Raw genomic sequence first — 144,179 nt, forward strand, 5'->3', positions numbered from 1 at the left:
TGAGCAGGAACTGGGCACTAAGGGGTTTATCAGCAGCACCCAGGTCAGCAGGTCACATCCTCCCGCCACTTCAGAAGACATCCAAATCTGGAGACAACACTGATAGCCACAGAGGCAGGACAATGTAGAGACACAGGCCAATGCCCCCTCCAAAAGAGCTACACAAAAGCACATCTGAAGCCTAGAAAGCCAGCCCAGGGAGAGGCCAGGAGACACTAAGGACCTGTCAGCACAGACTGCCTGACTGCTGGACCCCTAGCACCCTGCTATGGTGCTTGGCTGCTGTACACATCTCAGCCATCACACGCACTCCACCTGAATTTTTTGTTTCACTCTATATTTTTAAATAAAACCCCTCTCCTCTTTTACCAGGTTTCCAATGCACATCTACTCCACTGTTGGTACAATATTGTAACAGTACTTCCTACCACAGCAGAGAAAACAGAGAAAACTGCTTAAAGATTATCTTTCAATTCTGTGATGCAAACACTGCAGGAATGTGCTCTAGGAATCCTGTTCAGGCAAAGATACAACACTTCTTCCACAGTCTAGCTTAGAAAAATCCTCTTCCTTTTTTTAAATCCCCTGAAGACTCTGCAGGTTTTGAATCTTGCACTCATATAGCCTCTGGTTTGTTTTTGTTTGTTTGTTTTAATTAAAAATAAATAAAAAGAATAAACGTGGGAGGAGTTCAAGTGATACTCCAGACTCTTCACAAACTTGTCAGGAATTCTCAGCCTGTGACTTTTGACAGCCCTGAGTAAGAAGTAACCACCATGAGATGCACAACTGCATTGCCTGTTCTTGCAAATTTCCCCACTGCAGACTCACAGCACTGTTTACAATCACTGAGATTGTTAAGCAATGCATATTGATTTGACATACACCAGAGCAACAGGAAACACTGATATTATTTTTTAAGATACTACTTCTCACAGCTCTTGCACATTGAAAAAAATAAAGAATAAATATTAATCCATACGAATTTCTGACTGCTAAAGTAGTGTACAACTTCATACAGAAGCAAGCTGATTGCTTATTATTCTTCCAATGATAATATAAACCAGAATTATCTTTATATGTAGTACGCCAAAGACAAATCCCCTGGCATATTTTAAAAGTTCATACACAGACATGTGCAAATAAGAATATTCATCATCAGCAGCACACCCTATCTTAATGTTATGTTGCTCCTAAGCTGCTGCTACTGTTACTACATGCCTAATGTTGCACATAAAAATCAGTAAAATGTTCCATATGAAATTTTTCTCATAAGTAGCTCTTGCTTTCAGAACTAACTATAACAGACTTATGCTTATATTTCTTTTGAGTTACTTCACCGGTTACAAACAGCGACTTCATTATTAGGTCATGGGTGTTAACACACCGTGTCTCCACAAAATCCAAAGCTGAGCTTCTCATTTAACCACTTCAACTATTTTCTTTTACCTGACATATAGACTGAAAATGCACAATTCCATGATGAACTTGACATTTTAAGAACTGCTATCAAATGCAGAACACAAGGAATCTCATGCTAGTGACACTAATTCTTTTGCTTTCACTAAGAAATGCTGATCCTCCCTTTTTTTTTTTTTTTTTTTTTTTTTTTTTTTGCTTCTTCAAATTTAAACTAAGAACCAATCTCAAGCACAAAATACCACGGACAATATTGAAGAATTCAGGGCATGCCTGGCCTGCATGGTACTAACTTGGAAAGAAGAGACAGTGGATTTAGCAGTAGCTTCACGTGTTTCATGGTGTGTTAAATTCTTTTTACCTTGCTATCAACGACCGCATGATTTTGTACGGCTAAACCAAATTCCACTACAATCTCCCCACTTTCCATAGAACTCCTTTTGCGAGGTAGATTTCTGTACCTTCTGGTTTTGTCAAACAACTAGGAAGCCATCCCCTTTGCGCATTCCTGTGTCACCACTACAGACATCATGAAAGGATGTAACCATTCAGATTAGCAAAATTAATCCAGCCCACAGATCGCATGAATAGGAACGGTAACAGCGGCGTAGCTGCATTCAGCGCTGTGCTCGTAGCCAGACATGCAAAGGCTCATTTCAGAGGATACATTTTGTTTTCCCGTCCCCGTGGCGCTGCCAGGCGCAGCTGTCCCCGGCCGGCTGCGGGGTACGGCTGTGCACGGACCGGCTCTCCCGCTCGGCCATCTGCCGCAGGACGCCCTCGTCCCCGGCGCCCAAGTTGCTCGGACTTTACCGGGAGGCGGGCGGGTCGGACCGGCCCTGCTCCGGTCCGTCCCCAAAGGGACACCGACCCGCTCTGGCTCGGGCAGCCGGCCGCTCCCACCGCTCCGGCCCGGCGCCGCGGGAACGAGCCCGAGCCCGGGCCCAGCCCAGCCACGGGGCGGGACGGGGAGGCGGGTGCGCGGGCAATCGGTCCCAGCCTAGTCAGGGATTCGGCAGCAGGCTCCGGGCTGGACGCGACCGCTGCTCCCGCCGCACTCACCTGAGCGCGGCCGAGGCCGCGGGGCCGCGGCCGGCCCGGCCCCTCCGCCTCCTCCGCCCCTCACTCCGCCATCTTCCCCACCTTTCCCCGGCCTCCCGACGGGGGCTCTCCGCGCCCGGGACACGCCCACTCGACCGTCAGCCTATTGGGTACCGTGCCTGTGCATCAGCTCTCAGCTTTTGGCGGCGATTGGCCAGTGGCGCTGTCCATCACAGGGCTGACCTCCCGCCTCCAAGGCGGGCCCCCTCTGATTGGCCGCAGGGAGGGCACAGGGACGGGATTGGCTCGGGCGGCGCGAGCGGGACTGGCCCGGGGCGAGTCCTCCGGTGACCTCCGCGGGGATTTAAAGGGGCCGCTCCGCAAGGGCCGGGCTGGAACGGGGGAGGAAAGGGATGCGGGGACGGGGGGCCTGGGCCGGGGCCCTACAGCACCTCCTGAGCCCACCGAGCATCGTGGTGGCCACGAAAGGCGGCCTTCAGTCATTCCGCCGGGCTTGTGTTAACCGCAAAAATATATATATATATATATATTTTTTTTTTTTTTAGCAGCAGTAATTTTGCACTTTAAGCTGACGGGTGGATGCATTGAGGAGTGTGAAGAGGAGTACGTACCCATTCAGAAAACTCTCGAGAAACACCCCCGTCTCGCCGTGATTCATCCCAGATTACTACAAGATTTCGCTGGGAATCTTAACACGTGTGTTAAAACATGTAACACAACGCTTTTCTGCCGCGCCACTGGAATGAAACACTTCTGCTAACTTCAACATCATACCCGCATTCTGTTTACAACCAAAGCTGCTGTTTCAAAGAACCAAAAGCAGGTTTTTATGTTCCATTGTAAAGTTACAAAAACTAATGTAATTTTTACTCCTGCTCTCAACGAGTCAAATCCTGTATTTGGATTATTTTCCCAGAGTTGTTGCCAAGCTAAAGAGCCTACCTACAGGTTTTGGTATTGATTAGATATCAAACCTCTTTCTGCTTACTACAGTCTTTACAATACTCTGGTAACTGGCTGCAACCACATATTTCTGCAGTCAAGCCCCCAGCCAGACTCACATAAACTCATGGCTGCAGATGTGAAAACAGACTATCCCTCAGTAGACTGAAGAATGGTTCACCAGTATTTAAAATCCTATCCCTTAGACAAAGATGAAATTTGAGCTGCCAACACTTTCACCTTCAAAATGACCTGTTCTGAAGACAAAACACTTGTTTAAGCAACCAGGAATGTAAAAAAATATACTTTTGTGGAAATTTGCTTGTATCTGTACAGGTTAGTTTTAAATTATTTTAAATATAACAAATTTAAGATTTCAGGTCTCTAAACCTCCTCTTACTATCTATCACCTTTTTAACTAGATGTTATAGATACGGTTTTCAGAATATTAAGTAAAAAAGTTTTTAACATGTCATTTATTCTACTAATGGCAAAGATTCTCATAGTGGAGGATTTTTTTTTTTCCTTTTGTAGGATGGTTGGCTGTTCTTTGATTGATTATGTTTTGGGGTTTTTTTGTGCAGTACATCTGTTAGACCATTTGTGTTCACCTTCAAGCACATTAGCAAAAATACCTGACATCTGTGGTGGAAGCTTGTAGGAATAAATGCTACAAACAAGCCAGGCCTGTCTGTCCTCTTCTGGAGCTCATGTTTTGCACTGGTTTCTGCCAGCAGAATAAAAGACTATCAATACTCTGAAAACAAGCTCAGTTATAAGAAACTGTAAGGCCTGCTAACACCATTCTTACTGGTACTTAGCTTTTCCAGTAATTAAAGGATAGCTGGTTGGCATAGAGGAAGAGCTAGGGGATCGTTTGGTTTTGGTTTTTGTTTATACAGTGGAAGGTTTATTTATGGATTGATAAATACAATATCCAGTCTCACTGGGAAAATAAGGCACAACTGTAGGTTACAACTGTAGTGTCAGAGACAGCAACATCTACTTCTAAGCAAATTACAAAGCCTACAAGCACTTTTTACTTTTCATTAGCACTGTTACATTCCTATTTTATGAGGCAGTTATAATAGTATAGTATTTCTTTCTCATACAGAGTAGAGGTTTTTAATATACATTTCTTTCTGGAACTGTGGTGCACTCTGCAAAACTGTAAAGTGCAACATTTTACTTTTGAATTCCTTTATTTAAAACAAATCAAAAATCCTTCAGAGACTTGCATGTTATCTTTCAACAAAAGTGATGATTAAAGGAACTGAGAAAAAAGTAAACGCACATTTGACAGTAGTTTTGAGAGTGGTATTTATAGAAATGTTAACACATGACAGAGAAGCAGTTATAATACCAATTCTTCAATAAAGAAGCTCTCAGGATTTTTTGGGTTTATTGGAAGGATTTCCCAGATTATGGAATGCTCCAGCTGAGCTACATGAGATCATTTGTCAATCTAGCCACAGAAAATTGTTACTATTGAACCTTCAAGGATTCTGATCTCTTGAATTTATCAGCATTACATTAGTAGTATTAATCATCTTACACTTGCTAAGAGATTTGTATAGAAATACATTCTGAAATATCTGGAATAATATGATCTTTCCCAAATTGTATTCTTATGCCAGAGCTTTCTTAAATACAGCTACCACCCTCAACATAAATAAAACATACCAGGACTTTCATACTGGAAAATATAAATAATTACTCATTATGCAGGCCACTATAATTGGGAAAAAACCCTATGAAATCAGTTTCATAATTTCATGTTTCATGACACTGTGACCAGGCAGCAGTTACAGAACTACAAATCCAGATTTTGGCATGACTGGTTTTCTTATATTTTTGTACACTGGCAAACAAATTTACACTTTCAGAAGCAAAACCACCCTGGATGAGATGGTTTTGGATGATCCTAGACAAAAACAATCTGGAGAGGACACTTCATGGTCCACTGGCTTTCAAGCCTGCAAACTAGGCAAAGGAAAGAAACAAGTTTCTGCCTCTGCTACTAGAACAGTTCAAGTGACATAGTGCAGATTTCCTATTCCTTTTGAGAACACCACAGCCTGTCCCCACCATAGATTCTACTATTGTCCCTGTGAATTCATTCCACAAAGAACAAAAGCTACTCACAGTACTTTGAAAAGTACTCTTAGCTATCTATCACCATGCATTTGTTCTAGTTGTACAATGAAGCCATAGAAATTGAGAAGTTCTCAAATAAAAGGCAGATTTAGAAGCACTGCAGAAACAAATCTGCATGTAAAGAGCCAAATAGGAAAGGGGCAAATATATATATATAAAAAAAAAAAAAAAAGGCAGCTGTAATTTGGCAAAAGTGAGTATTATGAATGCACCTAGTATTTGAGTAGATGCTTGTCTTCAAAATGTTTCAGAGGGCACTTCTGTGGCATGTTCCTGTTTCTCCATTCTCAGATTCAGAGCTCAGAAGAATCAGTTTGTAGATTAAACAGTAGTGTATAAGGAGAGACATTTTTACTGAAACAGTAGTGCAGAAGGAGGTAAGAGAAAGGGCAAAAACCCCAGGATGGACAACATTAAAAAAGCTCCTTTTCCAAGTTGCATGGCAGCCATCTCCCTTTGTTCCAGTTGTACAGGGAATGTTCACATTGGTAGAACAAATCAGGGAGGGGTTGGAGATGTATTGTATGTGCACCAGTAGCAATGCTCTGGGGTATGGTGCTAAGGAGAAAATGAAGTTCTATTCATTACATAGTTGGACTAGAAAGGAATAGGCTCTCCATCCATCAGTGAAGGAATCGAATGCTCATCTTCTGCTCTACATCCACCTTCTCCAAAACCTGCAATAAAATTGAGAAACAGCTACTTAAATCACTGTATATTCTCCTAGAAGGTTTCTTACTCTAGTATTGAGGAAACGGGGAGGAACATGGGATGTCTTCAATTCAGCATGCCAGTCCATCTAGATAAGAGACTGCTGTTTCTCATTGTGGGCTAAGGTCTGCCCAAAGGAAGGAACTTTAGCCATCAAAGCCACAAGAAGGCTGTCAATCAAAATGTAACTAATGTGGTTTCAGTCTGCCAACAGCACAGAAAGGCTTGGATTTCCAAAACTAGATTGTGTGGTAATGCCCAGCCAGGAAATACAAGGGAGAACATAGTAGAAAAAGGGACATGAGCAGTCACTGAAGAGCAAAAATCCAGACCAGAGCACCACTTTGTAAAACTGGGGTGGCATGTTCATTCACTAAATTGCTATTAACACTGAAGCATGAAGACATTACTCTGCTCCAGGCTGTTTCAGGCAATAGACTTCAGTGCTCCAAGATGAGAGTAATTTATGTTTGAAGAAACCTCTGGAAGTCTTTTAGTCCTATCCTTCAAATCCTACTTAAAGCAGGACCAGCTGAATCAGGTTGCTCAGGGCCTTGTCCTGGTTAGGCTTTAAGTACTTCTCCAAGGAAGGAATTTCTACATCTATCAGAAGCTATGACCATCCTCTTAGTAAAAAGTTTTCCTTAAACCAAACCACAACTTCCCATGTTGCAACTTTTTTCTGCCACCTTTTTGTCATCTCCAAGATAAATCTAGTCAACAGCATCTTGTCAATAGCATCCCATTAGGTAGCTGAAATTGTTCTGCTACAGGACAACTTTCTCCACAGACTCCCTAATGGCTCCCTATTATTACCTACTTCAGACTATCAAAACATGTAATTCAAAGTACAACTAACTTAAATACCAGTATTAGTTGTGTTGGTAACAGATGAAATCTACAAATGAAAGCTGATCAGTGCTTTTACAGCAGAAGAATTCATCTGTTCTAACTGTGCTAGTCAGACTAATTGTCTAGAAAAAAGCAGTTGCAAAACAGAAAGTGAAAATTTTTCAGTATATTCAGGACTGTAGCTTTATGTAAGAGTATAAAGAAATATGTGGACTAATTATTAGCACCCTGATTAAAGAAAAACCCAAAACATGACTAATAAAGGGATGAAAAAGCTAGCAGGAGGCTTTGCTCAAATGCAGGCACAACTATTTCAATGACTTCCTCTGTATTGCCATTTGCATTTGTCTGAATGACTTGCTCATTACTGAGCAGCTTCATTTAGTCATTAAAAACAGTTTACAAACCTTTACAAATTCTGCAAAGGAGATGGCACTATCTCCATCTTGATCAGCTTCCTGGATTGTCCTGTCAGCAATGCTGCCCAGCTGTTCATCAGAAATATTTACACCAACCATCATCCGTAATACCTGCAGCATACAAAATAACCATCACTGACATAGGAACACAAGTATCCTTAGTGCTTTCTTTTTGGGTGTACTGTCAAAATAACACCACACAAGATTTTCCTTTAATTAATTTCTAGCCAGACTTCTGTTGTCCTTTGTACATTAAGTCTTTCAGGAAATGCAGGTATCTTTTGCAGCCACCATTGACAAAGAATCCTGCTTTTTCACTAGGCAGCAGGAAGAGGCAGAAACAAGAGAAAACTTTTGGAACTAGGAACGAGTAATTTTGTCCAATGCTTCTACTTTTCCCCCCAGAAAACATACCAGCATTTGAATATCTGCTGTTTGAGATATTTGCCTACAGGAATCTCGAAAGTATATGGTCAAGTGACAACTGCCGTTACCCTCCACATTCAGTAAAGCATTTTCTGAGCAGATAGAAGAGGGCAGTTCCAGTGAAAAGCAAACCTTTTTCTTACATCAGGAACCACAAATTGCCATGTGTACTTCCCAGGATTAGCAGCATGTAATTACTCCTAGCACAAGCCTAGTTTCATACATATGCAGCACTGATGAACTTTGATTACCTTTGCTGCAATTTCAGGAAGTTTTTTATTCTATAGAGAGGATGCACAGAGGATCAGGCAAACAACTTAATCCACTTCAGTGACTGTCCTTTTGAAATACTTTTAGAAGCACCTTTGAAAGTTGTAGAAGGTAGTTCTTAAGGGGCTTAGTGTATTTGTTAAATATTTAGGTGTCACTTCCAAGGAAGGAAGTGCTAGGATCTGCCTAGCCTACCAAATAAGAATAAAGTCTCGTTCCATACAAAGCTTTAAGACAGAGGTAGGTAAGCAAAGACACCCCATTACTCCAGCAGTTCTCCTGAGAAAACTGTTGCAACTCCCCCCTTCTAAGTTGGTATGAAGTGACAGAGAACATCATGATTGAGTCATCCAAAGCAGCCCTGTGCTATTTACCTGGAGAAGCTCATCCCTGGAAATCTTGTCATCTTTATCTAGATCATATAATCGAAAAGCAACTACAAGGAAGAAAAAAAGAAAGCAAGTTGAATTCAATGCCATTATCTTTCTTCATAACAATAGATTTATCTAAAAGAAAAACAGCAAAACTAAGTACTTGTAAGCTATTTTAAGACAATTAGCTTAGAATTTTAATTCACCATAAAACTCAGTTCCATAAGGTGTTATTACCACACACAGGAACAGCATTATTGCCAATAGTAGAAAAATTTTATGTTCACAAGCACTCTGCTTGCAGGGTATTTCCTCAAAACCCCAAGTCATGGAAGAATAATTATCACTAAGATACATACAATTCTTTAATTTCAGAGCAAACCATTTTTACATTACCATTCATTCTCTTTGACTATAATTCTGGATGAGATATGACAGAAATTTTAAGTACTCTGGGCACTGTTGCCAACTTTGATTAACAACAAAGAGCATTTTGCTCATATACTGTAGGCAGACATCCAAATACTTAAGAAAGTACTCAGATGAAGGTGGGGAAAAATATTGTATTATATGGAAGAACTAGAGAAATAAGCACAAAAGTTCATTTGTGTATGGGATGTGACTTATAAATCTGAAATAATTTTGAATACAAACCATTTTGAAACACTTCTGTTATAAGATATTTTGCCAAGTATATATATTACAAAGTGTATATATTACAAGAGTCAACCAATTGCACCGAATTCTAATATAACAATGGCTCAATTGTTGACATTCTGAAAAGATAAGCTTCCAAGTAAATAAATTTAAAAAAAAAAAAAATCAGGCATTAGATGAGATCATTCTGCAGGAAATAACTGTGCAGAAGATCCCAAGCCCCTTTCCTTCACTCCTAAGGAGGAAAAAAAAAAAACCCAACCAAAAAGAAGACAGAAAAATAATTGATTCTCTAGGAAGGTTCATGTTTCTTACAGTGGAGCTTGTTACTTCTGCTGTTCAGTGGTTCTGGTCCATTCTGGTCTTTGCTCTTCTCATTATCTTCTATGGGTCGGAAGTGGGCCAGTGTCCTCATGAATCCACGGAAATTCACCTGGTCCTCTCTGCATAAGCATTTCAGCAGGTCAGTTTTTGGCATACCTTATACAGGCACTTCATTTCAGTAAAGGAAACTATTAATAACTGAAGCATTAGGACCATGTGAACTCTTCCATTCCCACCTCCCCAGGGTTTGGCTGCCTATGCTGTCTCAAGCTGAGATCATGCTGTTATGAGGTACGATGTGAAAAAAAAAGAAGCTGTGAGAAGTCTTACTGAGGGCTCTCCCTTCCTTACCTGCAAAGTCTGCTTAAGATGAATCCCTTGCCCTTAACCCATGCCTGAGCTACACTGCTGCTATGCCCAAATGTAGCAATGTATCTCCCTGATCTGGGCCCTGATTCTCTGCATTGACTTGACACTAGTTTCAGTGCTGTCAAGCACTGGACTCTTGGTTAACCTGACAACAGTCTCTGGAAACGCTTTGTTTTTTGCATTCAAGTGCATATCCTTCTTCTGCAAGTACATCACCCCTTCCAGCTTTGCTGTCACCCTTGGCTCCTGCCTTTGAGGCTGTTATTGTTCACTGCTGTCTGACTCTAGTTTCTGTGGGAACCAGCCATGTAAATACTTCCCAGGATACCTGCTTTCTGGTCAGTAAGCCCTGCCTGGTTTTAGCTGATATTATGACTTTTCATTCAATTTAATCTCCATCAATCAGTAATGACAACTGCAAGAGCAGAAGCAGATTCCATAGACCAATCCAGAGAGGTGTAATGAAGAGAGATGATACTGAAAATTTGATCATATCTTTGGATTTGTGTTAGAAGTGTCATAATCTATGTCTTAAATGTAATAAAAACATAAAATCAACCAACCAAAAAAGCCAATCTAATAACAGTGGTACACTTACTATATCAGATACACTAAGACCAAATTAGTTTATTGTAATGCTTCTTTATACAGAATAGTGTTTGCTTTAAGAACCAAAGTCCATACAAGGTCTGTAATGTCTTCAAAAGTGTTCAGTAGTTTAGGAAGAAGAGTAGGAAACTGTGACAGAAGCCTGAGTTTGTCAATAAATAAAGCACTAAAAAACCTTGCAAAGTCATAAAGTATTTCTCATTAGAGAATCAAAATATGCTGAAGAAACTATGTACCCACACACTGCAGGACAAGTTTTTATTAGTAAATTCAAATTCTGTGCTTTAGTTATCAGCATTTCACTACTATGAAAACTTCTGACAAACTACAAATTTTGTGCCTGCACACAAATTCAGTTTGTTGAAACTCACCCTTCTGGAAAGAAGGCGTTGATAATTCTGTCTCCAAGTGGATTGATGGCAAGCTCTGGAATCCGCTGGAAGTCTTCACGGCTAAGTAAAGCAAGAACACAACAATTCAACATCATGTTGAAGTCAGAGAAGAAGCTACTTTAAAAGAGTTCACAGTAAAACACCCATGGAATTTTATTTCTGCAGCAAGACAGTTGGTGATTTGGAAAATGCAACCTTTTAAATCATGTTTTCTTTATGACTAATGGCACAAAGTAAAGCAAAAGACAATGCCAAACTTATATTGCATTACAAACTAGCAGTACTCATTTACTATGTTAACAACACTTCTCAGACACTAACATAATTTGTGCTAGAAACCTTAGTGTAATGATGACAACTAGTTTGCAATGTAACAAAAGGAGAGCTTCTGAAGCTGCTTTGAAAGAAATTATGGCTCCAATATGAAAATATTGATTGGGGTTTTTTAATAATTATTTTGGTACTTAACCATATGAATTGTCATGACTTTTCCAGACCGCCTCATTTCAGATTCTGGAAGAATACCATACATCTCCATGCATATTATAAGTTATTAGCATGTTCTAATAGATTTTTTTGTTGTTGTTTGTTTATGCAACAAATTTGTATCTTATAATAAATGCCAAATTTCAGATTATTTTAGCTTCAACCTAGCAGCAGTCCTATTTTAAGCTGGCAAATTTACACTTTTACAGGCACCAGTACACGAGACAGAATTTCACTAGTACAGGCAAATACTCACTGCTCTTGCCAGCCATTCTCTTTTTCTAGTCATAATTCTATGTACATAGCACAATATAAACACAGCTATGCTTACATTGTTATTCCCCTGATCTGAACGACATCATGAGTTGTACTGCATACACATTTTAGAACAGTATGACATGAACGCAGGCTTCATTCTCCTATTAGAACTGCACTAATATTTTCTCTTTTCTTTCAACCTAACAGACTGCCAGTGACAGGAAAGTGGGTAATTTTCTTGTGACCAAGGCAGACACACCAGATGTGTCTTAGTGAGCAGGTTTGGTTGTTTTTCCTTACAAAAGAACACAGCAACTTATGAGTTAGTACAAGATGTACTACTTCATAATCATCTAGATTTTAAACAGCAAACAGCAAGGGGGTTTAGCTGTAAAAAGTCCCCACCCTATTCTGTCTGGGTGTATAACCTGACATTTCCTGCCCAATCTCCAGAAATACTGGCAGTTCCCTTTGAGTCAAATGCAGTCCTGCTGGTTTTAAAGCTGAGGTCAAAGTCCCAAACTTGGTTTATGAATGTTTGCGACTTATCAAACCTACGCTCACTAACTAAACTGGCAACAAGGTCTGACTCATGACATCATTAAACAAAAAAACTGGCTTAAGAAAGTAAACAAAAATAGATTTTGATATTATTTAAATATAGAATCTTTTTATATGCTGTGATATTAAAGACAGGGTAAAAAAGAAATTGGCTGACTTTATCACCAGTCTAGCTCGGGAAAGGCAGAGAAGCAAGACGTTCTAGTTATAAATGTATTCTAAAGCACTTTTTGCACCCAGTCACCACCACAGCACTGTTAAGACTCCTAATTACAGTGCATCTGTTACAACATGGTTAAGCTGTCTGACCTTCTGACAGAGTGACCTGACCATATTTTTAAGTTATCCCAGCAAACTTCTGCTCTGACCAGGTCCATGTTATTTTAAGAGGCAAAGTTAACATCCGTTTAGCATGATCAACTTGTTACCAGACCCTTCAGGACTGCTGCATTTTAAGCTATTGCTGAAGGGCAAAGTATGCATTAGTGATTTAAGCAGGAGATGCAGTGATGTGGAATGCCTATGTCCTAATAACAATATTTTACCAGCAGAACTTCAGTGTCAATGCTAACTTTATAACCTAAAAGCAGCAGCTGCCCATTCTTCCATGTAGAGCAAAATCCTAATGCTTCAGAATTTTTTACTTGCATATCATGACTTTTTAGTATTCAGCCTCAGTAGACACTTGGCATTTCAGCCTCCAGTGATTCTGTTTTCTAACAGGAGATTAAAAATTAACCACAAATAACTCCCTGGTTTCAAATCTATTTGTCCTGTCATTATCAGGATTGCAGTAGAGTGCTTTTTTTTGCTTATTAAGAGCACATTACTAAGTGAGTGTTATAACTGAAATAGCTGCAACAGCCATAAAAGCAAATGAATGTGAGGTAAGTTATTCTCTACTTTATAAAGCTAAGCTTTCCTGCAGTCATTATGGACCAACTTCACCTGGCTGAAGCTGGCACTTACATGAAATTTAATACCCTCTACTTCTTATGTGCTCATGCGCAACAAGGCTCTTCTAAAGTATCTTTCCATTAACCCAGCTCTTATGAAATCTTTGCTTAAATGCAACAGGCAAAGCAACCTTTACCTGCACGTGAACATTATGCAGGCCAAGCATTTAATACATATAGCCAGTACATTCACAATTAGATGTAATTTGCAATGAAGAATTTCTAGATTCTAAGCAAGATAAGTACTTATAAGTGTGAGTATTGCCTCCAATGTACAGAACAGATATCAACTGTAAAGGTGGTTCTGCCTTATCCCAAAGGCTGCAAGAAGCCTACGAGACCCCTTTTTTCCATCCATTTCTGGTTGCTCATTCTTCTGTTACTTCTAGACGGTAGCAAAATACTGTTCCCTCCACCAGGAATGAGGAGGGCTATCTAGAGCTGAGGGAAAATAAAATAATGGAAAGGGAAAAAAAACCCCACATACATGTGCATCAGAAGTGGTAGAGGAAAAGAAAGATGCTCAGAGGATACAAGAGAAAAGAAATTACTTGAAGAAGAGAAATAATTAAAAGCAGTAGGGTGTATCATGCAAGCTGGTCAAAAAGATTTAAGAGGTTCCATTGTTCCCTTCCCTTGCTAGCATCAGCTTTGTCATTCATCTAACCTTTTGGTGGTCTAATGTATCCCCCATAAAAAATTCCCTACATTCCTCCTCTCCAATTAGCTTTCTGTTGAATTCACAACTTGAGGCAGTTCAAAAACTTTAAAAAATCCAAGAGCACCACAGCTGACAATGAGGTGCTGGAAGCCTGGAGAAGTTATGGGGAAAGAATACCAATGTTCCCCCCCATCCTTCAGGATTGTGTCATCCATCTCATGTAACTCCATCCTTACACATGCTCTACACAAATGTTAAAAGTTGCTTAACTATCACAGCCCTAATTGGTTCATAAACATAAGGCCAAGAAGTACGCAAAAAGGTGATAATTAGATGAGCAATAAGGAAGGAAAGAAAAAAGGCAGCACGCATGAAGTGTGGTTGAAGATTCAAGTATAGACTATTCCTGTACCCTGTCTTTTCCAATCCAAACCCATATCCTTCCTGTCTTTTCTATTTTAGATAAAGCTAAAAATGCTTTGCATTTTCTTGAGAAAAAGTAAAGAATTCCATATTCAGAGAGCTAGCTTTTACGTTTTGCAATCTTGCAGTATCTGTTTGAACTAATAAGAAGAAGCCTGACATATTTCCAGACCCAGATGGTTCAGTCAGCTGACAAAGACTGACAGATGGTCTGGCTGGCTCATGTTACTCTTCTCTCAGGATCAGAGACTTTCTGAAGTTCTCCAGCAGACACGTGTGAACAGCCTTCATAAACATGAGACATGCATGTACAGCTCAGTGTGTCTATTCTCTGTAGCTACCAGCTTTTAGAACATTTTCGCTCCCTCCCTCCCTGACTATACCAATTACTGTACAGTAAAAACTACTTCTCAAGATTCCAGTCTTTTCTCCAGTGCCCAAGAAACTACTTTTAAGTGGGAGGTTCCATACAAAAGTTACAGGCAAAGATAACAGTTTAGATAAGTACCTCCTTTTATAGCTCTGTACATGTCTGTCTGCAGCTACTAGTAGATAAATTTTGGAACAAAGGTATTCTTGTGTGGTGTACACTACAGCACCAGCCCAACAGGGAGACTCACTAGGCAATCACACACTTATCCTGTTCATGCTATACTATTTCCTCATATTGGAAATCAGCATGTAAGGAAATGTGCACACTGTTTTCCTCCTGAGCTATAGTTAGGCTGTAGACAGAACAAGTATGTTCCAGATTTCACAACTTAGATGTAGCTATGGACAACCCAATCTTTTGCTTTGGCAACTCAGCATGTCACAATATTGAAATCAAAGTTGACAAAAGAATTTTCAAGAACAGTTTTGTCCTGTCTTTTCAAACACGGTTTGTTCAGATGGTGGAAGTCTGAGGGAACTTACTCATTTTATTTAAAAAAAGTGAAGCTAAGGAAAAATATAAAATTTTTCTACACTTTTAAAGAAAGGTGAAGGTAAACTTGACATTTTTACTTTACAGGTAAAAATAGCTGTAGTCACTTAGACAATAACTATGTGAGACGAAAAAAAAGGAAGCAAAAAGTTTTGTCTCTATCAATAACCATCTCTAATATTTCATTTATGTAACTCTTTAAAAATGAAGTGCCTTAAATTGCACATAGGTACACTGGATAGAAACATCCTGCTTTTGATTATAGTTCCAGAACTACCAGGATTAATTATCATCTACCAGATCTTCTGTACAAAGTGCTCTTAACTTTACCCTTCTTCAGAAGGGCATTTATACATTTAAACATTTATTTCATGCCATAAAGAACTGCTTAGCATTTCTTTTCCTAATCATGGTCACATGAGTGATTTTGTCATGTTTGATTTGTAAGTCAAAGGTGTAAGTCATCCTTACGGAAACAATAAATCTTGCTCACAGGAAACAAACAGAAGACATACCCTCTAAACTGTTTGGTGGTAATAGGTAAGTGATAACTTCTTACAAATAAAAGAGAACTTGCTGCTTTAAGACAAGTATCTCAGAAACCAACACCTATGATCTTCCAAGCTGCAGTTCTTGCTCTCTCCTCAATCTTTATTTTTCAGGAAGTAGTTTTCCATCACTTAAAATTAATAGTGTCTGCATTTTGTGGGTACCAGAACAAGTTTAAAAAATTGAATGCCATTGTTTAGTCAGACATGTTTGAGAGTGGGCTGTGCGTAGGGGCCAAGACTGCAAGCTAAGGGATCATAATACACACAGTTGCTGGGATTTTCCAAACAACCTCCACTTCCTTTCCTAAGTACCACATGATTATCAACAATGGAAGTTTACCTCCTCCTGATGCATAATACTGTGAAATTGAGCATTGTGCAACAGACATTCATAGCATATTTAATCAATTACTCCTCTTACATAAACTAACTACAAGCACTTTGACGTTTATACAAACTTTATGCATTTAGTGAATTTACTGTTGGATGGGAACATGGAAGAGTTGAGAAAGAACACGCCCTGGGTTCAAATTGTGCTAGACTAATCCAGTAGCCACCACCTTTATTCATCAATGAATATTAAACTCACACATAAAGTTTGAAAAGGCTGTTAATGCTCTTTTCCAAATAATTTTAAACATTAACCTTATCCACAATCTCATCAGTTGATCTCTACATCAGAATTCCCAATGCTACAATTTATATAATGCATTGGTTTTAGTGTCAGAGTGGGCCTTTGGAAGTTCCTGCACATCCCACCCCAAGCCAATTTTTAACATGCACAATCCATTTAGTCATCCCTTCAGCTATGCAAGTCTAGAAATTTACAGTACAGCCACAGTTCAAATCACTGGAGTCAATCAGCTTCAAAACGTACACAAGGCAAAAAGAGAGGGAGAGTATTTTTAACTCAAAATAATCACTCTGTAGTCCTGTTTACCATCCACATCCAATTACTTAAATGCTGCAAAGTCAGCAATTTCTGGCATCAGAAGGAACTGCACATTTCCTTCATGAAAGGAAACTGCAGTAAGCCCAAACTACTGCCAAAGACCATATATCTTACAACTTGCCAGAGGTGATTCCAGCATTACAGTTAGCTTGGTTTATAGGAAAGCCTATAGCTTTTCTGGGTTTGTAGTGCATCCTACAGTCATATTTTACAAGATTACATACAAAACCTCAGGTGATGCCTGAATCACTGAATTTGACTGGGATAGAGCTACTATGAAAGAAATTAACTCTGTGAGAGCCAGATCTCATGTTACAACAATGTCCCTTTCCCCTTCCTACTCTCTCTTGCATTCTTCTTCAGCTTTCCTTTCAGCATTCACCCTGTATGGTGAATGGGAAACAAAATCCATGAGAGTAGGGAAGGCTACAGAATGACAGCAGGCAGAGATGTATTTTAACAGGCCATCATCTCACCAGAGTTTACCTTTTGGTTGAGAATACTCTTTCCAGCAGACTTGGTCCGTCAAAATGAAAAATATTTTGCAGATAAAGATTCATCTTTATTTAATTGTCTAAGCTGTAAGAAACCAGTTTAATTCTGTAGTTTTCAAATTGTAGATGGCAAACAAACACTAAAGATCTTAGAATGTCCTGCATTACCATTTTAAAAAATAGAATGTTTGTTTACTCACAATGACTTGGTTCCATCTCTTTTTTTATTTTTGAGCATACTAATAGACATGGGTGTTCAACAAGAGGTGCAAAGTTAAGTATAGTAAATGGAGCGCAGATCCAAGTAGTGTGTAAAGACACTGGATATCAGAAACAAGTATAGATCTTTTTTCCTATGGAAGCCAGGATAAAGATGACATAGCAGAACCATTCTCCTAATAAATAGTACAAACAACATATAAAGAAAGGTAAGAAATAACAATCTAAAAGTGTTGTTTCACAATTCTGAACATTTTTATATGACTTTGAATACCAAATCTGAACTTTCTCCTATTAACTACTACAAACCTTCAACACTACAGTAAAGACAGTTGGTACTTAGAGCACCTCGGTTTAACAATTAAACCTTTCATGTAGACAGTAGGTATGAAAGAACTTCTTACAATGGCTCAGTGATTTACCAAAGAGAAAAACACACCGACATCCCTCAACAGCGAGCCACCAATACAGATGTGCCAACCCAAGTACAGCTGAGTTACCCACCTAAGAGTGCCATTTTCTCCTTTGTCCAGGCTGGTGAAGCGACTGTACAGGCGGGTGATTTGACTGTGGGAGACTGCAGGAAAGAAGAAAGAAGATGACAAATTAGCATGTCAATGATTCCTCATAGGAGCAGACCTCATTACACTGAACTGCGCTGTTGCCAGAAGCTGTGTTCAAAAAAGGGTTCACACAGAACCAGTTACATTGAAAGCACAGGACAATGAGCATTTAGGGACTTTGTGAGCTATAAATCACAGCTCAATATTCAGGAATCTACAAATTAGCTTATTCTTCAAAATTTTGTCTAACTCTGTCTTGTACCCATTTCTACTTTTGATCTTTAACAATTTTTGGTTATCTGAGTCAGTTAATGTCAATTAAAAAGAAAAAATATTTGATTCGCAGTTCTACTTTATTTCCTTTAATTCCTTTACGGCTAGAAAAAATCTGGACACAGCTTACACTGATGACCTTTATATCACTCATGACACTAAAGATCCCTGCTATAGTATCTCCACTTCTCTTTTGCCTGTCTCTACTCCCATTGTCTTTTTTCCAGCTAAAGATGGTAAGGGAACTCAGTTTCTCTGCATCTGGAAAGTGGTCAGAAAGGCCTTAATTTTTATTTTATTTTTGTTCCTTTACAGGACTGCTGAAATCTGAACATTTTGGGCTTCATAGAATAAGACAATAACCTGACTTGGAAGAAACCCAGAAGAATCATCAAGTCCAGCTCCTGGCCCTACACAGCACTATCCCCAAGAATCCCACCATGTGCCTGAGAGCACTGTCCAAACATTTCATGAACTCTGTCAGGCTGGTGCTGTGACCATTTCCCTGGGGATCCTGTTCAAGTACTCATTCACTCTCTGGGTGAAGAACCTTGTCCTAACACCCAACCTAAACCTCTCCTGTCACAGCTTCATGCTTTTCCCTTGGGTCCTATCACTGGTCACTAAAAAGCAGAGATTAGGAAGGCTTTGTTCCAGAACTTGGAGCCAAAGATAGATATATTATTAAATTTAATAGTAGTTTTTAGATGCTGCATTAAACCAGCAATATTTTGGTGCCCAGTCCTCTGTTAAGATTTCTCTGCCTCCAAGGGAGTCAACAGCTCCTCCCAATCTGGTGCCACTGGCAATGTTATTTAGTATGCCTTGGAGTCCTGCTTCCAAGTTGTTTACGAAGATGTTAACAAGAACCAGCCCTGAAATGGAGCCCTGCAGAACTGTATTAGTGACTGGTCACCAGCCTGATGTTACCCTGTTCACTGCAACCCTTTGTGCCCAAGCTGGGAGCCAACTGCTCACAAAATTCATTTCCGGGCTTCTAGGACATGGAATTAAAAATTTAAAAGCCTATTTCTAAAGAAATTTGAGAAAGAGTTGGGATACAAAGCAAGCAGAAAATTATTGCAGACTTTAAATCTGCAGCTTGAAATGCAAATTACAAAGGCAACGTTAAGTTCAGCATAACTGTGTTAACCTTACCAAGGTACTAGACAACAACTCCAGCTATTAGACAACTAGACCTTTAGTCTGTGATGTGAGTGGGATAAACCTATATAGAATAGCAACTCCTCTAACACTGAAAGAACACTTGTCCTGGTTTCAGCTGGGACAGAGTTCATTTTCTTCTTAGTAACTGGTACAGGGATGTGGTTTTGGGATTTCATAGAATAACGATGACAACACCGTGTTGTTTTGGCTGTTGCTAAGCAGTGCTTACCCCGAGCCAAGGGCTTCTCAGCTTCCCAGGCTCTGCCAGTGAGGAGGTGCACAAAAGCTGAGAGGGAGCACAGCTAGAACAGCTGATCTGAACTGGCCAAAGGGATCTTCTGTACCACAGAACATCATGTCTGGTGGACACTGAGGGAATTGGCCAGGAGGAGCCAGTTGCTGTTTGGGGACAGGCTGAGCATTGGTCAACAGGGGGTGAGCAGTTGTACTGTGCTTCACTTGTCTTTCTTGGGTTTTATTTCTCTATCCCCTTTTCATTACAATTAATATTATCATTCTTGTCAAAAACTTTTTAAATTGTTATTATATTTTACTTTATTTCAATTATTAATCTGTTCTTATCTCAACCCCTGGGTTTTACCTCCCCTCTCCCCCAGCTTCTCCCCCACCATGACAGGGAGTAAGAAAGCATCTGTGTGGTACTTAGTTGTTGGCTGAAGTTAAAGCACAACAAGGCCCTACAGGAGATCTTGGCTTTTCAGTCTTTTCTGATTAAGTTAATAAATACATGAAGTAAGACTGAATTGAATGTTAATGTTTACTCAGTAAAGGTGTGATTGTCTACAATGTTAAAACTAGGACTTAATGCAATTTTCAGATTTAGTAGTTTAAAAAGCCTTCACCAGGACATGCACAATGCTTCTCTTACTTGCTCAAACTTATTTGGGAAGAGGTTGCACAGTAGTTGTTTGATCTGTGACAAGCGAGACAAATTTCTTTTTCCAGGTTTGTTCTTTATTTCTCAAGGCTATTTGTTTAGGTTCAACAGTTCCCTCCTTTAGCATGACCTGCCAGCAACCGGGTTTTCACAAACACCCCCCTCCAGCCTTCTTGTCTCCTCTGCAACTTTCATTCTTTGCATAGAATTGGGCAATTTGCTCAGTTTCACCTAAGGCAACTTCTCTCCAAAAAGACCGGGCAGCTTGCTCACTTTCAAGTTAAGCAACACACACAGAGAAAACAAGTATTAGTACTCTAAGGACTTTGAACATCTGCATTTCTGATTTAATGTCTTTGATAACATAATAACAACCGATGATAAAAAAAAAAGAAGGCTGGAGTTAGATCTCCTATTAGAAGTCCCATACTCCCACTCCTCCCTGTAAACAAAGAAGGTGATGAGAATTCTACTCAGCTACCATTTCCAAACTGATGTCAGCATCTCCAATTTTGGAACCTCTCTGTAACAGCGAGTATGTGAGAACTAGTACGTAGCTGTTGACAGGAGAAGTGATATTTTCATTAACGTCACACTAGACAAAAAGCATATCACAGCTCTGTGAAAAAGGAGGATGATTCAGGTTCTCCACTGTGTTCTGTTGTAATTTCCTTTTGGCTCTCATCCGTCACAAAAGCTGTGTCATTGGACATTTTTCAGTGCATTTGCCAGCAAACAAAGATTCTCCTGAATACCATTAAGATCTACAATTTATGACTGCTTCTTAAAAATCCAAGGTTCAGGCTTAAAACCAGCTGAAACATCATTTTATCTCTACTGCTACCCCACTAAGATTCTTCTAAAAGTTTAGGGTCAAGACCTCTAAATTAGGAGTTGCTCCCTCTATTTTACTTATGTTAAATCACTGTAAATCATTTTTAGCAATTTTGTAATCATTTTTAGCAATTAGACATTCTTGTCTACAACAGTAGCATAAACTCATATAAATATATTTATATACTTAGAAAAATAAATAAATATCCATCAGAAAAGTCTATTATCATCTGCTACCATGCAAACATTTTTTTCTCCTAAATTTAGGTATGAGCATTGGTTCATTATTAATCCTTAGGTAGAGTGCTCTAAAGCATGGAAACAAAGGGTGTGAACCAAATAGTTTGAATACTGCTACATTCCAACGACTTTCCAAAAGCTTTCATCAGAATGCAGATAAGCAACATCTTGTGCCTCTCATCTTTTTTTTTTATAGTTGTTACTGAAATATCAAAGCAATTAGGATGACTTCAAGGTGTTTTCACGCTCAAATTTCAAAATGTTTCTGTGCAAAGCAAACAATTACCAGACAATGACGTGAGATTTACGACTGTCAACTTCAGGCTTCACACCTGCTGCTGGGAACCTGATGCATTATCTTTGCAAATGTCTCTGAACTTATGCTACAAAGTGCTTTTCACTACCACAAAAAAAAAAAAAAAAAAAAAAAAAAAAAAAAAAAAAAAAAAAAAAAATTTAATCCAAGCAAATTTCATTCATGAGATTGTGTCATTGCACGGCTTTTTGAAAGACTATGCTTCAAGTGCCCTAAAAGGCATGTTCTTAACCTGTTCTGCTAAAAAATATTAACATAGTTTCTCACTCGTGTCAGTATCATTAGCTATTCAGTTTTGTGCTACATGAAACTGAGCAGAAGTTATATAATTCCACAACTAAACTCAATCAAATTGGTTAAGTATTCTACTCCATGCTTCACACCTACCCCAGATGAACTGCAGAAAACACATTAATCCTTGGGAGAACTTATCAGACCAAGATGGACTTGTAATGCTGCCAGATTTTTTCATGTCTACGAAGTCCCTTTCTCAAACTCTTCAGTAGCTGAAGTACCATCAGCATGCAGTTTCCAACAGACCACAGCAGTCTATTCAGTAGCACTACCTTAGCATTCTGCCTGTGAACTTTGATCCAGATAACCAGTGCTTGGGTTTTTTCCCCACCTTGTATAAATATTTTCACCTATATGAAGTATGTAACAGTGCTAACAGCTTGGTGGAATTTTCCATCTACACAGAGAAGTATAAAAAGCAGAGAAAAATCACATTCCCAAACTGCAGTTACAGACTGGGGTGAAGAAGAAAATGATTGATAAAGCCAGTGAAACACACTGTGATGACTTGCAAGCAAGCATGAGTCAGAGATTAGCAATGGCTCATTAACAGAATTGTATTACTTGTAAAATTGACTAGATAAAACACGGGAAAATGAACAGATCTCAGGTCACGAAGCTGAAAGCCACCAGTCATGACTTTAATCACCCTCTGATGATACAAGAAAAACATTTAGAAGTTAACTAAAGTCAAGTGGATTTATTCTTAGGATGCCTATATAGCCATGGTAACAGTATTTCTTTAACTATCACATAAGTAAACTTTTAGGAATAAAACACCACAGAGAATAAATCAAGTAGCAGCATAAGGAAAAATGTAAAACCTTCTGGAAAAATATCCCACATTTGGGGTTTGGTTTTTGAAGCATCTTTATAAATGAGAAGAGGCTACCTTTATTCCATGATCTTTGTGATTAAAAAGAAAAAAAGCCACAAAAAGCTGCTGCTGGATAAGCAGACTTTGACATCCCTACTTGTTTATCACAGCCTTCCTGTAGAAGGTTTTCATGACAGATGGAAAAAGGATCATGGAAACTATGTTAACTCACTCAGCCTGCCACTACACCAGCACCAGTGCCATCTTAATATTCTTCCATTCCTCTTCTGTAGCCACTCATTTTCTGACACAAACAAACTATCACTTAAGAAGAATATATGATCCCATTTATATTGGAAAGAAAACTGAAGAAAGCATATTCAAGTAACAGGAACAGAACAGAAAGCATATTCAGAAGAAAATTTGTTAGCTGGGCATAGCATGTTGACCTGAGAAGTCTCCTGGGGAAATGAAGAGCAAAGTGATACTTACGATATTATGACCTCTGCTCCCCAGCTGGTCAGGAGGGCATCCTCCATTTATTATCATTTAGTATTTTTTAGAACTCCCAAGCAATCATTCTATCAGGCAAATTAACAACACTGGAGTTTCACCTCCTCTAAGGTATTTTATGTTTATGGAGAACAACTCGATCAAATACTGCAGGGCAAAGTATCTAAATATTAGAGTCCAGCTTAAATAATGCTCTCCCAGTTGCTGACTAGTACATGACTTTTCACTTCTTTTTAGTTAGTAACACCTCTCACAAGTCACATCCTTTACGGTTTAAATGCCGCTCAGCATTCATTCTGAACACCATTAGGCAACTTCAGCACTATCCCCTGAAACAAACCACACTTGGGGGGAAAAAAAAAAATTACTATCCAACAGTTTCTCTGGATTAAAAACTGAGGGAAACTCCAGCACCAGACATCGACAGACAACTCTTCAAAACGCAAGGAGTTACCCCTGACCGGATACGACACCACCACACACGCCAAGAGCGCCGCTTCCCTTCTATCCCGCTGGGATCTCGCCGCCGCCACCGGCAGCGCTGGGGGGGAACCAGAGGCGCTTCCCAGGTTTCCGCGGGCCTGCGGGACACGTCCGGCACACCGCGGGGGCTGCGGGGGCCGGGACCGGGCACGGCCCGAGGCCAGCGCTCCGGGCAGGGCCCCCCCGGCCCCGGGACCGCCAGGGCCCCGCTCCCGCTCCCGCCCCGCCCCGCCGCGCTCAGGGCCCCGCACTCACAGCCCGTCTCCTTCTTGATCTCCTCGATCTCCTCGTCCCGCAGCAGGGTGGACGCCCGGGAACCCATGGCCGCCGCTGGGCCCGAGGGGAAGGGAAGGGAGGGCCCGGGGGAAGAGTTACGCAGCCGAACAGCAGCAGCGACGGCGGCGCCACAGCCGCCCCGGTACAGGCCCCACGGCGGCCGCGCCGCTGCTCCGAGGCGGAAGGCGAGCGCACTCCGACTGCCGCGGCCCCGCCCGCCGCCTCCGCCCGGCCCGGCCCGGCCCCGCCTGCCCTTCCCGCCTCTTCCCGCCCCTTCCCGCCTTTCCCGCCCCGTCCCGCCCCTCCCAGGGCCGGCGGCCACCCCCGGGCCCCGCGCACGCGTGTGGGAAGCGCCGTTCGGCCCGCCTTGTTTCCTTCCCCAGTTCGTTCCTGTGCCCGGTCTTGCTTTGTTTTGCAAATCGCAGAATCGCAGAACGGGTGAGGTTGGAAGGGACCGCAGTGGGTCAGCACATGGCACAGGGTCCCACCCAGATGATTCTTGAATATCTCCGGTGAGGGAGACTCCACAGTCACTCTGGGCAACGTGTTCCGGTGCATGGTCACCCACACGATAAAAGTTTTTCCTCATGTTCAGCTGGAACTTCCCGTCCATCCATTTCTCTTGTCCTATTGCTCAGCACTGCTGAGGAGAGCCTGGCTCCATCCTCTGACATCTTCCCTTTAGACACTGATAGACATGGAAGAAGCCCACACACAATCACCTCTTCTTGAGGCTGAACAGGCCCAGCTCCCTCAGCCTTTCCTCCTAAGAGAGATGCTGTATTGATGTTGACCATTCATCCTCGTTGCACTCCACTGGTTGCTCCAGGAGCTCCACATCTCTCTCGTTCTGAGGAACCAAGAACTGGACACACCACTTCTGATGCAGTCTCACCAGGGCTGAGTAGAGGAGCAGAACCAAGCCCCTAGATCTGCTGGCAATGCTCTTCCCAGTGCAGCCCAGGACACCACTGCCCGCCTTGGCCACAGGGGCACTGCTGGCTCAGGGACAGCTCTTTGTCCACCAGAACCCCCAGGTGTTTCTGCAGAACTGCTCTCCAGCAGGTCAGTGGTAATGATAAGCTTTTACCCCAAAGAGTGGAACCTGATGTATGTCTGTATTTTTTCCCCCCTCCTTAATGTCAGTGAAGAACTTGGAAACTGGCAGAAGCACTCCAGGATTAAGGATAATTTTTGGTCATGGAATAGTTCAATGGTGAGGCTTTGCTTACTGCATTTTGGGGCAGGGGGGTCATGCCCACCTATAGTTCACCATTTTACATCCTTTTTTGGGTCATGTCTGAATTATTTAGTTTCATTTTTTCTCCTAAAATCGATAGGAATTAGAATGATGTATAAATCGCACAGCTTTTGTCCCCCAATTATCTATAATTAAATAATAATAATAACAACAGCACCACCTCACTTTGGGAAGGTCTTGGGACTGCATTGCATTAAAGCTTACTGGTTAAATAACAGTGGTTAATGTCCAATGAGAGAGACTGCTAACAAAAGTAACTATTCCCAAAATAATCAGTTGAGACAGGAGTGCCCCCTGTTTACATCCTGAAGGCAAGTTCATTGTATATGTTGTTGTACATGTGCAAGACTCCCTTATGGGCTGTGCTGGGAAGTTAAAATGCTTAAAGTTCACACTAACTTGGTCTTACTTTTATTCACACAGGCAAAAGCATCTCTATTAAATGATCTGTTTATCTGAGCCTCCTTCCCTAATGGCATAAATATGGGATTATTTAAGAGAAACATTTCTAATGTATGAAGGTCCTGTGCATTTCTATTGGCATCTGCTTTGCTTTGGGGATAGGAGCAAAGTGCTGAGGGGCAACTAGCTAGAAGGCATCTACCAAGTGATTAACTTACTCCATTTTGCCTTTTTTTATACTTGCTTTATTCTATATGCAATAGTCTGTAAATTAATTAGTTGTAGTTCAATACTGACATTGTTTCTGATGAGATACTTACGTCATTACACTTAACTAGTCTTTCACAAGTGTCCAAACATTGCTTTTCAGCACTAGAATATAAATTGTTTCTGTCTGAATTAACCAGAATCAGGGGAGGGAACAGCAATGCTTTTTGAGTATATTGAAATGCTTCCTTTCACAGGAGAAGGGATGGGATGTACTTGCTGAAGGAACCACAACTTACATTGAATATAATTCTGAGTTTCAAACTCAGTTGTGCCAAGTTTGTTTTCCTCAGCTCTGAAGAGGTGAACAAGGTATATAAGGCTTCTTCCAAGGTAAAAGGTTCCTCCAAAGTATTGTTTACAATTCTTCTCTCTCACATTTTAATCTCTTTTTTTTTTGTTTTGTTTTGTTTTGTTTTGTTTTTTGTTTTGTCTGTTTGGTTGGTTTTGGCTTTGGTTTTTGTTTCTTGTTTCCCAGTAGTGTTCCTAGGTAGAAGAATTTCCTTGGTTTGTTTCCTTGTCAGCTTGTGGTTTCAGGGAGAATTTCCTATGAACATTTCACCTGTGGTGGAACTGTTCCAGAACAATTGCACAGAGAAGTTAGAGTTACATAGATGCTCTCAAAACATTTATAAGCATGCCTTCAGAAAGCTAGTAAAAATATATTTCAAACTCCTGCAGACCCATGCTCCTAGATGGCTTTGCTTTGAGTCTTCTCACAAGATCACATTTGAATAGTTTATTCTTCCTTGTGGTCCTGTGATGTTACCATTTTTTTATGATTTTATATCTTCTATTTTACAACAGTCAAGTTTCAGTGATGCAACTGGTTTTTTTCCTATTGATGAGCTTGTATAATTGCCCTCCAATTACAGTACCTAACTAATGGATCAAATATTATTGATTCAGGGTAAAGACTTACATATATTTAATTTGAGTGGTTCTTGAGCTCCGGTCAGGTACCTCATTCTTTGTACCTTGAACTCCAATTTTCCTTAAGACTGTTGCTGATCTTTGCAGTGAATATGTGTTCAGGTTCTGCTTTCACCTTATATTTTCAGAATAAATGTGAAAATTTATCTGAGATAAGGCCTTTTTTGTGGAAACTAAGCCTATTGTTGGGTAGCTTCAGGATCTGCTTTAAGAACCATGCACGCTGAATTAAGGAGTTGCTTCATATGCAGCAATTTGTTTTCTGAACAGAGGGTATTGCATGAAATATGTCTCTTTCACATTGTCTTGGGTTGTAGTGTAGGATGTACACAAAGTAATCACCCTCTTCATGAGCTGTTGGAACCAGATGGGGCAGTGTTTCCCAGCCCCCTTCCTTTGGGCTCTTTCTGCTAATGGCCCATCAACGACTTGCCCATGACTCACAGGTAACTCCCTCCAGGAGTTATCTCTGTTTAATGGGCCATCAAAGACCCACTTCACAACTCCTCATCCCATTTTGAGATGCTCTGCCCAGGGGGAGGAGCCAAGCATTCTCACTTGGTTTGAATCTGGGATTTGGAACAGTACAAGCAGCCCTGACCTACTGGATTCCCAGAGGAGCAGAGCTACCAGACCTTTCTACAGGATCACTGCTTCAGGAAGAGCACCTCACCTGGACTGCTTCCACCATCCTGCTCAGGTTGTATTCTGATTCTGTCAGTGGTCTTTTGTATTATTGCATTTATTTAATTTTATTTTACTTTTTTACCTTTCTTCTTATTAAATTGTATTTCTGACTTGGAAATAGAGTCACTCATTCACTCGTTTTGCTTTCAAAACCACGACACATATTTCACCAGTGTGGACATTTTAGTAATGTTTTGACTTCTGCGTTAGGTTTGGTTGTCTTGCTTGCTCAGGTGCACTTTAAGCTGTTGAAGTGAACAAACAAGCAGGCAGAACCAAGCAGATTGTGGCCCATGGAGTTCTCCCTCTGTTTCCTTAGAGAGCCATCTCAGGGCCTTAGATAGCTCAAAATATTCCCTCTGAGGTAATTCTCTCTGGATAGTAGCCAAGCAATGTACTTAGTCTTTGTCAGACAACATTTTTCCCAGAGATTATTATCTCTTGGTTTGTCTGTACCAGAACAGGATGTATTCTGAGAGAACAATGGTAACAGAAAGGTAGGTACAGAGCTTGTTATCTGCAGACATCGGAAGGAAACTGGCCTGCTTTCCAAAGTGTTTATCCTGTAGCTCTTACCAACTGTAAAGGTGGCTAAGCAGCACAACTGATTTTTTGGAAAAATCAAAGTGCTTCAGCCAGTGAGCATTCCTCTTGCTGACTATTTTAATCTTATACTTGTTCCCGAAATGTGTATGATGTGATAGGTAACTCAAAGCTCAGTAAAACTTTTGTCCTTTGGATTTGTGCTGTCCGTCAGGTGCTGATCTGGTTGTGTGGTTCCTGATCTGACACATATACAGGTGTATACCCACACAGGCACAGATCCAAAATCAGCTTGTTCTGTTCACCAGAGAATGGTGACAGGAGTGCAGGCCTGTATAGACTAAAGAAAAGATTGTTGCATTTACCTGGGTAGTGGGAGAAAATACAATCACAGAATGGTTTGCATTGGAAGAGACCTTAAAGATCATCTAGTTCTAGAGACACCTTGCATTAGATCAGGTTGCTCAGAGCCCCACCCAGCCCAGCTTTGAACAATTCCATCCACATCTCCTTTTATACAAAATACATACTTTGGTCATTTTACAATAATTGGCTGTTTGTATATTCTCCACAGCTGAGATGCTAAGTGTCTCAGCTATTTCACTGGCCATTCACATTCATATTTAACAATTCAAATACCAAATACGGGATTAAAAAAAAAATACCAAGGGTTGATGTGATCTGTCTGTTAGTTTTGTCTTTGCAACAATCTTTCCCCTTCCCTAGCCAAGCCTGGAAATTAGGGTGCCCTCTGTTTTTAGTGCATGTAATATTTTAAGCTGAAAACTTTTTGTTTCATTGTGTATCATAATGACAAAAAGTAGTGCTGCAGTTCACTTTTAAACAGACAGGTTTTTTTGTCGAATAACAGAGCTGGGGTCATGATCTTGGCTGTAGGCATTTAAATCAGACAGTTCATGCTTCAAGTCACGCATGGCTGGTGCTGTGTTTCAGACTTTCTCTTTACCAGTACAGTGTCCTTCAGTGTCTTGGACACACAGGTAACCTTCAAAAGTATTCTGTCTGGGAACAAAAAATTAACCAAGAGAAACTTCAGGGCATTCTCTCAGAAAAGGTCAACGTTACTAGAATGTGGCAGTTGTTGAACTGTGTAAATGTCGTGGCTTTGTTCTAGCTAGAAAGAAACTGCAGGCAAGGCTGATAGAGTCTTGTGTAGACCCATCTTAAAAGGTAGTTACTACCCAATAATAGCAGCAGATTTAATGTGGGTTTTTTTTTAAAAGATGTATTGGCTGTTCTTGATCAAACATGGAACAACCTCAGGCTACTGTGACTTAAGCAGGAGCCAGGTCAGATTGTGCATTATGTTCTTTGTTCTTTCTGCCCCTTGCACATGTGTAGAAACAGATTCAAATACAGGCATCCAGTGCTGGGAAGCATCCACTGGTAAAAGCAGAGGTGAAAATGAGGGAACAGGCCAAGTTATCACAAAAATCTGATTTTGCTGGTGCTGGCCCTGGTGGTGTGGTGGTTAATAGGTGACTAACAGGAGAATTAAGAGCCTTTTGAAGAGAAGAGAATAACACAATGGCTGTGATCTTTCATAATGGGCATGGATGTATTATACATAGTTATGTATGGCTTGTGCTTGCATATATAATAACTTTTCATGTCATAGATATAACTGCCTGTAGTAACTCCTCAAAGCCCTAATCTGGACTATGTAGTAAGCTTTTTTATGGCACAGGTTTCTCTCAGTTACTTTTTAATCTTAGTTTGGTCTTTTGCCCTTAAAAATTATGTTATTTCATTACAGATCAAATAACAGTCAGTGTTAAGTCTTGACTGTATGAAAAAGGTAGAACTGAAAATTCCCACCAGCAGTCCCAAAGGTACTGGCTAGAACATGAAAGAGTGGAAATAATTAACCAGGACTACCCACACTAGGATCCAAGGTACACAGAATTGCACTCATTGTTCTCTTGTCTTGGTATGAGCTGCCGTCCCTGCTTTCCTTGCACCAATAGTTCTTTAGGCTTGGAGATTCAATTACTCTGATTCCTCAGCCTGAATCCTACTTTTAATGGAAGGAAGCGACTGACATAGTCAGATTTCAGGTACCCTGCAGTGTACCTGATATTGTGGAATTAAGCTGTCTTGTCTAATGCTCTGTACTGCTGGAAAAATAACTGGGAGGTACTTCTGAGCAACTTCTCACAGATGCTTTTTGTGAAACACTTCCTGGAGACAGCTTCTCAGTGTTGTTAAAATGGGAACAGGCTGGGTACAAAAGTGAGACTCTGCATAAAAAATGCAGCAATGGAATTAAGAACTCTATGGAATCAGGCCTGCAGAATTTGAAAAGCATTATCCCTGGTTTTGGCCAGTGGCTGCAATAGTTCATTCCTTACAATAAGTAAACCAATATAATTAACACACCATTTAGAGTGTAGCAGTGTTCTGATGTTCACTGTTTTCCCCAGTGATGTTCTTATAATACTTTAAAAAATCACTGTTGAAGTAATTTGTAATAAAGTTTGATACTGCCATTTTACATTTGACTTTCTTGGGGGCAGGGGTTGTGTATCTGTTGGGCTCTAGCAGCCTAAAGAGCTGCACAGTGAGTAGGCAACTGGCTGTTGTTAGTGCTTACATCCCTAACCTTGCTTTCTGGGCATCCTACACTCTGAAACTCCTGCCTATTATAAAATATGGGTTGCATATCTGTGTACTACCAAAATGAAAACTGCAATTCTTCCTAAAGGTGTGTGCTGAAAAAAATACAGAGAATTTGACAGCTTGAGAGAGACTTTCCATAAGACAGGAGTACATGAGTCTGTGAGTTAAGGTTAAGCAAGTTAAACAAGTGAAGAACTCACTGCTGCCATCTGATTCCATAGATCAGTGCAAACAGGTTAAAAGGATGAAACCAGGAACAGAAACAAGCAAACACCATGCCATGCAGTTGGCTGCTGGAGGCTGTTTCCTGCTTTTCTTCTGGCTCTATGTGTTGTCAAAGATGAGTCATGCTGGCAAAATCAGTTTATAGGCGAAAGGTTTATGACAACTTACCTATTCTTTCATTATGTTTTCCTTATCTTACAACATTAATTTAGTTTCTGGATAAAAGGTAAAACTGTAAGTATCTGGGAAAGTATCACTGTATGTTTACTCTCTTCTGAGAGTACTGGGCTAGAAGGAGCCATAGACAAATAGAACATAAAACACATGTAAGTAATTCTTAAAACCTAATCTACCCTTTTACATAATAGCTTTAAGGAGTCAGATTGCTAGCTCTGCAACTGCAGTCAGAATGGTGATTAATTTGCTTGTAGCATACATCTAACATGAACTGTCAAACCTCCACATTCTTTGCCTTGGATTTATGGACATTGGTCATGGCACCTTCCATCACATGTTGCTGATGCTCTGCAACTGTTCTGCAGTTTTCAGTGACAACTCATGGGTTCCTTCTACACCACGTCTGCACATTACAGGTGAAGATACTTTCCAGTGGGATGCCATCATGAAGTGCAGACAGCAGGTGACTTCAGTGAGTGATTGAATGAGGCACCTTCTGAAGACTCAGTTGTGAGCTGTCCTTTGCCCATCTTGAGATGTTTCTGTGAAGTTCTTTTTTAAGAGCAAGGCAGTAAGCAGTGATTAAATTGATGTAGTTAAGGACATTTTGTAACACTACCTTGAGAGACAGGTGCAAGCATTACTTGGCATCCGTGCTTATGCTGGTATTTCCTAATAGCTCATTTGAAATTCAGGTTTCGAAGAACCACAAAGATTGTACAATACAGGCTATATATAACTTGGTGGGAAAATGTTCTGGATATCTTAATATTTTTTACTAATTTTGAAACCTAGTTTCAACAGAGCAAGTTGCTTAAAATGAATCCTGAGTCATATGGGGAAAAGGGGAACTTGTATTGACAGCACTATTAGAATGAAATGTGTAGTTCAGCAGCCAAATTATCATTCTCTATTTTCCTTGGTTTTGTTAATCTTTCAGATGGGAACAAGCACGAGAAAACTTGATGGGTTAAGAACTTCTAAGATTTGGGGAACATAAGCTTGATAAAATAGACTATTTCCTATGGAAGGGACCTACAACAAGCATGTAATCCAACTGCCTGACCAGTTCATGGCCAGGCAAGTTAAAGCCTGGCATTAAAGACATTGTCCAAATGCCTCTTAAATACTGTCAAGCTTGAGGCATCAACTACCTCTCTAGGAAGTTTGTTCCAATGTTTGACCACCCTCTCAGCCAAGAAATGCTTCCTAATATCCAAACTAAACTTTCCCTGGTGCAGCTTTGAACCATTCCTATGTGTCCTGTCATCACTGGATACCAGGGAGAAGAGTTCAGCACCTTCCTCTCCACTGACCAGCTGGTAATGCTGTGTTTGATGCATCCCAAGATGCCAGGGCACAGTGCTGACTCCCACTGAGCCTGCTGGCAATCAGATCCCTGTCTGCAGGGACTCTCCCAATATATACTTGTGTCCCATGTTATTCCATCCTCGATGCAGAATCTGGCATTTCAACTTGGAACATTTCATCTCATTAGTTGTAGCCCAATGTTCCAATCTATGTAGATCCCTCTCCAAGGCCTCTTGTCCCTCAAGAGTCAGCAATACCTCCCAAGTTTGGTACCATCAGCAAGCTTTCTAATGGTGCATTCAACTCCTTCATCCGTATTGTTGATAAATATACTGAACAGAACAGGCTCTGGAATTGAACCACAAGGAATACCAATGGTATCCCTCAACTGGTGCCAGTTGCCAGCTAGATGGATGTAGCTCCATTCACTAGAACCCTTTGAGCTCTGTCCTTCAGCCAGTTTTTCATCCAAAGCACCATAAACCAGCTTATCCCACAGATGGGCAACTCTTCTAGAAGGATGCTCTGAGGGACAATATCAAAAAACTTACTAAGATCCGGAAAGAATGTGACCAGCAGGACCAGGCCATTGATTGTCCCCCTGTACTCAGCACTGGTGATTTCATGCTTCAAACCCTGCATTCAGTTTTGGGGCCCTCACTACAAGAATAACACTGAGGTGCTGCAGCATGTCCAGAGAAAGGCAATGAAGCTGGTGAAGGGTCTGGAGCACTAGTCCTATGAGGAGCTGCTGAGAGGGCTGGGGTTGTTTAGTGTGAAGAAAAGGAAGCTCAGAGGGGACTTTATTGCCCTTTACAAGTACCTGAAAGGAGGTTGTAGTGAGGTGAGAATTGGTCTCTTTCCTCTGGTAACAAGCAACAGGACAGGAGGAAATGGCCTCAGGTTGTACTAGGGGAGGGTTAGATTGGATATGAGGAAAAGCTGCTGCACTGAAAGAGTGGTCAGGCATTGGAACAGGTTGTCTGGGAAAGTGGTGTAGTCTCCATCCCTAAAGGTAAAGATGTGTAGATGTGGCACTTAGGGACGTGGTTTAGTGGTGGACTTGGCACTGATGGCTTAGCAGTTGGACTTGATGATCTTTGAGGTTTTTTCCAAGCTAAAATTCTATGATTCTATGATTCTATCATTTTGCTGGGATTTTTAATCACATGATCTTACTTTTTTTTTACTGTGGACAGGTTGAGGTGGGGTGAGACAACTTCCAAAGAAGCTATTAAATAAGGATATTAGATACTTAATGAGACCGCTCTATATAGACAAGATTTTTTACTGAATAGGAACAATCTCTTTCTTAGAAGAGCATTTTTTCTCCCTTCATTCTAGTCTTTTAACTTCCTCAGTAAATACAAATGGGTTTATGCTGTCTGTTCATAGACTTAAAATCTTCTTCAAAGGCCTGGATTAAATGTTATTCGATATCGCTATAAAAGCTCTAAGTAAAATCTCTAATTCAAACAGTTTTATTTTTATGTAAGTTTTAGCATTCCAATAGTTTCTCTCAAAATTTCTGTTTTGAGAATTCGGTATGGCAAACCTACGCCAAATGACAACATGCCTTCCTTAGTACCAGACCAAATCATCCTATTGCCCTGAAGACCAAAGGTGGAAAATGACCATGTAATGTGCATGCAATAAGTATACCAGTGTAAACCACTCTGTAGTGCAGTTTTGCCTGGGGTATCATAGTCATGCTATTTAACTGGAGTTTATTTTCATGTTCTTCTGGTTTCAGTTGTGATTGCTGATGGTGTTACTATCCCTAGCTGCTTCCACAGCTCCCTGCATGGGAGGTGCTTCTTTTGCCTTTAGGTCTTTTATCTCAGCTCTTAGGAATCCAACCTAGTTTCAGAGATAGGTGAGAGAGAATCTAGCATTAAATGCTGGAATAAGTAGGTGTGTGTTGGGTTTTGGTTTGTGTTTTTGTTGGTTGGTTTTTCTGCTGGTGTTGTTGTTGTTGTTGTTGTTTTTTAGGAGGCAATCCCTCCTTCTAAACTTTTGCTTCTCTAACTAGCACAGTCTTGGACACAGATGGCCTTAGATACTGAAAGCATTCAATTACACTGAAAATAAAGATCAACATCAGGAAATAGGTTGTAAACTTCAGAAGTCTGTGATTAAAAGTTTTCTTAAGTTTTTCTCAACTTAAATAACTGTCTTAGGACAGAGTACATTTTTTTTTCTTGGTAACCTGTACAGTGCTGTGGTTTTTGGATTCAGTATGAGAATAGTGTTGACAACACACTGATGGTTCGATTGTTACTCAGTAGTGCTTTCCCTAAGCTGAGGGCTTTTCAATTTTCCATGCTCTGCCATGAGGAGCTGCACAAAAAGGTGGGAGTATGGCCGGACAGATGATCCAAACTGGCCAAAGGGATATTCCATACCATAGAATGCCACGCTCAGCATTTAAACCAGAGGAGTTACCTGGAAGGGAGTTGACTGCTGCTCAATGATAGCACATTGTGCATCACTTTTTCTCTTGGAATTTATTTTTCTCTCTCCCTCCTCTCATCCTTACTTTATTATTAGCTCCCCCCCCCCAATTATTAAACTATTCTTATCTCAACCCACAAGGCTTACCTTTTCTTTCCAGTTCTCCTCCCTACCATGATGGGAGTTGAGGGGAGTGACCATACAGCTGCATGGTATTTAATTTGTGGCTGGGATTAAACCACAACAATAACTGGTTTCATCTGCACTGGGATCACACAGGAGAATATCCTGAATATATGGTTCTTGAGACCCTTCCTAGCTTCTCTGCTCAAAGCATTTGTTCTGAAAGCTATGTACCTTCTGCTGCTCCACTCATCTCTAATGGATAACTTGATGTCTGACCTAACAGCTTATTTAAATGTTTATTGCACTGGGTCTGGAGATCACTCCATGGGCACAAAGGTAGTTATGCCTTTGATTATTTCTCTGGTTAGTGATTGGATCTAAGGCTCTAATGGAAAACTCTTGGAGGACCCAGTTACAGAAGCTTCCTTTTCTGCAGCTGTACACCCTGCTTTATGATACACACTTTGTTTCCTATGTGCAGCAGCAGAAGTGCTGGTGTCTGTATCTACCTAGCTCCATTTCCTGTTACTTCAGGAGCAAAACTCACCCCACGTTTAGGTAGTGGATAGTCAGTTGCATCTCTTAAGGCATGACCACAGTCACCTGCACCTTCTGTTCACTCTCCTCAGAGACTGACAACCACTGGGCTCAACAGAGGCTGTTCAGGATATGAACAGCAACAGGCAGGTGTAAAGTGCTGGTGCCTGGAGGTGGCAGAGTTGCTTTGTTTTGATAAGAGTACTTGGTCCCCATATCTTGTTCTATTTTTCTCCTTATCCATCAGCTTTACCACTGAGCTGGTTTGCTACACTGTCTGTTTCTGAGTAATGTTTGTTGACCAAAGATTTTTATTTCTATAAAAGCATGACTGAGTTACCTGGTCATTCTCATTTATTCTCACAATTGTTATCTTGAAACAAAAGTGAATAATAAAGTAACATTTTTCGCCCTTGGTTAGTAGTAGTAGTGTATGCTCAGGTACCTTGGAGTGGGCAGATGGTGCACCCTTCTGTAATTGCATGTTAATTTTTAAAGCAGAAAGTGGAGGAAATGAGATTTTTAGTGAAAGAGCTTCACTTATTGCACTACTGGAAAGAACAGGTCCATGCAAACCAAACAAGCAGTGGTATTGGTTGTGGTCTTTTTCTGTCTGCTTAATGAAATAATCTTGTGAGGGCTTGCACTAACTGTGTAAGATATTGTTGGTATTAAATTTGGGTGAAAAATGCATGGTCAAACATCTTCATTCATCAGAAAGAGACCAAACTAACATGATTAAATCCTTTTAGTGCCTCATTTTTGCAGTTGTAAATGTCTTGAAGTATTTATTAGGAAAAGAGAATGCAGCTCTATCTTCATGAAAAAAAAAGTATTTTTCTTTGCCCTAGTTTAACAAAGCACTGAAGCACAGACTTGAATCCTTTGGGAATTACTTAAGGGCTCAGAGCCGTAAATCCCATTATTGAGGATTTAGGAGTAGATTAGATAACCACAAGAGGTCATAGTTGCTTCACAGATATAAGAGAGGAGGTCATATTTGAAAATCTTTTCTCTTTAGAGGAAAGCTGCCAAAAAAAGAAGGTTGTTCCTCGTTCATAGAAAAAAGCTGAGCTTGACATGTGTATTTCCAATGTGAAATGCATGCGACAATAGGCATGACACACAAGAAAAGAACAGTTTGTTAAAGAGAAAAGAGTACAAATTCTGCTTTGTATTGGGCTACTTGTAGAATTTTTAAAGTGGTTCTCAGCTCGTTGAAGACAATCCTTTTCTAAATCCATCTATTCTATAAGATTAGCCAAAGAATTAATTCAAATTGTATTTTGAAGATTGATTTGATATCTGATCTGGTTGTCATACCTCCTGCATTCTAAAGCAGTTGCCTTCTGAAGCAACTGCTTTATAAATCTAGTATGGGTAGTAAAAGTAGCCATTTTCACTGTTAATAATTTTCTGTTGTTTCTATATCTTATGAGTAGATCACATGGATAAAAATTTCTTCTACTTTATTTCAAATCTGCTTGCAATACATATTTAAACTCCAAATGTGGAGTGGCAAAATGCCAGAATCACTTTCTGACTAAACATACAGCTCCTACTAGGGTCAAATCATCCTTCTGGTCTTCAACATATTCAGTTCAGACTTATGCATGATTGCAGGTACCTGTGTCTAATTTAGTAGCAACAGTGAAGTATTGCCAGCGGTTCACAGCAGCCAAAAGAGATAATGCAATATTCTTGTTGATGTAGTACTGGCAGAAGAGGATGAAAAAGAAAATACAGGAAAAAAATTAAAAGGAAGGAAATAAAAAGGAAGGCATCTCATTGATCCTGATGTATTTTGAAAGATTACCATGCAAGGGGAGGACACTCCCTGACTTTTTATCCACAAACCAGAGGCAAAGCAGTGACCTCTGATCCTCAGTGCTTCATTATCGTAACTCTCAGCTTCCCTCTTCCGTGTCTTTCAGAAACTGATAATCTTCCTCACTGCTGAGGGGGAGGAGTGAACACAAACTTCCCACCCTGAAAGTCTTGGAAGTTCCTGCATTTTCAGTGCAACTCTCTGCCAGCAGTAATTGTTCTTCTTGTGGATGCAGACATCGAGGAAAATGTGTTTCTGTTTCTCTGCAGCTCTGTCACTAGAAAAGAGCTCATAAAGGAGCTACATGTGCTATATTTTTAACCCTCCCTGTGAATTGTTAGGTGCATGGAAATGCAGACATGTTCCAGTGTTTAGGACTTAAATTCAAAGAAGCAGATGCCTGGGAACCCATCAGTGTACAGCAGCAAATATTTTGCTAGAAGTGCAGAGTCCTCTTGTTTAAGAGGTGCCAGTGCACATGCAGAGCTCTGGTGGCACAGAGCCGTGTACCACACCCATGTGCAGCACAGTTGATACCCCCAGTGCACTCCTGGTAAAGCTGCAGTAGATAAGATGCTGTGCTGTATGTGACAGCAAGATTGTTGTGTTCCATTGGCTAATTACAGAGGGAGATTGTCCCCGGTTCTGACAAAACTATAGTATATTTTTTCATATGTATTGATTTGATTTCTTTTCTGTTTCTTTTTCCTTATTAGCCACTTACACAGAGCTGCCAGAGGAGCTATGTCAGCTGGCAGACATGCAGAAACTGAGAAGGGAGAAAGCAATAGAAGACTACTGAATGAATGAGGATGGTCTTTTGATCAAATCAGCCATGGAATTTAATAGAGAGAAAAAATCCACAGAAGGATAGAAACTACAGAGATGATGAAGATTGGTTTCCCACAAAAAAAAAAAAAAAAAAGCAGGGTCTCAAACCACATCCTTCAACAATCAAGGATATACTTTATCAAAGCAGAACTTGAAAATCAAATTCGTGTGGTAAAATCTGTGGAAAAAGGGGCTATTTGCCTTGCAGAGGTGTCAAATAAAAGCTCCTGACTTTACAATGACAAGTAATTCAACATTCCATTGTTGAATGGAAATAATGATGGTATGTCTTTTGGAGAAAATTCCTGCTGTGTCTGACTGTTCTTCTCTACGTCTATTTTTGATTTCCATTTATTCCAAAAGCTATTTTTGATTTTGAAAGAGTGGCTTTTATTTTTCTTGCATCCTTAAACTGTAGTAGTTCTTTTGTTACCTGTTGCAGGTATGTAAAATTCTCATTAGAGCAGCTTCCTGCTGGAAGTTGCAGACCGACACCACCATTGTTTGCCAGCGCTGCCACATCCAGCTCACGTGGGTAAGGCTGTAACACCACTATGCTGTGTAAAAAACAGTTTAGAACATGTAGGGCAGTCCTTCCCAAGCAAAATAAGGTATTGAGGCAAAACTACTGCTCTACCACAGGACAAAATTAATGTAGGCTGTGCCACAGCCTTGGAACAAGTTTTCTGACATATCAGTGAACACTGATGAATGTAGAATGGAGAAGAATGGAAAAGGTTAAAGGCCGCTGTGCCAACCAGACTACAGTCCAGGAACAATCTGGGCATCTGGCTGCAAAGGTGGGAATAATAATGACACCAGCTTGGAAGAGATAGGACATCTGCATCTGAGTACATGCCACTACCTGTTTGAGTTGGTTTTCTTTGGATGTAAATTGGTGTGACTGTGTTTAAGATGGATCTGAACATTTAAAAAATTATTTTAGGGGTAACATGTTGGTTTTCTGGTGTGTTGGGGTTTTTTACCTCTCCCCACAAAGTACTAGATCAGCAGTATTTAAATAGGTCTTTATTTGAAACTGGAAGTCAGACTTGCTCGCTTTGCAGTGACAAAAACTGCCAAGGTTTTCTCCTTGCCATTTCACTGAAGGAAGATTTTTCCAAATAGTAACGGGTGTTATCATGGATCAGTGGGGTACAATGTGGAACATGTACGTCTTAACTTCTGTTAAGAGACATCCTGAGCACTTCAGTTATATTTCCACAACAAAAATCATCTGGGTCCATCCAGTCCTGTTACTAGACAGAAAATGGTGACGCATCAGGTAAGGGAAGGAGGGGGGGAAGAGGATCTGAGAGATGAAGGCATCAAGGCTGGGATATAGAAGAATGGTATGGAATGTCTGTACAGGATACAAAGTAATTGCTGGGGCTACCCCTCTTGGTAAGAGACTGAGGTGCTTTCTCAGCCTCTTTCAAGGACTAAATCTCTGACTGGAACGGCCTTATCATGGAATAAGGATTTCCAGAGAGCGACTTCACAGTCTAATTGCATCTGTGCCACTGTAATGATGCAAGCAGCAAAACTTCCTTGAGTAAATATAAGTACTGCTTTCCCTTTGGTTCTCTTTTGGGAATGGCATAAAGAAAAGAAATATATTGGAATGGAGTCATCACTCTTTGATGCACAAGACTGAAAATTACTTTCTTAAGAAAAAAGGGTGGTTTTTTTAATGGTCCATCAGCCATAGTGATGCTGCTCAGTGCCAGCTCTGTTTGTCTGAGCATGGTACTGACATGGAACCAAATCATGCACGCTGCCTAAACAACACAATTCCCAGCTGTACTCAGGGATACAGTTAGCATCACTAAGGACAACTCTAGTGAAGTTTTACTGGAGCAGTAGCAATGGTCTTATTTTTATATCCTAGCAACCGTGTGTGGTGGTTTAAGCTCATCTGGCAACTAAGCACCATGAAGCTGCTCCCTCCTGCCCTGACCCAGTGGAATGGGGCAGAGAATCAAAAGTAAAACTTGTAGTTTAAGGTAAGAGCAGTTAAGTAATTGAAAACAAAGTAAAATATAGTAATAAATAATAAGAATGATAAAAAGGGAAAGAAAAACAAGTGATGCACAATACAGTTGCTTGCCACACACTGACCAAGGCCAGGTTCCCTTTCTGAATCCAGATGGGCCTCATTTCCAAGTAGCTGCGCTCAGTTACACTGGCTGTGATGTCTCCTATAGTGTGTACTATCCCTCTGTCAGTTCAGGTCAGCTCTCCTGGCTGTGCACCCTCCCAAGACCTTTTTTCCTTCTCAGTGGCACAGGATGGGACACAACAAAGGATAAACCCGCCTTAGCAAAACTCAAAACATGTTTTTTATTCTGAATGCAAAACTCAGTACTGTGCCAGCTGCTGAGGAATTAACTCCATCCCAGCCAAAACCAGGACACTGGTACCTACTGAGCGCTGCAGTAACACAGCTTAATAATGAAATACAGATTTTCATCACTATGCTGTTGGTGATCTGTACCAATCATCTATTTAAGGATTTGCTCTGAGTGTACTAGTGGGGTTCGGGAGGCAGCGGTGCTGAACAGCCGATGCCCACACCGCGTTTACAGTGCAAAGCATCTTCGCAATTAACCTTCAGGCCTATTTCGTCCAGAGCTCCTCTGCTGCAACTCTCAGTGCATGACAAAGCGAAAGCGGCAGAAGGCTCGTAGCTTCACCGAGTGCCCCCACGTGTTAACCCTGACGGCGCCCCGGTCCCAGCGTCGCCGGCCCCTCATCGCTCCCGTCAGCTGAGGGGGCTGCCGGGCCAGCATAAGCGGCCCGGCTGCCGTGGGCGGCCCCTGCGACCCCCCGAGGCGCAGGGCAGGGTCTCCCCGGCCGCCCCGGGCCCGGCGGTGACAGCGAGCGGCCCCCGAGCCCACCCCGCGCCCCCCGCCGCGCCTCAAGGGCGACCGCCCATCACTTCCGGGACGCGCCCGCCTCCCCGCGCCAGCATCGCGAGACCCCGCCCCGCCTCGCGCGAGACTCGCTGGCTCACCCGGCCGCCCGGCCGAGTCCCTTCGGCAATTTCCGTCACCGCCAGACCCTACCAATCGGCCGCCGGAGTGCATCGATGAGCGAGGGCCCCCCGCGGGGTCCCTACGGGGCCGAGCCCCGCGGTGCGGACGTGGGGTTCGTGCGGCGGCCGCGGCGGCGCGGGCGGGGCGGCAGAGCCCAGGCGCGGGGCCGGGGCGGCGGGCAGGCGTGCGGAGTTCGATTGATCAGGCCTGGGCATGGCGCCTCTCCTCCCCCCCGCCATGGCTCCCCGTGTCCCTGCTCCTCTCCTCTCAGTGAGCGAAAGTGGCCGCCGCCGCCGTCCCAGCGCCCGCAGCCGCCGCCTCCTCCTCAGCACCAGCGCGGGCGCCATCTTGGCGAGGCAGGAGCCGGGAGCGCCCCGCGGCAGGAGACAGGCAACGCCAGCCCCGGCAACGCGGGGCGAGAGGCCGGGTGGAGCAAGCGGGGGAGCGAGCCCGGGAGACACCCCCAGCCCCCCGCCACCGCCGCCGCCGCGTCGCCGCCGGGCCCGCCACCCAGGTAAGGCACCGCGGCCACCGCGCAAGGGCAGGCCGGGCCGGGGCTACTGGAGGCGGCAGCGGGGGCGCCGGCGGGGCAGGCCGCGGCTTCACCCCCGCGCCGACCGGCGGCCGCAGCAGCCGGGCCTCTTCTTAAAGAGACAGGCCCCTTCCCCGCCCTGCCCGCCGGATGCGCCCCGCGATACCGGCGGCCGTGGATCCGCCGTTCCCCCCCCCAACCCCGGTCCCGATCAGCGGCCGGGCCCCGCGGGGCTCCGGGGGGGGCGGGGGGGGCGGGCTGTGCGGGGGGGGCGGGGGCGCCGCGCGCACCTGCGGGCGCACGTGCGGGCGGTGGCGCGTGCGCGGGGGGGGGCGCGGGCGGGGGGGGCGCGCGGCCGGGCCGGGCCGGGAGCGCCGCGTCACCGCCCGCGGGGGCGCGCCTGCGGGAACGCGCCCGTGTCCCCCCCACCCCCATGCCCGTCCGGTGCCGTCAGAGCGCGGCCTCCGCCCCGGGAGCCGCGGCGGGCGGGCCTCCGTGTGTGTGTGAGGCCGCGTGGCGCCGCGCTGCCCGCAGAGCCCCGCGGGGCCGGGGCCGGAATAGCCACCGGCACCTGCAGGAAGGGGAAGGGGCAGGGGCCGCCTGCCACACTCGTGGCGTTGTTGATGGAAAGTGTCTCCCCGGTGCCCGTGAAACGTAGTTCAGCGCCGCGGTCGCGCTGGTGAATGCGCACTTGTCTAAAGCCGCGCTGTAGAGTCTGGTCCTGTTTGGCTGCAAACAGGTAGCCCGGTGCAATTTCTCTGTGTGACTCAATACAATTTCTGATCGTGATTTAGCGTTATTCGTTCTCAACACCGTCGCCCGTCTTCTGTGGAAGATTTCCCTCTCCGCGGTGTTGCAGATAATAATAAATTCCTTTAGTTTATTTTCACCTTTGCGTGAAGAAAATGGTGCGAGTCAAGTTAGCTTTTTATAGTGAAATGTTTATAATTCAGATTTTAGTTTATTTTCTTACAGACAAATCTACCGCATGGATCTGTACAGCACATGGGATGTGCCTGTGTGTATGTGACCAACACATTTTTAAACTTACACAGATAATTTTTGTTGTCACTCCTTTAGCGTGTATGTATAAGAGTGTTGTAACACCCAGAGGTTGGTAAGATAGTGAGGGAAAAGTACAAGGAACAGAACTGTAGCTTGAACCTTTTTCCACTAAAGGATATTGCTTGTTTATCTCTCACATGTATATTGGTGAAGTTGCTGAAAGTGCTGCCTCCCGATTCTTGATGGTTCAAATTAGCAAGTTTTGTTCCATTTGAGTATAATGTAATAAGCTGTAAATTCTGTAATAATTATGCTCTTTGACAGGCTAAACTACATGCTAGAGGTTGGTTTAGATGGCAAGTCCTCTTAGAGCTTTTTTTGGACATAGTTCCCTTTCCGTGGTCTGGGGTGGAGGGAGTAAAAACCAAACAAAACTGAAAATATCCGTGCAGTTGTTATTTTGTGTGCACAGAATGGCAAAGTTTGAGGGTAACTGTTGGTGCTGATGTGTAGAGCAGGGAGTATAAATGCATTGTCAGAGGCCTCCCTAAATACTATTAAATGCTCTTTTGGGACAAGAATTACTCTAACTGAACAATTAAAGAGTTAGGTTTGTTTTTCTGCTGGTTTAAACTTGGAAGCAGAGCTCTGACATGCCAACTTTTGTGTTCAGTATATTTGAAGGTATTTTGCTCTTTGCTATGTATATGCTTCTGATATACTGTTGTGTAGTTTTACTTTTAAATAATAAATTAGGCCCTATCTGTAACTGGGTTTTTTTGGGAATTGGAAAATCCAGAGCCAGTGCTCCACTGGCTCTTCTCTGTATTTCAAAGTGATTAAAAGGTGGAACACAGATCACTGAAATGCTGTCTCATTCCTTGGAAAACAATGTGAAACCTTACCACAAAAGCAGAGGAGCCAAGTAAAGCATCTAGCTTACCTAGATTTCGTTACTCACAAAAACAATTAAAATGGCTTTTTAATTCCAAACTCAAATGGTGTGAACTCAGAGTTCAGTTGTATATACATGAATTTTACTTGTTCAGCTTGAGGTTAGTGGAGGGCTTTGGGTTCATATGAAATGAAATTTTTTGAAAAGCCTGTAGTGTCTTACATATCCCAATTATATTTAAAACACAGCCATTAAAACAAAACAAAACAAAACAAAACAAAAAAACCACATGGGAATTATGTTTTGCTTTAAAATGTGATCTGTAGCTCTGGGAAATTGTTGTTAGTGTAACTATATATTTACCAAAGGAAGTTAAAATGTGAGTGGGGAAAGGAGAGCGTGTAATTCTCCTTCAAGCAAAATAGTTCTTCAAGTTTTTTATACCACTACAATTTTCTCTATTGGAGATTATATGCATATAAAGAAGTCTGAAAAAAATATGGCTAGCTGCTATTACTGTGCCAGTCTATGTTTTCCACACAGACCTTGACTGAGTGAATCTTCTGTTTGGATATATATATGTATTTGTGTAAGATTTATTCTAGAGATATTACTACTGGAAAATCTCACAGCATTAACTATTCTGCTGCTCCAATGAGGCCTGTATGTCTCAATTCTAAATTTCTTCAAAAAAGAAAAGTATTTTAGGGGTTTGCATAAGTTTAGAGAATCTGTCTTAATAGGTTCGTGTCAAATTGCGAAGCACGAAAAACCCCAGAAAACTGCTGAAATTGCAAGGCAGCTAAGGTGGCATGGAAGTTTGTATTTTTGCCCAGTTTTTAATCCTGCTATGGATAAAACCTTCAATGCTATAAATAAATGAGGAGTACATACATACTTACTGTGATTTCAGGTTTTTGTCCACATGGATATTTTGTCAGTGCTTACAGTGATGGGATGGAGTAGAGGGAAGAAGCTACTTCTGTGGGCTGAGATACTTAAACAAGTATTGGTGCTCACCTGCCAGCGGGTCACACTTCATACCCATGCACTTAGTGTGTGGTTGGCAGGGCTGAATTACTTTTACCTCCCTGATTTGCCTTGCTGAGAGGAGGTCCTGTGCATTACCTGCAATCCAGTACCTTTTACTTGCATGGCAGCTTCTGTTTGTGTATGTGCCCTCTGCTAGGACTGGAGTTACCATTATTTACTGTGATGGTTGATGTTAGTCATAAAGAGCGGAAAAACTAATCCTCTGGGCCTTATCTGAGGTGTAGAGGTGGCAGCAGCTGAAGGGAAGAAACACAAGAAACTCATGGATGAAAAAGAACTGCTTCAAACAGCTCTGCAAAGCAAACCCCATCCAGCTTGCAGCCAGGCACAAGAGCCAGATTTCGCACTTAGCACTTAAGAAATTCCTTTTTGAGACCAGTAAGAAAAGTATGCTGGACTTACATTCAGAAATATGCTGTGGATATTTGTTTAAATTGAGAGAATCTACTTTTGAAGTTAAGCTGCTTCAGGAGACCGCGGTCTTGTGGTTTAGTTGGTGCAGGTCAGTGGGCATAAAATGTAGAAACCTTGTTATAAAACCTAACTGCTCTCAGAAGATGTCCTTGGAGGATTCTTCTCCAGTGTGGGGAGTTTACTTACTGACTGGATGCTATAAATGGGCAGACTTGAAAAACCAAGAGTGAGGGAAGAAATCCCACACCTACATTAACATTAAACTAAGCAATGTGATTTAAAACAGGATAAGGAAGGCTCTTTCAGAACTGAACTTAGATATTAAAAAAATACAATTATTATGAAAATTATTTGCATGAAGTTGCTACATTCCTGCTGATATTTTACCTGTACTTTTAATAATTTAGTGGTCCATATGATACAATTAAATGGCTTAAGTGTGAACTTCTGATTGAGACTGCTAGAAGATTTAAAGTGCTAGCCTGGTAATGCAGAAGCTATTTATTTCCAAATGCTGGTTTTCTAAACTGTTAGAACTCTAGAGAAGAGGAAGAGAGAAAGAAAATAGCTGTTAAATTTGGTACTGAAACTTAACATTTAATTGGTATATATCAGTAGGAAAGTCATGATGGCACCAGGATTTCTCTGCAGCTTCTGCTCATTTTCCCTGTAACATATGAGTATTTACCTAAATGTTACCATCAGAAATGAAATGTCATAGAAAATCTGTATTTTTCCCTTTAACTGAGTAGTCAAAAGGATAGATTTGTTTCAAAAATGTCAAAGAAAGATGGAATGAGTGTCATCACCATGTAAATGCACTGAAGCAGTATGTTGGTGATGTTAAGAGTTACATACAGTAGTGGATCTGGCTGTGTGCCTCTCGTTGTTTGTTCCTATCTTCTCTCAGTTCAGTGTTTGATCAGTTCTTGCCATTAGAAATCTTTGTTAAAACTTAGAGTGCAATTGAAAGAATGGAGAATGAATTATCTGTCACTTAGCCTCTGTATTATTACTTTGATCAGCAGAGAAGCGCTCTGTGACTGTCAGCATATAAATAAATGAAAGGCTGAGTTAAATGTCTGAGTTATTCACTGTTCAGTATACTTGTGTAACACTTACTCTATTTCTTTTGGGCATTGTAAATATGTTTTAAGGGTATTGTTAAGCTCTCCCATGCTTATTTGTTTATTTGGTAGGCAGGATGCAGACTAGGAACTGTTTTGAGGACAAGAGTAATTATTCTTGTGTGTACAGGAGCCTTGTGGAGCAATTAAAATAGGAAGACAAGCAAAAGCATGTCTTTTTATATGGGTGAAATGCAGAGTAGTTATACTATGCCTGGTCAAGGAGGACTTTAATAAATGTGGAAATGCAAGGTTCAGTTTTGGGAATGTGGTTTTCTGCAAAGAGCAGACAGGTGAAAGATGCCATGTTCTGAGTTAGCTGTGTTAATACAATACATGCCCTTGTTGATGGATACGATTTTAAATTGAATGAGAAAAGGAATCACTATACTTTTTTTGCTATGATAATAGGGAGGGATTTTTGCTCTTGTAAGAGATGCAATTTTTATTGGTGCTCACAAGGAAAGGAAAACCCCTTTCACCTTCAAAGTGTTCTTTTCTACCACTTCATGAGTGATCTCTTCCATTAGAAGCACAAGTTTCATGTTTCCTCTCATTTTTTAACCCTTTTACTTAATTTCTTCAGAGAAAGGGTTGCCAGGCATTGGAACAGGCTGCCCAGGCAAGAGGTTGAGTCACTGTCCCTGGAGATATTTAAAAGGTGTGTGGATGTGGTACTTGGAGTTTTGTGGTGGACTTGGCAGTGATGGATTGGAAGCTTGACTTGATGATCCTAGAGGTCTTTCCCAGCCTAAAGGTTTTGTGGTTCATAGCCCTCTCTCTTGGAAGACAGTTCTTGATTTTAGCTTTTTTGTTTGGTTGGTTTCAAATGCCTGTTAAGCACTATGACATATGTAGATGAAAGTTGCTTGGAAAATGTGCATCTTACTGCCCTTTTCATAGGGAAAGCTTTCAGGTGGTGCCAAGTTCTGCTGGAAAAGGGTATTTGGTGACAGAGGTCAGTCATTTAATTGCTGTCAGATATGCAAAGACCTAATATGTAGAAATCTTCAGTATAAAAATGTTTTTTATCACAGAGCTGTTACTTTGCCTGACAAATTCTGGTGTGTTATTGGTTATTCTCTGTGGTAAGGTTGTTAACTCAAGACCTGATATTTATTTAAAAATAATACAATTTGCTCTTGTTCATGCACAGCCATTAGTCTCAAGACGAGAATCACTTACGATAGTTTATTGTAACTTTGAAGTTCTGAAACTGTTCTGTAATCTTGGAGGATAAAAGACTTAGAGAAGGTTAAATGCTGGGTTTTGGATTTGTATATGCAAAGACAGAACAACGTGAAGATTGGATACTCAATCTGCATGTTCACTTACATAAGCATAAAACAATTAAGTCGCTGATTTAACAATTGAACAAATATATAATGTCTTTCAGTAAATTAATGTGAAGTTGCTTCAGGTTCTGTAGTATTTTTAAGAAGTGATAGAAACCAGAAGAATCCTTCAGAAGAACAATTAATCTAAGTCTGACTGGTTTTAATTTGAGCAACCTGTTCTAGTGAGAGGTGTCCCTGCCTGTGGCAGGGGTTGGAACTAGATGTTCTCTGAGGGCCTTTCCAGCCTAAACCATTCTATGATTTATGTCCTGCACCAGAAGCAAAAGCTTTTTATTTATTTATTTGTTATTTGTAGATATTTAATATCCTTCACTTATACAGTAACAACTCTGGCTTTGGAAATCATGTACCTTTCTCACTATTGTAACAGTAATGGCATCTTTTATAGTCAAAGAAAAGTCAAATTTGAGTTGAGACAGCTATTACTGTAACAGTTGTCATGATGTCCTTTGTAGTTGAAGGAAGAGAAAACTGCAGTTGACAGAGCAATAAAATGTTTTGATACCTTGGTTTCTAGAGTATGTAGTGTGCAAATATTGCAGGGGTCTGTGTTTGGCTTTATTAAGAATCTTAAATCCAGAAAACAAAACAAAATCAAGTGGACAATTTTTACTAGTTGAAAAACATAATGCTAGAATACATTCTAAATTTGTAAATATTAAAAAGTATGTTGCAAATTGTTTTTATGTGGTTTTTTTTCTTTAATAAAGTAACAGTTGCACTTTAGAATGGAAGGGGTTTTGGTCAAGTATTTGTAGCTTGTTTGCCAACAGGTAACAGCTGTATTTTCAGTGCTGAAAGAGTAGCATTGCTTTAAGGTAAGGGGGAAATATTACAAGTATTCAGTAGACTACAGCTGTGAACTGAATGGTTAAAAACAACAGAGGAACAATATTTTTAGCAGTTCTTCCTTTTTGGAGTTAATTATTATATATATATATATGCCCTCTGTTCAGGGTTAAACATGTTATCTTTAATAATGGTGAAAGCTTTACATGCTTGAGGACTGTCTTCATAATACTTTGACTTTCTGTGTCACCTCTTGGATTATCATACTAAGTTAAAACAATGCTTGTTCCTATCAAACAGCAACCACAAAGTCATAAACCAGAAAACTAAGAATCTAGTTTTCTAGAGTGTGGTAGTACTGTGGTGGAAAGTTGAATGGCAATTTCTGTTTGTTTGCTATACCTATTAACTGCAACCCAAGTTTTTGCCCAGAATTGCGTTGGTAGATCTGTCTGCTGGCAAGGTTTGCTCCTTTAAGAGGAGTTGTGGTGCTGATGGCCGTTGTTTCCTTTTACAGCTGTGTGTTCAGAGGCACCTGTGCATGAGGAGAAGTTTGTTCTATGGCCTCGGAGCTGGGTGCCAAGGAGGATGGCAGCTGCTCAGAGCTGGCAAAACCCCTCTATCTGCAATACCTGGAAAAAGCTCTGCAACTGGATCAGTTCTTACGACAGACGTCTGCCATCTTTAACAGGAGTATATCCAGGTACCAAAAGCTTTTTTACTTTCCCTTGGGAGTGCCAAGGGATTCAATATTTTTATTATATTGTTCCCAGAGAACACCATATTAGGAATTTATCAGTTCATTAGAAACTTTTCTGCTTTAAAGGAGGAGCAGTCACTTGGATTGTTCAGCCTAGAGAAGAGGAAATCTAAAAAATACTATTAAATTTAATTACAAATTAGCTTTTAGTTCTGAAACAAAGCCTTTATGATTTCTTCTCTCTGATGACCACTAACAGGACCTGAGGGAATGGCATGAAGTTTTGTCAGGGGAGATGTAAGTGTAATGTTAGGGAGAGATTTTCTATCCAGAGGGTGGTTGGCCACTGGAACAGGTTCCCCAGTGAAGTGGTCACAGCACCAGCCTGATAGAGTTCAAGAAACATTTGGACAATACTCTCAGGCACATGGTGTCATTCCTGGAGACTCTCCTGTGCAGGGCCAGCAATTGGACTTAAAGATTTTTGTGACTCCCTTCCAACTTGGGATATTCTGTGATTGTGTGGAAGATTTTGGGCTGTGCTTCTCTCAGTTCATAGTGATAGTACAGTGTGTTACCACCTCATGTACGAATTAGTACAATGTTTTAAAGCTCTTTTTGGTAGCTGAGTGGCCAAAGCTTTCTTTGTCTGCAAAAAGTAGGATGATGAAGCCCTGAGTAGATTTTCAGGGACAATTACAGCCTTTAGTCATAAAGGAAATGGAAAGACTGTTGTCAGGTGCAGAATTTGTGTAAGTTGTAGCAATGAGGCATCATCAATGTGTGTTTCTGTCCCAAAACAATTACATATTTAATCTCATCAGTGTTTTGGAATTGTGGAGTTATGGAACTGGTAACTGAATGGACAACAGATAACAGATATGTTTACAAGCATGTAATAAGACCCACAAAAGGATTAGAAAAGGTTTATCTACATTTCTCACACATCCCATATATTGTGCTTCAGTTTGACTTGCATAGTTCATGCTTCTAAAACCAGATACCTAGTTCAGGACTGGAGATGCAGGTTGATAGCGTAGCCAGGCTGGTCTGATGATTAACTGTTGCTAAGGGGTTCATGGGAGATTATCAACAGCAATATTTCTAATGTGTCAAATTACATCTGAAGCTATCTCAGTTCTTAAGCCTTTAGACAAATAGGCAATGTTCTCATTTGAATATTTTCCTGTCATTGTCATTGTATTATGGATCTTCTTGCAGTGATGAAAGTGAAGATGGATTGGATGACAATCCTTTGCTGCCTCAGTCTGGGGATCCCATGATGCAAGTTAAGGAAGAGCCTCCAAACTCCTTGCTTGGAGAGTCTTCTGGAGCAGGGAATTCTGGGATGCTGAACACACATTCCCTGAATGGAGTACTCCAGCCAGGTGGGCATGTAGTAGGTTGAATGTCTGCTTTCTTTGGGTTAGTCTGGAAAAGCATAATTTCTTAAGAACTTTTTTTTTTCTTTCTCTAAACAGAACCAAAATCTGAAAAAGGGAGCTTGTATAATTTTTCCAAACTGAAGAAAAGCAGAAAGTGGCTGAAGGTAAGAATATTGGAAAGAAATGCAACTATTGTGGAATCTGAGAGTAGAGTTACCCACCTAGCCATTCTCAGTCATTTACCAGCAGTCCTGGCTAACCAAGGAGGTCTAAGTTGACTGAAAGTTTGCCAAGTTGACAGCCATTTACAAGAAAAGCTGGTAAGAGGACATAGAGAACTACAGAACTGTCAGCCTGTCCTTGTTACTCTCTGAAAGGTTGTGGACATCATCTTGAGTATCATCACACAGCATGTGCAGTATAACCAGGGGATCAGGCCCAGCCAGCATGAGCTTATGAAAGTTGGGTTCTGCTTGACTAACCTGATCATATTCTGTGACAAGGTGACCTGCCTAATGGATGAAAGGAAGGCTGTGGATGTCTGTCTAGACTTCAGTAAAGCCTTTGACACCATCTCCCGCAGCATTTTCCTTGATGAGATGGCTGCTCATGTTTGGATGGGTGCATGGTTTACCAGGTGAAAAACTGTCTGGATGGTCAGGCCCAGCCAGTGGTGGTGCCTGGAGTTACATCCAGCTGGTGGCTGGTCACCAGTGGTGATCCCCAAGGCTCAGTATCAGGCCTGGTCCTGTTTATTTTCTTTATCAGTGATCTGAGTGAAGGGATCAAATGCACCCTCAGTCACTTGCAGACAAGTTGTGTGGGAGTGTTGATCTGCTGGAGGGTAGGAAGGTGCTGCAGAATGATCTGGACAGGCTGGATCATGGGCCAAGGCCTATTACACGAGGTTCAACCAAGTCAGTGTGCTGCCCTTGGGTCACAACAACCCCATGCAGTGCTGCAGGCTGGAGGAAGAGTGGCTGTAAAGCTGCCCAGCAGAAAAGGACCTGGGGGTGCTTTTTGACAGCAGCTGAACATGATCCAGCAGTGTCCAGGTGGCCACAAGAAGGCCAAAGGCATCCTGGCCTGTATCAGCAGTAGTTTGGCCAGCAGGACCTGGGCAGTGATTTTATACTTGCTGTCATGGTGAAAGCCATGCCTTGAACCCTGTGTCCAGTTTGGGCCTCTCGCTATGAGAAAGACACTGAGGTGCTGAAGCAGGTCCAGAGAAGGGCAACGGAGCTGGGGAAGGCTCTGGAGTGCAAGTCTTAGGGGGGGCAACTGAGGGAGCTGGGGGTAATAAGCCTGGAGAAAAGGAGGCTTGGAGGGAACTTTATTGCTCTCTACAGCTCCATGAAGGGAGATTGTAGTGAGGTGAGGATGAGTCTTTTCTCCCAAGTAACAAGCAACAGGGCAAGAGAAATGTCCTCAAGTTGTGCCAAGGGAGATTTCGATTGTGTATTAGTAGAATTTTCTTCCTTGGGAAGGATGGTGAGGCATTAGCACAGGCTTCCCACGGAAATGTTGGAATCACCATCCCTGGAGATGTCCAAAAGGCATGTGGATATGGTACATGGGAATGCAGTTTAGTGTTGGACTTAGCAATTATTTTACATTCAGAATCTGAATTAATTTTAGTACACTGTCCAAATTAAACTAATGTGTTTTAAAATGTATTACATGGAGATTTGTGACTCAAATGAAAATTTGTTTTTAAGTTAAACTCAGTATTAGGTCTCAGTGAGGATGGCAGAGGAAAGTGGAATGGTGGCTTTATGTCATCTTTGCATTTTCACTGTATTGTAGCCATCTCAAATTAGCAGAAACATGTTGCCAAGAGGTCGAACAAGAGTCAGACTTGCAAAAACTGATACAGGTAGAAGTGGTAGAATAGTGGAACAAACTCCAAATTGGGGTAGGGAAGCCCCTGGATACCACACATCACAAAATACCCCTGCTGTTATCCTGGCTTTTCCCACTGCTGCTTTTCTGAGACCATAAACAAAGTGGACTAAAATGATTTCAGTATCACAAACTAACAGAAAACTACTTCCCTCCAAATTAGAAAATATGTATTGAATTCACTGCTAGACAGGTCTGCTCCTCAGAAAACTATTTTCTATGAGTCATTTTAGATGGACACTTTGTAAGTAATAAGTATCATTGTTGGGCCAGACTCACACCCCTTTATTAGGTTAGGGCTTAAGAGTGCTTTGGGATTTGGGATTGTTAAATTAGTTCCTGTTTATTCTTGTTAGAGTATCCTTCTGAGTGATGATTCCAGTGACACAGAATCACCAAGTGATGAGGATGGAGAGGAGGAAGAAGAATTTTCTCTTTCAAGGGAGGAACTTCACGATATGCTGCGATTACACAAGTATAAAAAATTGCATCAAAGCAAATATAGCAAAGACAAAGAGGTAAAAAGTCAGAATTTTTGCATTTCCTTGATTTTCTTTCCTTTAATTGCATTATTTTAACTGCTCTTATGTTTTTATCAAAACTCATAATTCTGTGGACTTGGAAAATACACTCTTTGGTAGATAGTAACTCTAACATCACTTTTAGACAAGGGTTATTTAATCAATTCCATACATAAAATGAAAGATGCTGTGAATCTGTCAGTGATGCATGTAACTTAGTACTAGCCCATGTTATTATAAAGCTTCCACAGTGCTCTCTCCCAGTCACTAGAGCAAGTATTCGGTGTTAGAATGCAAGGTTTGGATGATATATATGCAATGTATATGAAAATGGGGATGCTGCGAGTTAAATTCTAATACAGGTAGTAGCTGCTGTTCAAGTGTAATTATATGATCACTGAAGTGATGAATAGTAACGTGATGTTTACAGTCTTGAAAGGGAGTGCCTAGTTTACTACCTTGTCATTTTCTGTCATGATTTGAGGTTTTACTTGACTCTTTTTCTTTCTTTTTACCTTTTTTTTGTTTGTTTTGGATTTTCTTTTGATATTCTTTCTTTCTCTTAGAAGAAGATAGTCTGCTGCTTTTTTGCATTTTTCTTAAGCCAAATTCTATGGATTCTAGTAATTTATTTTTTCAGATTATAAGGGCTTTTGCAGAAAGGTTCACTGCTGATTTGAGTTGCAACAGAAAGTCTTAGATAAAGGAGGTTATCCTGTTATCAGAGAATGTGTCTGAAGTTAAAACTTTTCTTCCTGTTTTATATTCTTTTTGAATTCCTCCAAAAGAGTGAAGAAATATTTTCCCACACAGGTCTTTGCTTGTCTCTACTTCTTTCCTTTGTTTACTTGAAGCTCTGAACCAATATTGTGTTAGCTTCTTGAAATATTGCATAGCTACACAAATATTCATACACCACATTTTTACACAGGTCATAATTTTGTTAGATTTTACACAAGTACTTATTTACCAGACTAGTAAGAAATAATACCCCGTGAAAGTAAGCAGTGAGTGTATTGTCAGATCATCAGTACACAGGTACAGGGGGAGGGGAACGAATATCAGAAAAGTTTGTTTATGCTTATGCTCTTTTCAAAAATCTTTTATTAACTTGAAAATATGCTTAGGTTTTAAATAGTTAATTTCTGAGTGATACTGCCTTTAATTTGCCCATTTATGTGTAACCTGTGTGGAGTTGTTTGGTACTTCATATGAATAATGCTGGGAATATACTGGCGTTTTTCATCATTCAGGGGAAAAATGCTGAGGCAGCTATATTTTTACTTGACAATCTGAATGTTCAAGTTGTTTGTTCTTTTGGAAATCTTTTAAATGCCTTTTCTTTCAACCTGTCTTTTACATCCTTTGGAATGATAAAGTGAAACATGTATGGAATTCGGGAATGCAAGCAAAACAAATATTAGGTCCATAATTGGACCTCTTCATGTAATGTGTGGGCAGCACCTGTATGGAAAAGACAGAGCAGTATATGTTGGAAGTGCCTTCACTGCCTGCTCTTTCCTCTGACTTTACCTAGTGGGCTCATTTCCCAGTGCAGAACTTGGAGGTCACCCCTGAGAGCAGTGGTTTCCCCTAGACACTCTCTGATAGTTGAAAACAAATGCAAAATATGGAGAAGTGCATGCTTCCTGATCTCTTCTTTATGTTCAAGATCTGAGCTTATTTAGGACTGTCTCTGTTACCTTCTCTCTTTCACCCTTCAGTTGCAGCAGTACCAGTACTACAGCGCGGGGCTGCTCTCTACCTACGACCCCTACTACGAGCAGCAGCGCCACCTGCTAGGGCCCAAGAAAAAGAAGTTTAAAGAAGAGAAAAAAATAAAAGGTAAAGTCACTAACCTCATGCTTTTAAATGGCTGCTGTGGTTTAACTTCTTTCCTACGTTGTTTCCTTTGACTAAACATAAATGTTCAAAACTTGTGGGTTTTGCAGGGAAATACAAAGAAAAATGTAGTCAGAAAATAATACTATGCTTTATCATCTGGATTCTAGAAAGCTAGGGTGGAAAAATGTGTGACTGGGGAGTTCATGGCTTAAGATTTTCTTTGTGGACCTTATTTAGTGGTTTGGAATCCATAAATATTGTTTCATATCATGGTTCATTTACTTGAGAGTATTTTGAAAACATGAAAGGTCCTTGAAAAGTGTAAGAACTTACCCAGTACTTGCTGCAGTTACTACTGAATATGTAGTTTTTGTGATCAGGAAGTTACAGGGAGTGAGAGTGTTTTCTGGAAAATAGAGGGAACTCAGAGTTGATGTTTGATGTCAGTTGGAATAGAATTATATCTCTGACATAACAGCTGGAGTTTCTGATATGCACATTTGCCAGGAAGTACAGTTTCCTTTCTTCTTTGGGCTGGCAGTAATTGTAAATCTGTAAGGAAGCAGAGAAGGCTATGAACTGTCAGAGTAAGGTGAACTCTTAGTGCAAGTACTTAAGTTTGAGCTGTGTTTTAAAGGGGTTATTTCAGGCTGTCTTCCTTCCTTTTTGAAAGTTCCTTTAACTGTGGTGTTTTTTTCCTTCACCAGTCTTGCAGCATCCATAATTTTGCATACTCACAGTGAACATCTTTAATATCTGATACCAGTATCAGTCTCCTCTGAAAGCTGGTATGACGTGACAACATGCCAATTTCTTTCAGTGCAGTTTTCTCTTTGCTGAGAAGTTTGCTTTGAGACTTAACTGTACCAAATGATAATGTTGTCACCTTTAAATGTCTTACCTTTACTTATATTTAAGTAGAATTTTGCCACAAAGCAAGAAACGTTGCACCAAGTCCTAGACATTTTAACTCTCAAGGCATGTTTCCCTGGGTGGAAGTAATTGCATTTCACCTCTCTTTTAAACAGGAAAATCTTTCCATTATAAAGTAATGAGGAAATATCTAATGGTGTAAATTAATTGTACAAGAATTTGCAAACATGAATAAGTTTGGCTTTTTTTGTTGGTTCCACATATAAATTGACTAGGAGATTTTACTCAGGAAAGGTGCCTGATGAAATATGCCCCAAAAATCGAAATGTATTTTTATGATTGTTGTTACCATGCAGGCAAGTTGAAAAAAGTAAAGAAAAAGAGGAGACGGGATGAAGAACTCTCTTCAGAGGAGTCACCACGACGTCACCATCACCAGGCCAAAGTTTTTGCCAAGTTTTCCCATGATACACCACCACCTGGCTCCAAGAAAAAGCATTTGTCTATTGAGCAACTCAATGCACGTCGGCGGAAAGTGTGGCTTAGCATTGTTAAGAAGGAGTTGCCAAAGGTGAGCTTGGATAATGGCAGTAGATCAGTGATGATAGAAGAAAGTGACATGGAAAATTAACTTAGTGGGGACTTGACACTTTAAAAAAACAAAGTAAGACCTGATTTTTCTGGTGGTCATTAGTGACATAACTGGAATTCTGTTATCTATGAGGAACATGTAGTTGAAATATCACCAGTGGTACCTAAATGGATCATGCAGTACTTGGTCATGGCTATTCAACCCTTGGCAATGAAAAGCACAGTAAACTCTAGCAGCTACTCACACTGATCTACAGGATGGCAGTATAGAGCAAACCAGTATCTACGTTTACAATAAAGTTTAGAAAACAGGTGTTTCAGTCACAGCACCTGTGTTTTTCAAACCTTACCTCAGAAACAGACTAGGGAAAAGTGTTTGTATCATTTACAGGTCAAGCTTCAGACACATTTGAAACAGAAGGCTGGGTTCACTGTTGATAGTTTTCCAAGATGGTCAGAATGGACATTTAGAACCTGCTTTTTGAAGTTCCCAGTTAAGACTTTGAATTTCTAGGAAGTTACAACAAGTCATGACTATCATCCTTTATGAACTTCAAAGCCAAACAAAGGATATGAGCAGTGAGGGAGACCATATTTTTTCAAAAGATTAATGTTGATCGTGTGAAGAACATAGGGTTTACATAAATTCTTAATATCTTTGGGAAACAGTGGAAAATGTTCGCTTTAGTCATAAAAGTGGAATAGGAGAGCCCTGCTTTGCAACAGTAGTAATTAAAGAAACAGTTGTGAAAAAGGAGGTGTTTTGTATGCTTCCTTCAGGATTTGAAATATATTTATAAATGCCTTCAGTAGTTAAGGATGAAAAGCTGTTTCAGTCAAAATGAAGAATACTTAGGGTACTTATTCTGAATTATACAGTAGTGTGCATGACTGAAGTTGGCACATGTACCTGCTGAAGACTAGACAGTGATTTTTTAAAATACTGTGACACCATTACCCTTTAACTAATTTAAAGATTGTGTTCTTTTACAGGCATACAAACAGAAAGCTTCAGCCCGTAACCTCTTCCTAACCAACAGCAAAAAGGTAGGTGGTGTTTAGTTTCATACTGTTCCTCCTACTGGATGTAATAAGCAAACTGTGATCTCTTTATGTTTCTTCTGTTTCTTACAATACTGACTATACTAGCAGGGCAGTATAGGAGAAAGCACGGTATACAAGTAATTGTGATTTATTATAAAGCTTTTCGTTTTTTAGTTGTGTCATTTTGTTTCATAAACAACATGAAACAAGCAACATGAGTTCTTTTCATGGGATCTTTCTGGTTTTTGAAAGATTTAGTTTGCACATTTTAAATTTATTGATCTAGTGGCTTCAACTTTTGAGTTGCCCAACTATCCACTACTTTAAACTTACTGGTTTTAAACATTCTGGTTGAAATCAAAGGGAGCTGTTGGAATATGAAGTGCTTTAATTTAGATAAATACGTAGAGAACCTGAGATTAAAAATAGAACAGTTTTCAGCTTAAGTGATTGCAAAAGCAATCCGTCTTCTCATCAGTCTTGTCTGAGACTCAGCATTGTTTCTGCCTAGAGAACTTCACTTACAAACACTGAGTAACAGGTTCCTGAGCACTTTGCAAGGGTTAGGCTCAAGTGTCTGATTCATTTATATGGCTAATGATGAAAAGATATTTTCCCACTGTTGTTGCCCATTTTCCCACTGTTCCCAAATCTTCTTTCCCTCTAGCTTGCCCACCAGTGCATGAGGGAGGTACGCAGAGCTGCTCTCCAAGCGCAGAAAAACTGTAAGGAAACTCTGCCACGAGCACGTCGTCTCACCAAGGAGATGCTTCTCTACTGGAAAAAGTATGAAAAGGTGGAAAAAGAGCATCGGAAACGAGCTGAGAAAGAGGCTCTGGAGCAACGCAAGCTGGATGAGGAGATGAGAGAGGTACAGCAAAATCACAGATTGCTGATACTTAATATGCTGAGGAGACACAGAAGCAACTGGATAATTAGAATGTCTAAATCCAAGCCATGAAATTCAGTTATTTGTTCTCTTTCAGTGCTATTCCACGTATTTATTTTATCTTATTTTTCTTTATGTAATTTTTCTAATGTTGGCAAGAGGTGATTAAAAAAGAAACCCTTCAAACTGCATAAATTCTTTATAATTGAGTTAAATTGAGGAAGGAAATAGAGAAGCAGTGCATGTCTCACAGACATACACAGCTCAGTGTTGGTAAGGGCCAATGGTTTGTGATGGTTTGTACATCTTTCTGAGTCCAGAAGGGAAGACACTTCAATTGACATTGAGTTTTTTTCCTGTCCTTTTTTTTCCCTGCTGTAAGCCAATACTGTAATTTATGTATGGGGCACAGATTTTTTCTGTGTTTGCTTTTCTGTTGGCCAACTAGCAACTTCCTGAACTTCATTACAGAGCAAAACGGATTGAATTTGAGAAAGTTTCCTTGTAAAAGCTCTCTAGTGAATCTGTGGTTGTTACTTTAGGTGTTTATACCTTATATGAGGAAAGATTGAATCTTTAGAATGCCTTATATTTAGTTTTATGCATAAATTATGCTTGTGTTTTTCACGTTACTCTCTTTCTCGCAAATTCATAAGGATTTTGTGAAGTTTTCTGCTCACTTAGATTAATAGGCAGATTTTAGCTGTTGCATTTTTTGCCAGAGCCTGAGGGTGAACAGAGCTTCTGCAAGGTCTTGCTGAATGCTGAGTAATGATGATATCTCAGCTGTATTACCTTTTGAATTATTACCATAATTCCCTCTACTAATAAATAACAGAATGTGGGAGTGAAGTTGCCATGAGAGCATTTCTTAATTGCTGAGTTTCTTTACTATAGACCACTAAAGTTGTGCTATTTTTTGTTGATATTTTAATTTTTCACTATAAACAAAACTTTTAAACTTTCTTTTATTAGATTATGATGGGTTTTGTCATGATTACTGAATTTAAATAACTTTTCATTTAAAAAAATCTTGTATTTTAACATAGAGTTATGGAGTTTGGTTAGTGTTCTTACGTGCAACTAATAATGTAGCACTTAGCAAAGTGATGTGGTTAATATAGTCTAGATAGATTAGTTGTTGATACATTTTTAGGGGTTTTTTTGTTTGTTTGTTTAATTAATTATATTTTTAACATTGAACTCTTGTCCTGTCTCTTTTTCCCCTTCTGTTTTTGGTAAATGCTCTTCTCTTAGGCTAAGAGACAGCAGCGCAAACTTAACTTCCTGATCACACAAACTGAATTATATGCCCATTTTATGAGTCGTAAACGAGATATTGGACACGATGGGATACAGGAGGAAATCCTGCGTAAACTGGAAGACAGCTCTACCCAAAGGCAGATTGATATTGGTGGAGGAGTAGTGGTCAACATAACCCAAGAAGATTATGGTAAGTGGTTCATTTACAGTCCTTTCCTTGCACTCTTTTGACATTTACTGCACTCTCTGTATTATTGTACAAACTTAACAATTTGAAGCACAGCTTCCTTCTCTGCAAGAGGGACTACTGCAATTATTGGAATTTGTCTGTGTGTTTGGGTGGTTGCTACTGCAGAGCTCTAACACGGGTGTGTATTTTCAGATAGCAACTATTACAAGGCTCAAGCTCTGAAGAATGCTGAGGATGCTTACCAGATTCATCAAGCCCGGGTATGTATTTTTTGGATCCATGAAGTAGAAGAGCAAGCAAAGTAATTGGCAGAGGCCACAGTACCAGGATCTTTCATAGCAGCCAAGTCAAATAGGTTAATCTGGGGCCAGATTTGAATTTAATTCCATTGGCACATTTTGCACTAAACAAGTAGAAAACTAGAGTATAAAGATTTGGGCTATAGGTACAGGCTAATTTTCTCTTAATTTCTAGCCAGTATCGAGTCTTAATGTGAATTGCAAAGCCTTTTACACTACAGTTTCTTGCTAAGTTAATATACTCACCATCTTGTGCATACCTTCCTCTTACTGTTCAGACCAGATCATTTGATGAAGATGCGAAGGAGAGCCGGGCAGCTGCTCTACGGGCTGCTAACAAGTCTGGTACTGGCTTTGGAGAGAGCTACAGTTTAGCAAACCCATCTATCCGAGCAGGAGAGGATATTCCACAGCCCACCATTTTCAACGGAAAACTGAAAGGTTATCAACTGAAAGGCATGAATTGGCTAGCCAACCTATATGAGCAGGTATATTAGTACATCTTGCAAATTTTTATAACTTCTGGGATTATTTAAGTCATTAAAGTTGGCCAAAAGAATCTACCATTTTTAAAAATAGACTGTAGTTGATCTCTAATGTATTTGGAAGAAAGAAAAATATTAGGTAGAAAACGTACTAGTGTTCTTGATTATTTAGGGTGCAACGGCTTTGAATGGGGCATTGAGTTTAGTATTCTTTGCATGGTTTATTCAACTGTTAAATGGTAAAGTTTCAGAGTGTCAGAGTTGTTACTGTGGGGCTATTCCCACTTAATTCAGTAGCAACTGTTCTGCCAGTTCTTTGTAGATTAAAAATTGGTAAAGCGAAGGTGTTCATTTATGGATCTTTTGCAGGGCATCAATGGAATCCTGGCAGATGAAATGGGTCTGGGTAAAACAGTACAAAGTATTGCTCTCCTTGCACATCTGGCTGAGGTAGGTAGATTGTAGCTTGTTCCTGGGTAGTATGCTTGATAGAAGATGCATACTTTTCACATGTTGGAAATGAATTTTGGATTATAAAGCTTGAATGTCTTAAAAGGTATCTTATACATTGTTTTCAAGTGGAACCGTTGAACTAGTTATAAATATGTATGTCAATTTTTATTTATATAGGGTTTTCATTTATTCACAGAGTAATATTTTCTCACTTGCACTGAATGTAAAAGCTTCAGGAGAGAACAAATTGTACACTTGATGGCTCACTGAGTTTTACAGATCAAAGTACTCAAATTGTGAGCTTCGGGGCAATTAGCATTAATTTCCATATTCTAGTGGGGTTTTTTAGGAAGCATGGTGATTCTTCTGTGCCAGGGCAGACAAACAAAACAGAATAAGCAACAGGAGCTTTACTTCTTCATGCAGAAATAAATATTTTATTTCAAAAAATAAAGGTCTTGATTACAATCCAATCACTTGCCCTAACTAGAAGATATCAATGAATTGATACTAGAAGCAAAATTAGCTGCACTAGTGACCAAGTGACAGTGGTGTGCATTTCTTTATGTTACTGGTACTGTTGGACAAAATACTGTAAAGGTGTGCAGAGCTGAAGGTTCTTGAGCTCATGTTAATGGAAGGAATAACCAGATAAGCTTGTCTTCCTGTGACACTGCACCTTGAGGTTTTTGGAAGCTTAAATAGGGCTTTATCCTTCTGCCTCTCCCTTATGAAGTCCAGCTTGTAACTGCTAATGTGTTAATGGATCAACTCAGTTATTCACCAGAGAGTACTGTAATTGGTGATGTGGCAGAACAAAGATTTCAATGCCACCTGAAGTTCTTTTCCGTATCAAAATGGCAGTGGCTGTTTGTAACATGAAGGTCACAAATTTCTGAAACAAAGGAGTTTGTTCTGGGAAAAAGTTTGCTCTTATGAAATAAGTCTTGGTTAAACATTAGATCTTCTCTGTTTGGTTCTGTATCACCCTGCTGTGCTGGGAGAGTTTTGCTGTGTTGCACACGGTTCCCTCTCTTGTAGCCATTGTCATTTAGTAGATGTAAAGCCATACCAAACCATCTCTAGATTACTTCCCTTCAAATATTCTTTTAATTTTAATTTTTTATATGTGTTTTCCAGAGAGAGAACATCTGGGGACCTTTTTTAATAATTTCACCTGCCTCTACTCTGAACAACTGGCACCAGGAGTTTGCCAGATTTGTACCTAAATTTAAGGTAATAAGCATGTCCGAGGAAGTTCTTTCTGTTTTCTCAAGAGCAAACCATTTTGTTCTCCTGAGTTCTGTATAACATCTGGTTGCTTACTGACCTTGGAATATGAAATTCTGTAATGAGCTTGTTCCTGTTTTTTTTTTTTTTCCATCATTCTCTTTTTTTCTGGAGTGTTTAGTTATCTAAGGCTTAAAATTATTCTTACTTAATTCACATGATTTTCATTTTGCATCAGCTTAAAGATACCTTCTCAGTAAGGAACTGTAGCAGGTCAGCAAGTGGACATATAATTTTAATGGGTCTGGCAGCAGAACCAGGAATTATATACCAAGTTTTATATAATGTCTTTAGGGTTAGAACTGTGTTTTCAGTCATTTGTATGAATTTGAGTCAGATAAAGACTGTATGTGAATAAATGCTAAACAGATAAGAGGGAAGCAAAATGCAGTTATTACAAAAAATGGAAGAACCATGGACATAGAAGTAATAATCAAGAAAAAAGAGATAAGTGAAGCGCAAATAGATAAAACCAAAAAGATTGGAAGAAAAACAGTTTTTCCTGTATATTGTGAGTGTGAAAACATAGTAATAGAAATCGTAAATTAGAAAGCAAGGACCTGTCAGTTACTGAAAAACGAGCTGCTTACCTGTCCCACAGTGGAAAATACTGGAGTGTTGCAAAAGAAAATTTAAAAAGAAACGTGTACTGCTAAAACAGTAAAAATTTCAGAATTCAGGATAGACAAAAGTGTCAGAAGCCTGCAGTTACATCTGCAAAGAGGAACAGATTGTAGTTTAAGTATTAGGGTTGTTAACATAGTAATCTTTGATATGAAGAAGTCTTGATTGGTTTTTTTTGAAACATCAGATTTCCTTTTTACAGAAAATGATAGAAGACACCTAGTTATGAGTTACCAGTATTCCAGTAATGCCAGGCTAATAGTCTGAATGTCTTGACTACTTAAAAAAGTGCAGGGAAAAAACTTTGAATGTGTTACTATAAGTCATACTTGATCTTTTGATCTGGGGCAGGGCAAAATTAAAGGACTTCACTTTTACCAAATAGCTTGCTTTGGAGATCCCTGATGAGCCTGTTCATTGGTTGTAGTGTTGTATATTTTGAGGTATCTGTATGAGGAGAAATTGTGCTAGAGCATAGTTCAATATTGGATTATTCAAATGACTTGTATTTTGGAATAAATTGACATTACCAAGCCTTTAAAGCAACTAACGGAGAAACACAAACACTTGTGTTATTGAGGAGGTACTCAAAAAGAAAAAAAAAAAGAAAAAGCCAAGACAACCTAAAAATATTCCATTAATGTCTTTTCATAGCCCAAAATATTAGGGACTCTTGATAAGAAAACTTGAGAGTTGTTGGCCATTGTATCTGCTTTCTCTCACTTCCTTTGATCAGTTCATTGTATATAATATGCAAGCAACTGTTTATGCTTTCTCCTTCATAGGAATGAAATACAGCAAATGTTTGAAAAATGCAGTCAGGGTGCTTGTGAAGAGATAGTTTTCTCTTTTTTGACTTAAACCCCAAACTGTTTATATCATTGTATAGCTATTCTTTGGCATGCTGATCTTATTGCATGCTGATATTTACCTCATCCATGGAACAAAACATATTTTTAAAAGAAATTTTCTAAACTTACTGTCACATGTTTACAACTTCAATCAATCTTTTTCAACCAGGTTTGTTTCTGCCTCTAATCATACAGAAATGTGCAGTCAGTTCTGCTTGTAGTAAATCACAGTGAATTTATATCTATGGCAGAATATGTAAACTAAAAGACAAATCACTTTTCGATCAGCCTGGTTGTTTTACAAGTATCCTTATTTCAGAACGGTAGGAAGAGTATTCAGTTAAAGGCTTTTGGAATCTGTTGGTTGAAGTTGTAAGACTTTTCACCACCTCAGAAAGCAGTATTTTTCCTCCTTCCTAGACCTCCCAGTCTTAGCTGACTGTAAGTCTTTCCATCAGGCAGGAGATGGCAGTACAGTGTTATTAATCAGTAACAGGAATTAGTGCTCTGTAAAGGTCTGAGTAATAGAACCCGTGCAATTTTGAATTGTAGATGTAGTTTTAACAGATTTCTCTGGCAGTGGTGCTTGCTTTTGAAATTCTTGTATTAAATATATTCAGGCCACTTCCTCTCAGGTTTTGGGGTTCAGTTCTGAAATAGAAAACCATCAGGGCTATGGGGGTTGTTAAACAGGCATCAAGCCCTCTAGTCCTCTAGGTTTAACTGTAGGAGTTGAGTGCAGACCTCTTTCTGCCATATGCAAAGTACCATTTTTAATTTTTAGAAAAACCTGCCTAGAAGGTTTGTGCTAAATCCTAATGGGCATTTTTAGATTCTTAGCATTCTTTGATCAGGCTAAGTTGCTTGATACCTTTGCCTGGAATGCTCTTTTTCAAAGTATTTTTAAATGCTTTCTGATTTTTCTCAGTGGTAAAAAATAAAATCTCTCTTTTTGTTGTTTTAGAGAAAAAAGTACGTCATTTTGTTGGCTACAGACTATAAAATTCTATAGCTGTTATCATTATTTGAAATTAATGTCTTTCTATTTTATTTTTTTAACCATTTCAGGTGCTACCTTACTGGGGAAATCCCCATGATAGAAAGGTGATCAGAAAGTTCTGGAGTCAGGTAATACCAGCATGAATGTGTGCTTTGACTGACTGTCTTTGTGCAGAGTAAACCAAAAACTGTTGCTACCCATCACCAAATGAAACTATTGTGTGGATGCAGGGTTTCTTCATTCCTCTAGTAGTATTTTCATTAAGATAATGAGGTGGAAGACTTCTCTTGTGCTGAAGAGCAATACAGGGCAATTCAATGCAATACAGGGCAATTCAATGCAATGTGGAGTTCACATGAAGAGCTAGAGCTCTGTAAATAAAGAGGGAAGTTTCAGTGTCAAGGACTGCTTATTCTGTTTAAGTAACCTAACTCAGGATGCCCCAATACAGAATTCCTGCTGTTCTGTCGAGATTGTTCCTTATTTAACAATAGCATTTTGTAGGGTTCAGTACCCAGGTCTTGTCTTGCACATTAAGAAGTGTTTGAAATTGTTCAAGGGCTGAAGTCCAGGTCCACCAGTTGAGTAACTGTGATATAATTAATTTTAAAAGTCAGCTGAGGAAAATGTAATAGTAATGAGAAGATTGTATAGAGCAGAAGTCTGAAATGACAATGAACTCTTGACAATGTATTTACATTATGCGGACATTTGTTTCTCCTTTTGCGGTTGCAGAAGACATTGTATACTCAGGATGCTCCTTTCCACGTGGTAATTACCAGTTACCAGCTGGTAGTGCAGGATGTGAAGTATTTCCAGCGAGTGAAGTGGCAGTATATGGTGCTGGACGAAGCACAAGCACTCAAGAGTAGCTCCAGGTAATAAAGTAACTGGAAACAAAATCTTTTCTGTCGATCAGGCTCTTGGAGGAATATCAATAAAGCATCAAGAGAACATAAATGGATAGAAGTTAAAACTGACACACAAAACACCCCTTAAGCATCTAACCTAGTTAAATATTTACATAACTTTCTGACACTGGATTGATCCATTATGGTTTTTTGCATTTAGATTTTCCAAATATGTAAAATCTAATTAAAAGGTAGCTCTGGAGCAGAAACATGTATGGAGCACAGGACAGTTAAACAAAACAGTGTGAAATGCTGTTCACTTTGTTTCCTGACTACTCACCGAATTCTACCTCGTGAATGGTCTCTAGTCTTTAGTTTATATTGCTTGAATTGGCTCCATTAACTGCATTATTTTGATTCCTTATTCAGTGGCACTTGCAGACAAGAATGAAGGTCAGAACCCCATGAGTACTGTTGGCTGCAGTAAAGCACAATCTGTGTCATGAGACTCTATGCCAGAAAATTTTCTGTTGTTTTTTTTTTCAAGTAATGTATTTGTCTGTCTTTATTTCTGTAATTGCTTTCCCATAACCTTTGTCCAAGTTGCCACTGTACACAGTAAGTTGAGGACTGCTTTATATGCAGGCTCATTCTGACAAAAGTTTGTCTCTAGAGCATTCTTGTGAATGCTCTAGAGGAATCTTCTAAGAGGATTTTAATGTATAGCTTAGCACTCCTGCTGCAGTAGCCTATATACTTCCTCTTGTAAAGTCTGAAAAATACATGACATTCTGATTCAATGTACCTGTTTCTTTTGGAAAGTTAATTATTCTGATAATAAGATTTTATTAGTAAGCATTTGTTTTAAAAATGAGTAAAAAAGATATTTAGAAAAATAAAATAAATTACACTTTTTTTTTAATTGGAAAAAGGCTACTTTTTCCTGTAGTTGTCTTTTGAAAGACTGAGGAACAGCTGTAGTACTTTTGTCCAGTGACTTCCAAAGATCATTTGGGAAACTTACTGGAAGCAGTTGGTTTTAAAATACCTTATGTTTCATATCATTCTGCAGTTTTCTCTAGAAATGATTTTTCTTGCTTTTATTCACCAGTGTTCGTTGGAAGATCCTACTACAGTTCCAGTGTCGAAACAGATTATTGTTGACTGGGACCCCAATCCAGAACACGATGGCTGAGGTATTTGGGAGCTCACAAGACTGGATTTTTCTTTATAACAAGAATACATACTAAATACATGTGAACAGTTGAGAAACGCGTTGTATTTGTGTGATTGTGAAATCATGCTTGTAGCAAACCACTGGCAAACAAATGTGGATCAGCCCTGGGAGGGAGAAATATAGAAACTTGTCACGCATTCAAATAAAAGTAAAACTAAAGATATTTGAAGTAATACTTAGATTACAGGATGAAATCTAATTCTAGTGACTTTTCCTTTCGTTGACTGAAGTAATAATGCTGTGTTTTTCACTGCTTTCTAATGGGGTTTTGTTAAGTTGATATTCATGGCATTTTGAGAGGATGCAGGAAGAAAATGCCCCTGGGGTTTTGTTTAATTTTGCCATGTCTCATGATCTAGTAAATTGATTTTGTTTATAAAGAGCTGCAAGATTTTGGGATCCCAATGACTTTCCCATTGACAAAATGACTTTTGCTAATCCAGTGTTTTCTCTTCTCCTTTTAGCTGTGGGCCCTGCTGCATTTTATCATGCCAACACTGTTTGATTCCCATGAAGAGTTCAATGAGTGGTTTTCTAAGGACATAGAGAGCCATGCAGAGAACAAATCTGCTATTGATGAGAGTGAGTGCAGTGTGTAACTGCTGTAATTTTTATGTGAAGAATCTGTTTCCTCTTCGAACTAATAATGGCGAAACATTCTGTGAGATGTGGCATCTAAAGCAGAGGATGAATAATGGGATTGGAACGTTATTGGATTGTTGTTGATAGTTTATGTTAAAGTTTCTGTTTGGCTGTAGTATATTATGTGTAATGAATTGAAAAGCAGTGTAGCACAGCACTCATTTAAAAAAAAAAATCAACAGAGAAATATCAACTCCATGCTGTAAGAATTCACATGGGGGAAGCAGCTGAGCAGTAAGGTTTTTTATGTTTTCATTAAAACACCATATAATTTTCTTCCTTGATGAAGTAATTGTTCTTTCTTTCCCTTAATTTCAGACCAGCTATCTCGCTTGCACATGATTCTGAAGCCTTTCATGTTGAGAAGAATTAAGAAAGATGTGGAAAATGAACTGTCAGATAAGGTGAGAAAGTATTTCTCTAGAATGAGTATTACAGCTGTATTGTCATAGCTCTGTTCTCTGATCTGATTTTTGCAAACCCTTTTGTCTGTCTGCATACCTGAAATTTGACTGTGGACTTCTCTTGGACCTTCACTTTCTTGCACCACATCCCAGCAGTGTCATTAGATGTGAATGCAACTGAAGAAACTCTTAATTAACACTTTTTTTCTTGGGAAAGCATTTTGTTACCAGTTAAAAATGAAATATCTTTAGTCTTGGTTGACAGAAGTATCCCTAATGGTAGTGAAGGAGATTGATACAGCAATGACTGGGTGGTAAACATTTCCAGTTGCCTTTGTCAAGGATTTGGCATGGGTTTAGGATTTTTTTTTTTTTTTTTTTGCTTGCCTGTACAGAGAAATGCATAGTGGCAATATCATGCTCTTCCCTCTTGCCAGTCTCTTAATTTCACATGGATGTTAGCAATACTGGATGATCTTGTGGTCTGCAGTCCCCAGGTTTTGGCACCCTTGGCTAAGACATCTGGTTTGTTCTGATGAGCTTATTAATTTCAGTGGACTTCCCACAGACACTGTTGTTGTGTGATGCACCCGTCACTTTTGGGGGCTCCTAACACTCCTTATTGTAGCTCTAAGTGGGGAACTGTAGAATTGAAGTCAGATTTTAAACTGATCAGCTGCAGGTGTGATGTCAGCTTCTTAAGAATCTGTTTACTTAGTTGTGTTCACGTACTTTCAAAGGTCTGTCTCCTGCATCATTACTTCTTCTTAAATGCACCTATGATTAAGTCCTTTCCAGGTTAGATCCTGAAATGCAGATCTGAATGCAACTGCCTATAAGTGTTTTTTTGAGAAAGTTGTTTTCCCCAAGGTGTGTTTCAGCTTTATGTACACTGATGTCATCGTCCTTCATTTTAGAGGTAGGAATGGCTAAATTTTCATTATCATTTTGCAGATTGAAATTCTTATGTACTGCCAGCAGACAAGTCGACAGAAGCTCTTGTACCAAGCTCTGAAAAACAAAATCTCTATTGATGACCTCCTGCAGTCATCAATGGGCACTACTCAGCAAGCACAGACCACCACTAGTAGTCTCATGAATCTAGTCATGCAGTTTAGGAAGGTAAGGCTGTTTTAAATAATAATTTTTGAAAAGTCTGATCAATCCTTGGCACAGAACTAAAATATGGTTTCTAGAAAACACCATATTTAAAAAAATCTGGCATAGGCAAGCAAGTTTGGACGCAGTTCAGTTGTGTTTCAGGTGCAGTGTAGCATGATGTTGGGTGAAGAAGAGCTTTAGCCATATGATACATGCATCTGCTAACTGGTTTGGTTACAAAGGTTGCTTTGGTTGAAGGAAGCCATTCACTTGAGAAGAAGAGGCAGTAGCTGTTATGTGTATAGCAAAAAGTATTATGCCATATTCAAATTTGAGCAGATACACTAAATTAACCATGTAATATTAAGCAATACTGAAGTTTCAGTGATCCTTTGTCATGGTTGATTTGGGATGTAGATGCTCCATTGGACTAAGTTAATTTCTCCCAGGTTTTGACATGCTTTCTGTCTTACAGGTGTGCAATCACCCAGAGCTGTTTGAGCGACAAGAAACTTGGTCCCCATTTCACATCTCCCTAAAGCCATACCAGATTTCCAAGTTCATTTACCGTCATGGACAGATCAGGGTCTTCAACCACTCACGGGACAGGCAAGCCTATTCCACTTCCTATCCAGTTTAGCTTATTTAGTATTATTACTTACAAATTTTATTTTTTTTTGGTAAGTGTTAATTAGCTCCCTTACCTATGTATTTAAATGACATTGGCCGAGCAGTCATTTTCTTTTAGTCATTCAGCTGTTAAACATCTGATATAGGTGCTCTTTCTTGGGGGAATCTTAATCACAGAATATCCCTTTTGATTGAGTAACAAAGTCAGGGACAGGAATTTAGAGTTGTTGCTGATGATGTGTAGTAGAATTAAGCTTTAAAAGGTTCTTAAAACAAAAAAAAACCTTCACCTGATTTCCCTTCAGTGAGCTTTCGCATTCAAGGAGGCTATCAGTATCTGTCTGTTGCAACATGATGTAACATGAGCATCTGCTACTGACTTGACAGCTTTTAATGCTCACCTTGGATGAGGAGAATCTGCCGAAGTGCAGTTTGCTATTTTCTCCAGCCATGGCAATTCATGATTAATTTTGTCTGCATTCAGTTATGAGAAGTGCTGAGGGAAGAGATGAGAGAGATGTGTGAAGACAAGATCAGCTTTTCTAAACATGTTCCTCGACAATGGTGTGTCTCAGTGTCAAATTAGCAGCAGTACTTGTAGACTGATGATGCTTTCCTTCTGCTGCCATGCAATTCCAGATATTCAGAGTGCTAAAATTCTTACAATGAAGATATGAATGGCTACTCTGTATCTTCTGTGATTGTGTTATTGAATATGTTATGTGTTAACACCTTCTTGTGATGTAGTTTGGTTTTTTCCTTTCATTTTCAGGTGGTTACGGGTTTTACTTTCGCCATTTGCGCCAGACCACATCCAGCAGTCTCTCTTCCACAGGAAGGGTAGGTTTACAGTCTTGGGAAGCAAGTTGGATTTTAGTATGTTTTCTTCAGGGGGAAGGACTGAGAGGCCAGAATAATTAGTTCTCTGAGATAAACTGATCAGAATTTACTAGAAATTTGTTAGTGTTTGTACATACATTTCATTTGCTCAGAGAGGAAAGGATGGAAAGCAGCTGGAAGATTTTGTGAATAACTTGTCATTTACTTACTGTGTAATCCTAGTGTAGTATCTTAATTCAATCTGTCTTGTTTTAACTTGCTTGAAGAGATTAGTGCTACCTTTTTAGTCTAACGTGAATCTTTCACAGATACAATTCCAAGAAATCTTGTATTCGTTTCAGTACATTCTGTGTTGTATCTTAAACTGCTAACTTTCTTTCAACTAGAAACTAGATGAGATGCAAGTGACTCAAAATCTATCAATGAGCAAAAACCCCAGAAAAGTTGCTGATCTTGACAGATACAATTTATTATAGATGATTGAATATTTTTCCTACAAGAGCTAATTAGATCACTCAGCTACTGGGGTGGGAAAATCTTAAGAAGTATAAAGCAAGAGAGATACTGGCTGCATTACTGTGCTGAGTTAGCATGGACCTCTTCAGTTGGTGTTGGGGCTATGCAATGCACATGGGTGGGCCTGCAGGGCTTTTCCCTACTAGTACCTGCATCTCCTTCTAACCCATTTGACTTCCTGGGTGAGAGGGAGCACGTGAGACAGGCATCCTGACGTATGCATATTCTGGTCAGCTGTCTGGAAGGTATTTGTTCAAATTTGCAAATATGCACACTGCCTATTGATTCTTAATAAGTGGAACAAATGTCTTTACTGGCTGCCCTTGGGCCTAGAATGTATTTCTCTTTTCTGGTAGGTGCCTTTCTCTTGCCCACACTGGAAAATGAACTGGAATGTGGAGTCAGGAAACACAGATTCAGCTTGAATTTTCAGTATTTTTAAAAGATCTAGGTTAAATTAGGGTCTCCTGTTTACTCACCTAGATTTTTCATGTGTCATAGAATGTGTATCCTGAATTGATTAAATGAATTTAGTTTTCAGCTGTGAGTGTCTGTGAAATGTGTTGGCCTAACTTCAGTATTTCTGTGACCTAGGCATCAATGAAGAAAGCTGTTTTTCTTTTCTCCGGTTTATTGATGTCTCTCCAGCAGAAATGGCAAACCTTATGAATCAGGGACATTTAGCCAGGTGAGGATAACTTTTTTTTCCCCTCTTTTAGTAATTACAGGAAAAATACAGATGGTGTCAGTCATTCCTCTCTAAACCTGTGTTTTCTGTGCCTCCTAATATTATAATTTCTCTATCATTATCTAATACAAGAACAACTTCTAGAGTGTTCCTCCAGGTATAGGGCACCATTACGCAATGCAATTTTAATGCCCCTATCACAAGAAACCCTGTGTTACAAAGAATTGACATTGTAAATACACAAGACGGTCAAAGGACAAAAGGAGAGTTTGCTTAGGGTCACACTGCAGGTTCCTGGCATTATCAAGGACAAAATCCAGACTTTGGAAGGCCAGTTTAGTGCAATTCTTACCAGTTGCACTTGGGCGTATATTTTAAACACACGTGGAATAAGCTTGTGCTGTGGTAGTTGTTCTTCAGCCCTGAGCTATATTGCCTACTTTCCACATGTCTTATTTTTAAGGTGGAATGGAATTCTGAGCTGTAGGCTTAGAACTCTGGATTTATAGCATCAACTGTATTGTCTTGAAAGGAGAGGTGATCCTTTAAGTTATAGGGTTCTCTGTAAAGGACTCTGAGTCAAGTTAATAGTGACTGTAAGAAAGTTGAAACTAAAAGTAAGTATTAATAAATAGAGATATTCTGCTTTAGGGCTTTGTAAATAATACTGTTCTTGTGTTCTGGCTATTTTGAATTACTGCTTCTTGACTGCAGTTCAGTTACATAATTGATATTCCTCTTGATGTGTCTCAATGGTATTTACAATAAATTCTGCCTTCGTTACACAGGTCGTTATGAATAATTTATATGTAGAGTAGTTTACAGAGAAGTCAGGGCAAATTAAATAGTAGTGGCTAACTGGGACTTGACCATTTTAGATTGAGTGCTTCAAAGTATATACTGATTTAATCACTTAGATTCAGTTAAGCCACCCTAGAAAAAAATTGAAGTAAGAATAATTTAAGCAGTAAATTATTAGTAAATAATATTACTAATTAAATTAATAATTTAATTCTATCTAGCAGAAATTATTTTCTCTAAGGCAGGACGCTGTAAGCCTGATGTTCTGGAAAAAAAAACCCATTTCAGTCAAATAGAGTTACGCTGTAAATATATTCAAGTGTTTCTTTTGCAAAGCAGTGAATAAATGCATCTCCTGTGTTTTGTTTCAGATGGTTAGCTCTTTTCCTGTCTCTGAAAGCATCCTACAGGCTCCATCACATGCGCTCCTGGATGGAGATTGAAGAGGACAAAGAGCAGGGGTCATGTTTTCTGAGGAACAGGGATTTCTTGCTTGATGTAAATTTCCCGCTCTCTTTCCCTAACTTGCACAGCTGCACTTTGCTGCAGGTAAGCAAAATTTCTGTGATCTGGAGACAATAGGAAATCCTCATGAGTGAGAAATGGTGAAAACCATTCTGTTCTTATAAAACAAGGAAAACAAACTTGGAAATGGGATGATGATACCTTCTGCTTTTTTAGATACAGTTAAGAGACTTTAGAGTGCTGAACAGAAAAATAGTTTAAGCCCTATTTCCTTCCCATGTGGCATTGCATTTCAAAACTTGCTATAATGAATAAATCAGTTGACTTAGAAGACTTCAAAATATTATTGGAGCACCAAAAGTAGATACAGGAGTAACAGAACTAGAATCATGATTTGTCAGGGACAGACCCTTAAGAGTTTTTTCATAATGTTTTTTATGTGTAAAATGCTCATTTTCTGGCTGAAACTACTCTTTTTTTGTCAAATTCAATATATTGATGCAGCAGCTGGAATAAACAGAGACCAGCCTGACAGTGTTTTCTAATTGGTGGACAAGCAGAGTACAAGTGATGTATTTCTACTCTGAAATTTGCTTCTGCTGCTGTCTGGTAGATCCAGATGTATTCAAATTACTGTGTAATACAAGATGGTTTTTGTTAATCTTTGGCCTAGGATATGTGTGAAGATTTTGCCTTTTTGTGACTAAATTGCAGTTGATTTCCTGAGTTAGATTAAAGGTCTGTTGATTCAGTTCACTGGGAAATAAGTTCACACAAGTGCTAGCGTGGAGTCAGAAAAGCATCAGGGCAGTTAGGAGATATGCAGGAAAAAAATCTTTTCTGAAACAGTGAGATCGTGCCAAATTTCTCAAGGGAATATTGCTTCTGCTCATGAGTGTGGAAGGGGAAAGGAGATAGCCAGAATTCAATTGAATATTGTGTAGAGGAAGTTGAAATTGAAGACGCATAAGCAGTAGGAAGCCAACCTTGGACTTGGTGTCATGTTTTGCAGCGTTAACGGCAAAGCCAACAAAATGAGTCCTCCTAGTTATCAAACAAAGAGCCAGCCAAGTGACTGTGTGCCTGTTAACTCTGGCTTTGCTGGTATTTCAATAGTCTGTGTTTTGTGTCTAGCTTGATAAAATATCTATGCTATATGAATTTGCTTTCAGTTAGGTTTTTTTGAGATTACAGTCAGCTGTTTCTATAGTGCCTGCAGTGAGATTGTAGTGTAGCTCTGTCCTCTTGTTAGTATGGTTAAGGAGAATTTGTGTATTGTTGTAAGTGTGGCAGTAAAGAAGATGGTATCAGAAGTTGTGTGCATTTAGAGAAGGTAGCATTCATTTTTACATATGTAGAAAGATGATCTAAGTCCTTACATGGCCCTTGGTTTGATGTGCATGAATATTAAAATGAAAATCATTAAATTTTCTGAAGGACAGAAGATGGATTAAGATTATAGATTTTAAATATAAGATGTGGAATATGCATGTGTAGGTTTTAATATTAATGATTAAATGTAAAGCATTTGGATAGGCTACAGACCCACTTACACCACAGTCCAGCAATATTTAAACATGAATTTGGTTTCTCCAAATAATTTTTATTCTTTGAGGATGTCAGTACTTGTGTCCTAGGGGTTCCCAGGGCTGTTGACTGTGTGTAAATAATGACTGTTGCAATTAATACATTCAGTCATTCAATACAGAAAACAGCCAGCTGAGGGGCAGAGTTCATCAGTGTGTGCAATACAGTGCATTTGTAATAACCCCAGTAAATCTAAAGGAAGACTAGCCCTGCAGTTATGACAGATACTTTAAACTTTATGACAGATACTGTTTTCTAACCTTCCTGTTAGACAAATTACCACCTGAAGTCACTTTAAAATAAGCTATATTTACAGAATTTTGTTTGCAGAGCTTACATTTTGAACGCTTAAAAAAAAAAAAAAGGTAGTTAGGGAGTCTAAAACCTAAAGGAGAGTTGAAAAACAAACTGCCCTTTACATGCCTGTCTTTTAGCACTGCACATTATTGTGAGTGAAAATGAACTAACTTTTTCCTAAGTCCAAACTGGAGAAGCTTTCAATGTAACATTCCCCAAGGCTTCCTCTTAGACTTCATAAGATAGTAACATACAGTGAGTGAGGAGGGTGAGAAAGAGGAAAAAGGAAATGGTAAAAATCTGGAAAGGCTTTTCTTAACTGCTCAGATCAGCATTTCCGATGTAAGAGACAAAGTATGAAAATACATCAGTAGAAAAAGAGACCCATGTATTTTTAATGGATGTTTCTGAAATTGAAGTAACATCTGTCTAAAAATAGTATATGTTTCATCATGTAAATACAGAAATTGCTTGCAGGGTGTGAGGTCTCTTCATTGCCCCTGCTCAACGCCTCCACACGATATGTATTAATTTGTATGCATTGAATAATACAAAATCTGCTCTGCTTACATGAACCCTTCTCTCCTTTCCTTTCCTAATTTTATTTCTACTAAAAAATTTAGGAGTGTTAATGAGCTTAAGATGCTGGTAGCAATCATCCATATTTTTGTCCAGCTCTATTTGCAGTATAGGAGAGCCTCTTTCGAGACTTATTTTGGATTGCTTAATTATAGTAGATGTGTATGTTTGTTGGTTTTAGCAATCTTCCTCTTTGCTTTTTGGCTTTGTTGTGCTGAAGTATGTGAGCCATTTGGGAGCTGTGTTCAGTTCTGTAAGTTCACCTAGTCTTTTCCATGTGTGTGGTTGATGGGAAGCTGATGGGTTGATGGGTTTTCACTGTCCCTCTTATATCTGGTGACTGCTCCATTCATGAATACTTCACAGCTGCATATGTCAGAATTCTTAGGGATGTTTCTTATGTGATCTGCTCATAGTTTGTACACAGGAGTTTACCATTTAAATCCAGATTAATGCCCAGGTACAAATTTTTTTCTCTTATTTTGGATACCATCTTGAAGCTTCATTTATGTTTCCTCCTAGGGTACTTCAATTGCCCTAAAGCCATCTCAAATAGGTCTTTGGTACTGTTTTCCAAAAGAGAATTAAGTAATAAACTTGCATAGGTTTGGAATTAGTTTGTTAACTTCCTCTCTATCCATTTTTTGTATTCTGACTTTGCAGAAAATAATTACCAAATCTCTCTATTGACCAGGGCTATACTCAGTATGTCAGTGCTTGCTGTCATAAGACTTACTGGAAAGCTCTTGTGACTGCCTGCAATGATGATTCCTCTTCATAAAATCACCCTAGTGTGGGGTGGGGAGGAGAGAGGCTTTGAGCTAAAACAGTTGTTCACTCTTCCCCCTCCTTTCTTTACTCTCAGCTGAAGAACCCTGTGTCTGCTGATGCAGGCATACCCCAACACATCCCTTTTATGAGCCAGCTGTAGAAAACCTTGCATTTTCATGGCTGTTGGACTTTTTGATCAGATGTGTAGCCGAATAGGCTTCTGGAGAGGAGACAAAACTAGCACAGGAAGTGGCACAAATATGTATCATGGGAAAGGACTCACCATTTTCAGCAGCAGTGTTGGTGCTCTGTTGCCACTGTTTCTGGTTCTCAGATGAGTGAGCCAGCATTCATATCCATTGTCCACAGGCATGTATTCCCAGCCCTGTGATGCCCACACTGCTGTTTCAGCACATGGCCTGTTTTACCAGGTAGTGAAGCATGTCACTAAACTCACTTGGAGCAGAGGGGCAAGTGTTTGTTTTCATCTTGATCAGCATCTTAATGAATACAGACAGCTAGGCCAACAAGAAGGGGCTCTGTAGGGACTGGAGTAAACATGTAAAGCAGCATGTTGCTTAAGCCAGCATTACTGATTAAGTAATCAGTTGAGTCAGCTGAGTAAAAGCCTGTTTTTGGGATCACTTCACATTATCCAGTGTGGGCCAAGCTTTGGCCTGTGCTTTTTAGCTCTGCTGAGTGTCAGTGAGAGACTTGTGTGAGCTTTTGGCTCTCACCTTTTCTATATAGAGGAGGAAGTGTTCAGTCAGAGTATGAACTTTATTTTTGCCAGCTCCAGCCCATGAGTCTCACTGGCAGCAGCTGAAAGATGTGCTTGAAGGCTAGGATTGAGTGCAGGTAGTTCTGGCATGTATGTACAGTCAGACTGTTTTTATCTCTTGTTAAGCAGGTCCCAAACTTGTGTACTTGCCATCTGCATCTTGCCCAGTGAATGGAAATAAAAGGACCCAGAATGCATGATCCACAATAGACTCCTGCTGTGGATATTTTCTAGCATTTTTTGACATACATAGAAATGTATATATCCAGTGTAGGACATGCTGTACAGGGTGTCTGCTTCTATCATATATCTGAATGTTTACAACTTCAGATACTGAGATTTCATAAAATTGGGAGGCTCTGTAAAGTAGAAGTAGCATGCCATTAATTTTGGTGCTTTAGGAACCGGGGCAGAAAAATACCAAAACTTGGGATCCTGTTTACCTTTTACTTCAGTGAACTTAAGTGCTGGAATTGCCTGAAGGGCACATCCTGTGGTCCTATAGCAGCGAGATGTGTACCTCTTAATGCTTCTAAAATTATTGCTATTGTGTGCAGAATAATGCTCTGCATACTATAGGAAACAAATATAATACAGAACTATTGATCTCTATGGATGTAGAAGAGTCACAATAAAAGCCAAGTGGCAGAAATTACTTAGTCTATGAGTGGTTTATTTCATGGTTTGATGCAGATATTTACAATAAAAAAGTTACTATAACTGATGCAAGCAAAGAAAGTTTAAGTTTTTGTTATTTTCTGTGTAGAGCTGAGCATCCTCAAAGAGCTTTCCGTTCTTTAAACTGCTGTCATCTGAATGTCCCCACTTTTGAGTCAGTATATCTTTCTGTATCAGAAGGACGTTTTGGCAAATTCCAGGTTTTAAACATCGGTTTGTTCATGTGTGTAACCCTGCTAGCACTTCTAAAATCTTCAGGATAAACTTTAGAGTGCTTTTGCACAGGAAAGAAGGAAAAGATTGGAAAAAATGCAAGTCTACAGCCTTATTTCAATTTTTAATATTTTTAATATTTTTCTCTCTGCAAAATTTTATTTTAATTTGGACAGATAAATGAGTAGCTAGAAAACACCCTGAGGTCAGAGGTCATTTGAATGTTCTGATAATTACACAAAGATTCTTCACACATTCACTGCAGAAGATGTGTAGAGTTTTCCTTATTCGAAGAGAAGTATGTATGGAATGTGCTTTATCTGTCTTCCTCAGCCACACAAGATTTGAGAGGAGTATTTCTTCACAGACGTAGTAACTTCTTAATTCTAATTTTGTTTTCAGAACCTTGTGTTCAGCAGCCACTGTAAAGCAGTTACTGGCTATTCAGACCATGTCATATATAGAAGGAGATCAGCTACCTCATGTGTACGATGCTGCCAGGTGACTGAGCTGCCGTCCTTCCTATGCATAGCCAGTCCACGGGTAAGTCCAAATGGAGTTGTAAATTATGTATTTTCTATTGTGTTTTAAACCTTGGTAGAACCGTGTCTTAGGAACACAATGATGTATGACTTTCTTTTGGTTGGGTAAAACTGTTGCTGTGAGGATATCCTTTTTCTATGGTATTCAATAGTGGGTTTTTCATGGGGGAAGTGACTGTAATGTGTACTGAGGTGAAAAGGAAAGTTGTAAGATGCACCCAACAGTAATTGTTATGAGATTTCACTTTCTCTCCTAATACCTAAAGCAATTATAGAAGAGATATTAAAGTAAATTATTAATGGATAATCCAAGGGGGAGATTTAGGTATAATATGAACAGAATGAAGTGATTGTTTCCTCAACTCTGATGACAGAAGAAGACTGGGAAGCAGTGCTTTTTTGAAAAGGATGTTTGTTTGCTCTCTTATGCTCCAGAGAGGAAACACCAAATTGCAGTATGTAAGGATTACTCAAGTTGGTATTTTGGATGTTAAGTGCTACTGCATTGGGTTTTCCATCATCTATTAAATTAATTTTGAAATTAATTTAGTTGAAGTGTCCTGGGCTGGCACAAGAGATCTTCATTAGGTCTCAGCAGAAAGGATGGAGGGAGCTTAGAAGGCTACAAATGAAGGGAAAGGCCAGAAGAAATCGTATCTGACATTTATTCTAGTGAATAAGAGTTACTTGTTTTGGTTTGGCTGGTGTATAAAAATTACTAAGTGTAGACATGGCTTTTTGTTTCTAGGAGTATAAAGACTTAATGTGATGCTCGTTAGAAAATTTTGGCAGGAGTGTAGAAGACCTGAAAGAGCAGAAAGAGCACATATGTTCCCAGAAACTATAGCCTTCTGTTGTTGTTTGACCTGCGATGAATTTTGGGAAGTTAATGGAGTAAACGATAGAAATAGGAGCTTGTGTTTATGTAGCAGCTGGGCGAGGGGGTCAGTCTTCTTTCTATGTAGGCAGTTTTCATGAGTACAGACATGTCTCAATCATTAAAAAAGTGACTTGGAGGATGGATCTTGCATTGTCATTAAGAAGCTAATTAATTAATTTTTGAGTAATACTGTTTGGTTTAATTTTAGTGGATTTCTTACACACTGGAATATTGTGTGAAGCAATTTTGGTCATCTCATGATGTCTAAAAGGTTGACTTTGCATGGAGATAAATACAGGAAGCATTTTACAATTGCCTTAGCTAAACTAAGTTGTTTAGTTTAGGGTAGAAATGCATTCATACATCCCTATCATTGTAGTTTTGATGGCTTTCTGAAGCATAACTCTTACAATCAATCAGTTTGACAATAATGTGTGACAGGGTTTAGTACTAAAGACTGACTAAAGACTGCTCTACCTCTTGTTATGAGTAAAACCACAAAAAAAAAAAACCCAAAAAAAACCTGTGGGGGGAAAAAATTTGAAGAAAATGTGCCATGACAAAATAAAGAGGAGAGTGAACAAACTTGAATGAAAGATTTTTTTGTCTGTTTCAGAAAAGTGTTGTTTTCTCTTGTAAGGGCATGTAAAAGATACAGGACTCTACCCTAGAAATATGTGCCTGCATTCTAAAAAAAAGGAGCTGATGGTAAAGATAATCTTAAGTCTCTCAGAGGTCAGTCATTTGCATGGGATATGTAGGAAGATTAGTTCTTGTTAACATAGAAATAGCACTGGGGCACACAGAGTTTGTCTGAAGATTGTTTCCTACTAGCTCTTCCTTAGGTTGAGATGTTACTGAAACATGGCTTGTAGGACGCTCTGACTTTTTTTGTCTTGTAAGAATCCTGGTGTACAAATCTCTGTATTCTTTTCAGTAGAAAGGTTATACTTATGTGTCAGAAGTTAGTCTGCTCTGTTTTGTCTGTAGTGGCTGCCTGTCCTAGGGAGTGGAAAATCTAGGTCCTGGAAATCACTATGGCAAGTTGTCTGTGCTTGAAAAGAGTATTTTTTGCAGTCTGTTCAGTGTAGAAAGATGAACTGAAATGTGATGGTGAATAGTGTCTCTTAAACAACCTAAGTCTACCGTCATTTGTGGTTTATAGCAATGTTCAGGTAACAGAACTTGCTTGCATTTTGAATTTTTTATATTTTGAAAGGTTGTGCCCTTTCTTACAAAGGTCAAATATATGCTTTGACTGCAGGTGGCAGTACAGGATAACAGCAACTCGAAGAGTACTTCTTAGGTAGTGGAAATGTGTTCAAAGTCGTAACACAGCCCCTTTCACTTTGCAGTGTTCTGTGTGTAAGACCCATGACAGGTTTTAAAATAGCTCTTGGCATCTTGAAAAACAATGGCTTTACCATTATTTCAAAGATTTTGTTTGCTTTTTTGTTGCTTTTTGGTTTTGTTTTTTGTTTGTTTGTTTGGTTGGTTTTATTTTTTATTACGTACTACAACTGTGCTCATTAATCTGTTTAAACAATTGTTTGGCCCTTGTAAAGAGAAGTCTCTATGAGATTAATTTATTACTATGAGAACAGCTCCTCTAAAACTGGTATGGAACACATTTCCGGTAAGAAACGTTGCTTAATACCTACTAGTTGGAGTTAGCTCACAAATTTTCAGAGGAGTACAGCCAACATCTAAGAGACCAGGCAGTCTTCAGGTATGGGTTGCTCTCTTTCCCTTACAGTTCTAAAGTGCAGTGTTTAAAACCGGTGATAATTAAACTATCCGTTGCTTATAATTTATATAAGTTGTTAAAATATTTTCATTTGCATGATACAATGTTGTATGTATTATTCGCAATATGTAGCAGTTTCATCACACCAGAATAAGCTGGAACAAAAATGTAAATTCCTCTTCAAATACAGAAGCTTTTCATCCGCAATACAAAGATGGTTCTTTTGTTGTATTTAATGTTTCAGATGTCCCATTATCACCCTAATTCCCACCCCATCTTAATTCTGCAGGAAGTCCACTGCTTACTGTTCACCATAAAAACCTATAGGCTCCTGTACTCTTTCTTCCTCTGCTGCCCCACCTGCCTCTTTTAAATGTGAAAACTCTCACAAGCTTGATTTTATCTGTTGTTCATTTGTTACATTGCTTTTCATAGTCCTGGAGGGAATGTCATTTTGCACAGTTAGGATTCATTATAATGGTTTTAACTTACATGAATGTATGTGAGGTTTTTATTTCATTGTACTTCTGAAATAAAAGCAGCAATGACTTCTAAATTAATGATACATTTGCTTCTTACGTTGGTGAAGAAATTGTCACCTCATTTCAAGTTTCACTTTTACTAGCCTGTACTGTAAGGTTGTCTTAATAGTAAAATTTATTTTCATTTCTTTATGAGTTTATAACATTTTATAACTTTAGATATAAAGTTAGATAGTGTGTAAAAGCTTCTACTAGCTTTTGTAAACTTGGTTATAAATAGTTTTTGTAAACACCCTAGAATGTTTTCCCAAAACAGACTTGCATTCAAAAAAGGTAGAAAGAAGTTGGTAGTCTGCTTTTTGGTGGTTTTTGTTTTTTTTTTTTTTTTTTTTTTTTTTTTTTTTTTTGTTGTTGTTGTTTTTTTTTTTGTTTTGTTTTTTTTTTTTTTTTTTGTTTTTTTTTTTTTTTTTTTTTTTTGTTTTTTTTTTTTTTTTTTTTTTGTTTTTTTGGTTTTTTGGTTTTTTGGTTTTGGTTTTGGTTTTGGTTTTGTTTTTTTTTTTTTTTTTTTTTTTGTAAATTCTTGTACCAGACAGTGAATTATTTTGCAGTTATATTTGCATTAAAATGTTGTAATTGTGTTTACTTTGGATCACAGTATTTAACTCTTCAATCCAGCTGAGCCGTTTGTCCTGCTGCATACCATGGCTCAGTTTCACTTTTGATTGTTGTCCTTTACTATGGTAAGGGAGAGATAAGAGAAAGGTGCAGATTTTACAAAATCCAGCCTTGTCTGCTGGAACAGAGTTTTTCTTTAGCATCTTGCAGCCATTGGCATTCAGCTGTTTGGCTCATGTGCACCTTCCACTCTGTACAGATCTGGGTGGATGAGGTAGAAAAGGGGGAGTTAAATCAATGGAGCTGTTCCAGAACAGCTCACATGGCATGAAATCACACTTCCCGTGTTTGCAGCACGGGTCTGTCCAGCTGGGTTGAATATATTGAAACAGGTAATAGGGCATAGGATTCATAGAATGCCACAAGAAAAAGAGCACTATTTCTGTGGCCCACTTCATTTACAGCAGCTGTAAAGCCCAAGAAATATGCTGTTCCTTTTTCCCCTTTCTGGTTTATGCATCTCCCTAATTTTGAATTATTGCATGAATTTCTGTTAAGGACAATATGTGTCATTTCTGCTAATGAGATAAATACTTGATTTTGAAGAGTGGAACTAAAAATAAATAATTAAACCTTGGCAAAAGGAGTGGTAGATGAAGGATATTACTCTTCTAGCTTTTCTATCAGTTGTGTAGCAGTTGGCACAAGGCATAGTTTATCAAAAGGTAAGTTTTCTGTGCCTGTTCATATGGTGTTTTTTGTGGTCTGGAGATATGTTGCATTTTTGCTCGGTTTAAGCCCAACCAAAGATTGTTTTCTGTTTCTACATTTCATAATGACTTGACTTTTAAAATTTGATCCTGTGGTAGGGTACTTGAACTGGGGATTTGGGGACAGGAAGAAATGTGAACAAGAATATTGATTATTATTTATTTTACTTATAGGTAACAGCTGTGCCACTGGAATTCTACTGCAATGACCGAAGTGCAGAATACGAGCGCAGGGCACTAAGGGAAGGAGGAAGTCTTGAAGCAAAGCAGTGTGTAGTCCATGGATCCCCTGAGCTGGCAGCTGACTGGCTGAAGCAGTGCTCCCAGTTCTTCCCAGAGCATCCAGGAGGGCTCTTAGGGATCAGGCCTCAGAATGGCTGGTCTTTTATCAGGATACCAGGTGAGTTTGAAGGTTTTAGTGAAATGGAGATGAGATAAATAAGGACATCTGTTATTTGGTGGTAATTTGTGCTTGATTGTGGTCTTTTTGAAGGATTGGGGATGGTTGTGTGTTTGTTTTTCCTTCTGGCAGTTAACCCTGTATCTTTAAAATACACCATGATTTTGCATCCTCTGGTTGAAGTAAATCTTCAATGGATTAAAAAAAATCTAATACAGGTTTTTCTAATGCTTACAAACCTCTCTTTGCATGTCAGTCCTCTATATGACTGTAAAGAGATAGACTTGATTACTAGAGCACAGTCTGCTCTCACAACCAAATACTGCTTTGAGGCTGGAGATAGGAAGATTGCACAAAAAGTTGGAGACATGCCTTGCCTCTTAAGGCGTTGGATGAGGTTCATGTTGTCCTAAAAGGTCTTTTATTGGTCTGCCTAGTGAAAAGGTTAAAATTGCTTGTAGCAGTCTACCATGAGAAGAATGGGTCTGAGGACCAAGTTCAGAGGAAACTGGCCTGGAAAATAAGGCATGAGGGATTTACTGAATTTCAATTGAGGTAAAGAAGACTTATTCATATTTCCTTGTAAATTGGGAAAAAAGTACCAGTGTACCAGTAAAATAAATGTACTTCATATTTTCTTAGAATTAGACTAAAGTAATCCAAGATTCTCATAGGGTTTGATTGCCAGTAGTGTGGTGACTTTCATGGACTAGACATACTTTAGCTGTCAGAAGATGGTCCTGAGCAGCAAGCAGAATTCTGCAGAAAGTACTAGAGATCTGATAGATAGCCAAGAGGAAAAACAGCTTACACTGCCAGATGCAAAGTTATTCCCAGACCCTTTTGGGTCAAGGATGTTTGGCAGGGGAAGTTAGTGCAGTAAAGGGAATGGCCTTTTGCTTGCTACAGTCTGGTTTAAGAAGGGACCTTTTTAAGTGTTTGGAGTAATTTGAAGCACATGCACATTTGTACCTAAGTAACAGAGAAATGATTTTTCATGAGCTTGCACTGGATTAATGCTCAGTCTTAGTTGATGATTTCATAATTTCTTCTGGAATTCTCTTTAATTGTTTGCCAGTTATTTGGAAAAAGAAAATGAATCTCTGTAGTTGAAAAGTGGGAAGTATTGAAGAGATAAATTAAGATAGAGGACATGGATAGAGAAATGCTGAAAAGAGACAGGGCTGCATTCTCTTGAAAGACTTCCATTTTAAGCTGGGGACTTTTTTATCAGCAAAGAAACTTTAGAGAAATAAAGGGTAGGGTACAAGAAGCTTTCAGGAGTGAAAGAATAGGTGCAAGGTTAGGCAAATTGTTGTCAAAGCACAACAGAATTTGGTTGAGCAGGAGGTTGGGATGAGTGTGTTGCATAAGGTTGGCTTAATTTAGGAAGCATTGGACCTAGAAGTGGGGTAAAAAAAAGTATTTTTTTACAGCTGTGTTTTAATTAAGTGGAAAGTAGCATTCAAACGTAAACTTACTCTAGGAGGAGGAGGCACACACCACAACAGACAGCTGTGTTCATAGGCGCAGAAACAGGCACAGTGCCTTACAGAAAGTGACTGATGTGCTGAAGGAGCCATTTGCAAGGCTCAAGTCCAGCAAATGTCAAATGGAACAGTTGCTGTGAAGGTCGGTGGCAAAATAGGTGACAAGAAGAAAAGGGGAACACCTCTCTCTCTCTTAAACCCTGATCTTTCCTCTCCCAGACTCGCTGTTCCCAGTACTCTGGCAGCAGGCTCAGTTGTGATCACTGTGGGAATCTCTTGAGGTTTTTCCTGTTCTTTGAAAGAAAAATGGTCCTGGATTAAATGGCAGGAAGTGTCTGAGTCCTTTTAGTATCGATAAAAAGCACCGGCCTCACTGGCTGTTTACTGTGAGAGCCAGCTAGCTCCTCACTGACCCCATTGTGCCGTCAGGAGGGGAACCAGGGGTGTCAACTGGAACCCAGGCTTTATCTCTCTTTCCTCTGCTTTTTGCATGTCCAGAGGCACTTTTTCTCATTCTCCAGAGAGCACTGAGCCCAGCTACAGTCATCAGCCAGAGCTCTTGACAAAGGTTATTCTGAGTCACAATCATTTGTAACTATTCTTCCCCACTGTATCCCCTTGTAGATAATTTATGTCCATATCCTAGCATGGCTGGAGCAGTTGGGTTTGGGTTTTTTTTCAAACTGAAAGCCATTTGGTCTGGTTCATTTTTCTTGTTTATTTTATGCAGTGCTGAAGAACCCAAAAATTGTGTCCTAGGGGGAGCTCTATGACAATGCAGTACAGAACCTCTCCTGACTGACTTAAAATTTTAAAAGTTCCTTTTAAACAAACAACAACAAAAAAAAAATCCCACAACAAAAACACCAAAGAATTTGTCATTTGAAGTTGTTGCCGATCATTAAAAGTAAAAACGTGTAGAACTGCAAATTTTGGAAATCCCCTTTAAAAAAGTAATAGTTTGTCTTTTTCTTCCCCTAGGTAAGAGAAAATTAGAAATAGAAGTCAAATAAACTAGAGGTGATAGACACGGAGTTTTTTCTCTTTTGAATAATTTTGTTGTTTTCTGAAGATCGCAAGAGTAAAGTACATTTTCTGTTACCATTTTCCAGAATTTGTTGTTTGAAGCACTAGATGGCAGGCTTCAGCATGGAAAAATACTCGATCTTGGAAAACACAATGGCATCAGGATAGCATGCTTAAAGGTGCCTGGTTAAGGACAGATGATTTTCTGTTCTAGAGATGATAAATCTCTTTTTTGTTAGTACTGTTTTGCTCTCCTAAAAAAACCTCAGAAACTTTCTCACTAGTGCAGTCTGCTCTGCTGCTAAGATATTGAATGACTTTTCAACTGTTAACAAGTTGCTAACTTTTCAGATCATCTGCGAATAAGTTCTTTACTTGTAATGTGCATTTCATTGCAATTTAAAAATAGTAACTTACACAATGAAGACTTCAGGAGCCAGCAGCAAAGGACACGCATCATTTCCAGTTAGCAAAGCTTAAATCTACTTATTCATGCCTTTATGAAAAAAACAGTAGCATTTTGCTTTTGGAAACTTGCTAATATGTTAGTCTGATCCTGTCAACACTGAGTTTTGAACAGACCCTGTTGGTTCTGAGTTTTCTTCCAGTTAGATAGCTTTTGGTTAATAATCATGTTAGTTTGCCATGTATAGCTAGACTTTTTGTGTAGCTTCACTCGATATAATTTGTTCTGAAAAAGCAAGCTGACCAATTAGAATGAAAGCAGAATGTCATGGCTGTATTTATAATTAAAGGAAATAATAACATTTTGTATAAACATTGGTGTTGTACAGAGGTTTTGGCTTTTGTGGGTATATTTTAAAACTAACTAGCTATAGGTCATTTCGATTTTGCTTTATTGCCTAAGTTTAAAATTTGATTTTCCTTAGAAGAATGCATGAAGCTATTAATGATTTATATACATAATTGAGACTGAATGCTGTTCTAGAAATGAGTGCATCATTATACATTATGTTGCACTTAGAACAAATCCCAGGCTGATGTGTGGGCTTGAGTTTTCCTTACAGTATTTCCTTGGCTCAGCCCTCCAGTTAATGGATTCCCTAAGGTAGTTGCTGAAGGTTCAGACAATGATGTGGTACTTACTCTGGGCAGAGCAAGATCATCACTGCCGAAAGGAAGAGCAAAAGGGGGAAGGCCAGTCACTATTTAGACAGGCAGACAAGCAAGAAAGAGCAGATCTGTCTTTTCTTGGGTTCTCAGCTAGTGAATTGCAGATGCATGGCTTTAAGATTACCATAGGAGAGAACATTCACAGCACTGATTTATAGAGTAAGTAGAATAGCTAATTATTTTATCCATATAGATAGAAACTCAAAATTTTTTGAATTTCAGTAAGGAGATAGTTGCTTGCGTTTTCTGATGTTCTGATGTAGATTCCAGCATCAAATCCATTATTTCTATTTAAGCTAAAGATATTTTTGAAAGAGAGCAACTGCATTCCTGCTTTTCTCAGCAAGCCTGTAGCTGTACTTGCAGGAATTGCTTACTACTCTGCCACATCACTGCGCACCTACCGCATCACTTTGGTGCTCATGGACTGTGTGATGCCTGCTGTGCTTCTAAGATCTTTTTAGGTGTGCTGTTATGTGATCTGTGCTCCTCTCTTGTACTAGTATGAACCTGCTTTTGGTTATATTAAAATGCATGGTGGTCAGATGAAAGAATTAATTTTGTATATAACTTTTTTTTTAATTGGGATATTGGGCGAGAGAGTTAACTGCCTTACAGAAAGCTGGATTTTCTTCAGCCCAAGAGTTAATTCATTCTATGAAGCAGGAAGTGTGCAAAAGTGTTACCTGATAGACACTAGAGAACATTACCTGCTAGACATGTTGAAAATACTTGGGTTCTGTACTAGCCTGCAGCATCTGCAGTTGTCAGCTTTCCGTTTTGGCTGTAAACCTAAGACATCCAGAAGAATAGAGCATCATCAAGGGCCTTTCCAACAGATAATTTTTGGAAGAAAATTTCTCTTCATCCTCTTTCAACAGTAATGTATTGTTTACTGAAGCTTATGTACAGAATGTACAAACAGGAAGATCTCCTTCCTGAAAAATACTTCATGAGCAGTGCTGAAACAGAGAGGACATGAAGTGTAAAATCTGAAGTGGCTGAAAAGATTGCCATCTGGAAACATTTCTTAAACAAAACAAAAGGGGAAAAAAAAAAAAAAAAAAGAAAGGCCAGGGAAGAACAAGGCAGTGCTGTGAGGGGATTGTTGCTTTGCAGTGACTTAGACAATTGTTCTTCTTTTCTGGGATGGTGAAGGGTTTTTGATCTGCAGAGGTTAACTGTAAAGCTCAGCAGCAGGTAGCAGCAAATGTGCAAAGGACAGCATTTTCATGTGTGAAGTGGAAAATATTTATTCAAGTGTCAACAGTACTTGTTGATCTGGTCAGAATAAAACCTTAGATGAGGGATATGGCTGTCCAAAAAAGGCTTGAGCTCGTACTTGAAATCTTGTAATGAGATTTTGCCACATGGAACATGTACATATGCTCCTATCCCAGCAAACAAAAGTTATTGTTGCGATTGTGATTTTAAGTATCAGCCAGAAGGGATGTTGCAGTTTATTCCATCACACCTCCTTACTTCAGAGATCATAATGCACTGAAGTGCTAGGAAAACTCAGAAGATAACTTGTTGCATGTATCTGGGTTTGCTTTATTAATTACCTTCTTTTCTTCTATTTCTTTTTAGATAAAGAGAGTCTGATCACTGACAGTGGAAAACTTCATGCTCTTGATCTTCTGTTGACACGACTGAAATCTCAAGGACATAGAGTTCTCATTTACTCGCAGATGACACGGATGATTGACTTACTGGAGGTAGGAGAGCTATAGCTGACAGAAGACAAATTATGAAGATGGAGATTCATCAACACTTTTATGGAGAAAGTACAGTAATTTGGATGCAGCAAATCTGATACAAAATTACTATACCAGAGGGTATCCACTTAATGCATTAGTATGAGAATATAAGAACTGCCATACAAAGTTAGACCAAAGGTCCAACCTAGTGTTCTACTGGTAGCAGTGTATGACAGGATGTGGTATGGGGAAAATGGACAAGAATAGTGGTGCTTCATCATTATTCAGTTTCCAGAAGTTTGCAGTTCAAGGGGTTTCTGAACCAAGTATGCCTCCTATATATTCAGTAGTCCAACATGGATTCTTCTTCCATGAAGTTGTTCATTTGTATCTTGTCACCTTGTTAGGTGTTGGCATTTGCACTTCCCTGTGGCAAGGGGTTGGATGGTGTAATTATCCCCTTTTGCTAGTTTGAACTTCTTCCTTCTTTTTTCATTTTGTGCCTACCTTTTATTGGAAGGAAGCAGGCAAACACTGATAAATTTTACAGTATTTAGGTTGCTTGTAATTTTACATACTCGTACCATTTCCCTCTAATACCTGATTCCTCTGCAGAAGTTTCGTAAACATTCAGAAGTTCTATGGCATATGGGATAGGAAAGAAGTAAGGAATTAAGTCATAACTTATAATTAAAAAACAAACATTCTGCCTCTGAAGAAAAAAAAATTATTTGATGAGCAGCCATGCCATCAAAGGGCTAAGATACTGTCTTCACAATAAACTGAAGAGAAAAAATGAGAAGCCTGAATCAATAGTTGCCTAAGTCATGAGTTCTGTATGAACAGGAGAGTATTTTAAGGTCAGCAGTTAATAGTTCAATAACAAATCACAAGCTGAATTTTGTTTTTGCTGCTATGAGGAAAAACAGAACTTGCATGGTTGCAAATCTGTATGTTGGCACTTTGCCTAGCATTGCTTTGTATGCCTCTTTTTTTGGCAAACATTGGACATGGTGTAGGTTTGTTGATACCCTGCATTACACCACAAAGCTCATAAAGCTGTTAAGTGCTTCTGTCTTTTCTCTTAGCGTTCCATTTGAAAGGCTTGTGAGCACACCATTTTGCTATTCCATCTCTTGAATGTTCAACTTCACTTGTGTTTTGTTATCCAAGTAAGCCACCTACTAAGTCCTCTGTTTTTCTTTCTCCCTACCCAAGTAACAGAAGCTGAAGTTAAGCAAGCAAAAAATCAAGTAATGACTTCATTAATAAGAAAATCCTTGCAGAAGTTGTGTATCTGTAGATAATTTTTTTCCTGATCTGTTAATATATATCTGCCTACTTGAATATGAAAAAACACAGGATGTCTTTTTTAACAGTATTTGGACTATATTACACTAATTTAATCTATGCAGGGCAGAGAGCACAAAGCACATTGTTTACAAAGTTATAAAACCATTTTGTTTCATGTAGCTTCAGCTGAAGAGCTGCTGCATAGTTCAGCCATTATAAAATGGCAGGTATAAATATAGAGGAAAATTATTTTCTTTCAACAGAATAGGATAAATTAAAATTTTAGTATTGTTTTTTCATGCAGATGTGTATTTCATGAGTGATCTGAACACTGAACTGCTGAGAAGTGTAGTATGAATTGCAGTGTGGAGTACTGTTTTTTTCTGAATTGAAAGGGTGTGCTGTTAATATTTGGGAAAATACTGCACAAAACCAGTTCATGGCAAAAGGATGTTTCATATGAGCACTGTTACACTGCTTCCACCTTGATCAGAGGAAGGTGGTGGAGGCAGACTAGAATCTGTTAGATGATTAGCTAAGGGCTAATGTACAAAGCTAGTTTGCAGACCTGGGGGAATAAATGCCAGTACTGCAGGCGTACAATAACTTGTTCTTTTGCACTTTATGCCTTTGTGAAAAAGTCTGAAGTCTGGAATAAGGATAAATGCACCTGATGGAATGAAAAAAGTTGTTTTCTGGATGTGCCGAAGTTTGTTTAGAAGATAGATAATGAAAAGATGGTTAACAGATGAGGGAAGACTAAATCAAGATCAAAAGCTTGAATCATCATAAAGGCTGATAAAGACAGTAACAAAGAAGTGAAAGGAGAAGGTTCTTGAGATAATAGTAAAATAATTGATCTAATCTGGCAAAAAGGTGGCATAGTGCTTAACTGACAATTCTGTCTCTCTGGTTTTAGTTGGTGACAGAAAGCTGTCATAGAAATTGAATAAATTAATAGGTAATTAGGATTTGTTTGTCTGTCTGGTGAAGGAGCTGTTCTCTACTTTGAACTTCTGTTGTTGCACTCCAGAAATCCTACTAGCCATGAGCTCTGTTTCATAGAGGTAGTCCAAGAGTGGATTTGGCCAATTCCACACTGTTTTATTTACCTAATTTTCTCTGTCATCTGCCTCATGTTGAAGCTTGCTTCCTCTGCATCAGACAGCATCATTTTTTCCTCCCCTTTGCTCTCAGAATCAGTCTTAAAAGTGCAGAACTTAATATCCAGCATAAACAGAACAGACGGTTGGGGGTACAAGCATCATAAAATTACCCTAGGACATTCAGGCTTTTTCTCAGTTTCCTTATAATGTGGCAGCTCTTTCACTATTTCTGCAGAACAGGATCAGGACCCCTGAAGGATAGGTGAAAAGGAGAACTGGGCATGGTACTGTCAGAAGGTTAATTAGAGTGCAAGCTCTGCCGTGTCTTCTCAGAGCACATCAGTTCTGTGTCTGCTGAGCACTGTGTCTTGGAACAAGATGAATCCAATAGTTCTTGCTGCTAAAGCACTATCTGTTCCTTTCTGTCTTCATTTGCACTCACAGCATCTCAAAAAGACTCATGCACCAGCATGGTTAAACCTAACTCATGTAACCAGTAGGTGTTGCATCTTGTCAGCCAAGCAGGGATCCCATTGTTTAAGCACTCCAGAGGATATCTTTCCAGAGAAACCCTCTGGTTATTTGAGCTTTGTTTGTAATTCAAATTTTATTGATAGTTGCACAGGTATCAAAAAATGCTGAGAAGCTTAGAGCATGAAAAATGTGTCTCAGTGGAAAAAGCCTTTGGTTACAGCATTCCTAGCTGATGCCATTTGATTTGTGTCTCAGGCGATGGTTTCAGGTCTGCTGCTTGGCAGGAGTTGTGGGCTGACACACCAGTGTAATGTTCAATGTTGTATGCAGGAGATTCACAGGCTCTTCACTGCTGAGATACAGCCTGGACAGACATTATACAGCACCAGGTTTTTAAAACCACCAGTCACATGTTATAAAATTGACGGGGAGCAGGTGCAATTTGTTAATTTGGAGAGGTTTGCTTGCACAGTAAAAGCTTGGGATTTAGTAAAAATTCAGACTCCGTGACACCAAGCTTTCCATTTTAGTGATTTTTGTTTACCTATTTATTTATAGGCAAAGGCATGTACCATGTCTGCAGTGCAGCAAATGTATCCCCAGTTCTGAACTGACACTGTCATTTATCTCTTACATGAAATGCAGAAGCCGACATATGATTGAGTAGCTTTAATTTCTGGGTTGTATTATTATCAAGTATTGCTTACAGAACATTTGTTGATGGTGTTTATGGAACCTTGTTGTAATTAGCAATCCTGCTCTTATTGTGTGTAGGGGGGGTTCTAAAAGAATCAAGATTGAACATTTTCAAGAACAACTGCATTTTTTTGGTGCATGTTCTTTGCAGGAATACATGGTCTACAGGAAACATACCTACATGAGATTGGATGGCTCTTCAAAGATTTCTGAACGAAGGGACATGGTAGCAGATTTTCAGAACAGGTAATTTATTTTGCAAGGTGTGTTTGTGCAAAAAATGTACCTAGGAAATTGGTATGAGATGTAATGGAAATAAATTAAATCTGCACTTATCTTTCCTTATATCAAATTGACCTCATTTATCTGAAACAGTTTCTTGGTGATTTGCTGACCAGTAGGCAGTGGTGTTGATAAGAATCTGTGAAAGAGTACTGGAAGCAGTTTAAAATGTAGCCACTTATTGTACTTCTTCCAGTCCAAATAGGCTGTTGCTTAGAAAGAAGCTCAGCAGAAAAGCAACAAATGTCCAGTGGTTATTAAATGCTCTGACAATTGGCACTGTAAGGATGAGATTGAAAATCTTGCGTATGCTAGAGTATTGAAAGTGACCTAGTTTTCTGCAAAACAAACCATTTAACCATATTTTACTAAGAAACCTTAAACTAGTATACAAAAGATAAAATGGGGATTTTATTAGCTAGAAAGGTAGGGTAGCTCCTCTCATTTAGTAAACTAAAATGGATCTTGACAATTTTAATAAGAGAATCAGGGCACATTACTTATAATGATTGAGTTTATGGTTATGAAGTTCCCTTTTAATCATGAGGTACGGCTTGATACAATGTCATTTTGGTAGTTCACAGTAAGATTATCCTTCCAGTATGCTGATGTGAGCCTGTAAGAAGATCACCTTCCTATTTCAGTGGGGTTGGGTTCATTGATAGTTGTTTATTGCAACATTCACATAGGGTGAAAGCAACATTCTAGACTTGAGAAAATTCCTTATGTTAGTGGTCCCAAAGTATTGTAGCTGAAGATAGGAGTCAAGGCCTTTCATGAGGCTGACAGGCCAGAGGGACTGTGTTGCAATGGTGAGTCTTTTGAACATGCACAGAAGTAAGTGAGGGGACCATGGAGTACCTTTCTTTCTGCCTGTTTCCAGGTGTCAGAAACAAATTCCTTGCAGGTTATGATGTCCTCCTGGAATCCTGACACTTCCTTCTGTTTTAAGGTCCTTTAACCAAAAGAAGTGGAAAAAAATGGTTTTATTAATGAACAGAATTTGGTTTTAATAACGAATAAAACAACTGAAGAAAAATAATAATTTCAGCAGGAAATCCCTTTGAAATGTAGGTCAGCCAGTCTAAACAAGAATTCCTATAAAATGTTAGTTGAGTTCCTCTTATACATGATTTAATTATGAGAAATATTTCCAGGAAAAAAAGCATGACTGGGACTAAACTATTCTGCAGGATATCCTTGCAAGATGCTGAAAATATATGGCTGTGGGATGATGATTTGTTTACTTAGTCTGTGGCTCTGTCCATTTTCATTCCCATATGGCATATCCAGAAGCATTTCACATCTGCATGTTCAGGTGACTTTCTATACACACATCCCACTATTGTTACAAGGGAATAGATTACTTGGCCAAGGACTACCTTCAGTGCAGACAGGTACCTGTTGACTCCTTTGGCTTTGTTACCTGCAAGATAAAGTCTGAAGATTGACAGCTTGGTTTTAGTTCCTTCCCATTCATTCAGCAAGAGTTTCTGGTACTTTTCTGATTTTACATCTGCCAAGTTGTTCAGACAGTGTAGTACCAAAAGGATGTGGCATTCTAGACTGTCTTCTCTTAAGCAGAGGACAGTGTGTGTCTTTGGAGTTCTTACTGGTGTGCCATCTGCTTTGTATGTGTCAGCCTGTTCACAGATCCATAAGGTGTTGAACACTTCTCAATACTGCTGACCCTGCAGAGACACTAGTGCAGTTCACAACCTTAGCAGAAACTTTAATTTTGCTGTTATTACTTGAGTGTTCTTCAGTACTTCGTCATGCTACATATACAGTTGTCTCGTTTGTTCTGTTCAAAGCACCAAATTTAGAACAAAATTTATATCTACACAGTTTTGACTTTATTTTTCTTTTTTATCAATTAAGTATCGTTAAGGCAAGATGTCTTCAACATGGGGTCAGTTCTGTGAAACAATAGATTGTTCTTTGTCTATATGAAATCTTAATTTCCAGTGTGGGCAAGATAAACAAGCCCTGGTTTGTTTTGATACAGATTAATAAACTGCTGTTGCAAATTGAATGTTTACATGTTCAGACAGTCCTCATTTGTAGATTACCTTCTTTCACTCTTTCATGTATTTTTTCCCTTGACCGCGAATGAACAGCACAAAGCGTTCTGAACTGTTGAAGTAATAAAAATAGCCCTGATTGCTTCATATGGGTCAAAAATTGCTTCTGTGGTTATTCCTAGTTCATGCACAAAATAAAAGGGTTTAATCTCTTTCCTCTACAGGAACGATATTTTCGTGTTCCTGTTAAGTACAAGAGCTGGAGGCTTGGGCATTAACCTTACAGCAGCAGACACGGTAGGTGAAATTTGGTAATAATTTATGTGGGAAAATAGGTCGTTCTGTACAGAAGTTGGCACTCTCTTGCCCATACTGATCAATATTTTTAGTACTGCCATTCACATTGTGAAATCGCACAGCCTGTTCACTTTGTGACTCGCAATGTAATATTATCTTGATGATAAAGTTGTGGGATATTGGACATTTTGGTACACAGTTTTTGGAAATTTCTTTCCCCTCCACACGTACTTCAGTACCAGAGTCCAGAAGGGAGTTGGATTACTCCTAAAGGGGTTTACAGGTGCAAATGACACTTAGATGAAACAGCATTCACTGTTTGAATGACTCTTTGCCCCTAAGGTTCAGTTGCAAAGGAACCAGTGGAGTAGTTACCAGTTACTCTTTTTTCTGTGCCTAGAAGAATGAAACAGTGCCTACAAAAGTAGGAAACCATTTGTAGTTGAGGATCAGCTACTCAGGAAGGATAAATTTCTTCCCCTGAGGTGTAAAGACAGACTGATTTAGGTGAATTGCAAGGATTTGCACTCTGGAGCAGCTGCCACTAATCACTAGGGAAGGAATACTGATGAACCATTCATCTTTTCATTAACAGCTATTCTTGTGCTTCTAACTTGCACCTGGTGTGCTTGCAGATTTGACCTCAAGCCTGTAGCCACACAAAGCCAAAGATCCCTGAATCAAAAAAAGTCCTATCATATCTTGAAGTCAGTCACAAGAAATCAGAAGAAAAAAAGTATCTGTAGGATTTCCAGGGTTTAAAAGAAGAAATAAACAGATGGTAGCTCAGGCAGGCTCCTTGCATAAGCACTTTTAGGTCTGTGTTTTTCTGTGTAACTTTCTTAATACTTGACTCTGCTGTCTAAAATTTTTTAAAATGCTCGTGGTTTTTCTGCTTATTGTGCATAAAGTACTATTAGAGTGATAGTGCAATATGAATTTAATGTGGCATTTCGGGTTTTTATAGTCAAAATACTAGAAATGTTGGACTTTATCTAGGTTTTGAATAAAAATTGGAGTATTACTTTTTGCATGAAATTCTGATATGATAGTAAGTAACACTAAAATGCATCCATGATGTGGTTAGTCTGCAATTAATTGCATGATAGTTATTTAATGTGATAACAAACTTATGAATTTTGTGCCTCGCAATCAGGTCTGTTTCAGAAGATATTAAAGATGTTCTGTGGAAGTTGAAACATTTGTATTATCAGTTAGTTAGAATTCTCTTGAAATACAGTGGAAGAGACTTCACAGGACTGGGCAAGGCTAGTTGAACACAGCCTACAGTGGGGCTGTAATTCTGTGAAACATGAGTTAATTTTTATTGTTATGAGTACATTGGGTTTCTGTTTGTTTAATTACCAGGTGCTCTAAACATCTGTTCTTATTTAATCCTTTCTGGTGTTGCCTTGCAGGTAATTTTCTATGACAGTGACTGGAACCCCACAGTAGACCAGCAGGCCATGGACCGGGCCCACAGGCTGGGTCAGACCAAACAAGTCACCGTATACCGCTTGATTTGTAAAGGCACCATTGAGGAGCGCATCCTACAGCGGGCAAAGGAAAAGAGTGAGGTAGGGATAAGGAACTCACCTGGAATGAGAAGTTACAGGAATGTATGGTACCATAAAGCACATATCAACATGAGTAAAGAGACAGAAAAAGTGTCTGCAGGGAGACAAAAGAAAAGGCAAAAGGAAATGTCTATGTTCAAATATCTGTCTCTAACACAGCAACAGTCCAGTGACATTGTATGAACCGGAAAGAAGTTAATTATTTACAGTATGACTTCATAAAAACTATTTCTTATGTTGCAGTGAAACTACTCAGGCTTCTTTAAGACTAGGGCTTCTGTCTTTGCTGTGTCAGTTACTGATTCCTCTCATGTTACACAACAGCTGATTTTTTTTTTCTAAAAGACATTTGGAAGGTAATCAAGTGGAAATTCTTTGAGGTGTGAGGTTTGCCAGAAAAGCTCAGTGTCTTGCAGCATCAAGCAGTAAGTGTACTAGGAGCTTTAAACCTCGTGATACTTTATTGGCAAGAAAATAACTAAGGAGATTCATGGTTTTTGGTAGCAGTAGATACATTCTATACAACATTTAGATGTTTTATGTACTTGGAGTTTCTCATAGCTTTTGTCTTACTCGGATGCTGCTCATGATATTGCAGCAACTGAATGCATTCATATTTCCCTTGCTGAAACCATTTTTTTCTGAGATACTGCACTACAGTTACCTGAAATCAGCCTGAAAATTAGGTGTGGCCTTCTGCTGGTTATCTGAATCATTGAAATTGCCTTATGTTAAAGCTTGTTCTCTTCTGTTAAGTTACAGCTCTTCTTAGTTGTTGGGATTTAAAATATATTTGTAGTGATGGAGGTCCAGTGAATTGCTTAAACTGCAACACCAACTCAGGATGGAGATACAATTTTCAGTCAAGGAGACTAAAAGTGTTGCACCCTCCAAGAATGTGATCTTCATGATCATCTATGCAGTTACTTGAAAATTTGAATGGGAAAATTATACTTGAGAGGGCTGTTGCTGTATTTTTGTTTTGTTTTGTTCAGTAGTATATTAATTAATACTATTTTAATTTGTAGTTTATTACATACTGCTTCAGAAAAAAACGTAACTTTCCATAAGGGATGGTAATTTTCTGCTTTTTTCTCAGTTGCTGACCCTGAAATTTAGCTACTAACTTTGGTATGATAGGAGAATTGGATTAAGTCTGACATAGAGAGATGTACTTGCATGATTTTTGCAGCTGGCTTTCAGTGATGGGCAATGAGAAGTGTTTCATGACTGCTTTGACTATTTTTTCTTTTTCTTCCCTTGTTTTTTTCCTTCTAGATTCAACGAATGGTTATTTCAGGTGGCAATTTCAAACCTGACACCTTGAAGCCAAAAGAAGTGGTCAGCCTTCTGCTGGATGATGAGGAATTAGAAAAGAAATGTACGTGAAATTGATGTTTCAGCAATTTCCCCATTTTCCACTTCATTACCTTATGAGATCTGTGTTTTTATCTCTACAAACACATGTATTGCTGATAACAGCTTCTGTTTCCTGTCTCTTTTTGTATTGCCAACTCTTGTTAGTACAAGCTGGTTTGATATCACTGCTGAGCTGAATGAAATTGTGCAGAATGAGACATGATGATATGATTAAGTTTTTATTGGCACTCATTCAGGATCATTACATTGTTCCTGAATGACAGAGCTTTGACAAGAATTATGTAGGTCATGACAAGAAAAGTATTAGCAAAAGTGCTGTATTTCATCATATTTTTGAAGTTAGAGGCATAATCTTTCATGTTGCTTGAAAGAAGAATTTCCCTGTAAGACTTTTTAGTGACTTGGAAACAAATAGTTTTAATAGAGCAATGTTTTCAATGTGTTTTAGTTTCAACACAACTGACTTTTCTTCCCAGTTCTGTTAGAGTTAGAACTTCTAGTAAGATTCATAAAAGGATAGGAAATCTCTTTCCATGATGACAGCTTTGCATTTCTTTTCAAACAGTGCGTCAGCGTCAAGAAGAGAAGCGACAGCAGGAAGAAACAAATCGTGTGAAGGAACGTAAACGTAAAAGGGAAAAATATGCTGAGAAGGTACTTTGATACAGAGAGGTTGCCTGTGTCAGGGATAAAGCCAGAAAAGCTTCAGGATCACTGTGAGGGAATGTGGAAACATTTTATGCCAAGGCAGTCTTAATGAGTAAACCTTCTTGCCTTTGCTGTTGAAAATAAGTCTGTGGCAGTTCCTTACACAGAAGAGGGATATTACAAAATAAGTAATGCATAGTTAACGTGTATTTTAGTCATTAGCAACTTCAAAAATAGGGAAGTACTGCCTGTCCAAGCAAACCTGACAATCAACTGATCATTAAATTGGTGACTTTATCAAGATTTTGTTCTGCAAGGACAAAAGGGGAACATAAAGGAAGCACCAAATGTGGATAAATAAAACCCATATAGCTGTGAGGCTTCTGTGGAACTAGGGTGTTGCTCTGATTTCTTAGCCTTCTAATTGTTTACATTCTTGAACTGGAGTTTCTCAAAACAATGTAAATTGTTTTCATATTTCTCTGTGATGGACTTCTGAATTGACCACTGAGGTCAAAGAGGTGTTCCTCCTCTCCTCCAATCATTGATCAAATTCCAAATCCTATTTAAACCCCAAATCATAATAAACTACTCTTCTTTTTCTCACTGCAACCTGACGGTGAGTGGTTCTTTCATGTCCCTAACAGCGACACTAGAGAAGATCAGTTTGTTTAAAAAGCATCCCTAAAACTGGTTTATGAAAATTCTGAGTTTTTAAGACAGAGAGGCCTTGCATTAATTAATAGGAATTTTGTGTAATGGTAAAGAATTTCTACCTCACTCCAAAAGGTACTAGAAATCAAAGTAATTTTATAAGAGTAATACTTCATCATTCCAGCTATTTTACGAAGAAAAACAAGAAAAAAACCCTTCTGAAATCTAAAGGAGCATTTAAGGGATCTGTTACCATATCCTTCAGAAACCTGTTTTGGGGAATTCTTCGTGTAGCATTCCTTGAGTTAAAATACTGCACTAGATTTTGAGATTTTGGATTGCTTCTTCCCATTCTGTTTTACTGCCTTTTCATTCCTGGTATTATTTCATTTATTTCAGAAGAAGAAGGAAGATGAATTGGATGGGAAGAGGAAGAAAGAGAACATGAACCTTGTGATCCCGTTTGTTCCCTCAGCTGATAACTCCAACCTGTCTGCTGATGGGGATGACTCTTTCGTTAGTGTAGACTCTGCCATGCCCAGTCCTTTCAGTGAGGTAAGACTCACTGCTGCTTTAACCCACATACTGTTTCAGTTGTGGCCCTACATCTTATAGGATTCTTGCTGTCTGTTACTTTAGCTCTTGTAGAGCTTTGAGTGTGTGGGGAAGTGATGTGCCTTAAAGGTGAATCACACAAATGAAAATAGTTTATTGAAAATGCAACAGCTGCTAATAAGCTGCCTTACAGCTCCTCATGTTATTTGACATTTTATTATTCCCCTCCTCCTTCACTCTCTACCTCCCTTTTTTTACAGTGAATTTATATCCCGACTTTCCTGCTTTTCCAGTCCATGAAATTTTTCTACTCTTAACTGGAGTCCCACTTACTTTATTCTTACTTTCTTGTCCCTTTTTCCTGCCTTTCTCATGCTCACATTTATTTATAACAGTGTGCCCTCTCCCATACCAATATCTTCCATAGCAAGAACACACTGCTGCTGAGCCAAACCGTATCCCTAAATAGCTCCTTGACATTCTTTGGAAGTATCCCTCACTAGCCTCATCTGTGTCTCCATCTCTGCTTCCTCACTTGCATCAGGTTCTGTATTATTGTGGTTTTTCTCCTCTGGAGTTTAAATAAAAAATTCTCAGTGGCACACATCTTATTTTCCTTTATCTGTAAAAGATAAGAAAATAATTGCAAATTGATTTAAGCAGCAAATGTACTTTGTTCTGTGCCATGTCAATTAAGATTTCTGTGTTGTACTGTTCCTTTATTGATCAAGATTTTTTATTAGCAATAGTAGTGGGTTAAGAATCCTGTTTTCTCTTTTGCAGTTGAAATTGCACAGTTGAACAGCATTTTACTTAAATCTCTGCTGAGCCCATTTGTCTTTTGCTTTGTAATTTAACATGTATTTTCATGAATTGAAATTAAATAGTGGGTGGAGGTGTTTACTGCTGCTCAGCGTGTAAATGAAGTGTGGTGTGATCAGGCAGATGATGTATCATGCTCATGCTGCTGTTATAGAGAAAATGGGAAAGAGCAAGTACCAATTACTTGTGATTGTATAGGTTTTGAAGATCTTACTATTTTTGTACCCTTTCCTAACCTGAGAAGCTAATGGCTTTGTTCTCTGTCACGTTTAGATATCCATCAGCAGTGAATTACATATGGGCTCTATCCCTCCCGATGAGAGCAGTAATGATATGCTTGTGATTGTGGATGATCCAGCTTCTTCAGCACCTCAGTCGAGGGCAACAAACTCTCCTGCTTCCATTACTGGCTCAGTTTCAGACACCGTGAATGGTCAGTGCTCTTGCCTTGATTTATTACTAATATTTATTAAACCTTGACTTTGCACAGCCAAGTGATAGGCTTTCTGCATTTTACTCAGCGTATATAAAGGATTGGTAAGATTTTGGGGGAAAATAATTGCCTTTTCATTGCAAAGTTACTTCTGATTCGATAGGAAATCTGTTTATAGTCTGTCGTTCACCACACTTACCTCTTTTGTGTGTTAGTTACTTCAAAACATTGTGTTTTGGTGGGCTCTCCTTCCCTTAAGTTTGTTACCAAGTTACGACAACCACAGAACTATTAATCTCTGAGCTTTTCCTTGAATTTGCTGTTGGTTAATAATTAGTTCTGTATCTCCAGTGGGTGGTTGGAGGAATTGTTTTTTCAAGTGCTATGTAATTTTAAATAATATCAAGGGGTTTTAATTACCACGGTTTTCCACTGTGAAATAAGTAGAATCGTAGTTCTTGATGAGTTTCTTCAGAGATAACAGATGGAAAATAACTGCATCTCCATCTTCAAATAAGAAAATGCATCATCCTGAAGTAGAACTGGGAATCCTTCACCTCTTTGTAGGTTGGATTCATAATAATACAAGTAGTTGCAGTTAATAAGATACTGTTGCTGAAGAGTGAAGTTATGTATACATAATTTCTTTTCATGGGGCCACTGCTTGCTAACAGTGTCCCTGTTACTGTAAATGCCACATAGGAACAGTATTAATGTAACCGGTAGGTAGCTTTGATGCTGCACTCACTTGTGAGGCACGTGAAACACCGTACGAGTCACTGATGTAACATTCTGCCCCTGTTCAGGCGTTTCAATGCAAGACACATCTCTGGCTGCCAGAGGCCAGTCGAATCGAAACCGGGGGCGTCCCAAAGCTGGCTCCAAAGGAGGCACTGGGAAGGGCAGGAGCCGGAAGTCGATAGCGGGGAGCGCAGCGGCGATGGCAGGGGCCAAGGCGGGGGCAGCGGCGGCCTCTGCGGCAGCGTACGCAGCCTACGGGTACAATGTCTCCAAAGGTACGTGGGGCACCGGGCTGCCCAGAGCACAGCCAGCCTGAGCTTGTGTGATGGAGATAGGAGAGAGGCTAAACGTGTTGTCTGATTGGTATTGCTTGTCCGTTATATTCTGAGATCCAGGCAATACAAAGAATGACATGGTAAGGGTGTGAGAGGATAGCCAGTTTTACCTCAGATGACCTTGAATTTTGACTGCCTTTTGAATTATCTCATACCAAATACTTTTCCTGTTGGGTTTTTTTTGTTGGTTTGGGGATTCTTTTAATGTGATGTTCAGACAGATCAGATAGTGTTGTTCATGCCATGTGCTTCTCTTGCATTGCATCATGTTGAACTTACAGTGTCACATTCCAAAATCTGCTAAACTGATGGTGATTGAGCTGCAGCTTTACACCACCTGAAGATAGCCCAGCATCTAACTGTAAGATGTTTTGTATCTTTAAGACCTCCCTCTTCATTATACTGTCATAAGTCATGAATACAGGGTGGTGTTAGGACTGATTGTTAATACATTGTCTGCTGTTGAAGAACCACAAGTGGTTATGTATGAACCATATATGCTTATGTAGAATGTGATTCTCTTTTCTATTGCTAGGCATGTCTGCAAGTAGCCCTCTACAAACAGCAATCATTCGGCCCTCCGGACTTGCGGATTTTGGACCTTCAAGCGCCTCCTCTCCCTTGAGCTCCCCTTTGAGCAAAGGAAACAGTGTTTGTGGGACCCCCAAAAGCTTAAACCTGACCAGCAGTCTCATATCAGAAACTTCAATTCGGAAGCAAAGCAAAGGTGCCCACACCTCAGGTGGTCGGTAGTAATTTTGAACCCCCAAAGCTTGTCTGAACTGTGTTGGCTTTCAGAGTAGACCACCCTGCCAGTTGAAGGCATGCTAACAAATGCCTCGTTGCTGTCCAGCACATGTGTGGAAAGAAAATCAAAGCACAATGGGAGTGGGTGGTTGATGTGAGCACTTTGATTACGTGTATTCCAAAAAACTATCTTTGCAGGCACTGCAAGAAGGAGGGAAGGGAGTCTGGGCTAAGAAAGTGTCCAACTAGTCCATGCAGTATCCTGCAGCTGTGTGTGCCTGAAGTAACACCAGTATACTTCCTCTCTTGTAGCCTGAGGTGGAGCCCAGCATTAATTTTGTCATATGAAATCAGTATCTGAACCCCAGAAGAATCCTTTAGAGTCAGAAGACATTTCTGTCCTGGCAGCTGGTCAGTGAACATGCAGGAGTAATTGAGGGTTTTATGAAGATTATGTGTGATCAGAAAAATTTTTGGGTTCTTCTGGTGTGGGTCTCTGGGTTCTTTAAAGACTTGAAATTGAGAGGAACGTGTCTCAGGTGGTCTCAGCACCATTTGTCAGAAAGATGCTCAGAGCTGCAGAATACAAGGAGTGCTGTGAGGCCTTGTGAGAGCAGCAGCACAGCCTCTGCTTCACACAGTGGAAGAAACCACAGGCCAGTGGTTGGTTTGCATTTCAGAGTTCTCATCACCACGAATGCTCACCATGTTAAGAATGATTTCTCTCATTTTTGAGGTGCACAGAACTCTTAAAAGCTTAGAAACAAAATAATGCTCTATTTGTACAAATCTTGAGGAGGAGGAAAACTGAAGTGCTGAGGAGGAGTTTGTGCTGCTTCTCTCACCGTGCCATGGCAGGGCATGGATCTGTACCTTGCAGTGCTGCGAGAGGAGCAATGAAAAACAATCCTAAGAGAGAGAGAACTGTGCCATTCCCTCTTCCAGCCAAATCCTGGGAAAAAAATGGTCTCATATCCCAGCCATCCCATTGACTGTTCTTGCAATGTGTTTTCCCTTCATCTTTGTGATCATCACACATACTGGCGTGGTTGAGTTCACCGCAGTGTGTGGGCGGTAGCCGTGTCCCATGAGGCTGATAGAAGGCAGTGCTGCCAGCAGCCATCCATGTTCTTGTTCCCTGGTTGCTCCTTCCCCATTCTTGATGCACAAACCCTGCCTGTAGCCCCTTGCTTTGCTGTAAGCGTTGTCTGCATTGCACTGAGATTTAGGTGTGGGACAGTTGTTCTGTCTCACACATTGAATTAAGAGGCTATCCTGCCGGGGCACTTTCATCCCTTGAGAGAAGCAAGTTGAGTTGCAGGTCTGGGCTGTGACAGTGAAAGATGATTTTTTTATTATTATTATTATAATTTTTTTCTGACCCCAAATCCTTTGCCTGGCGTCCTACAGCGTAGAGCGAGTGCTTCCTGTTGGTTCTGCCTCTAATTTGCACACCTGAAAATAGCAGAACTGAGTTTAGTTAGATTGATTTTTGAACAGATTTGCAGGGGATAATTGAGGGGGAGGTGATGTTTAATTAACTCATGAAGACTTCCCCCTTCCCCTTCTATTCACATGTATATATGATATTTAGAGGGAATCAGACAAATGCCAAGCCTTTTTTTCTCTTTGAATGTGCTGTCTATTTTTGTAACTGAACTTGTACATATGTATAAAGAGAGACACATCTTTCTTTTACTAACTGGAGGAGAAAATCTTAAATAAAATGGAGTGAGATAATTTTATGTAAATCAGTGTCTTTGTGGTTTTTATGCGTGTAGCTGTATGAATGAGAGGATTAGGGAAGAGCATGGAGGGGTGTGCATCTGGAAGTGCTTCTGGAGACAAACGCTGCTCAATGTAAAGCTCTAGAGTGTCTGTGCTCTGCCAAGTGGCATGTTTGTAACACCTTCAGTTACAACTGTACCCTTACCCATGTTTGTATTCACTGATTACCTCATAAATCTATTTTGGAGTAAGTGTGCAGCAGGTCACAAGAAAACAGAACCAACTATAATATATGCAATTATGCAGTACCTGAACTTCAGTGGTTGAACTCAATACAGTTGATTGTAGAGACATTGTTCTCATAGTTATTTCTTTTTTTTTATTTTTTTTTTTTCTTTCCAGTGGGAGTTAAAAGGACTTTTTTTATGCACAATCTTGATCTCCAAACTGCTAGACAGTTGCATTAATTTATAATCCAAAGTGAAGAGAGAGAAAAAAAATTGTAATTTGAAAAACTTGCAAAAATGTAATATGTACTGTCACATGCTATACTTTTGGAAGATTAAATTATTTATATTTAAAACACTGATAAATATAACAAAATATGTATTTAAGAGTATAACTATATTTAGAATATATTTATAAAACAAATTATTAAATATATTTAACATAACATAAATAAAAATAAATATTTAAAATCATTTAATCTTCAAGAGAAACACCAAGTGACATAACAAGTTGTGGCAAAAGCAGTTTGTGTCAGGCCAAGAAGTTCAGGAAGATCTAACATAATTGTAAAATAAATGAACTGTTAGATCATATTCAGTTCAGTTTCTATAAGACATTACATTTCAATGTTCTTGGTATTATGCACCATAAGAGAAAAAATTCTGTGATGTGGTGACTGTCCTAGTCTAATTTCTTGGTTTGGGGAAGGAAGTAGAGCTATAAAGACAAAGACTGGGAATTTTTTTAAGGTGGAGGCAATTTTGTAATCGGTACCTGGGGAACACTTCAGTTGAAATGAGCAAATGGGTGTGCATGCTGAAGCTTTGTTCTTTATAATTTCTTCTGAACATCTTTTCACTCCAACTGTGTGTTATGCACTTATATGGATTAGTGGCAGAGAAAGTCACTTTACTCCAAGAGATCAAGGTATTTGCTAAAGGTGGACACAATGATGGAATGAACCGAGTTTGTGTATTGAGGTGAAATGATGAAATAGCTGTCACTATGGTTTGGGGGATTTTGGGTGTGCTGTGTATTCATTATGCTAGTTGATTATAGCATTTTACTCACTAATTACTATAAAACTGTTAAATACAGTTCACTGATCAATGCTACTATTGAAGACAAGAAAAGGTGATAACTTTTTTTAGGTCCTGAGAAGTTAGGACTTAAATTAAAAGTATTGTAGCATCCCGGTCTCATACACATTTTTGTAGTTTAGCCTACAAGGGTTGTCTAGTTCAGAAAGGTCCCCAGAACACCCTTTGTCCCCTAGCCTGCATTTTCTCTTTTCTATTATGGCTCAGGTCTGCTGTCCTTTCCATTTAGCCACTAAATTCCTCTCCTTATTCTGCAAAGAGATCAACAGGTTACTGCAGGATGGTTTGAACTGGGAACTGCTTTAATTCTTTACTTCAGGATATTATTGCTGCACTGTCCAAATGTAGTGTTATTTCTGTGCCTTCTCCCCTCTCTGTCGCATGCTTTCCCCCCCACAGTGTCCTTGCTGCTCACTGTCCTGTGTCCCCTTTGTAGAAAGCTGCCTGTCTGCCTAGAGCTGTATCTTGCTTTATTTCCATATCCCCAAAGTATTTCCTTCAGCAGCATTTCCCAGAGGGGGAGGCACACAAAGCTCAGTGGGAAAGGCTCCATGCAGCAGGAATAGGGATCTGCACTACTTTGATTGTAGCTCAGGAACAGCCAAATTGCAGCTGAGAGGAGGAAGAGCACAATTGATAAAATCACTCTGGGGCAGGATGTGGAACAGCGTAATTTGGGAAGTGCTGCCCTGCGGCCACTGCACTGCATGTTCTGTCCTGGTCTCCTCAGTGGAGCAAGCTGGTCTGCATCTGCTCCCAGACAGACTTACAGACTCCTCAGCGTCTCATTTCTGCCTCCATCTTTCTTTTTTTGTTAACTCTTCAGTCTGAAACACACGTTATAACTCTCAGGGAGCCTTACAGGCATGTCTTGTGCTCCCCTTCCTGCTTGAGGAGGGATGATGGCGTGCGCCCTCCTGTTGTCTGGAAATTTCTGTTGGAGTGGCTGGAAAACAATTTGTAGCTCTCTACCCAAAGGGATGCTGCTTGCATGTGAAGTATACCTGAGACATACGTACTAAAATAAAGGTAATATCTTATACTCCTAGAATTGTGAAGGATTTCTTTTTTATTTGCAGCCTGCATCAGTTGCATAGCAGTGAATGAGAGGGGAAGGATGATTCAGCCTTTCTCTTAGGAACATCTCTTAGGACAATTCAGATGGCCCAGCTCTCAGATTCAGCCAGCAGATCTGTAGAGTAAACAAGATATTCTTGTAGCACTTGCATTAGCATGTGCTCCTCTGAAAAGCATCCAGCAAATGCCTCTTGAAATAGAGGAATGCATGATAAGATGAATTGGGTTTCCTAGAGCTTCAGCCTTCTCTTTGCTCCTCCTACCCCTTCAGAAAAGTGAAATTACTCCAAAGCTATTGGGCCTTCCAGGCATTTTGTACTGTACTTTATAGAATGTTCTAGAGGAATATGAGGGAATTCTTTTGTATCCTAAGCATGAGGAAGTGTTTCAGTACTCAGGTATGAAACAATGACTCCTTCCTTCCTCAGCTGATGAGCATCCCTGATAGAATGAAGGATGGAAGCATTGGAACATGGAGGGGAAGAAAACATTGGAACACCACTTTGTCTTCTTGACTTTCCTGTGGACTGTCTTTTCCTTCTTTGTCAGTATTGCTGGCTCTGTTAGGTCTGCTGTATTTAACAGGTGACCATGAGAGCTAAATATCCAAGCACTACAGTATTCCTTGTCATCTCTGTGGCTTTTTTTTGCAAGCAGTTGTTTTTTTCTTCCCTGTCCTCAGCCTTATCCAACTCTTTTTAAGACCCAGGTGTCATTTTCAGTGCTTTTCTTTGGTAAGGGAAATGCTTCTGTCTAAAGTATTAACTTTTAAAGGCATGGCCCTTATGCCTTGCACCTGTGTTGTGAGGACTGTGAATTAAGTTAAAGCTAAGCATACAAGAAAAACTCACTGTTGCTTGGAGATTAGAACTTACTTGGAAATGTACTACTGCTTTGGATTGTCTCACGAAACTGATTTTTGGATTATTTGTTAAATTTATTCAAATTTTATTATTCATAACAAACTAGCAGCTTTCTTCTCAAGATGTGCTTAAGAAATGCTCTCCTGTTAGGTGAAACAAATCCTGTTAATCTCACCTCTCATCTATTCCTGTAGTTCCTCTGATGTATCCCTACATCTTAACTTCCCAAGTGGGTCTTCCTCTAGGAAGAAATACACCACAGGTGGGAGCCCTCCCTCCATACCATGGTAAGATGTCATCTGTCTTTCAGGTGACTGTCCTTCAGGTTTCTTTTCAAGTGTGGTGTTACAGTTTCCCTTGATGTTACAGTAGAGCTCAAACACAGAAATTCTCATTTTTATTCAGTTTAGTGAGTACATTTTAGAGTTTTGCAGCTGCTGCGTAGACAAGTTGTTTTATGCTGCTTGTTCTTCAAGGGTGTTCCTGGAGACATCCCCTCCCAGGTGTGCTCTTTTCTGAGGAAGAACATTCATGTTTGCTGGGAACAACTATTCTTTAAGTCAAAGCCTTCTGTAATTCAAGTAACCTTCCTCCATAGACAAGTCAAAACTTGTATCAGGATTGGTCTAAACCCATCTGAGTTTCTCACAGAAGTGCTTCCAAAGCAGTCACCTTTGGCAGCCCTTGCCCTCCCCACAGTCAGTCGGAAGTGGCAGCGCCGAGTGCCTGTCTATATTTCACTGCCCATGGAAGCCTGATGGAGTTTTTTTAAGAATGGGAGAGTCAGCAAATTTCACATCAGTTGGCTGAATGTTGCTTTGGGGTTTTTTTAAACTACATTAAAGCTTTTGGCGTGTGACTGCAATTAGCTACGTGCTGATGAGCGGAGCGTGCTGCTGCACAGTAAATGCAATGGCACGTGGCCCAACACGCCCTTGAGTGACACTTCATCGTCTGTGACAAAGCTCCCAGCTTTGCCTTTGCAAGCAGGGGAAACAGAAGAGATGTTCAGGCTATATGAACCTTCAGAGAACTTTGAAAACTAGCAGCCAAAAACCTGTTTTGGGGGGTTACTCCATGCATCTGGTGAGTTCTAATGGGAGGGCCCTTCTGAGTCTTGTTTTTCTTGCTGCTCCTGGTCTTTCCATAGAGTTAATGTGAACACTTTTTTGAACAACATCTGCATTCCTCCGGACTTCTCTCTTCTTGCCATTTACTCTAGATTTTTCTTTGATTTAATCTTACTTACAATCACAGTACTATGGTATTTTGTAGAACTATAGAATGGTTTTGGTTGGAAGGGACCTTGAATATCACCTAGTTCCAAATGCCCTGCCGTGGGCAGGGACACCATTTTTTGTTGAAGTGGATCTTGAAATAGCTCTAAAAGGTACATAATGGGACATTCCAGTCTCTGGATTTCAAGGGCTCCTGGCACAGTAATTCAGCTTCATAGTGTCTGTTTGTCCAGATGACTGCAGTCTTTCATCATTCTCTGCATGTTCAGAGTTTGGAAGAAATTACTGTAACTAACTTGCAGTCATAATTTTACTGAGATATTTATTTAATCTGGTTGGCACCAAAAAAATTTTGCTTAATATTTTAGTAATTTGACACTCAGATAAATTCCAATTGACTTACTGGACGCTTACTGATGTTGTGATGCTGAATCTGTAATGCACAAGGAGATTTCTAAAACAGTGTTGACTTGGGACTGGAAGTCCTGACAATTTCTTTTATTGGCTGCTTTGAAGTGCTTTGTATGATTTTGAAACAACCAGTCATGATCTTTGCAGCTTCCCTGGCTTTAATAACATGCTGTTAGCAGGTGCAGTCAGGGGTATATGTTGTAATATCATTTGGTTTCACTGCAGTTTGCTGTCCTTTGTATCATTGTGTCTGTCTGGAATCAAGTAAATAAATACCAAGAGTGAGAACTGGTTTGGTAGAATATTCACAGACAGATAAGAGAAGCTCAATTCTGTATTGCAGTGATGTAATTTATAGCATATGGGAAAAGTAATGTTGTTTAAATGTTTAATTTATACCAGATCTCATGTTTGAGATGTTACAGGAATCAACACAAGTGAGAAGTTTGGAACTGTCAGCAGGTAAAAGAACTTGAGATACTGCAAGAAATTTGAATGATGCCTATAAAGTGAAAACACCCCAAGCTATATCACAATGTTTCTCTGCTGAGCTTAAATTTTAGTTGCTTTGGTATCTGAAAGTTTAAGAATACTGAGAACAAATCACTAAACTTGCAACCACACAGTCCCTCACTGAAAAAAATGCAAACCTAAAAGTATTCATGAAAATATGAGATTATTTTTGCATGTTTGCATCAGGATGTAGTGCTGATTACAGGAGCACACACTGTATCTTTTCCAGTATGGTATCACTGAACACCCAATGTACAGTTCCGAGTACTCTGAAAAAACATCATCCCTCAATATTTCACAATGTGCTTTGAAAGTCATTGTACGCTTTTGAAATCATATTCTTGATGTCTCAGCTCCCCATCTGTACAATAGAAATTACACCTCTTCCTGATGAAGAGGAATTTAAGCTTGCCAAAATGACACAGTTATATGCAGATGTTGCTGTTGTGATTTGCCAGAGAAAAGTCAGAGGGGGGAATAGTCCCACTGCATTTGTGCACATAAAGGCATAAAAAGTATAGGACCATACAAAAGAAAAAGGAATTGAACTGCTGCTCATTTTTATCATCCTCCCATCAAATGAAATGCGGCAGCAATCCTCTGGGGAAAAAAGAGTGGATATTTATTCTGAATGAGCCTAATCCCACAGTTACTATTTTTCCTCAGTCCTGAACTCATCTGCCCTCAAATTATAGGATGTATTCCCAGGAATAGATTCAGTATATATGTCGTTTAGAGACAGAAATGCTGCCAGAATCAACTGTGCTGTGCAGCAGCAAGAGACACTTTCATCTGGCTCCTGCCTAACATGTCCAGTGGTAATTGAGTCTCTTAACAGTTGCTATCAAAGGAAAGATGAAAAGCAGCATCTATCATAGCTGTGAGGAGCTGGGCACTCCTGCACTTTTCCCTCTCTAAAAATGGGATTGTGTGTTTGTGGAGAGAAACAACTTGATGTAAAACACACTCCTATAAAGCAGAGCAAAGAATGAATGTATGTATAATCTAAAATGAATTCATGTATAATCAAAGAACCTGCTAGCTGTTTGAAACATACTTTTGCCTCAATTTTACTTAAATAAGTACTTCACTGGAAAACAAGAATAAGAGAGATATCAGTAGAAGCACCCAGGGGACAGAGCTGCTGACCCCAGCTGTCTGTAACAGGATCTCCCACCCGTGTGCACCTCCAGTACACCCAACAGCGAGCCAGCCGCAGTCCAGGGAGGTCACTTGCAGCACTGGCTGTCACTTGGTGACACGTGGTAGCACACGTGCCAGCCGGGTGGACATGGGCAGCACCTGCCTTTCCTGGCCAGGGCAGCACCTGCTCCCTCCCTCCCTCTCTCCCCCTCTCCCATGGCATCACGCGCTTCCCCGGTGCGGACCTGGAGTCTGGAAACGCTGGTACGCCGTCTAGATAAGGAGGGGATGAAAAGCTGCTTTTAAAAGTTTGTCTTCTAAGTGTTTTCAAATGTCACATATGCTTTGTGTAGACAGAGTTTAATATCAGCAAGCTGGCTGTGGTTGCCCGCCAGGCGGTTCGTTTGTAGATGAGGTTATAACTGCTGTAAGTGGGCTGGATGTGTGTCTGTGAAATTACTTCCATCTTGTCTGTGCTGTCGGTGGCTCTCAGTCCACAGCCTCAGTTTGAGGCAAAGCAGAGAACTGAGGCCAGAACCTAGTGAAACCCAGTGCTCACACCATCCTGGACCATTCCCTAGCCTCCCTTCTCTGTGAATGAGGGCACTGGGGCTGTGGCAGTGAGCCCATGGTGTGGTGCAGTGTGCAGGTGGCAGGGAAGCGCCTGGTCTGCGGAGGCACTGGAGCATGGGCAGGTGCCCAGTGTGCCAGAGCTCTCTGCCTGCAGGGCACAGGTGAGCTGCACATACCCAGCCAGCATGTGCCCAGCCAGCTCAGGTGCAGGTTCATCATGTTTCTGAAGATCAGGCTTGCTAACCAGCACAGGTACATGAAACCTCTCCTCTCCAAACTCTCCAAAAGTCACCCTCTGACTTGCCTTTCTGTGAGTGAAATTTACAGATTTCCAGGTACCTCAATAGCTGATACCTGCTTATGGACAAAGCAGCACTCTGGGGCTTGCTCCTGCTATGTGGGCCAGCAGGATTTGGGTAGTGGGATAAAAACTTCCCCTTTCCTTTGGTGGCAGGAGTTTTAAGTGCTGGTAGCTATCAAGTGTCTCTTGATCCCTGGTGGTTTTAATTGAGGCTTCATGGAAATGAGTCCTTTTAAAACAGTGAGGTGAAGGAGGCAAAAAGCAGTGTAAACAGGAGGACCTAAGAGAGAAGTCTTTGTTCTTGTGTTCCCAGAGCAGCCCAGCGTGGTCTGGGAACAGTGTGGTGTCCCCAGCTAGGAAAACAGCACCTCCGTCTTTGAACTTCCCTGACCTTTTACGTTATTTCAGTCTCATTCTCTAGAGTTCAAGGTACTGGCTGTGCTTCAGGAATTCACAAGCATAAACACTCATCAATGTGGCTGGCACAATGATGAGATGAAAAGGGAGTTGAGAAAGGATAAAACACATCCAAAAGCCAAACAAAAAGTGTACAGGGTTTGTAAACAAAGCATGTAGAGCTTCCCCAATGCTGCCCAGAATGCCCACTTCCTTCCACCCTCCCTCCCTCCCCTCCAGGGCTCAAGGCTCCTTCAAAGCCACAAGGGGCTTCTCTCATAATTTTAATACAGCATATAAATCAGGGAGGTTTTCACCTAAGATGAGGCAACTAGTTAGTAGAAAATTCCTCAGTCTTTTGAGCAGCAGCTAGTTTTTCCACAGCCTGACTGTAAATCAATTTTTTTAATCCCTTCCTGTTCCTCCCATGCACAGGGACTGATTCTGTACTGAGCTGGGCTGAGTGCTGGTGGCACATCACTGCTCAGTCATGCACTGGGACTGCACTTTTTTATGCTGCATCAGTCCTTGAGTTCTAAAAAAGATTTTACTAGTGAAGTCTGTGCCCTGCCCTGAAAACTGGTGGCATCAAAGTGAGAAAGAAGTCTGACTCAGGGAACATCTCTCATCCAAATTCCGTTCATTTGTTTTCCCTTCTGCCTTTGGGCTAAAATTTCTGCACTAAATGTGATAAAACATTTAAAGTTTCAGCCCTAGACTGACTACGAGGTTTTGAGACATGTCAGCTGTGCCCCCATTCTGGCACAACTCTCTGGAATGTGTTACATGGAGAAGAGTCAAAGCACACATGTGACAATGGCTGGGTACTTTATGCCAAGTCTGTCTCCCTTGTCCTGGTGCAGTGTACACCCACTAGACCTTCTTTCTTTCCTCTGCTTTCTTTTCCCTCCAAGCTTTCCTGGTAGCTGGGGTAGAAGAACAGGCTGTTACTGAGCCAGATGTGGTTTCTGGACATACCCACCCTGTGTTCAGTGTGCACAAAGTGCCTCTGTTGCCAGGGGAGTGCTGGCCAGCACAGCCTCTGCAGGAGGAGCACCAGCTGCTCTTGCTTGGTCCGGCTGCAAGGGCTGACCTGGAGCAAGGTAACCTTTCTTTGGCGTTTTATTTTTTGCTATTCCTCTGCCTGTGAAGCATCTGTAGGTAATTTAATCCATGTTTCAGCCTGTCTCTTGAGCAGCAAGCTGACACATATGGAATAACCTGTGTTACACACAACCAGCTGCAGTTCCTGTAACAGATGCTAAGTCCAGCCCTGTGACTTGCAGGCCACCTGCAAGACTCTCTCTGCCACACATGGCAGAGCCCTAGGGAGCCTCTCAAGCCTGTGGAGCCCCACATGGAGCACAGAGAGCCTGCAGAGCCCCAGGGAGCCTCTCAAGCCTGTGGGCACACAGGGAGAGCTCCACCTTCCCTGTTCAGCTCCTCCTGGGACTGAGATCCTGGGCTGGCTCCTCAGTTGCCTTCAAAAGTTTGTGCTTGGCCCCACTCTTGGGATGTTCAAATATACATTTTCCTCAGGTAGACTTGACCAAGCCATTGGCTGCTTTCATACCCATTTGAGGAAATCTGGTCCACCTTCTTCCTTTGCCAAGTTGCATGCATTTATTGTCATCAGCTACAAAGACAAGTTTGGTCTCATTAATTTTCCGACCTGGAGAAATACATGAAGCACAGGTAAGTTCACACCTTGGAGATGGTATATTTAAACTACATTTTTACTAAAGCTGGAATCACTTTGGTAGATTTACCTGTATGGTCTCCTCTGTTCTGGACACTCCACCTTGAAACTGTGATGATACTGTAGCATCTAAAAAACAGAGATTTTTTCCTCTTAGGTTGGTCTTCTCTGAATCCTTTTAACATTTGCTTATCCTTTCTCCTGCCTTTTAAGGACTGTTTGCCCTCAGGAGTGCTTTAACATATGAAGGCTGGGGCTGGATTAACTGCTGTCATCTACTGTATTTAGTAGTTGGCTTGTGCCACTGCAAAGCAGCTGGGAAGGTCCTGTCTTAATGTACTCAAGGAAATGGTGACTCAGGCCTATGTTCCAAGACTGTGTGGGAACTGCTGGGCAGGAAAATGGAAAAGGCTGAAGAAGGAACTGAAATCATATGAATTGTGCTGGTTTTAGACTTGGGAGATATGGAATTGATAGCGCTTCTAAATGTTTCCATTGCAATCGGTTTCTAATGTGAGGTGACCTGATAGGTTCAAGTTTTCACAGGGAAGGCAGAGAAAACTGCACATGCAGGAGGGAGCTGCTGGATAGGGAAGCATCTCCAGAAGTGTCTGGCAACACTGGCTGTCCCACCCTCTGACAATGGTGTTTTTTCCCAGGCCAGCTGTCAGTGGCACAGCTGCCAGAAGCTGAAGCTGCACCCACAGCCAGCTGCAAGTCATGGCATGGAGAGAGGAAACTGATAGTGAAATAGATCTGGGGTAGGACACTGTCTTTGTGTGTCACCATTGACCTGGCACTCCCAATGCCATGGTTGTGAGACTGCCTGCCTCCAGGCAGCAATTATATTCCTCCTACTTGGTTCATCAGAGGCAAGCAGCCCCCACCTTTGTGTAGCAGTACAAAGTCTGGGCATATAGCAAGTGTTGGAAGGTGCCATTTCTCCTCACTCACATAGCCAAAGTTCAAATCTGGGATGTTAAACTTTTTAATTCATCAACTGACCAGTTCCCAGACTCACAGGACACAGTAAAAGCTTTGGGAGAAAGAAGTTACTCTATTACCTCAGTGTCTTACTGACTTAAAGATGCAGTGACAGAGTGACAGCAGCAAGCTGCCATATTCACCACTTCTGATGAGAAAAGGGGATTCTTTTTTTGGGAGTCCACTACAAAGAATTCCTTGGGAGGAAAATGGTCATTCAGTGGAGTAGTGCACCTGTGCTTCAAACAGTGACGTTTTTCAGGGAAGAACAGCCACCAAAGGAACATTCCTAGTGCAGCTGTGTTGTTCACAGGCATTCACACCTTGTCTTTTACCAGACCCAACCCAGGCTAGGCAGGACAAGGCAAGGGGCTCTCCCTGTGCAATGGCAATGAGGATTGCTCAGTGCACATCTGATATTAATTCCATTCAGTGGCATCTTTGTGCCTGTGAAGATCTGAAAGGTGTGAAGATGGTTTTGTTTTATCTGGAGTTATTCTGGATCTGACTCCAGTCTTGTACTAGTGAGGGAGTGTTTCTCTGCAGGTAAGTTCAATCTTTAACCCTTTGATTTTCCAGCTGGAGGAGACTCCAACTCCCATGGTGCAGCTGCTCAGCTGAAGTGAAAGCCTCCACAGGACAAGGAAAGCATACTTCTCTCTAGTCTGTTATCTCTGAAACACTAGACTGCCTTTAATTAGTGGTATATTCAGTTGTTTCAATTAGTTTTGACTCCATCACTCAAGTCTTGAGGCAGGTTATACTGCTGGTACAGTGATCTGCTGGTGCTGATAACTAGAGGAGTGGGAATGTGCACATTACCTCTGTACACACCACGTGGGGCACAAGGCAGAAGAAAAATAACTGACTCCCTTACTGCAGCCAGCAGATCTGGCTGCAGCTGCAGTTTCTTGCCTGTCCACTATTACTTCTTGGAAACAGCAGTGCCAGATTATACTCAGAATGAAAACCCTTTGACCTGCCAAGGAAGAATTACATTTCTGTGCCTGCCCTGCAGAGTTTGGAAGGCTGGCTTGTGTCTGTTGTCAGCACCAGCGCTCCACAATCAACAAGAGCTGGAAAGAGAAAGTCACTGAATCCCCTTTTCTCAAAGGGAAAGAGTCGATCAGGTTCTTCCACTAGATCTGGCAGAGGCATGCAGCTCAGCAGCAAGATGATGAAAAAAACCAAACCAAACCCACAAAAAAATCCATAGGAACTTCAGCAGCATCAGCAGTTAAGGCTTTGTTTAAAAAAAAAATCACCATTAAAAAAACCCCAAAAAAACAAACAAAAAATTACCATTAAAAACACCAAAAAACCCCAAACAAGAACAAAATTTAAAAAAAAACCCAAACAAAAAAACCCAAACACTCCTCCCCCACAAAAAAAAAAAAAAAAAACCAAAATAAAATAAAAAAGAAATAATAAAAAAAATAAACACCCAAAAAAAGGAAAAAAACAAACCCAAGACTTCTTAGTTTGAACTCTAAGTCCATAATGAAAAAGACCAACAGCAAAGTACATGAGACTGACTCTGTCAGTTTGTTTTATTACTGGGCACAGCACTGTACCACTTCATATGCATACAAGCCACAGTAATACAGTCTCTAGGCTTTTTTATAATTAAAAAAACACCACATGGTATTTGGGAGGAGCCAGAAGTCCCAGGGGTCAGCTCTCAAGAGCTGTTTTGCTGCAGTTGCAGTAGCAGCAGTTTTCTCACAAAATACTGTGGGGTTTTATGCTGTTAATATGTGAAGCTGAGAAGTCTGAGCTCACAGCAGTGCCTCCTACTTATTGTGATCAAGGCAGGCTTTTCAGCAGCTCACAGGCTTACAAGTCTGCTCAGTCATGGTCCTCTGCAGTCAAATGAAAGTGTGCCAGACAGACATCCCTGTATGGAACTAGAGCCCTCAAATGCTTCTACAGAAACCCACATCATCCTGAAGCACCAGAGGTTTACCCAGTACAAGGCTGGTTAAAACTCTCCTGCATCCTTTCAGCTTTCCTGCAGGGAGCACAGGCTTCCCACACAGGCAGATCATTTCTTACAGAGTCACTTTTATCTGGAGCAGCATAAGGACAGTGAAGCTTGGAAAAAAGCTTGTCATTAAAGCAGGCTTAGCTCCTCAGAAAAGAGATTTAAAACTAGAAGGCACAAATGCAAGGTTGAGTGTGGGCTGCATACCACTGTGACATGTGAGTAATTTAGATACCCCTCCTAAGATGAAGTATAACACATAATAAATACAGTATGACAATTTAGAAAATAAGTGCATTACTGTGATCCTTCACAACATAAGTATGATCCACAAGAGCATAAAGAGGCCTGCTCACTTCATATTGCACAAACGTTCTAAAATTTAGTGTCTGGTCATTGTACTGGAGGTGGGACAAGGCAGGGAAAAAAAAAAAAAAAAGGTCTTATTTGGCAGAATCTGCCAAAGTCTCCACCACCACACAAGCAGCTTTTTGCCAATCTGAGGTAGAATTACATATATACTGCTTAAACTCAGTCAAGTCCTGCTCAACTAGTCTTCAAAGAAAAAAAAATAAAAATAAAAGAAACAAGAGAAAGTACACAGAATAGGTAAGTCTCTTTCTCTAAGGAAAATGAGTGCCTCAGGTTTGGCTCCCAGAAACAAGTTTTACAGAGCAGATTTCCTGTGAAGATCCCAGCTCTCCATATGGAAAGCAGTGATGGGTATCCCAATGCTACAGATAAGGAGTGTGACAGGCACTAATTGCAAGTCCTATGGCAAGTGTTGTACTCTCCACTTCCTCCCTCCCCAACTACTTGCTAATTCTCCCTTTATTCACTCAAGTCCAGTATATTTTATCAGAGTTAAGATTGTCCCAACTGCTTTCTTCTCCCTTATGTCCCTTCCATTGAACCCTAAAAAAAAAAAAAAAAAAAAAAAAAAGGTCCTATTTTAACCCTTAGTCTTCTGAGGAACACTTGCAGTTTCTTCTAGAGATTCCTCTGTGTAGTATAGACACGGGAGGATGGAAATAAGAGCCTCTTCGATAGAGAAGAGATGTTTATCCTCTGCTTGAGGACAGAAGTAGCGCATAAAGTCTGCCAGTCTCAGCAAGTACTCAATGTTGTGGCCAGCACAACCACTTGAGACAATTATTTGAGCTGCAATGTCTTCTTCAGATGCTGGCCCAAGGTAAGAAGGGTTCTGGGGTGTTGCAATGTAGACAAGAGCCAGGATGGGTTCCTCTGCATCCTTCTCCTGAGGGTGGAACTTCACCAGCTTGGTGTCATATCCTCCCAGCACAGCTTCTCGCATGTTGAGATACTCGAGCGATGCAGGAATTTGTTCCCCACGGACTTCATAGGCGACACCCCATGTGCAGGCCTGAAAGTGAAAGAGCGGGGCGGTCAGGGGACGCTGGAACTGCAGTGGCCTCTCCAGCCGCCCGCCAATGCCTCAAATCAAGACTCCCTCACAACTGATCCGAGATCAGAGAAGGGTGACACACCGCACATCCCCCCCGCCATCCCGGCAGGGCTCCAGAGCACTGGGCCACACCTTTCCCACCCCAACCCCTCCCCGGCCAGGGCAGCCCCCGGTACTCACCGCACAGTCCTCCAGCAGCGTCACCACCCGGCCGGGCTGCGGGCACAGAGAGGGAGCGCGTTAGAGCCCAGTCCAGCCCAGCCCAGCCCAGCCCAGCCCCGGCCCCCCGCCACCATCACCGCCCCCCTCCTTACCATCTTCTCGCTGCCGCGGTGGAAGGTGTCCCCCTGCCAGAAGCGGCGGCTGTACCCACGGATAAAGCCCACCTTGCGCGACGTGAACTCGAAGCCCGGCCTCCACACCAGCGAGCCGTACCCGAAAATCCACACGGGCGCCGCCAGCTCCGCGCCCTCCCCCGGCCCCAGGGGCAAAGAGGAGGAGGAGGAGGAGGAGCGCTCCTCGGGGAGCTGCGGGTCGCGCTTCATGTCGCGGCTGCGGCTGTGGGCGATGCTGATGCCGGGGCTGATGCCGGGGCTCGGCCGCCGCGGAGCTTTAAAGGCGGCCCGGACCGCCCGCCCCGCCCCGCCCCGCCCAGCCCGGCCCGGCCCGGGTGATGCAACGAGGGCGGGAGGTTTCACCGAGCCGCCAGTGGGGCAAAGCCGGGCGCGGGTTGCGTCAGGTGCGGCCGCCCGGGCAGGGGTCGAGCTGTCTGGCAGCGCTGGGTGCGAGATTCCAGCCTGGGGATGCCGGGGCATCAGTCACTGCCAGAAGCAGAGGCAGCTGGAGCAGAGCGTGCCGTGCCCAAAAAGGACAGGCTGGGGGGGAATGAACGGGCCAGCCCTTCCCAGGAGCCTGCCTCATGCTCCCGGCTTTGGCTTTACCCCAGAACATGAGGTGCTGCCTTGGAAAACCAAGCAGTTAATATTTAACAGGGTGAAGGGACAGCTCCTGACGTCAACAAGGTGTAAGGCACATAGGCAAAACAGAATAATGGCATCCACACTAATGAAAGGACATCGTGCTGAATCCAGCTCCTTGAGTGCATTTTCCCTAATACTGTATCCATACTATACTGTAATACAAAATATTTGTTACGTGGAGGGATGCAAGTGCTGCCTGTGCATGGGATAGACACCCTGCTGTCAACCAGCTTTAGGCAGGTTGTGACAGATAAAGAGGTGGATTTTTACATTGCAAAATTACTCATTTTGGTGAGAGAGGAGGAGAAAGAATGAGGAGCAAAACCACCAAAGTGTGTCTTGTTGTTGTTCTTGTCCTTTGCACTTAATCAATCTAAGCAGTCTATTTAGTCTTTTATTTAGTTTCCTGTTAGTCCCCATCCAAACTGGCACCCACCTGTCCATTCCACTTCCCAAGGCGTTGCAGCTACAACACCCACAGTGTGTGGTGATGCTCTCTGTGCTGTGGTGTGTTCACCAGGGGTGATAAGAGCCTGCACAGCTCTCCCCTCTGCCCTGCTGCTCCCTGCCCCACACAGCATGTCCTTTCTCCTGCCCTGCACAAATGACTCTCTGACTTGTCCCTGTGGGTGACCCTTCACAAGGTCAGCCTTGCAACGGAGCCCAAAGCTCCTTCATTTTCCTCTCCACTTGCGCTTTTCCCAGTCACCTCCTCTGTCTTACTCAGGCTCAAAGGTATGGGGTTGGCATGGCATGCTCCCAGCCCTGCACACCCCACACCCAGGCTGGCACAGGCTTGCAGCCTCTTAATCCTTTTCTGATGGTCCCTTTTCATAGGCAGAAGGTGAATCTGTCACCTGTTTGTACAGCTACTCTATTCAGAGTCCACAGTCAGACCAGAAAGTGCTCCAGAAACTGTTCTTATCAGCTGTCTGTATCAAAGCTCCACTTGACAAAATAAGAAATTAATATCTAGTCTTATATTTTTTTCAGTCTTGTGGTTTCTGTCCCCTAAAATACAAGACTCCTGCCTTAGCAGAAGTCTGTCAATGCTAAAATGGTGTGGCCTTTCAATCAAATTAAACCAGCGTCCTCTGGGAATTAAACCAGTCTTCTATGTCCCATTGTATATGTAGAGCAAATGCTCTACATATTTAGTTCTTTATTTTTCATATTTACTTCATAGTTCTTTTTTGTTGTTGTTGTTTCCTGCTAAAATCAAGGAAATGTGAGCAAACTCCCAACATGTAGTTAACAAAAGCATGAAAACATTTGTCTGTAGGTGCATCCTCATTATTAAGGGCACAAAAAGAGACAAATCAATCTAAAAGATAAGATGAAGAAGGTCTTGCTAGGTTCTGGTCTTAGTAACACTGGTAAAAAAAATCTGACCTTTTTATTCAGCTTTCCCCAGGATGTGAATTTTATCCATTTTCTTGATTCATTCAGTCTGGGGAAGAGGAGACTGAGGGGAGACCTCATTGTCATCCTCAGCATCCCTTCATGAGGAGAAGCAAAGGGGCAAGTGCTGGTCTCTTCACTCATGACCAGGGACAGTACTTGAGGAAACATGAAGCTGAGTCAGGGGAGATTTAAGTTGGATATCAGGAAAAAAGTTTTTCATCCAAAAGTGGCTGAGAACTTAAGCAGCCTTCCCAAGGAAGTGGTCACAGCACCAAACCTGTCTGGGTTTGAGAAGTGTTTGAATAACGCTCTCAGGCGCATGGTGTAATTCTTAGGGTCAGGACCAGGAGCTGGACTCCATGATCCTGATGGATCCCTTCCAACTTCCGTGATTCTGTGATCTGGGAAATGCACTGAATTATGCATGTGTGATAAACAAAGCTCTAGGTATCTTATCTGCTGGTACTAAGCTAAGGAAAATTGGACCAAGAAATTCAAAATTATACACATGCAGTCACTTCACAGAGAAGTGACTGCATGTTTACTGGTGAGGGAGAAAAATTGCTCCTTTCCTTTGCAGAGCTGTCTCATTTGTGTGTCTGCTTTTGCCAAAAGGCTCTGCTGCATGGCTAAGCCAGATTTGCAATGGAGAGCCAATGTGCACAGCAAAAGCCTCAAGGGACCAGCTTCAGATCCCACACCTGTTAAACACTACAGGTCTCTGCTCCCTGCAGTGCTGTACAACCAGGTATGAGTTTAGAAACTCCTTTTGAAGTCCCTGATTTTCTTGTATAAATTGGGATATTGCTCCATCATTAGGAGAACAGCCTGAGGGAAGACTGTAACTGAAGTTGTAGCATATACAGCAGGATGTGAAGGATTTTTTTGTTGTTGTTTCAAGCTTTCTTTCATTCATTTCTTATCTTGACTGTACCTTCACTGTACTTTGGTTAAATAAACCGAGGGCATGAGGACCACTAGGGGCAAATGCCTGAGCAGAAATGTGTCTTGCAGGCAGCAGAGGTGCAGCTTTGTAAGCAAAGCAGGTGGATATAAAGGAGAGGGCTTAGTGTCTCTTGGTGTGGTTGGAGCTTGTGTTCAAAAGGCCAGGGGAGCAGCCCACCAAACTGGACCACAGGAATGTTCAAACAGGTGCGAGAGAGGATGTGGAGCAGCAGTGGAGTTAATTGTTTAGGAATATGATGTAGATTTTGTGGCACAACTAAAGGAGATGGAAAAAACCCCATAGAATTTCGAAAGTTTTAAAATGCTTAAGAGAAAAAGAAATGGAATATAATGGTCATACTCTGTAAATATAAAAATAATTTTTAAAACCCTCTTTACAGCAGTAAGAATATCTGCTTTGCCCTGGAACCTTTAGGAAAGAGAAAAAGGCAATCATAGCTTTATCTGTTACTTCTGAAACAAGTTTTTCCATGTTTCAGAAAAAGGAGGAGCTAGTTTCTCTAGCAGTATGGCTGTCCTTCCTCAGAGCAAGCATTCCATGTTAGTGTGGAGTGACCAGCAGTGCCAGGGCTGCCTGTTTTTCAGGATAGTGGTGAATCACCTTAGAGCCAGAGGAGCCAACAACAGGGCTGGTATGACACATAGCAGTAGCTTGTATGTCAGACTCTTATTTACTTCAATAAACTGAGGGCACATACTGGGTCTTACCAAAAGTTGTTCTGTTCAGAAAATATTAGCTGGGAACAGGAGAATTGCCAGATCATTTTCAGATAGCTCACATCTTCCAACAGCATGGCACTGCTTTCCTCTCTACAATGAGCAGACAGGAGAATCTAAAAACTAATTGTCCTCTTTTCCTGAAGAGGTAAAGATTGAAGCTACTGGAGTTGGAGATGAAATTCAAACAATGCCACAGGCTTTATAAAGCAATGTAAATCAGTGGTATTCACCTGATATTCACAAAGCCACATCCACGTGCGTCACAAGGGGCCTTACTCACTTCTGTTTGAGGAATCCAATTCTTATGGCATTTACAAATCCTCTCCAGATGTGAACACTTACCATAAAAACATGCAGTCAGCCTTGTTTCAAACATGGAAATGCAGAAGCTACGTTGTCAAAGCTTCTGTATTAAAACTTGGGGATCAGGAAACACATACAGAACAGTAGGAAATAGGTGTATTTGAATTTGTTTGCTGCATCCAAAGGAAACACACTTCCATTGTTAAATGCATTAACTGAGGGTTAAATACAGTCCTAAACAAAGAGAACTAAAAATGGCAAAGGATATATCAGTATGTTAAGGAGAACAACTGTAAAATCCAGGGGAAAAATTACTGTCAGGACATCAGACTGAAAAACAAGTCTATGACAAGGTTGTAGTTTGGGCAATTCTTCTGCAGGACAGAACTTAAGCTGATGCTGACCTACTCCACATTTAGTCTGTTTACCCTATGACTGCTACAGCTCTGACTGTTGTCAGCTGTGCTGGGAGATTTTGCAGTGTGCTCAATTCACAGATGAGAACGACGAACTTGATGGAGACATTACAAACTTGATTTATATTTTAATTAATTATATGAGAGGAAAAAATAATTCCATCTACCCAATGAGTGTTTTAATATGCCATCAATACCCGACCAGTGGCCTGGCAGTTGGCTGAGGGGTCCTTTGAGAAAACTTATATCATGTTGGCAAATGCACTATCATTTTGGCTTTTGAGTTGTACACCAGAGTGATCTGCTGCACAACGAGTTTTGCTGAACTCCCCCACACTGTTCTCACTTCAAGCTGGTAGGCAGTTTTGACTCCCCTGGCAGGAGCTGGACTTGATTGTTCTGGTCATCCTGTTCCTCTCTTATATTCCATGTTGCTGACAAAGTCCCTCCCAGCACTAGTACATAAAAAATTCTCTCTAGAAAATCAGAACTACAATTTCAGATTTGTTTTTTTACTGGTTAAAGGTAGATATAGTGAGCAGAGACTGAGGAAACTGTGGAGTTGTAGCAGGAGCTTAGGGAATTTTGTCTTTCCTCCCTTCACGGTAGGAAAGAAGCTCAAACACTTCTTATTAGCTTAGCTTGAGGGATGAGCAAATTGGACACTGAACTTAAAATCTGAATACAGACTTGTGGAAACTCCTTTTTGCTTATGCCCACAGCATCCCAAATCTAGGAGTTCATCTGAGTGCCAGGCTGTGAGTCATGAACTAGATTGGCTCATCTTTTGGTACAGTAGAACCTCCTGCTCTTTGGTCCCCATGGCCTCACTCTGCTGCCCAAACACTAGAGGGGCATTTTGAGGACTCATGTGGATGTCCACATTGGCAGCTTTAAGGTGAGACATGGATGGAGGAGGCACAGGCTCACAAGGCCAGAGCTGGGAACCTCAGCCCTGGCTGTAACGTCAGCATCTTATCTGGGCTGAGGTAATTTAATTTAGTTTCACTTCAGGAAGTGACTTAGTTTCAGTTCCAGTATAAAAAGAAGAAAAATGGGTTTATAACAAAAAGTTTTAAACATGTCTGAGGAAAAGCCTGAAGGAACTGGTTGATACAAGCAGGTAGACTGAAGACTCCAAAGACAGAAATGTGGAAGAACAACAGACATTTTAATTCAAAGGTGGAAAGCAGATCTATGATTTACATCCTAAGTAGCGAAGGATAACTCTTTAGGGAAGTAACCAGCTCATTTCAAGAACAGTTTAAGAAATAATAGGGAACTCATGCAGGATGGAAAAGGAATAATGCAACAGAGAAACTTCTCTTTTGGCACTTAGCTATGTAATGAAGTAAGAGCTGCAGAAGTTTGGGCCAATTTGCACATTTGCAAAGAGTTTAAAACTCAGTAAGAAGCTTTCTAGTCAAATAGGATCAAGATAGAAGTGAGATTACAGGCAGGGATATGACTGTCAACACCAAAGATACCTTAGATGCAAACCAATAAAAGACAGGACGGTGATTGGTGTGAGTTCTTTAAAAAAATTACCACATCTGAAGGAAAAGCACTGTTCTTAGAACTCCTGGTGCTTGTGTCAAGGGAGGTGAAAAAAAGAGACACAAACCAGAAGTTTATTAGCAAAGAATGTAAATATATAAGTAGGGCAGGTACCATGACTGGAAAATAGCAAGTGGTTCCTGTATTTAAGACGCAAAAAATAAATCACAGTTGAGCAAACTAAAGCCCTGAATTCAGTTATTGAAACTGAATTCACACAAAGGAATATGAGTATTAACTGGATATGAGTGGCTTAGCTTGAAGATTAAAACAAATATCCTAACCTGCAGAGCAGGAAGTTTTTAAATCTGCACCCCCACACTCCTCCATATGAAGAGCCAATAACAGAAAAATAAATTCTTTATGTAAATTTAACTGCAACAGAGATTATGTGATGTCATTACCTCTATTACCTACTGCCTTTCCATCCAGTGCTCTTGTTTAATGAGCAGAAAGTTTTAATTTCAGGAGTATCACAGGAAGTACCTGGAGTATAGCCAAGCACCAGAATTTTTACAGATTTGTAGTGTTGGAGAAGCTTCATCAGTTTGCTGTGACAAGGTTTTGTCCTGACACACTTGCAGCTGTTCTTACCCAGATTGTCACAATGTCTTCATAACAAGTCTTGCTTCTCTGTGGCTTAAATGCTATGGAATAATTTTCTACAGCACAGCTAGCTAGAGTATGACCACAAAGCCCTAAAGAAGCACAAACAGGGTTCTCAAATATCTGACTGATGTACTAATGGCAAAGCAAGGGCTGCAGAACATATGCAAATCCTGAATCACCATCTCATCCCTTGACTACTGAGAAACCCCAGATAAAGCAACATTCCAGTATCATCTGGAACTTTGAAGGATAGAAGGAAGTTGAAAATCATGTTCTACTTAGCAGCAGAGAAATGAGCTGTAAAAGTCAGCCACCAAGCTTCAAGAAAGGACCACAAGTAGCCAGCGTGCTTTTTGAAGAGAGGAAGCAGCAAGCTGCCAAGTGTAATAAAGACACAAGAGATTTCTCCTTGGGAACATAGCCCATAAAACACACAGCTAAAGAGATGAGAGAGAGGCCTATAAAAAGATTAAGAGCAAAGTCAGCAACAAGACTAAACAGCACAAAGAGGAACTAAGTCCTCCCTCTACCAGGCATCTGGTAATGTTGACATACCCCACTGTCAGGAGTGAGCTGGCCTCCTAGCAGCTCTGCCTCTCTTTGCTGTGGCCAGAGGGATGGATTTGCACCTGGAATAGTCACTATTAGCTTCATCTGAAAGAGGAAGAAAACCCACCTGCTACCCACTCATACAAGTCCTTATCAAGGCAAAAAAAGAGATTAGAAACAGTGCTTTTGTTTAGACTATTGATTGCTCCAGGGCAGGAAGATGTGTGTGTTGACTGTACAAGCCAAGCAATAACCCAGCCACTCAATGTGTGGGTCTTATGAATCAGTGTGGAGAAAGAGTGATAAGTACCTATCTCAATAAGAACTTCCTCCTTCACTGCATCCCTTCTCCTTTACAGTTTTTAATGCGTGAGACTCACTCATTTTGTATTTCACTCTTTTGAGCACTTGAGTTGCAAGCAAATGACCTACCTAATCCGATGCTTAATGCAGAGGAAGACAGATGCTTTATGTTTTTGTATCAGCAAATGAGATTTGTTTATTTCTAGAATGACTAAAAGTCTCATTGCTGTGACCAAAAACCCCAAATAGCAAGTAGATTATTGTTAGTGACAAGTACTGAAAGATTTTGCTTTAAATGTGGCCACGCAGGGCAGAATTTTGTGTTCTGATGTAAAGACTACATCTCTGTCTGAAAGAAATTTTCAGTCCTGCTGAAAATATTTGTTTTCTATTTTAGTATTTCTGGTATTTCTGGCACATACGTAGAAAACTGTTCACAGTTTGTAAAATAGGTGTAGATGTGTTGTATGTGATCTAGCGTGTTTGGTTTTGTGGCATTAGTGGGACAGATTCTGTCTCAACAGTAGCTCCATTCCTTTTGTGATTTCCTAACTCATGTCCACTTAGGTTTTGGGCACATAGTTCTCAGCTGGCTCAAAATAAACCCCTGCTTTCTTTGCACTTTAATTTGGTAGCCCAGGTCTGCAGTTTCCTTTTCTGAATCTTCCTGTTATTAGCCCAGCAGATCCAAAGACCTGTCCTTTCTAATTACAGGTGCTCTTCCCAAAGATGAGAAACAGAACATGTCAAAGATCACCACCTTCCTTAAAGCCCAATGCTATTTATTTAGAACAAAATGCTATGGAAAAAAATTACTTAATAAGCCAAGAAATGACTCACACACCTGCTAAGTGTTGCCTGTCTTCCTTGTGGTGCCCTGGCAAATATGATAAGCAAGATCTGCCAGCTCTTTAATTCAGAGAGAGCATCTGTGTATCAGCTCGTGCTGTCTCTGCCCCAGAAGACAAAAATGAGTGCCAGGATAACAGGCATGAGAACTCGTGTGAAGACACGCAGGTTCCACAGGAACACTTCTCATTCAGCCTGGAGCACAAATACAAAAGTAACATGTGCTACTCAGCAGTCAGCCCACACCATCCTTCCCATCCTGTGGGCCAGCAGTCAGTTCTGGAGCATCTCTGCAAAGCTCCTGCCTGTAACCAGTCATGCTGCTCTCTGAAGTCAAGTGCCTGGCCCCTTCTTGCATGTGGTAACAGCAAAAACTTGCGTGGTTGGACAGCTGAGAATACTCAAAAGTAATCAGTAGCTGTTGGATTTTCTTGTATGGCCAATGATGGACATTGTCCTCCAATGCTCAACCACATGCAAGATCAAAACAGGAAAAGCATCTGCCTGGACAGAGCTGTTGTGTGTGTTGGTTGTGCCAGTCCTGGGTTGTCCTGGTGCATTCCATGCTTGGTAACCTTTGTGGCAGTTTGCTGTAGAAGCATTTGAAAGCTTGATGTTATCATTTCCATCACGGGGATATCCTGACCCTCAAACACTTTAAAACCATTGCAGATTATGAAGATAAAACTATTTCAACATTAAACCTCTTTCAGTTGAGTTTTTAGCAGGTATGATGCTTCCAAGCCTTCTGGAATGAGCGGTCAGAAAGGGCAGGTGTAGCCCATGTGGGTATAGAATTTTTCTAGTGAAATGATGAATACTGTCTTGAAGAGGAGTCATTATTTTTGTGGTCTTGTTACCAGACAGGCAATGACTCTGGTCAAAGCCTCTTTGAAATCTGGTTTGGCTTTACAAAACTCCCAGCAATATGTATGTCTTACTGTGCTCTTTTTGGGGAGGGAAGGTTTCCTTTCTGCCCTGTATGGAACACTGGGGCCGTGTAGCAGGTGGGTTGTGCTGTCCTGCACCACGATGGAAACAGAAGGCTTCTGGGAACATATTCCTATGAAGTCATAGGCTGTGGTGGTAACAGAAGGTAGGCAGGAGGAAGACCAGTGTCCAGGCTTCAGACATTTGACTGCCCGGCCAAGACTGCTGTTGTAGTGGCTGGAAAGAGAGAAGCTGATCAACAGGGTGAGTCAGAGAGCATTAGCATAAATTGAGGTGAATTCCCTGTGGCTGCCCGGTGTGTAAGGGGGTGTGTTTGGGGGAAGCTGACTCTAGGCACGTATAAAACTGGGACCTGCTGGGCTGATTCACCTGCTCTGCTGGTGACGCACGGCGCTTCAGTGCAGAGCCCTGGACTGCACGGCTCTGGCAGCCAGGCTTACACTGACTGCTGGTGCTTCTGCCCCAGATTTGTGTCACCTCAACATGCCTATGCCTGCAGGCACTGACCCCACCTCCCTCCTCCAGGCAGAAACCAGAAGTCCCTACCCAGAAGCTGTGTCTTTGCTTTTGGTCTCTGGGCAGAAGTCATGGATGTGCTTTGTGTGCAATGGTAGCTCTGTTGCCGTGCTACGTTGAATGCCTGAGCAAGCCCAGCTCCTGCAGCCCTGAGCAGCCTCTCCATGAACTAATTATAACTTCCCTGCTCCCAGTGCATGTGTGAGAAGGTTTCTGCCAGCTTTTTCGTGGAATACATGGCAAGGAAGGGTAACTCAACAGCTTTTCTAGGTGCAGAGAGGATGTTTCTGCTGCACCTTCTCGCCGTGAAAGCAGTGTGTGGGAAGTGTTGACAGTGCAGTTCTGTGGGCTGTGCTCCTAATTGGGAGGCAACAGGAAAGTGACTCATGAGATATTGCATCCTCTTCTGTGAGGGCAACATGGTGACTTGAAGAACAGGCACTGGATGGCACAGAAGCTGTGGGATTGACAGCAAAATGATATAGGCTGACAGTGACCGAGCTCTTGGCTGGTTAAGATCATGACTGAAGTCATCTGAGCTCCTCTTAGGAGTTCCTCAGCTATCAGTGGCCTCTGGGCACCAGCAAATACAGTTCTGTCCTGGTCTGTCCAGAGCTTTGCCAGGGTTTTAACAGCTATGGCCAAAAACAGCATCCAGTGTTGACAGAACAAGGTATTTACTGTTACTGTCTGCTTGTGTAATTCTCTGTGCATGTAACTGCAGGGTCAGTCTGAACCTTTTCCTGCACTCACCATGTCCTGACGTTGCTGCTCTTTTGGCTGGCCCTGACCTATCAATATTCCCTGTGAGATTGCTTTTCTCTGTCTGCTATTGATCTGATTCTGCTATTGATCCTGTTCTGGCATTAACCTTTTCCAGCTCTGCTATGACACGTCTCCATTGCAGGTTTTAATTCTCATGCTCCTAACCTTGTCTTCTCTGAAACCCTGCTACATGCTGAGTTTTTTTGAACTGCTGTGAGAACAGAAGCTCAGGTGAGCCATGCTGAATTCAGTAAATTCATCTCTTTATGTCAAGGCTAGAGATTTCTTTGTCATTCTTCTCATTCTAATGTCATCTCTCAGCAGCTCTTCAGTAGTTTGAGGTGCTGTGGTATCTTCCCAATGCCAAATACCCTGCTTAGTTATGTCTGTCTGTATGTGGAGACAGTAAAAATGTCACCAAAGCAGAATGTAGATGCAGTTTATCTCTTAAGAAACAATGGGACTTTTTTGAGATGAGGTGGAAAAGAGAGAGAAATGAGACTGATTTGGCTTATGTGCTTTTTTAGAAGTAATCTACTTAAAATAGTCCAATCTGAATTCTACCTGCATCCCTGTAACAACATTTGTAGCAGTCATTCCTCCAAAGCCAATTGTAACAACACAGAGTAAAGGGTGATGTAGTTTGGTTGAATCTGGATCCAGATTTTACCAGGGAACCCTCCCTGTTTAATGGCCAGTGTGAAATCTGGCAGTGAGCAATGATACAGTGCTGACCATGGGGAATCTTCTCCTGAGACAGACTAAACCTGCAGACACTCTGGTCACATGGACACTGGAAGCTGATGAGTGGTGTGTCAGTGGAATATCAAAATCACAGCTTGAGTGGTTGGTACATTACATAATGATTGGACTGGAATGTTGTACACAAGCAGAGGCACAGTCACCACCTGTTTACTAACCCTGATGTTATACATAGCCTGAGGTTACATCAGGCTAAAGAGCACACAGATTCTCATGAGATGGGAACACTAGACTGGTGCCAGGACAACAGCTGACAATGTCAGCTCTTTTTGAGAGGTATTTCCCTCCCCTCATTTCAAGGAAAAGCCTTGAAACGTTCCCTTGATGGTATCCTCAGTATAAGATTTCCGGACTCTCAGCTAACACATGTACTTCAAATCATCAGAGATGTGTGAATCCCACCTTGGTACAGATTGCACTGCTGAGGAAAGGCTCTGTCCTGTTGTCTGTATGTTTTGGATAGAAACAGTTCCTTGAGTACATCTTTTTAGTGAGAAAATAAATAAGGTCTTACCCCAGAGCCTCCAGACCATTATAACAAAATGGCTGTATGGCTGCTTGTGTTCCAGTTTCTGATGAAAGTGGCATTGCTATCAGCAGTGCTGGGACATGTACAGCCTATTCTTAATTTTTACACATACATGTCATGTTGTGGAACAGTGAGTGGTTTCCAATATATTTTAATCTGTTCTAGTTGTTTTCCCACCTGGGCACTGTCTGGAGGAGAGGGGCTTCATGCAGTGGTGGATGCAGGGTGAAAGGACAGTAGTGTTCTCTTCTCTAGGATCTTGGTTGGCAGAAGCTTATTCCTAAAGTCGGTCCCTGCAGGCTAATGCCAAAGCCCTTAGCTTTATTCCATGTCACACTGCCTAAAACTATGGAATGGGCAGTCCCAATGCTGCCCTCTCATAGACTGACCATCTGCATGTATAATGTTATGATCAGACCCTGCTATGTTTTAAAGCTTAGACAAGGATCAGATGTTCCTGATTGAAGATTGATAAGAATGTGTTTAAATCACTTGATGCTGAACTTAATAATGTACTTAAGATTAAGCAGTTAGTGATTCCTTTAATTTGAGCCTGAGCCTATGCATAAGAGAGGTCTTCAGAATCAGAGGCAGAAAGACTCCATCCAAATCTGCCAGTGCCTTTCCTCTCCAGTCCTGAAGATGGCTGTGGCGATCGCACTATTGCCCAAGGACTGTTTCATGCTGCATCTCCAGTTGAGTCATCATCACCTATTCTTCTTCTATCCCCCACTCCATTACCTTCTGTGCTGAAATGGGAACCTCTAGCATGAAGTTTCCTCAAACGAAGGCTGTGGATGGCTGTTCTCTTCTAGATCCAGATGGTGAGAAAGCCCCAGCTTCCCTTGTTGCTTCTCCAGACCTGCTGGCAGAGCTGTGTGTGTATTTTTTATCCTAAATGAGCAGGACAAGCAAACTGCTCTTCAGCAGTTTAAGGTTACATCTGATGACACAGTAGCTTAGAGTAGCACCTCCAAGCATCCCTCTTTTTCCTTAACTGCCTCATTAGACTGGCTTTACAAAATTTTCCCTTCCCTGTACTGCAAAGCATCACAGAAGAGCCTTAGGATTTCTTAGCCCTTGGATTTCCATGGGTGAGCAGACAAAGGGAAGGGGAGCAGACAACTGTTGTGTGTCAGGGGCTCAGCTGTGAAAGAGCAGTTGTTGGTGTGGATAGGCAGGTAAATGCAGCAGCAGAAAGGATTTGGATTTCATTGCAAGGTGATGGAAAGGCACCAAGCTGTGATGGTGTAGCTGAAGTGGGCTCCATTCAGCTAACAAAGCCAATGTACTGCACTTCTTTGCAGTCAACACAAATATGGGAAACCAAATCTAAGCCAAGAACCGTCTCTTATCTTCCTCCTTTCAAGCCAGGATGACTTGGTGTATGTTGAACATAAATATAGCTTTGCCATGTGTCTTCTTTCAAACATCAGCAGGTGTGAGGTCTTCCAGTTCTGTCATAACATTGGGTTATGCACTAAAGAGTCAAAGCTAGACTCCATAGTTTCCTCTAAGTGGAGCCTTGAGCCTGAGAGGTTACCCCTCAGACAAATTTCATCCACTTTCCTGTAACAGAGCTGGCCTATTTTCTTTGAGCTATTTTTGGCAATTCTTTAGAGATGTATGTGGAAGATAATGAGAGCAATTAAAGAGGAATTTCAAGGTGCTGTGCTGGAGGTAATGGAAAGAAGGCGTCATGATATGATTGTGAAATAGCCTCACGTTTTAGGTGTTGCTCACGGTGGTGAGAGGACTCAGTACCTGAGTAGAAGGGTCATTCTGGCAAATTTACAGCATCTATGATATATGTAGCAAAGATTGCATCATAAGGCTGAGCATTAGCATTAAAGAGCATCTGAAGAGCCTTTAGGTGGGAGAAATCCATGTGGGAAGGACAGCTGGTGGCTGCATGTGGCTTTTCCCAGAAGATATCAAAATAGTTTCAAGCTGAATCCCCCAGTTTTTCTGTGTGTTTGTTGGGAACATAGTGCACTGGATTTGAAAACAATTGATTTCATGCTTTGTGGCCAGGCTAGTCAAAAAACAGCTACAAATGGGAAACTGAGAAACAAAGGCAGGGCAGGAAACAGAGCTGAGCTCTCAATATGACCCTTTAAATTGAAAAAGCTATAAAAGGCTGGCATAGATTTCATAAACAAGGGAGTTGGGGAACAAAACAGTTTGAAAGCATCATTGTTTTTTGCCAAATTTTTATTGACAAAACTTTTTCCTGGTATGAAACAAATTAAAGCAACCGTTTAGGTACCAATGGATCCTCTTAAGAAAACTGAGCAGGCAAATTCCTCTTCCCATGCAGGCTTTTTCCTCTGCTGATCTCTCATTCTCCTCATTTCCTAAGCAGGACCACTCAGAATCACAGAATATTCCTGTTTGGAAGGAACCCACAGGATCATCTGAGTCGAACTCCTGGCCCTGCACAGACAGCCTCAAGAATCACATCATGTGCCTCTTAGCAAGCTCTAATCTGCATGTGGAGAGGTGATGTGAAAGAGAGATGCTGATGACCATGACATCTGAAATTATTTCATGGCTTTAGTGTAGACCACAAGTATCATCAAAGTTTGTGTGGACCTTGCTGTATTCAGTGCTCTAGCCTGAGCATACCTCTTGCCTGAGCAGGCTCAGATGTTGCATCAGTGTCCTCTAGTAACAAGCAGAACTCTTTTTACAGCAGTTAATTGAGTCTAACTATCCCTCTTGGCAGACAAGTGAGTACCAGCCCCACTTTACACCTAGGAAGAGTGGGAGGGGAAAGTGCCTTGACCCAAGTTTAATTGGCAGCCACTGTGAGCAATGTCAAATGCCCCGTGTGCCTGCACCCAAGCCCTGTGCATGCAGAAATGGTGAAGTTCCTTGCAGAACATGGGAGAGGAGTTAAGAGTTGGGCTAACATTCTATGTTAGGTATTATATTGCCTGTTGGGTGCTAGGTAATGTGTTGAGAAATGCACAAGGGGAGTGAGCTCAGGGGCAGAAGCATCATTGCCAAGCAGAATAACAGTGCTAGTGACATGGTAGTCAGTCAACAGGCTTGCAGTGGCCTGCTGAGCTCTAGCAGGAGGATAGCCTGGGTAGTCTGATGGCAAAAGGGATGCTGGCCTCATTTCAACTGCTCAGTCTGGCTGCATCAGTGCCCTGGTTGGTATTTCCTTCCTACTCCTCTAAAGAAAAGACAAGATAATTTGAAGTAAAAAGCCAAGACTTTGCCCTCTGGAGGGATTCCAGGGTTGCAGATGGACCGGGCTGTTCGCAGTGCTGCTGGAAAGCAATTACATTTGCAGCTCAGGGAAGGGAAGAGGAGGAGGGAGAGTCACTGAACTGACAGCAGGGATAAGAAGGTAGCTCATTAGCACATCATCTTTTCTGCACCCTTCTGTGTGGGAGCAGATCTCCATATGATGACATTCAGAGTCTGGCAGGAATGTCATCCTGGAACTAGTAGGAATTTTTCTGCAAGAAAGTGTGAGCAAGTAGGTTTAAAGAGATCAAAAGTGAGCTCCTCTTTGGTCCTAAGAGCATAAAGTTCATCCTTCAAGGTCGTTTTCAAGCTTCACCACCAGCTGCTGACGTGGAATATGAAGACAAAGTGTGGAAATAATGACATATTCATTAAAACTAAGAAGTACAAAAAACCTACAAACAAAGACCCCAAACCCCAGAAAAACCCCAAACCAACCAACCAGAACAGAACTAAAACCCCACCCCTTCTGCTTTTCTCAGTCCAGCCTTGGAGTGCATGCCAAGAAATACCTATTTATTGCACTGTATCTATGGTAAATCATAGCTGGCAAAGATCATATCTCCCTTTATAAACATCCTTTATGGTGGATTAATTTTAAACTGAACATTACAATTAGACAGCTGATCATGTACTGAGCAGTTACTTGAGCTTGGAGAATTCCAGCAGAAGCCATGCAAAAAACCTTCTCTTTATGGTATTCATAACAATTTGGAGAGTAAGTCCTGTGCCAGTGACAGTGGCCTGTTGGAAACCCCACAGCAGACCGGTAATATATAATACACTTAATTATGACCTAAAGGGTGAATTCCTTATGGGCTTATTCAAAAGACTCATGTGGCTGCTTAACAACACTCCTATCCCCTGAGCAGTCCGCATGGTCCCACAGGAAAATATTAGAAAAAGCATACCTTAACTGTTCCCTAAAGGAACAGCTGAGAATGGGAAATGAGTGTGTCTCACATCAGGTAAGCAAAAAGTCTGTGCACTGAGACAGTTCTCAGTGGCAGAGCTGCTCTCTTTTTTATGAAGATTTCTGTTTGCATGTGAAACTATCACTGTGAGGATCCTCAGTCCTTTTGTTGAGACATGGATGAAGGGGCAAAGAATGAACTCGTGCCGAGAGCTTCTGAAGCCAGTGAAGCACCAGGTAAAGACTAACCCTTCTTATTTTCTCTCGATTCTTCAGTGTCCTCAGTCTAAAGCTTGTCCCGCTGAGAGTGGAGGAACAGGAGTGCCCACAGGACCCACAGCGCCCTGCTGTGGTAACACCTCTGCAGCCTGGGTTTGCAGACAAAAGGAATAATCTCTTCAGTCCTACCTCCTCATGATTTATCTTGTGTCATATGCCATTTTCTCGGGCACATCCCACAAGGTGCTAAGTGGCAGCAAGGTGGAGGGCAGGACTGCGGGGAGGTGTTTGTCCTTAATGTTAACTCAGCCTCCATCGACAGAGGATCTCCAAGCACTGTACAAACCTGCTGTTACCTACAGTGGGTAAATACCTGATGGAGAACATGGTGGACAGAGAAACGGGGGGTTCTGCAGAGTGCAGCTGCAGAGACTGTATAGTAGGAGCTGGGAGAGAAGAGAGGGAATAGATCCCTAACCCTGAATTCCTGTCATCCTGATTTACACAAATGTAACTGTTGGAGTCAGTGCACACTCCAGAACACACTCTATCCAGCTTACAGGAAATTACATCCTGCAACTGTTTAGCAACGCTTTGTATATAAAACTAAAGCAGAGGACAAAAGGAGAACACAAGAAGTGTGCATCAAATACTGCACAGGAAAATGCAAAGGCATTTTGGACCAAATTCAGCTCTGCAAAATTACAGATGAGGCTGCTCAGCACCTTGAAGGCAGATGTGTGCCTGCATGAAGAGGGGTTCTCTTTCATTTGGCAACTGCAACCCTATGTAATGGCAGGGTTAGCTGCCTCAGGACACAGGGGGATGGCTAGACTAACAGCATTAAAATAAAGGTGGCGTTTATGGAAGTGAACAACTGCACTTAGAAAGATACAGAGAATGGCATCCACCCTTCTGGAAAATGGCTGATCTCTGCAGGTCTGGGGTAGTGTCTTTTCCTGGGGCATCTATCCTGTGTGGCTGCCTAGCAGAGCACTGAATGCCTCTGCCTCTCTCATGATTCAAAAAGGCTGGAGAGCTGCAGTTGGTTACTCAGGAAGGAGGGAACAGGGTCTGAAGCAATGAAACAAAAGTGAAAGAGAAGCAGAGGTAGACAGTGGGAAATCCTTTTCAAAGTAAATGTACACAGTGCAGCAATTTGTTATGATATTCTGATGCCTTTTCATAGAATCTTAGAACATTTGGGTTGGAAGGGACCCTAAAGACCATCTAATCCCAATTGTCCTGCTATGGACAGGGACACCTTCCACTAGACCAGGTTGCCCAAAGGCCCATCTAGCGTGGCCCCAAACACTTCCAGAGATGGGGCACCCATTTTTGGTCAAGCTCTGCAACTGCCCATTGCAGAGTTCACCCTCTTTCTCTATCTCTCACATTGCCCATCAGGTATCGTTATCTAATTCTGGTGTAGGCTTAGAAAAACCCCTTAAACGGTTCTAACTGCCCTTTCACTAGTATAATTCCAGCATGTGTCCGAGCCTGAGAAAACGAAAACAAAAGCTAACCAGCCACACCCAAACCATCAGTGCTGCAGAAGTGACGAACTGTGCTGGATCCTGAGGAGTTCTGGTGACATCTTTAACCACACCTAAAGAATTATATGGCCTGCTCTTCCCACGTGCCTCCAGGTGCCATGGGGCTCAGGCTGTTTCCTTCCCTCCCGAGGGCTCCAGTGCTGCCAAGGACTCTACTGCTGCTGAAGCAGGTGTACAGGTGTCCCCTAAAGCAAAGGGGTAACTGAGAAAAGCAGAAAGCTTTTCTGTGCCTTCAAAGCACCAGCTGGAGGGTGGCTGCTCTGCAGCCTTCTGGTTCAGCTATTTTCAGTCAGTTTTGTGGTAGTGGGCTGGGAAGAGACGCAACTCTCTGTCTCCCACACAGTGTTAGCCTGTCTTTTGTCACTGAGGAGCTCCTCCTGGTGCTACAGCTGCAGCCCACCAGTCCAGCTCGTGGCCAGGGAGCACACCAGAGGAGGGTGCTGGGGTGGGAATCTGGTACTGAGGGAAACCATGCTGTTTGTTTTCACCCTGTGCCTGCTGCTCCACAGTAATGCTCCCTGTCTGGAGCTGCAGGCTGAAGCTGAAACATGAGCAGTGACTTTCAGAGAGATGCCCTTCCTGGCTCTGCATGCTGACACTGAATTAATGTGTGTTACCTGATGTGCTGCATCATATGCCATGCAGAAATTAGTCATTGAAGGCCAGAGTATAAAACTTCCCTGATCCCTGTAGGTTTCTCAAAGGGTAGAGTTTGGTTTGTCTCTTACAGCTTAGAGAGGGTGTTAACATTGAGTCTCACTGAAAATGCCCGAGTTGCCTTCCCTTGGCTGCTGCTGAACATTCTGATACTTTGCACTGCAATGTGGGTTTGGGTGCTACACACCCTCCTCCCATAACTCCAACATGACCCTTGAAGGCAGTATTCTGCAATGCCTAAGTGCCCTTTCCATGGTCCCTTGTGACCTTGCAATTGGGGCTCCAGAGCTGTGCAGAGCCTTTTAGCTGTTTTAAAAGACACATTTTGGCCAGGCATCTGGAAATTGTGTCCACGCAATGATGCACCTGTACTCCCAATATTAGTAAAGGATCCCCACAGCCACAAATCTTGCTGGCAATATTTACCCTCTTTAGCCCCACTCTTCTGGTCCCCATTAACCACAGTGGGCAGGGACAGTGCTCTGGTGTGCCTTCAGTTCCAAGAGACCCACAGTTCTGCTCAGTTAAGGTGCCTTGTGACAGGAAGGTGTAGCCTGAGCCCTCACAGCCTGCAGCTGCAGGCTCAGGCTGTGCCGTCTCGACAGACCTCTGCTGGCTGAACGGGGCTGCTCAGGGATGCTGCACCGACTCCTGAGGGACTGCAAGACTTGTGGGGCTGCTGTACTTGCTCCCTTTTCCTGCTGCTGTCCCCACTCTCTGGTGATCATGCTCAGTTTTCCAAACACAAAATCTGAGTGCAGCAGCTTGTACATGGTGAAGAGCTCCCTCCAACCATCACTCTCTCCATTCTCAGATGCTGCCAGTTTGGATTCAGCTGGCATGATCCATTCCTCTCCAGCCTGTTTCCAGAAGTGTGCCCCAGAGTTACTTGTGGAGAGTCTATTCTAAATATAATATACAGAAAGTGCCCTGCTACTGTTGCCTGCTCAGATTTATCATAAGAACACTCAAATGGAATGGTCATAAATCTTTATACTGCAAGGGAACCACCCATACTGGTACAGTTTTACTGGCAGGTGTTTTAGTAAGAAAACACCTAATACAAACACGCACATAGTGTTCATTCAGGGTCAGCTATGGAAATCAGCTTTTATTTTTTATGTTATAGATCTGTTATTGCCACTTCCATGTCTTCACTCTGCAGTTTAGAGTGCCCAGGGTCTTTCCTGTGTTGCACCTGTGAAACACCTGAATATTATGAAAGCTGCAGCAAAGGACACATCCTTCCTCAAATACTTTACAGTTTAAACAGACTGGACAGGCAAAAGGTGAAGGAACAGGCTTGGGGGTGTGGGGTTTTTTTTTTGTTTGGTTGTTTTTTTTGGTTTTTTGCCTGCTGTAGGTGAGATGAATGGAACTAAAAGTGCATAATTCTGGTGTATGTCTCCAAAGGCTATTTATTTTTCTTCATATCTGAAAAATGGTGATACAACACTAGCTGGGACTAGCTGCTGGGGACCACATTAATCAATCCCTTGTGCTCTGATGCCTTCATGTGATTTCCCACAGTGTTTGCCAGGTCTGTGAGTAAGCAGAAAGCCCAGTGACACAGAGGGTGTCTGCAGAGATGGGCCCATGAGTCCCTCAGATAGATCCACCTTCTCTGTCCAGCTGACTCATGGTCTGCAGGGTACCTTGCTGCCTTCTGCTGGTTTGCAATAAAACCCTGGGAATTATCAGCACCTCATTTTCTTCTCTCCCACTTTATGGAATGTGTGAGACTAACTTCCTTAGCTTGGGGCTGGGCACACAGGTGGGCAGGGAGAGGGAAGGTGGCAGTGTGGGGAGAGGGCTGTACTTCACACAGCACCAGAAGCACCCTCTGCCACCAGGACAGTGCCCATGATGGTGTTTTCCCATGGGTCGAAATGGGGGTGCTGGGAAGCTGGTTTCAGGCCGGGGAAAAACAGCTGGCATGGTGATAATCAGGCAGGAAACGGGAAATGGTGTTGTGAGGTAACAACCAGGAAGCGATGATGGCAGTACGGTTTGGGCTCAAACTCCAGGAAAACGCTGCTCGGCTGTGAGAGAGGCGGTGGGAGCAGTGCTCTGTACCACGGCTTGGTGTGCCCTGAGGCTGTTTATCCTTAGCAGCAACTTAAACAATAAGAGAAAACCGGTAAAGGCTCATTTGCACTTCCGCAGCCATGAGGAGACTGAAGGATACAAACGGGCCTTAACAACATCCTTCAGTCACATCAGCATTAACAATTCCACCTCCTGTGTCAGGAGAGAGAAACCACCAGCCAAAGGAATGGAGACCTCCTCACGGACATGTAGGGGTTAAGTGTGGTTAAATATCTGCATCCCACTGCCTTCAGAGAAGCACTGCCTGCTCCTCAAATTCATGCTGAAGAATGCCTCTTGCACAGCTCAAACTATCTTAAAAGTAGTTGTCAGGTTTCAGTTAATGACATTGACCCTTCCAAGCCTCATCCTTCACCCCCAGTTATTTCAGATGCCTCTGCAGGAGCAAACACTGGAAGGATGCACCTTTCCCTGTGAACCCTAAATAAGTCACACGGTTGGCTTAAACGAGACGCTTCACGCTTGGACGGCTGCAGTGAGGTGAGATGAAGCTGCATCTGCTGGAGATGACTGAGAACAGATTGTGCAGCAACTGCCAAAAGGCAAGGAAATTCTTCCTCCTCATGTTTGAAAAATGTGTATCTGATGCAAGGGTTCCTTAACGTTGCTGTCTCAATGAAAAAGGAGATTTTTGGAATTATAAGCACACAGGTATTTCTACCTCTTCCTAGGATGTAAGTGAACTCTATCTCCAAAAACCTGGACAGGCATTGGGAATTGTATCTAGAGTTTTGAAGAACTTCAAAAACCTCCTCCTAAGCAACAAACATAAATACCATTAATAGAGTGAAAAATCAACGTAATCTTCATGAAGGGGGAGGGTTGGGAGGAAGAAAAGAGCCTCTGTACTGTTAGCAGACACATGAGGATGGGAAGCTATTGATGAAGAAACTAACACTGGGATCTGGTGGTCTGAATTGAAAGAGTGGATTAGAACAGGGACATTTCTCTTTTAATTACCATGCTTTTATCTCATGTGGGTTCTTACCCCCCAGATACACTTTTTTCAGATTGTCTTTTGTTTCTTTGTTGACAATCTTCCAGAGAACAAATGAGTTTATGATCAAGAACAAAATGCTTTGGCAATGCTTTCGCATTTTTTGCTGAAGCAGAAAATGTAAGGCAAATATTAAACAGTGTTAATAGAGAAGTAATTTCAAATGCACAGTGATTAATATCTGCACCAGGAATTTCAACCCTGCTCACAAACCGTGGGAGCCATGTGCCCCAGTACAGGGATCATCAGAGCCCTTGCATGGTGCCAGGAATGGCCAAATCCGGTTCTGACTGGTGAAAGCCTCTCCAGCTATAAACCTAACTCTCAGCAGATCTGTTTGGATGTTAAATACAACTTATTTCAATTACATTTATAAAAACAAACACGGTGCCTCTGTGACCTTCTAGGCAGTTAGTTAAAAATATAATCACCAAAACCACTATAAAGCCAGCAACAATTCAACGAATAACCTATAAAGTACACCTAAAAGATATAAACACCAAACATCCTCTCCTCAAACTGCATGTTTTCCTCCATTAAATGTGTATTTGCAAAACATGACTATGAGCAAGGTGCTCCTTTTGAACCTTGCGACTCTCCCTCGGGATGACCTGATGTTCTTGCTGAGCAGGTAGCAGGGTGGGTTGGCTGCAGGGATAGAGGGAGTCTGAGCACTGTCTCCAACTTGGTTGGCAAGAGGAAAGACAGAATGCAGAGGAAATGAAGAAGGATTAAGACTTTCCATGGTGGTTATGTACTACGCTGCTACCTCTGTGAGAGGCAAGTCCGTCACTATTTTAGAGTCTGTGGAAGAGATGAGGCAATCGTGGGATCATCTGTGTTACTCGGGTCACACAACACCCAGGGCTATGCTATCTCCAGGTGTAGACCCCTCTATGTGCCTTAGCTGTGGGTGTCCCCTCTCACATGACATGTCAGCCAGAAGTGACGCAGTCAGAGGGGAGGATGGTGAGATGGCGACTTCCATGCCCTGAACTTTTAAACTTAACCTTCTCTTCCTGTCCAGGGGAGCATCCCTGCAGTGTGGGGGAGCTGCACAGAACCTGCCACCACCGAGTTCCTCAGGGACATGTGTGGAGCGCTGCTGGAAGGCAGTGAAGACCTCTGGGTGGCAGTGACTGCTGGGTGAGCTTTGTTAAGCAGATCAATGTTCTGTCTCTTTCCCTTTGTATCTCCCGAGGGCTGAAAAGCTCGTTGGAGGGGACAGCTGATCTATCTGAGAATAGAGCACCTCTGGGAAGGTGATGGTCTGTCAACAAGATTTTAAAGGGAGGAAACGAAGGTACATTCCAAATACAAGGGCCCTTGGAATCAAATGCTGGGAGTGGAACAATTACTTTGACATCTCAAATCTGTGCTGTGTACACAATCAATTACCTGATGGACCAGAGAGTTCCATCCTACCCCTGCAGCATGATAGACCACTGTGCTGCAGAAATAGCCCCAGAACTGTACAGGGGAAGAGGAGCAAGGATGGCAGTGGTAATGCTCGGCAGAGGCAGAGAAAGAGAAAGGGTAGCTTTATGGTGCTGAGTCACACCATTTCCCCTTCAGAGAAGGTCTGAAAGCAGAATAGGATGGTTTAGAGCAGATGCAAGAGTGATCAAGGAGAAATCTCACTGCTTTGAGTGTCACTGGCCACCCTGCCAGCTCTGGGAGCCGAGCTGGCAGAACTTACTAAGAGAGAGCAGGGTTTAGGAAGGGAGAGGCACAAGGAGGGCAGGGAATCTTGATGGAGAGGGCATAAAATTGAAGTTGTGAAAACAATGAAGGGTGGCAGACGGCCACTGAGTGATGTCAGTTCTCTGCAAATGGAGTTTGGATTGAGAGCAAAATGTGCTGGGAGTGTCATATTTGCTGTGTAAAACCAATGTGTATTTATGGGTCAGGTATGGGAGATAAGGGAATGACAGGCAAACACAGATACGTAACTGTTGCTTAAGCTGCTGTAGTGCAGGTTTATTAGTGACCTGCTGTGCCTTTCTCATTTTAGCATAAATTAATGAAAGAAAAGGCTGAGGAGCAATGAAAATACCCGATATGTGTTTTTACAGAGATAGTTTCATCTGTTGGACTAGGTGGCTGCAATTGCACAATAACTAGTTTACTCTGCCGCAGCAGCTCTTTCAAGGCTTAAAGCTGTTGCTGGTCAAGTCTTGTGCATATCCTGTATAGACCCCAATTTCTACAAGCTGCACTTGTACAGTACACTCACCTACACTAACTTGAGCAAACCCTGTGTCTTCTGCTGTGTCCTGCTGCATGTTGTCTCGGCACCAGTGGGTGCTATAGCTACGGATATATCCCAGCATCTGTCTCCCTTCATCAGCGGAGCCGTCAAAGTGGAAAGCGATGCAGGGCTGGAGCTGAACATGCAACAACTCAGGCAAAGCACTGCCCAAGGCACTGCCCTGTCTCACTCATTCCAGCTCCAAAACCACTTAGACTGAAGGGCTCTCCGTGGCTTTGGAATAGTTCTTAACAGGTGCTAATACAGGGAAACGTGACAGAATTTCTCGGAAATTTCTGAGTCCATTCTTAAAATTGTTGTTTTGTCACATGGATTTCAAGTGAATTTACACAATCTTTTAAAACTGAATACCAAGTTTAGCTGCAGTCCTTGAGCCAAATCCACAATCTTACCATAGTTACTGCAAATTATGCTGAAAGCAATAAATTGTACAGTTTGGTCTGAGAAGTCTATAAGCTTGTTAAGAGAAAAGGCACTGCTTATCACAACATTTTGGTCCTGACATGGTCTGTGGTCCTCAAGAGGAATCTCTGAAACTGAGGCTGAGGAACCTTTATAGCCAGAAGTATCTCAGCTCCTCCTAGTGAAGTCACACACTGTGGCTCAGAGATGTACTCACCTGGGGGGAGCCAGGCTGCTGAGCAGTCAGAGCACAGTGGCCCTCAGTGAGGAAGGTTTTGGCCAACGATGTAGGTTAAATCCAGGTCTTATTATGTGTTCAGCTAATTTGCTTGTAGTTTCTTTGGCAAGGACTTGGGGATGTGCAAACGTGCATAGATTCACATATGCTTTCCATCTCCCCCTGTGTGGAAGCAGGCACTGCTCCTGTTTTTCCTGTGTAGGATCTGTGATCTATTCTGGTAGCTGCACCGTGCAGTGCTGCCTCCAGTAAATATTCACAGATTTCCTTGTAAGATGATGCTTTTTTTTTTTCTTCTCTCTCCTGTGTGGATACACAAAGGCATGTGTTGTACCTGCTTTACCCCATGGGATCTACATAATCAGGTCCACAGGTTTTAATGTATTTCAACTCCCTTCTGTCTATGGGTACAGTTTCCTGTCATGTTTTGAGCAGGAAGAGCTGAGTCTTTTTTGGTCTTAGCATTCCTGCTTGCCTAGGCATTGGGAAGAGTTCTCTGTCTATTTTCCTGTTTGATTTTTGTGTGTGTTTTGTTTCAAGCAGGACAGAGTGCATGTGTGTATGTAATCCATGTGCTCAATTAAGAGAGGCATCTGTTGGGTTTATTTCACATTGCCGAGGAAGGACTGCAAGCAGGGAGCATCTGCTCAGCTTTTTGTCAATAGCTTGTTTTTCATAATTTGCTCTACAGGGTGAATGTTTGGGGAGGGGGAGGTGGCTTTTTATTTCTGAGTTTTGTCTTAAATTTATTTTTTATGGTAGCTGGGTAATTGGCTGGGATTTGAAAGTTAATTTTGCTGTGAAAAGGTCTAAAGAGGGAGAAACAAAACCATCCAAAGTAAACAGTATTTATGTAACCTTAATAATACACTCAGAAGGACTCTAATGAATCATTATTTGCAGTATTTTAATGACAAAAAGAATTTATTATGGTGCTTTTTAAATGTCACTGGAGTTTTTAACTTTTCATTTTTGAAAAAAATAGCAAATTTTGCTTAGATTT

At 41.0% G+C, this 144,179-nt stretch overlaps 4 protein-coding genes across 5 annotated transcripts; 2 read left to right on the top strand and 2 right to left on the bottom strand.

Annotated features, from left to right (window-relative positions):
- Positions 1–4,606: 4,606 nt before the first annotated feature.
- On the bottom strand, positions 4,607–24,312 carry CHP1 (calcineurin like EF-hand protein 1). Its single transcript, XM_083863064.1, has 7 exons — positions 24,120–24,312; positions 17,971–18,043; positions 10,960–11,040; positions 9,602–9,729; positions 8,633–8,694; positions 7,551–7,673; positions 4,607–6,257 (listed from the first exon to the last, which is right to left on the bottom strand). Exons 1-7 carry the CDS (start codon positions 24,184–24,186, stop codon positions 6,204–6,206), a joined length of 588 nt encoding a protein of 195 aa, XP_083719190.1. The 5' UTR covers positions 24,187–24,312; the 3' UTR covers positions 4,607–6,203.
- On the top strand, positions 24,185–38,846 carry EXD1 (exonuclease 3'-5' domain containing 1; the record flags this gene model as incomplete). Its single annotated transcript, XM_083862613.1, is given in 11 exon segments — positions 24,185–24,578; positions 27,936–27,956; positions 27,959–27,999; positions 31,641–31,703; positions 31,709–31,747; positions 35,320–35,502; positions 37,327–37,412; positions 37,665–37,741; positions 38,248–38,330; positions 38,334–38,372; positions 38,374–38,846. Coding segments are annotated over 11 exon segments (1,170 nt in total). The 3' UTR covers positions 38,518–38,846.
- Positions 38,847–41,812: 2,966 nt separating this feature from the next.
- INO80 (INO80 complex ATPase subunit) lies at positions 41,813–102,885 on the top strand. 2 transcript variants are annotated; one of them, XM_083863140.1, is made up of 36 exons: positions 41,813–41,914; positions 49,091–49,276; positions 50,495–50,661; positions 50,755–50,822; positions 52,917–53,078; positions 54,806–54,926; positions 56,156–56,370; positions 57,384–57,437; positions 58,102–58,305; positions 59,581–59,776; positions 59,969–60,036; positions 60,354–60,563; positions 60,930–61,010; positions 62,154–62,249; positions 64,847–64,906; positions 65,514–65,656; positions 66,741–66,825; positions 67,331–67,448; positions 67,827–67,912; positions 68,867–69,034; positions 69,489–69,622; positions 70,416–70,483; positions 71,594–71,687; positions 72,860–73,037; positions 78,262–78,402; positions 83,070–83,295; positions 88,536–88,663; positions 92,366–92,460; positions 94,745–94,817; positions 96,236–96,394; positions 97,673–97,775; positions 98,340–98,428; positions 99,476–99,631; positions 100,727–100,886; positions 101,693–101,902; positions 102,498–102,885. In XM_083863140.1, exons 2-36 carry the CDS (start codon positions 49,134–49,136, stop codon positions 102,713–102,715), a joined length of 4,677 nt encoding a protein of 1,558 aa, XP_083719266.1. In that variant the 5' UTR covers positions 41,813–41,914; positions 49,091–49,133; the 3' UTR covers positions 102,716–102,885. The 2 variants fall into 2 exon arrangements, with proteins under 2 accessions (XP_083719266.1, XP_083719267.1); XM_083863141.1 differs by lacking the exon at positions 41,813–41,914 and adding an exon at positions 46,226–47,087.
- Positions 102,886–117,548: 14,663 nt separating this feature from the next.
- Positions 117,549–118,918, bottom strand: CHAC1 (ChaC glutathione specific gamma-glutamylcyclotransferase 1; the record flags this gene model as incomplete). Its single annotated transcript, XM_083864430.1, has 3 exons — positions 117,549–118,331; positions 118,554–118,589; positions 118,688–118,918. The coding sequence occupies 3 exons, from the start codon at positions 118,916–118,918 to the stop codon at positions 117,900–117,902; spliced, it is 699 nt and encodes a 232-aa protein (XP_083720556.1). The 3' UTR covers positions 117,549–117,899.
- Between the last annotated feature and the right edge of the window lie 25,261 nt (positions 118,919–144,179).

The sequence above is a fragment of the Zosterops lateralis genome (genome assembly GCF_965231275.1).
Source record: "Zosterops lateralis genome assembly, chromosome: 6".
Classification (NCBI taxonomy): domain Eukaryota; kingdom Metazoa; phylum Chordata; class Aves; order Passeriformes; family Zosteropidae; genus Zosterops; species Zosterops lateralis.

Excerpts from the sequence above, each read along its gene's own strand:
- CHP1 (XM_083863064.1), bottom strand. The coding sequence starts at position 24,186 with ATGGGTTCCCGGGCGTCCACCCTGCTGCGGGACGAGGAGATCGAGGAG. Across the intron at positions 18,044-24,119 it reads GATCAAGAAGGAGACGGGCT|TCTCCCACAGTCAAATCACC; the intron begins GTGAGTGCGGGG and ends TCTTTCCTGCAG. Across the intron at positions 7,674-8,632 it reads CCAGGGATGAGCTTCTCCAG|GTATTACGGATGATGGTTGG; the intron begins GTAAATAGCACA and ends TGTATGCTGCAG.
- INO80 (XM_083863140.1), top strand. The coding sequence starts at position 49,134 with ATGGCCTCGGAGCTGGGTGCCAAGGAGGATGGCAGCTGCTCAGAGCTG. Across the intron at positions 56,371-57,383 it reads TTAAGAAGGAGTTGCCAAAG|GCATACAAACAGAAAGCTTC; the intron begins GTGAGCTTGGAT and ends GTTCTTTTACAG. Across the intron at positions 67,913-68,866 it reads AAAATGAACTGTCAGATAAG|ATTGAAATTCTTATGTACTG; the intron begins GTGAGAAAGTAT and ends ATCATTTTGCAG.